Source organism: Rutidosis leptorrhynchoides, chromosome 9, assembly GCF_046630445.1.
Source record: "Rutidosis leptorrhynchoides isolate AG116_Rl617_1_P2 chromosome 9, CSIRO_AGI_Rlap_v1, whole genome shotgun sequence".
In the NCBI taxonomy this organism is placed as follows: domain Eukaryota; kingdom Viridiplantae; phylum Streptophyta; class Magnoliopsida; order Asterales; family Asteraceae; genus Rutidosis; species Rutidosis leptorrhynchoides.
Window position 1 is genome coordinate 307,909,245 of NC_092341.1, and position 144,179 is coordinate 308,053,423.

Consider the following 144,179-nt stretch of genomic DNA (forward strand, 5'->3'; position numbering starts at 1 on the left):
GTTTAATATATAATATTCGAATTAATTAATACGTAACGTGACCCGTATTCGTCTCAGACTCGATCACAACTCAAAGTATATATATTATTATAGAATCAACCTCAACCCTGTATAGAGAACTCGATCATTACTGCATATAGAGTGTCTATGGTTATTCCAAATAATATATATATATATATATATATATATATATATATATATATATATATATATATATATATATATATATATATATATATATATATATATATATATATATATATATATATATATATATGCATCGATATGATATGTCAAAACCTTGTATACGTGTCCCGATATTTAAAGTGTGTAAAATAAATACAGAAATTAAATGACGATAAATAAAATTGCGAGAATGTAAATTGCGAGAATGTAAATTGCGAGAATGTAAATTGCGATAATTAACTTGCGATAAATAAAATGTAACCATTTAGCTAGGAACAGTTAGCTAGGAACAGCTACCTTGGGTTCTTAACAAAATTCTTCTCATAGTTAAATTGTTTGTTTCTAACAGATTTTATTTGTCCAATATTTTCTTCATTATGCCACTTGTTGGATTCTGATAGGTCAAAATCCAAATATGAAATTGAATGAAAATGGTTATTCTACGGTGAACGGATACGTATACCGGTGGTTGTAAATAGGATAGTAAATGACTGTTGGATCAGATTCGAAGAATGTACAGTGTAACATATTAATGTGAAATCTAAATATTTCTCGGGTATTACCTACCCGTTAAAATATTTTCACCATTAACAGTTTGTACAAAAGAATTTATACAATCTTTATGAAAACATATATACATATATATTTTCTTCAGATGTATTCATGGATTTAATGAGTTAATATGATATTAAACTCATTTGCTTTTCGGTTGGAACTAGAATAAGTAATCTCTAAAACTTTAGAGATTACATATTCGCCATGTCGAACGAAGATAAATGAGATAGAACAATACGTAGAATGAAGATCATACTCAAAGTACATGTGATGATATTGAAGCATGGATTGTTGATGGTACTGGTGTTGTTATTGATGGTACTGTTGGTGCCGGTGATGTTGTTGAAGCTGGTATATTTTGCACCATATTCTCCGAATTGATTATTTGAGCGCGAAGTTCGTTGACTTATTACTCCAGGATGATTGTCGTTCGGAACGAGCGGATGAATAAGGTTCAGAATAGTGGATAGAATATAATCTTGTTGAGTTACCCTGGAAATGAGACTGAAAATGGTGTCTCGAACAGGTTCGCCGGTAAACGCTTCAGGTTCATTGTCAAGAGGTGAATTCGGTTGGTGGAAGGGATCGCCTTCTGCGCGTCTCCATTGATTAAGTCGACTACGAACCCATCAGATGAATTGGTTGATTCATTCTGGTGACATTGCTTTCGGAGCTTAGGTGAAACTCCAAATCGGAATAGCTGTCGGAATCCGAGGGATTCGAACTGGTTGAGGGATTCGTCTCGTATGATCAGATGAAGAATTGTAGATAAGAAATAGATTATAGGATGTAGATTAGTACCCTGCAATACATAATTTACATATGCATATATAATACTAAAATCCCATAAGTTACGGAGGAATCTACGGAAGTTGTCAGGCAAGGTTTACAGTAACAGATATGCTAAGATACGAATTTATCTATACACTATCTATGCAATAGAGGCAGTAAGATGTGTCTAGACTTTAAGGATGATAAGCAAGTAATTTTTGACACGAAAAGATAAGCAAAACTTTTGACATGCTGACACGGTCGAAGTCCAGACTCACTAATGCATCTAAACAACTATCAGTTAGACACACTAATTCAAGACCTGGTTCGCTAAGACCACCGCTCTGATACCAACTGAAAGGACCCATCCTAATCCATCCGGACAAAGTCCACATCGATTACAAACGATTCACAATAGTTGGTTACATCACGAGGTACTTGACCTCTATATGATACATTTTACAAACATTGCATTCGTTTTGAAAAGACAAACTTCCTTACATCGAAAATTGACGATATGCATACCATTTCGTAATATATCTAATTACAATTATCTTAATAATAATCTTGATGAACTCGACGACTCGAATGCAACGTCTTTTGAAATATGTCATGAATGACTACAAGTAATATCTTTAAAGTGAGCAAATGCACAGCGGAAGATTTCTTTCATACCTGAGAATAAACATGCTTTAAAGTGTCAACCAAAAGGTTGGTGAGTTCATTAGTTTAACATAAATAATCATTTCCACCATTTTAATAGACCACAAGATTTTCAATTCTCATAAACATACGGCCCATACATAGAGACAAAAATATCATTCATATGGATTGAACACCTGGTAACCGACATTCACAATATGCGTATTAGAATATCCCCATCATTCCGGGATCCTCCTTCGGACATGATATAAATTTCGAAGTACTAAAGCATCCGGTACTTTGGATGGGGCTTGTTGGGCCCGATAGATCTATCTTTAGGATTCGCGTCAATTAGGGTGTCTGTTCCCTAATTCTTAGATTACCAGACTTAATAAAAAAGGGCATATTCGATTTCGATAATTCAACCATATAATGTAGTTTCGATTACTTGTGTCTATTTAGTAAAACATTTATAAAAATTTCGCATGTATTCTCAGCCCAAAAATATAAAGGGTAAAAAGGCAAATGAAACTCACAATACTGTATTTTGTAGTAAAAATACATATGACGACATTGAACAATGCAGGGTTGGCCTCGGATTCACGAACCTATATCATTTGTATATATATTAATATGGATAACCGTAATCAAACAAGTTTATATATTATATCTTAATTTATATATTGTACTTATTTAGTTGGTGTATATATTGAAAATGTTTAATATCTATATATTTAGTTATATTATAATATATATATATATATATATATATATATATATATATATATATATATATAGTTAGAATTATATAAGTATATCATTAGTTTGTTATATATGAGTGTTTATATAAATAATGTTATTATGTTTGATATGTATGTATATAAACTATTAATATAATTACAATATATGTATTAAGTATATTTTTAGGTGCAAAATATTTATCTGTAACAAAAATGGTAGTTTTGATAATAATGAATTACTAATAATAATAAATTTCTTAATATCGATAATACTAATAATAATAACGATATTCGTTAAAATCGATACTTCTGTCATTAATGGTAGTTGATGATGTAGCGTGAGGGTACGAAATAGTATTATTTTTAATACAAAATACTACAAAATATGACACAAGTTTTATTAATTTACGGATGGGATATACCTAAACCTTGCTACAACACTATAGGCAGTGTACCTAATCGTAGAGTAGTGTAGTTTTTAGTAAGTCCGGTTCGTTCCACAGGGAGCTGGTGATACTTACTATATTTTTAACTATATTTATATAAAATATATATAATTATATAAGTAGTAATATTATTATAAAAGGGGGGTTTTACCGTTTAATGACCGGTTTGTCGATTCTATATTTTAAGCGTAAAGATAAATGACGATAATTAAAGTGCGTAAAATAATGACAATAAATAAAATGACAGTAAATAAAATTGCGAGTAATAAAATGACAGTAAATAAAGATACGATGAGAAATATAATAAAAGAATTATGCTTATTTAAACTTCCGTAATCATGATGTTTGACGTGTTGATTTTAATTTATTACCATGGGTTAATTGTCCTTTGTCCTGGTTTATTTGATACGTCTATCTGGTTTTTGTCCATAATAGTCCATCGGTCATAAATATAAAGTCCAAGTATCCTCGTCAAATTACCCTTATACCCGAAGTCAAATATTCCAACTGATTAAGGATTTAAACTGTGACGCAGTTATCACTTCTGTCAACAATTACACCAGTTATCACTGTATGTAATCCACCCCTGTTTTAATTAGTTTATGAATATTAATTCATCCACTTGATCAGAATGAATAATCAATTACCCAACCCAATTGATTAATTAAATGATTATAACAGATTCCATATGAACATCACTAAATAGGACAACCATAATCATTATTAATTATTAGGTTAATTAATTTGAAGATAGGTTCGACAGACTCCAATGAGTTGTCACTCAATTAGACAATACCCCCCATCTATTAATAGTCAATAGTTCAATTTCCACAAGTGTCGGTCTTTTGCCCAAACCTTAATTATGGTCCAAAGTTCAATAACCCCTTCTTAATATTTTAGCCCAACATCACGATTACTTCGGCTCAAATAAGCATAATAATAACTTAGTTACGATACATTAATGTAAAAAGGTTGAACATAACTTACAATGATTAAAAATAGCGTAGCGTTACACGGACAGAATTTCGACTTACACACTCAAACGATCTCTATCATAAATCTTATTATTATCATAATTTAAAATTAAAATTAAGATTATTGTTATATCTTATTAAGTTAACATTATGATAGAGATATAGAATATAGATATTGGATATTAGATATAGATATTTGATCGATATATAGATAAAAAGAGGATAGAAAAAGTTCGTCCCTTATTTTGATCGTAAATCATCGCCTTTTATAGGCAAAATATGAAATTGAATTTTCATTTACGACCCCTGAACTATGCTCAATTAACAACTTTTTATTATTTAATATTATTCTTATTATGAATTATTTAAATATTATATTTTATTCTTGTGCATAGTTGACTCGTAATTTTTACACCGTTGCGTCGAGCGCTGAAAGTTGGTTCATGCCTCGGTTCCGGATTTTCGAACGCCCTTTCGTACAATTTTATATCGTGTACTTTGCGTTCTGTAACTTGTACTCTTGTCATTTTTAGACGTTCTTCATCAATAATTTGAACCTTTTTGATTGTATCTTGTACTTTTGAGCTTTTTGGACCTTTGTGTCTTCAATTCGTCGTTTTCGCCTTTTGTCTTCGCACTTATTTAATATAAACGAATATTACTTGAAAATGGAACAATTGCAACTAAAATCTTGTATTTCTTGGGGGATAATGCTATGAAATATATGTTCCTTTTTAGCCTTATCAATATTCCCACACTTAAGCGTTGCTTGTCCTCAAGCAATATAGTCTTGAAAAACACTTGAATCACTTCTTTATTCTTCACACTTTGTACATCAGTGATTTCAATACGGCGGTATAAACAATGGTAGTAACGATGTGGTTAAAGGTGGGTGTGTCTTTTATAGTTGCCTCGGGTTTAGGTCAACGACACTGGCAATCAAATAGCCGATTTACTTTTGGTTTCCAAAGCAAAGTGCACATTTGAAAGGCGGTTTACAGTCCCACATGACTATAAAAATTTAGATCCTTTAAGGAAATTGGATCTTTATGAAAACATTTGATCTTTTGAAAATTCAAGCTAGATTTTACCCTAGACAAGTTTTCTGATTTGATCTATCATTGGTGTTGCAAAATATATTTGTGGATCATTATTTTGGCTAAAACTTTTAGGCTCGTGTAATCCACTGCTATCCCGGTATCGGAAAGCACACATCCAGTTTACTTGTTCCGTATATTACCTTTCGGTAAACTACCGTCCGGTTGTAAAGGAAAGCGATGAACAAGAAACTGTTAAGGCAATGTCCCGTGACATGCATTTGATTATGGTCTAAAAACGTGTCGGATGCTAGTACTATCCTTGGTAGGAGCAATAGTAAAGATCATCCTATAATTTTTCGGTCTGGCACAAGGTCCTGTCTCCGACCATGCTATGCAACCACCGTTCTTACGGTTGACACCCGATTTTGTTCAGGTGACCTAATGAATTCCAGATGAATTCCTAGGATTTTACGTTCAATGGTAATGAACGCATTGAAAATGGGTTTTCAGAAAACAAATCGGTTTGTATTTTTGATCAAAATATTTTCTCGTTCAAGCTCGAGTTTAGATATCATTGAATTCCATGAGTTTGAATTCTCAATCTTTAAGGTCAATCTCTAGGATTGAGTAATATCAGTCTTAAAAGCTGATTTTTAATCTTTAAGGAGATTATCCTTTCTGGGGATCTGATTCATTAGTCTTATCAAGCTAATTTGCACGGTGCCCCCCCATTGTACGAGATAAATCCTTCTCATGGTTAGGATAAATCTGACCACTTGGCGACCCTGTTTGATGCTGAGGTCCGTGGATTTCCTGCTGATTTTAGTGATGACTTTTCTAGATTTTTCGTCAACCTACAGCTGGTCTGGACGACAACTTCATGACCTAAATCAAGAAGCGCGTTTCTTTTTCGGAAGACTTTACTTCCTTTTAATGATGGAATTGATTCATCGTGTAGATCCATCTTTCTTTCAAAAGTATTATAGTAAATCGGGTAAAACTGATTAGTATCATCCAAAACAAAAGTACCTGCAATAATCTTGTACAAAGATATGTGATAGATAGTTTTAAATTGAATAACTTGGTACATTCTTCCCACACTTAGTTTCTTTCTTTGCCTTTTTATTTTCTTCTATTTCATTTTAAATGAATTCAAGCATTTTAGGGTGTTTCTCAATTTATGTCCTTTTCGAGGTAACGATAATTTCGGTATTATCACCTAGTTTTCATCGTTCATAAATATGTATAAACATGATTTTGAGTTCATTTAGTAGAAAATTTTGAAAAATTTACTAGAAGTGGGTAGTCAGTATATAAGACTAGGGTTGTTCCTTGTTATCGGAGAGCACTAGATTCTAATACAACTACTGCGTTACTAGTATTTTAGTTGAAATTTTTTCAAATTTTCACAAAATTTGGCAATTAAACTAAGTATAAACCCGAGAGAATTTATAACCCTTCCCCACACTTAAGATCATGCAATGCCCTCATTTGCATGAAATTAGACTCTAATTATAAATTCACGAGGGTGATTAGTGTAGAAAAGTGATTAAAAATACCGAGTTTGCAAACATGTTGTTGTCATATCACATTTGATATTTTGCGTCTTGTCGTCAAAATTAGTAGCTTTTGCTGAACTTCATGACAGTCTTTGAAAGTGCGCGGTTTTACCCTGTTTTGTACATAAGATAAAATACAAACATATATATATATATATATATATATATATATATATTTTTGAAGTTTGGTTTATAACCCCACTTTTCAAAAATTTATAAAGTATAATATTTTTGGCATACTTTAAATCAATAAAATTAAAAATAATGATAACAAAATTTGTCGCCCCGCCCTCGGGTAAAGTAATTTCGGCTTAATGACCTAGTCTTCAACTCACGACGAATTTTAGAAATCATTTTTTCAACTTAATGAATTAAAGTAAATTTTGTTTTTAAAAACTTAAATTAAAATGCATATTAATTTCATAAAAAAAAAACCTACAAAACAAAAATTCAGAATGGAGGGAGAAAACTAGTTCTTTAGTGTCTGCTAGCGGAAAAGACCAATCGGATTCCATTCTCGGAACTACACGAGAACAGAACAACTAACTCCACACAGCATTTTCTTTTTAGAATATTTGAATCTCCTCACACTTAGGTAGCCGTGGTGTCAAAATTGTGATTAACATCATCGTTAATTTCTCTTGGTCCATAATCAGCTTGCATATCCGTGACTTTTTCTTTAAGCCATTGGTCGGATTCCTGTGTAATATCCACAATTTCAACTAGTTTCTCCTTTTCTTTAGGTGATAGATTGGATACTAACCGGTTACATAACTTAAAGTTCCCCTTGGTTTTAGCATCGCGAATCCGTTTAATAAGTTTCTTCATTGAACTATTAATAACGGGATCATTTAATTTCGTATCAACAACGGGGTTCTTTGTTATCATGTCATCATTAGGTGTTACTTCATTTTCCCCACACTTAGGCGTTTCATTATTGCTAAGTATTACCGTTGGAGTTGGTAAAACAACATGGTTCTTACCAATCATTTTTGCTGGTTCAACGGTTTTGGTTGGTGGAGATTTAGTCTTTCGAATCATAAAGGTGATCGATTTGTCACCACTACTAAGTGTCATTCTACCATTTCCTACATCAAATAACGCCTTGGTGGACGCTAAGAATGGTCGACCTAAAATTAGAGGAATGTTTGGGTCCTCTTCTATGTTAATGACAATGAATTCGACTAGAAAGGTTAAATTGCCTACTTGAACGGGTAGGTTGTCAACAATTCCAACTGGGTGTTTAATGGTTTGATCAAAGAGTCGAACACTCATATCCGTTGGACTTAACTTACCTACTCCTAATCTCTTATATAATGAAAGAGGCATAACACTTACACTTGCACCTAAATCTGCTAGTGCATCATACATGACACAATCACTAAGTAGACAAGGAACAATAAATTCACCCGGATCACCTATCCTAGGAGGAGGTTTTGGTGGAACTGTCTTCACCGGGTTTACTTCTACGGCTTTTGTTTCTTGTACTTTCTTATTCTTTTTCTTCTTCTTTCCAGAGGTATCACAAACTTTATTACCTATTACTTGCTCATACTCAACTCCTTTTCTTGGAAACGGGATGGGTGGTCTGTATGGTGCCACCACTGGCTTTACATACTCGGGTGGTGGTGGTGGTGTAACTTCTTCATTGTTACTTACATCTAAAACCTTCCCATCTTCTGATGCTGGTTTTTCAGAATTTGTTGAAACCATATTAACATTTTCATTCCGAGGATTTACTTCAGTATTACTCGGTAGCTTTCCTTGTTTCCTTTCACTCATCATGCTAGCAAGAGTACCTACGTGTTTTTCTAGATTCAAAATGGAAGCTTGTTGAGTTCTTAATGACTGATCAAACCTCTCATTCGTTTGGGTTTGAGATGTAATAAATTGTGTTTGAGATTCCATTAGCTTTGCCATCATTTCTTCTAGATTTGGCTTTTTCTCTTCGATTTATTGTGGTGGTTTATACAAGCCATGTCTTTGTTGATTGAAAGTGTTGGTTTGAGTTGGTTGGTTATTTGGACCTTGTTGGTTGTACGAGTTATTGTTTGGTCCATTTGGATTGTAAAGAATGTTTTGATTTCGATTGAAGTTTAGCCTTGGCGGTTGATAATTATTTTGATAATTATTTCCAGGCCTTTGGTTCATATAGGAAACATTCTCTCGTTGTTCCATCGTTGGTTCAATGTGACAATCTTTCGTTAAGTGTGGTCCACCGCATTGCTCACAACTAATTCGTATTGCGTGAATATCTTTATTCATCTTTTCCATTCGTCTTTCGAAAGCATCTATTTTTGCTGAAACGGAATCAAAGTCATGGCTAGAATCGGCTCTAGCCACTTTAGATGAACGAAAAATATCTTTTTCTTGGTGCCACTCATACGAGTGGGAGGCTGTGTTATCAATAATTTTGTAAGCTTCAGTTGCGGTTTTCTTCATAATGGATCCACCAGCGGTTATGTCGATGTATTTTCGTGTGGCGATGTCTACGCCTTTATAGAAGATTTGTACTATTTGAAAAGTATCTAATCCGTGTTGAGGACATCCTCTCAACATCCTTCCGAATCTTGTCCACGCCTCATATAATGTTTCATTTGGCTTTTGCGCGAACGTAACAATTTCTCCTTGAAGTCTCACGGCTTTAGATGCCGGAAAGAATCTTTTAAGAAATTTCTCAACTAAAACATCCCATGTGTCAATCGCCCCTTCAGGTAACGATTCTAACCAATCTTTGGCTTCTCCCTTTAAAGTCCAGGGAAACAACATGAGATAGATCTGCTCATCTTCCACTTCTCGGATTTTGAATAGTGTACAAATTCTTTTAAACGTACGAAGGTGTTCGTTAGGATCTTCATTCGGTGCACCACTGAATTGGCATTGGTTAGTTACCATGTGTAGGATTTGTCCTTTAATTTCATAATCTGGAGCATTAACTTCTGGTTTAATAATGGCGTGACCTTGGCCCGTGCGTTTAGCCCTCATTCGATCTTCCATACTTAGAGGTTCTAGATTTTCCATGATTGGATTTGTTGTATCCGAATCACTAGAGGATTCTGATTTAACGGTTTGTTCCTCAACAATCTCTGTTTGAATGATTGGTGGTTCCGGAGGAATAATTAATGGATCAGGGTCTCGGAATTGTCCCTGAGTATTCTCCGGATTCTCAATTGTGATATTGGTTTCAAAAACTGGATTATCGGAAATTTGAGTTGAAGTACTCGGTCGACTTGATGACGATTCTAAAGAAAAATCAACGGCGGCGATATTTGTTAAACGATGTCTTGATCGAGTTACAGGTGGTGAACGTATGACCGGCGGTGAACGTCTTGCTCGGTGCATTCACTGAATATCCTATTAGTTTTTAAAAAGGAAAGAAAAATTATATAAGTTATCCAATCAATAGACTTTTCTGATTTCGCCCACGTTTCGAATAGCCAAAAGATGCAGCAGAGGGGCAGGATTCGTTTGGTCTCAATATAATTGAGTACTGTTTGGCTCCAATAACCCGGTCCACGTACAAATCCAACTATTACTACGAACCAGAAAATTTTGATGTCTATCAATTTAACCACTTAAAATAAATTTTCGTAATTTTAAGAAATTTAGAGAAGAAGTAGAAAAAAATCTAAGTCCTAAAAACTAGAATGACGAGAAATAAGAGAGAAAAAGAGTGCGCGTCGAAAAGTGTCGAAAAATGAAAAAGACGAAAAGTGGTTTGTAAACACGCGGTTAATCCAACCTTATAACGATCACTATCTTAAAATTAAAGCTACAAATGGAGATCACTAATTGGAATTGTAATTGATACATAGGTAAACGCGTCGAAAAATAAAAATAAGAAAATAGCGCGAAAAATGGCGTCGCAAAATTCTAAAGCACCTAAAACTTAGTCTAAGGAATAAGCACTTAAGGTATTTTACGGCAAACCTAAAAATTCTAGAAATAAAAATACTATGGCAAAACTAAACTTAATACTAAAAATTGTAACTAGAGTCTAAAAATCTAAAGGTAATAAAAAAAAAAAACTTTTTTTTTTAAATTTTTTTTTTTTTTTTTAAAAAAACGATTTTTTTCTTAAAAAAAAAACGATTTTTTTTTACACAATTTTTTTTTTTTTTTTTACGTTTTTGTTTTTTTTTTTTTTTTACGTTTTTTTTTTTTTTTCGAGACTTATTACAAAAAAAAAAAAAAAATACTTTTAAACAAACATAGTTTACAAAGATATAGCGTTTTTCAGCGGTCCCCGGCAGCGGCGCCAAAAACTTGATGATGTAGCGTGAGGGTACGAAATAGTATTATTTTTAATACAAAATACTACAAAATATGACACAAGTTTTATTAATTTACGGATGGGATATACCTAAACCTTGCTACAACACTATAGGCAGTGTACCTAATCGTAGAGTAGTGTAGTTTTTAGTAAGTCCGGTTCGTTCCACAGGGAGCTGGTGATACTTACTATATTTTTAACTATATTTATATAAAATATATATAATTATATAAGTAGTAATATTATTATAAAAGGGGGTTTTACCGTTTAATGACCGGTTTGTCGATTCTATATTTTAAGCGTAAAGATAAATGACGATAATTAAAGTGCGTAAAATAATGACAATAAATAAAATGACAGTAAATAAAATTGCGAGTAATAAAATGACAGTAAATAAAGATACGATGAGAAATATAATAAAAGAATTATGCTTATTTAAACTTCCGTAATCATGATGTTTGACGTGTTGATTTTAATTTATTACCATGGGTTAATTGTCCTTTGTCCTGGTTTATTTGATACGTCTATCTGGTTTTTGTCCATAATAGTCCATCGGTCATAAATATAAAGTCCAAGTATCCTCGTCAAATTACCCTTATACCCGAAGTCAAATATTCCAACTGATTAAGGATTTAAACTGTGACGCAGTTATCACTTCTGTCAACAATTACACCAGTTATCACTGTATGTAATCCACCCCTGTTTTAATTAGTTTATGAATATTAATTCATTCACTTGATCAGAATGAATAATCAATTACCCAACCCAATTGATTAATTAAATGATTATAACAGATTCCATATGAACATCACTAAATAGGACAACCATAATCATTATTAATTATTAGGTTAATTAATTTGAAGATAGGTTCGACAGACTCCAATGAGTTGTCACTCAATTAGACAATACCCCCCATCTATTAATAGTCAATAGTTCAATTTCCACAAGTGTCGGTCTTTTGCCCAAACCTTAATTATGGTCCAAAGTTCAATAAACCCTTCTTAATATTTTAGCCCAACATCACGATTACTTCGGCTCAAATAAGCATAATAATAACTTAGTTACGATACATTAATGTAAAAAGGTTGAACATAACTTACAATGATTAAAAATAGCGTAGCGTTACACGGACAGAATTTCGACTTACACACTCAAACGATCTCTATCATAAATCTTATTATTATCATAATTTAAACTTAAAATTAAGATTATTGTTATATCTTATTAAGTTAACATTATGATAGAGATATAGAATATAGATATTGGATATTAGATATAGATATTTGATCAATATATAGATAAAAAGAGGATAGAAAAAGTTCGTCCCTTATTTTGATCGTAAATCATCGCCTTTTATAGGCAAAATATGAAATTGAATTTTCATTTACGACCCCTGAACTATGCTCAATTAACAACTTTTTATTATTTAATATTATTCTTATTATGAATTATTTAAATATTATATTTTATTCTTGTGCATAGTTGACTCGTAATTTTTACACCGTTGCGTCGAGTGCTGAAAGTTGGTTCATGCCTCGGTTCCGGATTTTCGAACGCCCTTTCGTACAATTTTATATCGTGTACTTTGCGTTTTGTAACTTGTACTCTTGTCATTTTTAGATGTTCTTCATCAATAATTTGAACCTTTTTGATTGTATCTTGTACTTTTGAGCTTTTTGGACCTTTGTGTCTTCAATTCGTCGTTTTCGCCTTTTGTGTAGCGACCCCGACAAATCGTCAAGTGACGGCGTCGGCTACGTGGGTCCCATTACCTGATTATAAGTCTTTAAGATAACGTTTGACCAAAATATGTCGCCTTCATTTCAAAATAAAGATTGTTTCAAAGTTTACAAGAATTGTTCAACCAAAAGTTAAGTTACAACGTTATAGATACGATTGAAATCTAGGCGACACGGTTTAAAGTAAAGTCAAAAGACGCTCCATGAAATGCATGTATACTCGACATCGGATGCAAGTATCAAATAGTAAGCGGAAGCATGTTTCACATATCGTGCAAGACCTGAGAAAAACATAGAAATCTGTCAACGAAAACGTTGGTGAAATCATAGGTTTAAGTAAGTAAGTACAAGTGAACCACAAGATTTGCATCAATGAAATAATAGTAATACATTCCAAAAGTTTGTTTCACGAGCACCCAATTATCAAAGCTTAACATTCCTTCCATTGTATACCCCATCCATAGTGCTAGAACAAACACTGATTCTCGAAAATATATTTCATCCGTAGACGGTAGCGAACCGTCAAGGATGAGGGTTGTCAACCCATATGGCCATATAACATAAGTTCTCGCTTACACCCGGCAAGTGTAACTAATGATAATCGAATTGAGGATTTTTGTTCTAAACTCGTATGTAGAATGTTTGTTTTCCCGTTCTTGTGTTCACTTAGTTCAAAAGAATCGTTTATGTTTTCTCATCCCAAATATAAGTTCAAAAAGAGTAAAAGTGGGACTATGATCTCACCTTTGATTGCACTAGTATAAATGTACTTCACAAAGTAAACGTGTGCATGAATGTTGCTTAGCCTTGACCTAAACAAATAAGTTGTATCAATTAACCGGTTACGACACAAGGTCGGGTGAAATGTGTTCAATTAGTCCTATGGCTCAATACGACTTGAATAGTATAGCATGTGAATCACGTTGTCAAGTTTCATGCAAGAATCACGTACAAAAGCATGTTAGAACGATTGTATAAAAGTTTGGTTAAGTTTGACTAAAAGTCAAACTTGGTCAAAGTCAACGAAAAAGTCAACGCGTTCGGGTCGGGTCCCGGACTATTTTTCTATGCTAAATATTCATATACAAGTATATTAAAACAAGTTTCATGTGAATCGGAGGTCGGTAGCTAGTCAAACATTTCGCGTGAAATGTGACAAAGTGAGCAGAATCTGGCCAGGCGATTCTGCGCGCCGCGCGGGGATGTGGCGCGCCGCGCCACTACCTGGGCAGAGAATTCTGGTCAGTTTTTCCAAGTGTGCACGAACCAAAACCTTTCCCAACCCAATTCTTGACCCGCAAACACTTATAATGCCTATCATATATCGTCGAAAAGGTATTTTGACGAGGAATACAACTAACCACATCTCATCAATCAAAAACATCATTTACAATAACCGAAAACTCGTCAATTGATCAAGAAAGGTTTATTTTCAAAGTTTTAAGTTCGTAAAACGTATTTTATGATTCGGGAATCCAATTTACACATACGATATGCCGTTTCGAAGGTAATTAAGCATACATTACAACTAATCACTAACAATTAACATTCCATGGCATTCAAGCATCAAAAGTTCATGTCAAGAACTATCAAACCCTAGTCAAACATCACAAAATCAATATTCATGTTTTTGAAGTTTTCTTAATCAACCTACGCATCAAAACGAAGCTAGTGATACTAGTAACACAATTAAAACATGCACTTTAACAATCTAACAACATTAACTCATCCAAAATCAAGGATTAAGCACACCCATTTCAAGTTCATGCTAGTTACTCCAAAAACAACAAATCGAGCAAACCAAACATATATTCATGTTAGACTCGAGCCATAGACACTAACTAACACCATTTCAAATCAAAAACACGAATTTAGAGAAATCTAGAGTTTTAGAAATGTTACCCAAACGAGATGAAGTTGGTATCAAATTGTAGAGGATGAAGAGAGGATTCCAAATATGTAATCGGATTTGTTGTGAGCTTCCAAGATTGAATTTAGATGATGAATGAATGGAATGGGTTTGTGTGTGTGTTCTTGAGATGGAGAGAAAAGGGATGAGGGAGATGATGGAATGGATGAAATGGGTTGACTAGTTGACCTAGTCAACTAGTTTGCCCATTTGGCAACTCCGGTCCCTCGAGTTTCAAAGCGGGTGCGGATTTAACCGATCGAATATTTTTAAAACGCAAGTTAACGAGAGATGTTATAATTAAATGACGGAATTATTATGAACGTTAGTCAACGGAAACTACGAATTTAAATAACGAAAGGTATTATTTAAAAGAAAAAGACGGTGTTAAAAATAAATTTAACGGAAAAACGCGGGATGTTACATTATCCACAACTCAAAAGAAATTTCGTCCCGAAATTTAGTTGGAAGTAGTAGTCGATATCTCTTACTCGAGACTTTACGTTGTCAATGCTATGAATAAGTGAAAGTACGTTCTTGAGGGTTCTCATGAATTTGGATATTCAGGGTTTTACGTTGCATTAAGGTTCGGTTTTTACGATCCCCAGTTTCAACTGGTTTTCCTATGAAGAGAAGTTTGTCATCGATAGTTGATGTATCCAGCAGGATTGCACGTTCCTGTTCCGCAGGACACGTTTCTAAGTTTGTTACACGAAATGTAGGGTAAACGGAAACTTAATTGAGTCGGAAGTTCTAAACGGTAGGGAGCGGTTCCAATACGCCCCAAGGTTTCAAAAGGGTTAACATGTTGCGGGTTTAACTTTCCCTGATTCCCGAAACGGATTACACCCTTCCAAGGTGCGGGTTCTCAATATTACGCGGTTACACACTGGGATTTGTGAGGTTCTCCTCTAAGTTTGGTATAACTCTTCTGGCGACAATGGGTTGTCTCGAGCCCTTCTCGGACTTGAACGATCTCAATTGTTGTTTCTTGATGGAGTTCAGATTTTGGTGGTTGATGCTTTGGTTAAATGAACAGGGGTATGACATTAGCGGTCATATAAGGTTTCGAAAAGTGCGCGTGAACACACGAGTGGTAACTACTGTTGTAAGAGTGATCTACTAAAGGTGACAATACGAGTTTGTGAGATGTCTTTCCAAGACGTAAATCGTTCGTTTGCTCGGTTCGTCAGTTTGTGGGTGGTACGCGGTACTCATGTCTAAGCAGGTTCCCAAGGTTTCTTGTAAAACTAGAAGTGAAACGAGTATTTCGATACAGAATAATTGACAAAGATACACCGTGTTGGAAAAGAATCTCTTAAGATACGTTTGAACAAGTTAGTTAGGGTTCGAAAAATGTTCGTTAGGACTATTCACCCTCGTGGCGAATACTTATGTAATATGAGGAGTTTCTCTATCCATGGAGAAATGTTACAAGGAGTTTCTTTAAACGGAAATGCGAACGGTAAAGATAGTAGTGAAATGAGGACTTAGAATAGGATGAGTTTACATCTCGAGGTTGCTATAACGTGCCTCTAGTTGTCAAAAGTTGAAGTCTGAAAGAGAAACGAGGTAGTACACGTAGTTGTATAGTTCGGGGTTGAATAATAGTTGACCGATTATCAGAAACACAAGGGCGTTAAGTCAAAGAAGAGTGAAGTATTGTTGGATTGTGTGTTATCTTAATTTCCAGTAATATCAGACGGTAACGGTGAAATAACAGAGGTATGTAGTGTGGTACGTGATGACAAGAATATTGATCGGATCCACAATTTAGTATTCGAATTCTTCGTGCAAAATAACGAATTTCCGTCCCGTTGATTTCGAGTCGAGGGAGTATGCCTTTCGGCGTCCAAGTAGAAATATTTCCATATTTGAGTCCCATCTGGTGTTGTACGAATTTAGCTAGAAATGTTGGTGTGAAGAATCACGCTCAAGGTTCGATCGCGGAGAGATTAAAGTCGTGTAATACGAGAAAAGTCAGAAATGAATCTTCGGTAACAACCGGTGAGATCTAAGATTTTTACGAATACAAGTCTGAGTTGGGAGAGTTTCCTGATTACATGTGGCTTGATTTCGAGATTGATTGCAATTCCTTGACCATTAACTTCATGGTCTAGAAAATTGGACTTCGTTCAACAGAAATTCTCACTCGGAGAATTTGGTATAAAGTTGCTCTTTTCTCAAAAGTTCGAGCGTAAGATGGTGATGTTGTTCGTTTTCCTTCTTTACTTAAATAAGTTAAGATGTCATCTATAAATACGATAACAGATTAGTCTATATGAATTTGCATACGCGGTTCAAGAGGTTTATGGATACGGGCGAGCCCTAAATAAATCAAGCGGTACTAAGAGAGATTTACAACTAACGTTGCGAGTTCGGAAAGTGGCTTAGGAGACATCGTCTCACTTAACCCCCAATTGATGATAACCGGAACGGAGGTCGATTTGGAACATACGGGATTCGTGCAAATAATCATGAGGTCATGGATGCGAGGGAGAGGGTATCGGTTTCCAACCGAAAATTACTCAGTTCACAATAATCTATACAAGATGATGGGGAAACATTTTTTTTTTTTTTTTTTTTTTTTTTTTTTTAAAAAATTTTTTTTTTTTTTTTTTTTTTTTTTTTTTTACGAATAGGTTCCGAGCTCCCTAGTTCTATAGGTGTCAAGTCAAAAGTCTTAACGTATTTCCTCCAATAAAATTTATAGGCACACAATATTTTTTTTTTTTTTTTCCGTCGGTCACTTAAATCGTCTAAGTAGTATCTGGGGGAAAGAGGTGGAATATAAAGAGCATGAGTCAAATCCTTGGTTATAAAACGTCTAGCGGTAATCGAATCGAACAAGTATGAAATATACGGTTTGTTGTGAAGAAACGTACCCGTTACTAGTCCATCGTCGTTCCGGGCATCCTTGGTGTCGATGTCGAAGGTTCAACGGCGTGCGTTGGGGTTGATTTTCTTATTTGGGCACACATTCCTAAAATGACCCAGTTGGCCACATTCGAAGCAAGCACCCGTTCTGTGTGCGTTGGGCATCTTTCGAGCGACGGGTCCTTGGCGCCGGTGGCGAAACCTGCCACATCCTTCAAAGTGATGCTTGTGGCATTCGTCACAAAAAGGCAGTTTTCCGGCATAGCCTTTCTTGTCGTTGGAGGTAAAAGGCTTCTTGGCGGGGTTGTTGTTATTGTTGTGGTTGCTTGATTGAGAGGCTTCCCATGTTCTTTTGTTGTTACTCGGGTGGTTCTCGACCATTGGTGCCGGTGCTTCCATTTCATTCACCGTTTCTAAGGCTTGGCGGGCCATTGTTAAAGCCTCTTGTAGGTTAGTGGGTTGAGATGTCATTACCTTGTGTTGAATGCTCTTAGGGAGGCCATCCATGTAAAGTTCGACTCTTAGGGATTCGGGAGTCATGAGAATTGGACACATCGAGACTAGTTCGGTAAACCGTTGATTATAAGCCTTGAGGTCATTTCCGGCCGTTTTTAAATTCCTTAGACCCTGTTCGAGCCTTCGAGTCTCGTCGCGCGGGAAGTATTCGGTGATCATTCTTTCTCTTAATTCGGTCCAAGAGAGTGTGTGGGCTTCATCGCTTCCCACTAATTGTACATACGTGTTCCACCATGAGAGAGCAATACCGGTGAAAGTGAGGGTGGAAAACTTGACCTTATCTTGGTCTCGACAACCGCTTGTGTTAAAAACGGTCTCCATTTGTTCAAACCATCGGGTGAGAGTAACCGGTCCCCCGGTTCCATCGAAAGTGGGAGGATTGTACTTCATGAAGTTCTTGTAGGAGCAACCTTCGATTGAATTACCGGCTCCATGATTGTTGTTGTTAGAAAAGTGATCGGCCACGGCCGTACCCACGGCGGTGGTTATCATTCGTTGAAGAGCTTGTTCTAGAGTTTCGAGAGGAGTATTGTGTTGACCTTGGTGAGCCATTGTTCCTTCATGAGACAAGAATATCGTTGGTTAGTATTTTCAACAATACTAACCGTGGCATGGAATAAGGATAGAGAGAAAATTTTTCCTTGACTCGCCTTAAATTCTCTATGTCATAATGTCGGAACGTCCATGTGAATCACCGTAATATAATCCCGGAAATTATATTACCCTGATTCTCATGTGCATTTAACATTACTTCATAAAGTCAAGATGGCGCACCAACAAAATTTATCAACGTAAGATCAAGATCGAATACGAGTTAGATATGATAGAAGAGTTCGAGTATAAATGCACAATTAGTCAAATAATTCCTACTTCAGTCTATATGCCGGTTGTAGTCTAGATTCACCTATGTACCCTATGACTCGGGGTGAACACAAATGAACTCTAAATCCCTACAACCAAGGCTCTGATACCACCTGTAGCGACCCCGACAAATCGTCAAGTGACGGCGTAGGCTACGTGGTTCCCATTACCTGATTATAAGTCTTTAAGATAACGTTTGACCAAAATATGTCGCCTTCATTTCAAAATAAAGATTGTTTCAAAGTTTACAAGAATTGTTCAACCAAAAGTTAAGTTACAACGTTATAGATACGATTGAAATCTAGGCGACACGGTTTAAAGTAAAGTCAAAAGACCCTCCATGAAATGCATGTATACTCGACATCGGATGCAAGTATCAAATAGTAAGCGGAAGCATGTTTCACATATCGTGCAAGACCTGAGAAAAACATAGAAATCTGTCAACGAAAACGTTGGTGAAATCATAGGTTTAAGTAAGTAAGTACAAGTGAACCACAAGATTTGCATCAATGAAATAATAGTAATACATTCCAAAAGTTTGTTTCACGAGCACCCAATTATCAAAGCTTAACATTCCTTCCATTGTATACCCCATCCATAGTGCTAGAACAAACACTGATTCTCGAAAATATATTTCATCCGTAGACGGTAGCGAACCGTCAAGGATGAGGGTTGTCAACCCATATGGCCATATAACATAAGTTCTCGCTTACACCCGGCAAGTGTAACTAATGATAATCGAATTGAGGATTTTTGTTCTAAACTCGTATGTAGAATGTTTGTTTTCCCGTTCTTGTGTTCACTTAGTTCAAAAGAATCGTTTATGTTTTCTCATCCCAAATATAAGTTCAAAAAGAGTAAAAGTGGGACTATGATCTCACCTTTGATTGCACTAGTATAAATGTACTTCACAAAGTAAACGTGTGCATGAATGTTGCTTAGCCTTGACCTAAACAAATAAGTTGTATCAATTAACCGGTTACGACACAAGGTCGGGTGAAATGTGTTCAATTAGTCCTATGGCTCAATACGACTTGAATAGTATAGCATGTGAATCACGTTGTCAAGTTTCATGCAAGAATCACGTACAAAAGCATGTTAGAACGATTGTATAAAAGTTTGGTTAAGTTTGACTAAAAGTCAAACTTGGTCAAAGTCAACGAAAAAGTCAACGCGTTCGGGTCGGGTCCCGGACTATTTTTCTATGCTAAATATTCATATACAAGTATATTAAAACAAGTTTCATGTGAATCGGAGGTCGGTAGCTAGTCAAACATTTCGCGTGAAATGTGACAAAGTGAGCAGAATCTGGCCAGGCGATTCTGCGCGCCGCGCGGGGATGTGGCGCGCCGCGCCACTACCTGGGCAGAGAATTCTGGTCAGTTTTTCCAAGTGTGCACGAACCAAAACCTTTCCCAACCCAATTCTTGACCCGCAAACACTTATAATGCCTATCATATATCGTCGAAAAGGTATTTTGACGAGGAATACAACTAACCACATCTCATCAATCAAAAACATCATTTACAATAACCGAAAACTCGTCAATTGATCAAGAAAGGTTTATTTTCAAAGTTTTAAGTTCGTAAAACGTATTTTATGATTCGGGAATCCAATTTACACATACGATATGCCGTTTCGAAGGTAATTAAGCATACATTACAACTAATCACTAACAATTAACATTCCATGGCATTCAAGCATCAAAAGTTCATGTCAAGAACTATCAAACCCTAGTCAAACATCACAAAATCAATATTCATGTTTTTGAAGTTTTCTTAATCAACCTACGCATCAAAACGAAGCTAGTGATACTAGTAACACAATTAAAACATGCACTTTAACAATCTAACAACATTAACTCATCCAAAATCAAGGATTAAGCACACCCATTTCAAGTTCATGCTAGTTACTCCAAAAACAACAAATCGAGCAAACCAAACATATATTCATGTTAGACTCGAGCCATAGACACTAACTAACACCATTTCAAATCAAAAACACGAATTTAGAGAAATCTAGAGTTTTAGAAATGTTACCCAAACGAGATGAAGTTGGTATCAAATTGTAGAGGATGAAGAGAGGATTCCAAATATGTAATCGGATTTGTTGTGAGCTTCCAAGATTGAATTTAGATGATGAATGAATGGAATGGGTTTGTGTGTGTGTTCTTGAGATGGAGAGAAAAGGGATGAGGGAGATGATGGAATGGATGAAATGGGTTGACTAGTTGACCTAGTCAACTAGTTTGCCCATTTGGCAACTCCGGTCCCTCGAGTTTCAAAGCGGGTGCGGATTTAACCGATCGAATATTTTTAAAACGCAAGTTAACGAGAGATGTTATAATTAAATGACGGAATTATTATGAACGTTAGTCAACGGAAACTACGAATTTAAATAACGAAAGGTATTATTTAAAAGAAAAAGACGGTGTTAAAAATAAATTTAACGGAAAAACGCGGGATGTTACATTTTGTCTTCGCACTTATTTAATATAAACGAATATTACTTGAAAATGGAACAATTGCAACTAAAATCTTGTATTTCTTGGGGGATAATGCTATGAAATATATGTTCCTTTTTAGCCTTATCAGTAGTATTAAACTAATAATTACAAAACTGATATTAGTACTATTATTAGTGAAAAATAATAATAATTTGTATGGTTTTTATAATAACAATAATAATAATCCTAATCCTAATCATATTAATAATAGTAATACTTATATTAGTAGTAGTCTTATAAAATTAATAATAAAGATAACAATAATAATAATATTTAGTGATATTACTAATAATGATAATAATTGTAATATTAGTAATAATAACAATGATTAATAATAATAATGTTTATCATAAGTAATAACACTAATAATAATAATACTAACAATAATAACAAATAATAATAACATCAACAATAATAATAATAATCATGGTAACAACAACAATAATAATTAATAATAATAATAATAATAATGATAATAATAATAATAATAAAAATAAAAATAAAAATAAGAAACTACCTTCTTAATAATGAATTGAAAGAAAAATAGCCCACTGCAGGGCTCGAACCCTTGACCTCTCTAAAACCTTCAAACACGCTGACCAGTTGGGCTATTGCCCGTTTTCTGATTTATTTACCTTTCTAATTATTATAAACTGTGTTAATTAATCACACTAGCTTTTCCTTCTTCCTCATATGAATAAATCGACCAGAGTATAACAATAACAATTTAAATTTTGTTTACGGCTTACTAGTAACCAGTAAAGTATATAATGTTTTTGATTAATCAATAAAATGAACAATAAATAAAATAAAAAAAATTTGAAGAACAGAAAAACTGTTCGACGCAGCTCAGAAAAAAATAAACATAGATTGTAATAATGAAAACGTTTTAGATAAAATTTCTTACATGAAAAATATTATGAATCATTCTTATAAACTCTCTGGATCATCAATTGATCCAATAACCTTAAAACGATTTCGAATTTTGTGAAGAACGAATTAGTTGACTTTTTAAAGTAAAATTTGACTTAGAAATTCATGATCAATATGAGGAATTGGAATCTCAATTTTTGCAATTAGTTTGAATAAAAGAATCCTAATAAAACTGTATTTACAGAATCTTGAATTTTTGATTCGATATTGAAGCTAAAAAAAAAAATATGGCGATGAACAAAGGAAGAGAAGGAAAAAACGTTTTTCAGTTTATCAAAAGCAGATGAAATCACTGTAAGTAATAAGACTAATCGAATATATGCTGCAGTACAAACCTGTGATTAATTTTCATCTGATTTTGATAGATAGGTCGACAAGGAATCAAACAGAAGAAAAAAATGGAAATAAAACAAACCGAAAAAAAATAATAATAAATAAAGCAGATTACGACTGGTTCCTACAATTTAGGTCTGATCTCTTAATTTAGTAATATTAAAAATTATTATTTATATAATAATATTAATACATAATATTTTTCAAAATAATAAATATATAATAATATTAATAATAGAAATAATAATTGATAAAAATAATTAATAATAACATTACACATGATAATACTAGAGATAATAATAATAGTAATATAAGTAATAATATTATTAATGATAATAACATAATAATAATAATAATTTTATTAATGATACAAAATAATCGATTGTATTATTTTTAACTAATAATAATTATGATGATATTAATGATATCAATACTAATATCGATAAAGGTATTGATAATTATTATTATTCTTTAATAGTATTAAAATCGTAATCTTACTACTAATTTTGATATGAATAATGATAGCAATTATACTAACAAATCAATCGTATTAAATTTCATAATTATGTATTATACAAATAATAATAATAACACTGTTATTAATATTAGATACATATTCTAATAATAGTAATGAAAGTAATAGTAATATTAGTAAAGGTAACAAATTAAATGCATTAAGTTTCATATTTATATATTATCTATAATAGTATAACTATTACTGATGTTAATTATTAATATTAATATTGGTATTAATAATAATAATAATAATAATAATAATAATAATAATAATAATAATAATAATAATAATAATAATAATAATAATAATAATAAAAGTAATAATAATCTTATTATAACAACTATATTTTATAATGTTTTATATAGTAATTCATATTGATTCTTTATTATTTAATTTTATATATATTATTATACATAGATCTCATATGTCTTTATATATAGATTCATTTTAAATTGTATATAATTATTTTGTATCTTATCTTACATATCTTCTTCCAGTGTTTAAATTATATTTTAAAATTTCAAATTACTACATATATTTACATTTATATATATATGCATATTTATTTACAAACAGTTATTCGTGAATCGTCGGAATCGGTCAAAGGTCAATTGAATATATGAACCTAGTTTCAAAGTTTTCGAGATTCAACATTACAGACTTTGCTTATCGTGTCAGAAACATATAAAGATTAAGTTTAAATTTGGTCGGAAATTCCCGGGTCATCACAAAATACAAGGACCAAACCCTATATTCAAAGAATCTAGGTAATTCTGGATCCGATGAAATCTTTAGAGAATATCTTGCTCCGAAGTCATGTTAAAATCTTGCGAAAAATTTTTCTTCATCAACCTTCGAACTTAGAAATTCCAAAATATCATCATAAATATCTTCGAAATTTTTGAGGATATTTTCATAAATATTCTTGTCCGAAATTATCTACCTCTTCGTGCTATCTGTAATACATTATATTGGGAAATTTCTATAAAATCTAAGTATAAACTATGAATGGATTCTGAAGTAGTGTTGGGAACTGAAGCATAAGTTAGTATAATATAATGACACTTGATCAACGTGATTATATTACAGTAAGTCATGCTGAGTTTCTATTGGAACATGATGATTCACAGATCATAACGTCATCATGTGCCATGTTACATAACTCTTTCATTCTGCTTAACTTCTGAACATATCAAGAAAGTATATTCTTGATAGTTCTATTCTCAGTGATCCTGGTAATTTGACAAATCAATTCATGCTAATACATTCTTTTTTATTTGGAACATGATATTTATCCGAAATTCCGTGCTTACGAATTCTGGACCGTTACTCGCTTTACTAGAGGTCGGGAGGATAATAAAAAGGCAAACAGGTCCAAAATATAAGAGAAAATATAAAGCCTAATAACAACACGGAGGTTATAAACCGTGGATATTAATAGGAATAGCAATATAAAAGACACGGCATAATTAAGAATAGTATCACCCCAAGGTTATATTAAAATTAAACAGATTTTTCTGGTGGAAGATTGAAAAGAAGGATGACAGAAATAATAATTAGGAAAATATCAAGGATTAGAACTGGATTAAGCATTTACAATCTTGTGGATGTATGAACTAAGAAAGAAAGTATAGGAATGATGAGAATGTGGAACGGAAGATTTTAATTTATAATGGAAATATCAGACAGAGTAATCAAGGTAGATCATCGTATTTAATTATAGAGATCTTAATTTCCTTACTCGCCGAAGAATCAAATCTTTTAGATTTCGAAGATTTCTTTAAATCCCCTGAATTTCGGAATTCAATCGTGAATACGTCACCGGTTAAGTCGAATCTTCATTTCCTCATTTCACTTTTTTGTGATAGCTTCATTCGTACGCTTCGAGTAATCGAATTGTTTTATCTATATTAATCAATAATAATAAAACTCTATTTATCAACTCGTATTCGTCATGAAAACATTTTTATTGTTAGCCATAGCCACCTCACTCAAATTTCGGGACGAAATTTGTGATGATCGCTCCAAATCCATATGGACGAACACGTCATTCATCGATTTCATTGCAAGGTATTTGACCTCTATATGATACGTTTTGTAAACATTGCATTCTTTTGAAAAGGCACACCATAAATGAATATTTAAATAAAAGGTTTTCGACATCTGATGATTTCTACATATAGACAATCACCGTAAATAATAGTTTATGATAATGCTAAAAACGAACATATATTTCATAGCATTATTCCTCAAGAAAGACAAGCTTTTAGTTGCAATTGTTCTATTTACAAGTGATATTCGTTTAAATAATAAAAGGTGAAGACAAAAGACAGATTCGACGAATTGAAGACGCAAACGACCAAAAAGCTCAAAAGTACAAAAGACAATCAAAAAGGTTCCAATTATTGATAAGAAACGTCTCGAAATTACAAAAGTAAAAAATTCAAAACGCAAAGTACAAAATATAAAATTGTACGCAAGGACATTCGAAAATCCGGAACCGGGACCAGAGTCAACTCTCAACGCTCGACGCAACGGACTAAAAATTACAAATTAACTATGTATATAAATATAATATAATATATAATTAATTATATTAATTATATATATTATATTTATAAATAAAAACCGTCGGCAGAGAAAGACTCCAAAGTGTGAGCTGGAATTTCAAACTCCGCGACTCGCGGAGTTTGAAGGCCAAAATGGCCGCGAGTCGCGGAGCCCCCAGTTTTGAAACTCCCTATAAAGCAAACCGAAATCTGATCATTTTCATCCATCTTTTTCTTCTTCTCCTCATACGTAAAATATATATATATATATTTATAATTTATATTTTAATTTTAATTATAATTCTAATAATAAGGGTATGTTAGCGAATGTTGTAAGGGTGTAAGTCGAAATTCTGTCCGTGTAACGCTACGCTATTTTTAATCATTGTAAGTTATGTTCAACCTTTTTACATTAATATCTCGTAGCTAAGTTATTATTATGCTTATTTAATCCGAAGTAATCATGATGTTGGGCTAATCACTAAAATTGGGTAATTGGGCTTTGTACCATAATTGGGGTTTGGACAAAAGAACGACACTTGTGGAAATTAGACTATGGGCTATTAATGGGCTTTATATTTGTTTAACTAAATGAAAGTTTGTTAATGTTAATATAAAGATTTACAATTGGGCGTCCCTATAAATTACCATATACACTCGATCGGACACGATGGGCGGGGTATTTATATGTACGAATAATCGTTCATTTAACCGGACACGGGAATGGATTAATAGCCACTAGAATAATTAAAACAGGGATGAAATTACATTCAAGGGTAATTGGTGTAATTGCTAACAAAGTAGTAAAACCTTGGTTTACACGCAGTTGATAACCTGGTGTATTCATTAAACAAAGTATTAAAACCTTGTTACAATTCGAATCCCCAATTAGTTGGAATATTTAACTTCGGGTATAAGGATAATTTGACGAGGACACTCGCACTTTATATTTATGACTGATGGACTGTTATGGACAAAAACCAGACGGACATATTAAATAATCCAGGACAAAGGACAATTAACCCATGGGCATAAAACTAAAATCAACACGTCAAACATCATGATTACGGAAGTTTAAATAAGCATAATTCTTTTATTTCATATTTAATTTCCTTTATTTTATATTTAATTGCACTTTTAATTATCACATTTTTATTGTTATTATATTTAATTGCACTTTTAATTATCGTACTTTTTAATTATCGCAAGTTTATTTTATCGCACTTTTATTATTCGTAATTTCATTTATCGTTATTTACTTCATGCTTTAATTTAAGTCTTGTATTTATTTTTAATATTTTACATTTGGTTTTAACTGCGACTAAAGTTTTAAAATCGACAGACCGGTCATTAAACGGTAAAAACCCCCCTTTATAATAATAATATTACTTATATATATATTTGTATTTTTATAAAAGTAAACTAATATAGCGTTGAGCTTTGTTTAAAAAAAAGATTCCCTGTGGAATGAACCGAACTTACTAAAAACTACACTACTGTACGATTAGGTACACTGCCTATAAGTGTTGTAGCAAGGTTTAAGTATATCCATTCTATAAATAAATAAATATCTTGTGTAAAATTGTATCGTATTTAATAGTTTTTCCTAGTAAAATATAAACTATTTCGTATACCTTAGCTTTGACATCAAGTATATTTTTGGCGCCGCTGCCGGGGAACTCTTAAACGCCGAAAGCGCAACGCTAATATAAAAAAAAAAAAAAAAACGTTTTAAATATTCGAAAATATAAAAAGAAAAAGAAAAATATAAATATTTTTAGGAGTTTGATAAATATTTAAGTTTTATAAAGTTTCTTTGTTTTTATAAAAACATAAGTTTTATTTAAGTATTTTGTTTTTTTTATTTAAAAAACATATAAATATAAAAAAAAAAATATATATATATATATATATATATATAAATCAAGTTTTAAGATTTTTTTTTATAAAATTATAAAGTGATTCTATTTTTATTTAAGTTATAAATATAAGTTTTATTTATACACATATTATTTTTTTTTAAACAAAAAAAATTAAAAACAGAAAAAAAAATAAAAAAAAATAAAGAAAAACGCGTCGAATTTAAACCTGTCAGCTGAATTTTGGAACCCCGCGAGTCGCGGGGTTTGATGTTTTGAATACCGCAAGTCGCGGAGCTGCTCTGACACGCTGACAGAACCCTAATTTCACATTAATTACGGATTATATTATAATTATTAATATAAAACCCTAATTAGTTTTTAATTAATTATTAATTTTAGTTTTCATTATTATTTTGTTTAATTAGTTTAATTAAAATATTAAATTAATAGTTTTAATAAATAAATAATATAAAATTAATATTTTTATAAAAATTGTAATTTTTACAACTTTTTGTATATTTTTATATTTTGTCCCTTTTTAATCTCTTTAGCGTAACTTTTGTATTTTTAGCTCATATTTAGTTTTAAACTTAGTTTTTGCCATAGTTATTTTTACTTCTAGATTTTTAGGCTTTGCCGTAGAATTCCTTAAGTGCTTTTTCTTTAGACTAAGATTTAGGTACTTTAGAATTTTGCGACACCTTTTTAAGTTTTAGTTTCTTTTTAAGTTATTTCCATTTGGGATTTAGTTTTTCTTGTAAGCTTTAATATTTTTAGACGACTTTTACTATGTACCAATTATCATTCCAGTTAGTAATTTCAATTTGCGATTATAATTTTAAGTTAGTTGTAGTAATAATATTAGGTTAGTCAAGTATTTTTAAGTTTTATAAGTTTCTTTTATTTTTTCGTCACCTTTTATTTTTTTTTCAACCATTTTTCTTTTTCGACCTTTTTCAACGAACTCTTTTTCTTTCTTATTTCTCGCTATTCTAGTTTTAGGACATAGATTTTTATTCTACTTCTTATCTAAATTTCTTAAAATTGCGAAAATTTATTTTAAGTGGTTAAATTGATAGACATCAAAATTTTCTGGTTCGTAGTAATAGTTGGATTTGTACGTGGACCGGGTTATTGGAGCCAAACAGTCCTCAATTATATTGAGACCAAACGAATCCTGCCCCTCTGCTGCATCTTTTGGCTATTCAAAACGTGGGCAAAATCAGAAAAGTCTATTGGTTGGATAACTTATTATAATTTTTCTTTCCTTTTTAAAACTAATAGGATATTCAGTGAATGCACCGAGCAAGACGATCACCACCTTTTGTACGTTCACCACCTGTAACTAGATCAAGACATTTAGCAAATATAACTGCCGTTAATTTTTCTTTAGAATCGTCATCCAGTCGACCAAGTACTTCAGTTCAAATTTCCGATAATCCATTTTTTGAACCCGACCTCACAATTGAGAATCCGGAGAATATTCAGGAACGGTTCATAGATCCTGAAGCATTAAACTTTCCTCCAGAACCACCAATCATTCAAACAGAGATTGTTGAGGAACGAACCATTAAATCAGAATCATCTAGTGATACCGATTCAACAAATTCAATTATGGAGAATCTGGAACCTTTAAGTATGGAAGACCGAATGAGAGCTAAACGCACTGGCCAAGGTCACGCAATTACTCATCCAGACATTAATGTGCCAGATTATGAAATCAAAGGACAAATTCTACACATGGTGACTAATCAATGCCAATTTAGTGGTGCGCCGAAGGAAGATCCAAATGAACATCTACGTACCTTTAATAGGATCTGCACACTATTTAAAATCCGAGAAGTGGAGGATGAACAGATATATCTCATGTTATTTCCCTGGACTTTAAAGGGAGAAGCCAAAGATTGGTTGGAATCGTTACCTGAAGGGGCGATTGATACATGGGATGTTTTAGTTGACAAATTTCTTAAACAATTCTTTCCTGCATCTAAAGCCGTAAGACTTCAAGCAGAAATTGTTACGTTCACACAGAAACCAAATGAAACTCTATATGAGGCATGGACAAGATATGGAAAGTTGTTAAGAGGATGTCCGCAACATGGTTTAGACACCTGTCAAATAGTACTAATATTCTACCAAGGATGCGACATCACTACAAGAAAAGACATAGATATAGCAGCTGGTGGTTCTATTATGAAGAAAACCGAAACTGATGCTTACAAAATTATTGATAACACTGCTTCCCACTCACATGAGTGGCACCAAGAAAAAGATATCATTAGATCATCTAAAGCAGCTAGAGCCGATTCTAGCCATGACTTAGATTCCATTTCCGCAAAGATAGATGCTGTGGAGAGACGAATGGAAAAGATGACTAAGGATATTCACTCAATACGAATTAGTTGTGAGCAGTGTGGAGGACCACATTTGACAAAAGATTGTCTCAGTATTGAATTAACAATGGAACAAAGAGAGAATATTTCATACATAAACCAAAGGCCTGGAAATAATTATCAGAATAATTATCAACCGCCAAGACCGATTTACAATCAAAACCAAAATTATAACCGAAATATTCCATACAACAACCAACAAGGTCCTAGCAATCAACAAGTATCCAATAATACTTACAACCATCAAAGACCGAATTTTCAAAACAAACCACCACAACAAACCGATGATAAAAAGCCGAATTTAGAAGATATGATGACAAAGCTAGTTGAAACTCAAACGCAGTTTTTCACATCTCAGAAACAAACCAATGAACAAAATGCTCAAGCATTTAGAAATCAACAAGCTTCTATTCAAAATCTGGAACAAGAAGTAAGTAACCTAGCAAGGTTAATAGGTGAAAGAAAACCGGGAAGTCTACCTAGTGATACAAACGCTAACCCCCGGAGTGAAACAGCTAAAGCCATTACCACAAGAAGTGGTACAACACTTAAACCACCTGAAATACCTGTAACTTCTGATGAAGCCATTCCTACTCCACAAAGAACCACAACCTGATCAAGATAAGGAAAAAGAACCGGTAGTTGAAAAGGTTAATGAAGATAACACAGTTAAGGATAAACCTTATGTTAAACCATACCAACCACCACTTCCTTACCCGAGTAAAATGAAGAAAGAAAAACTTGAAGCCGAGCAATCCAAATTCTTGGATATGTTTAAACAGATAAATGTAAATCTTCCTTTCATTGATGTGATTTCAGGAATGCCTAGATATGCTAAATTCTTGAAAGATCTAATCTCAAATAGAAAGAAAATGGAAGAACTCTCGGCTGTTACTATGAATGCTAATTGTTCAGCAGTGCTGTTGAATAAGATACCAGAAAAATTATCTGATCCAGGAAGTTTCACAATTCCATGTTTTCTGGGTAGTCTTAGTTCAATAGAAGCATTGGCAGACTTAGGTGCTAGTATAAATCTAATGCCATATTCACTATACACTAAACTAGACCTTGGAGAATTGAAACCAACCAGAATAAGCATACAACTAGCCGATAGATCAATAAAATATCCTAGAGGGATAATGGAGAACATGCTAGTTAAAGTTGGTACTTTAGTATTTCCAGTAGATTTTGTTGTTTTGGACATGGAAGAAGATTCTCAAGTTCCTCTCATATTAGGAAGACCATTCTTAAACACGGCTAAAGCAATGATAGACGTGTTCGGTAAGAAACTGACCCTAAGTATAGAGGATGAGAGTGTTACCTTTTCAGTTGATAGAGCAATGCAACAACCACAATCTGCAGATGATACATGTTATTATATTCAAACTATAGATGCACATGCAGAATTATTAGAAGAATTTCCAGAATTACAAGGAACAGGAGAATGCTCTTTAGGAGAAGGTAATGAACCAATTGATGAAGCTGAAATGTTAGCTACACTTATAGCTAATGGATATGAACCAACAACAGAAGAAATTCAAATGCTAAAAGAAGAAGACAGATATCGATATAAATCATCGATAGAAGAACCCCCGAAATTAGAGTTAAAGCCACTTCCAAACCATTTGGAATATGCTTATTTACATGGTGAATCTGAATTACCTGTAATAATATCGTCTTCTCTTACTGAAAATGAGAAATCACAACTCATTTCTGTGTTGAAAGCTCATAAACCAGCCATTGCATGGAAGATTCATGATATTAAAGGAATAAGTCCTTCGTATTGCACACATAAAATCCTTATGGAAGAAGGTCATAAAACGTATGTGCAACGCCAACGAAGACTAAATCCTAATATGCAAGATGTAGTTAAGAAAGAGATTATTAAACTGCTAGATGCAGGTTTAATTTATCCAATCTCTGATAGTCCATGGGTAAGCCCAGTTCAATGTGTGCCTAAGAAGGGTGGCATGACTGTCATTACAAATGAGAAAAATGAGCTTATTCCTACTAGGACTGTAACAGGATGGCGTGTGTGTATTGATTATAGAAAATTAAATGACGCCACCAGAAAAGATCACTTTCCCTTACCTTTCATTGATCAAATGTTGGAAAGATTAGCCGGAAATAGTTACTATTGTTTTCTAGATGGATTTTCCGGATATTTTCAAATTCCAATAGCACCCGAAGACCAAGAGAAAACCACATTCACGTGCCCTTATGGTACTTTTGCTTACAAACGCATGCCATTTGGACTTTGTAACGCCCCTGCAACCTTTCAAAGGTGTATGATGGCGATTTTTCACGACATGATAGAAGAATGCATGGAAGTTTTCATGGATGACTTTTCAGTCTTCGGTGATACATTTAAATCATGTCTAGTTAATCTGGAACGAATGCTAATTAGATGCGAACAATCAAATCTAGTACTTAATTGGGAGAAATGCCATTTCATGGTTAAAGAAGGCATCGTTCTTGGACATAAAATTTCAAAAGAAGGAATTGAAGTGGATAGAGCTAAAGTAGATGTAATTGCTAAACTTCCACATCCCACCAATGTTAGAGGAGTTAGGAGTTTTCTAGGGCATGCTGGTTTTTACCGACGTTTCATAAAAGATTTTTCTAAGATTGCCACTCCTATGAATAAACTCCTAGAAAAGGATGCGCCATTCATCTTTTCAGATGAGTGTATCAAATCTTTTAATATTCTTAAAAAAAAACTCACTAATGCACCGATCATGATAACGCCAAATTGGAATCTACCATTTGAACTCATGTGCGATGCAAGTGATTTTGCAATGGGAGCCGTTTTAGGACAAAGGATTGAAAAATGATTTCAACCTATATATTATTCTAGTAAGACGTTACAAGGAGCACAAACGAACTATACAACTACTGAAAAAGAACTCCTTGCTATTGTCTTTGCTTTTGACAAATTTCGATCATATCTCGTTCTAGCAAAAACGGTGGTCTATACCGACCATTATGCTCTTAGATACCTATTTTCAAAACAAGATGCTAAACCAAGATTAATCCGTTGGATCTTACTCTTACAAGAGTTTGATATTGAAATCCGAGATAAAAGAGGAGCAGAAAATCTCGTCGCTGATCATCTTTCTCGTCTTGAAAATCCTGAGTTAGAAGTTCTAAATGAATCAGCCATACAAGACAACTTTCCTGATGAATATCTATTGAAGATAGATTATAATGAAATCCCATGGTTTGCAGACTATGCAAACTACTTAGTTTGTGGATTCCTTGAAAAAGGATTATCGTACCAAAGACGAAAGAAATTCTTCAGTGATATAAAACACTATTTCTGGGAAGATCCACATCTGTTTAAAAGTTGTCCCGATGGAATAATACGCCGATGTGTATTTGGAGATGAAGCTAGTAAAATATTAAACCATTGTCACACAGGACCAACAGGAGGGCATTATGGGCCTCAACTAACAGCAAGAAAAGTTTATGAAGCTGGATTCTATTGGCCTACAATTTACAAAGACGCACACCTTCTTTGCAAATCCTGTGATGCATGTCAAAGGGCCGGAAAAATAAGTCAACGTGATGAAATGCCACAAAATGTCATCCAAGTATGTGAAGTATTTGACATTTGGGGTATTGACTTTATGGGTCCATTTCCAAAATCTCATAATAATCTATATATACTCGTAGCCATTGATTATGTATCTAAATGGGTGGAAGCACAAGCTCTCCCAACTAACGATGCACGAGTCGTAGTCAACTTTTTAAAACGTCTTTTTGCAAGGTTTGGAACACCGAAAGCTTTAATAAGTGATCGGGGTACTCATTTCTGTAATAATCAACTTGAGAAAGTTCTTAAAAGATATGGAGTAACTCATAAAATCGCCACCGCATATCATCCACAAACAAGTGGACAAGTTGAAAATACCAACCGAGCCTTAAAACGTATTCTAGAGAAAACCGTAGGATCAAATCCGAAGGAATGGTCCATTAAATTGGAGGATGCACTCTGGGCTTTTAGAACAGCCTACAAAACTCCAATTGGAACCACACCTTTTAGACTTGTTTATGGAAAAGCATGTCATCTTCCAGTAGAAATTGAACACAAAGCATTTTGGGCTTTGAAGACATGTAATCTTGATTTACATGAAGCCGGACGTCTACGATTAAGTCAACTAAACGAATTAGAAGAATTAAGACATGAAGCATACGATAATTCGTTAATCTATAAAGAAAGAACGAAGAAATGGCATGATAAAAGAATCAGAAGTTCAAAAGAATTTAAAGAAGGAGACAGAGTTCTTCTTTTCAATTCACGATTCAAGCTATTTCCTGGAAAATTGAAATCAAGATGGTCTGGACCATTCATAGTCAAAAGAGTTTTCCCATACGGAACGATAGAATTGATAAATTCAAATGGGATTGAATTTAAAGTTAATGGTCACAGAGTTAAACATTACATACATGGTCCGATGGAAGTCGACAACGAAGTTAATCACAATTTCGACACCACAGCTAACTAAGTGTGGGGAGAATCAAGTCTTTAAAGGATAATATGTATTTCTGTTAGAGTTAGATTGTCTGTTTTCGTGTAGTTCTCGAAAATGGAACCCGAATGGTCTTTTCCTAGCAGACCCTAAAGAACTAGTCTTCTCCCCCCATTCTGAATTTTTATTTTTTTTAGGTTTTTACGAAATGAAGACTGCCTGTGAACTAAACCATGGTCTAATGCTACACGCTTTGATCACTAAACGTAATAATGACATACTACCGAGTGAATTAGTATCAGTAATCAGAGAAAGAATGGACGGAGTTAGAAAAGAATCCAGATGCGAAGATAATAAGTTACAATTTGGTAAAGGAAAATCAAAATCCGCAGCGAAAAGAAGAGCACGACACCTAGAAAGATGTCACAAATGCGGAAAATGGTCACATGGAGGTAAATGTTCAAATAATCAAACCTATTCAAATACCGAATTTGTTACTTTATGCAGAGACGGACCGTTCATATGTTTAGAAGAAAAGACACTGAATGCTCGAGGTTACGCCTATGTAGCCATGGAAAACCAATTAAACCGACTATCTTATGAATGGGATAGATCATATAACTAAGAAATCTATTTCACAGGTATGTCTGTACAGTTTTTATTTTATTTTTATTTTTAACCTTTTGATAATAAACGCTAATTTGTTCGCTAAAAAGTATTAAATTGGTATTGAATAAAATTAGGTTTGGCGACCGAAATTATTGATATCATTCAAAAATTTATTACATCACTGCGAAATTTAACGTTTATTCTTAAGGTATAAATATCTTTAATCAATCAACCCAAAATATTTCAAAAATTCGTCATGAGTTAAATTAGGTCTTGGAACCGAAATTACTTTACCGAAAAGAGGGGCGCATATTTTTGATAATATTTGATTGATTAAAGTGGGATAAAAAGACAAAAAGATTTTTAATTTTATTTTTTTTACCATGTTTTTAAAATTAATATTTAAATCTTAAATTAATATTGTAAACTTTGTAAAAAAAAATATATATTTAAAATTATAAATATTTGAAAAATTAATATAAGTTTGGTATGAATTTATAAATTTTTAAATTAAGTTTGGTGTGAATTTTTAATTTTTAAAATATGAATTTTTAATTTTATGCATTTCAAATTTTAAGTTTGGTGTGAAATTTTAATATTAATTTTGAATTTTATATTTAAGTTGTGTGAATTTAAAAACAAAAATTTACTTTATCTCATTAAGTTAAAAATATGATTTTTAAAATTCGTCGTAAGTTGAAGACTAGGTCTTTGAACCGAAATTGCTTTACCCGAGGGAGGGATGAGAACTTTTATTATCATTATTTTTAATCTCATTGAATTAAAGTATGCCAAAAACATTAAAAAAACCCCAAAAATCTTAGCTTTTAAAACAATCGCTACAAAAAGACAAATTTTAAAATTTTGTCGAAGGACGGACTAGGACATCAATCCGAAACGACCTCGTCCTAAATAACAAAGGAAACAAAATTTTAAAATTAAGTACTTAATTGTTTTATAAGTTATTGATTATAAAAAAAAAAAAAAAAATATCAAACTCCGCGACTCGCGGAGTTTGAAGGGTTATTCACCGCGAGTCGCGGAGGGGCCGGATTACAGAAAAAAAATAAAGAGCTGCAACAGCTCAGTTTCACACTCCACAACTCAAACAAACTGCGAAAACCCACGAAAAAACCCGAGAAAAAACTCCAAAAATCACAATTTTTAACCGTTAATCACCAAATCTTTTACTAAAATCATGTTGAGAAGGATGCTATCTAGGAATTACTCAAGAAAAACGGTAAATTTCTACACCTAAACACCATTTAATCCGAAATTTGGTGTTCTTGAGCAATTTTTCCCCCAATTTGATTTTGATGCTTTTTAGTGTAATTAGGCTTAAATTGTTTATGTATTATGCTTGTATAACCTAGATTGATGCTGTTTAACATGATTAGAAGCCTTAAACTTCAAATTTTGAGTAATCTAGGGTTTGTGTTCTTGAGCAAATTTGGGGCTTTTTGATATAAACAGGTTATGGCCGATTTTTGTCATGAATTGTTGCTAAATTAAGTAGTGTAACATGTCTAGGTAGTTAAATGATCCAAACTTTGAGCCTAAACATGATTTTGAGAATTAAAGTGGACTTTTTCAAGTCTAAAATTCATGAACTTGATTTTTGAAGGATAATGCCATTTGAGACTTGTTTAATTGCTAGTAATGATTATTTTGACATGTTATTTGAGTTGAATGCTTATGAACTTGGCGAACATTTTCGTATATGCTTATTTGAAAAAGTGTAGATTTGATAAAAATGTGAAAATGAGCTTAAGTTTGATATAAATTGATCATGTCATTGTAATTATTTTGATTGATGATTTTGCTGACACTAATGCATATTTGGATGCACAAAAATTGTGTTTGATGTGTTTTGCAGACTGAAAGGGGTGAATCTTCATCCCAAGCCCGCAATGTTCCTGCTGAGAATGTGGAACAACAGGAGGTGGATAACTACTACAAGCAGGATATACCTCATCCAGTCATGACCTTTTCTGATATGCACTTGGAAGAGTTGTACCCGAACCTGAGATTTGACAGACTTTGGATAGATTATCCAAAATATCAAAGGGGTTTGCATACTCTTCATTCTAAGGTTGTTGAGGTACCGAGGGTCATAGAATGGGGACCCTTAGAAGCTGTAGAATTGGCCGGGCCAATTAGGGAATTACTTGTACAGAGGTATGGTAATTCTTCTTTTAATGACTGGGTACGTTTATTCACCATGCGTAGACCTGTATATAAAGTATGGTGTGAAGAATTGTTATGTAGTATAGAGTTGAATGATCGGGTAGCTAGTTTAACCGATCGTTCTTTTATTAGATTTTTGTTAGGCGGTTCGATGCGCCACATGTCTTTACTAGACATGGCTCAGGCTTTACGTATATATACACCTGAGGAGTTAGCGTCTGCCGATTGTAGAGGATTGATACTAAACGGTAGAAAGATAGATGAAAATTTTGATACACACAGTGTGTGGAGTCAAATGACAAGCCATCACCGTTTCAAAGGGGGAAATTACTCTTATTTGGATATAGATAGAGCCGAATTAAGAGTAATTCATAGGTTTTTAGCTAATTCGATTACACAAAGGGGTAAAAACAAGGAAAAAGTAAGTATACCATATTGTGTGGGTTATTATTTATCAGCTATGGTTCGAGGGATGAGACCGCATAGCATAATAGGAGGTGGTATTTTTATTACTTTGATTGGTGAATATCTCGGTGTGGATATAAGTCGGGGAGGATTATTAGTAGAAGAACCGGAACCCCGCGATACTATAGGTTTAAATGTATACCATGGTGTGAAAGTTTTAAAGAGGCGAAATAACGCCGCAGTACGATACCATGGTAGACATCCACAGGTGGAGAGAAACCAACAGCAAGGTAATGTAGGAGGGGGGAATGAGATGCAAGAAATGCAAAGGTTTATAGCTTCTCAGGAATACGAAAATGCTAGACAGAGAGCATTTGAAGATTGGCAAGTTCATCAGAACCAAATCATAGCTCATTGCCAACATATAGGTAGAAACTATATTCCTACACCGAAACCCATCTTCCCTCCCTGGTCTATAGAGATGCAGCCACCGTATCCTACGTATGACCCTGCCGAATCATTCTATAGCACCTATGGTTATGCCTGGAACCCCTATTGGTACCAGTATCATCCCTAGTATACTTAGTTTTATTTATTTTGTAATTTGTAATTATTGATACGTTTAATACTTTTGTTAATATTGTAATCATTTTTATAATTATCTAACTTTTATTCTTAGAATTTAATAATTTTTGAATGTGGGGTAATATACCAAACTTCAAAAATATGTATATATGTTTGCAGTTTATCTTATGTACACAACAGGGTAAAACAACGCATTTTCAAAGACTGGCATTAAGTTCAGCAAAAGCAACTAATTTTGACGACAAGATGCAAAATATATGTGAAATAACAACAAGACGGAATGAACAAATGATGTGCACCATTTATCATTCAGCAAACAAACGCCAATATATTTGGAAACTTTGGTAAAATTTAATCATTTTCACACAAATCACCCTCAATAATTTAAATTGTTACTGATTTCTTGCAAATAAGGGCATTGCAAGATCTTAAGTGTGGGAAGGGGTTAAATTCTTTCGGATTTTAAAATTTTTTACTTTATACACTTGGTTACCATTAAAAATACTAGTAAAGCAGTAGTTGTATTAGAATCTAGTGCTCTCTGATAAAAAAGAACAGCCCTAGTCTTATATACTAACTACCCAATTCTAGTAAAAATTTTCAAAATTTTCAATTAAATGAACTCAAAATCATGTTTATACATATTTATGAACGATAAAACTAGGTTTTAACACCGAAATTATTGTTACCTCAAAAAGGACATAAATTGAGAAACAAACCAAAATGTTAAAATTCATTTAAAATGGAATAGAGGACGATAAAAAGGAAAATAAAAGCCAAGTGTGGGAAAATTTACCAAGTTATCTTAAACATATGTCACATATATCTGAAACAAATAGCTGAAAATACTTTTGCTTTGGACTAAACTAAACTGTTTTACCCGATAAAAGAAAAGAAGAGATGGATCTACACGATGAATCAATTCCATCATTAAAAGGAAGTAAAGTCTTCCGAAAAAGACACGCGCTTCTTGATTTAGGTCATGAAGTTGTCGTCCAGACCAGCTGTAGGTTGACGATAAATCTAGAAAAGTCATCACTAAAATCAGCAGGAAATCCACGGACCTCAGCATTAAACAGGGTCACCAAGTGGTCAGATTTATCCTAACCATGAGAAGGATTTATCTCGTACAATGGGGGGCACCATGCAAATTAGCTGGATAAGACTAATGAATCAGATCCCCAGAAAGGATAATCTCCTTAAAGATTAAAAATCAGCTTTTAAGACTGATATTACTCAATCCTTGAGATTGACCTTAAAGATTGAGAATTCAAACTCATGGAATTCAATGATATCTAAACTTGAGCTTGAACGAGAAATATTTTGATCAAAATTACAAACCGATTTGTTTTCTGAAAACCCTATTTTCAATGCATTCATTACCATTGAACGTAAAATTCTAGGAATTCACCTGGAATTCATTAGGTCACCTGAACTAAATCGGGTGTCAACCGTAAGAACGGTGGTTGCCTAGTGGTCAAAGACAGGACCTTGTGCCATACCGAAAAATTATAAGGGTGAGCTTTACTATTGCTCCTACCAAGGATAGTAATTGCGTCCGACACGTTATAGACCATAATTAAAAGCATGTCAGGGGACATTGCCTTAACAGTTGCTTGTTCAACGCTTTCCTTTACAACCGGACGGTAGTTTACCGAAAGGTAATATACGGGACAAGTAAACTGGACGTGTTGCTTTCCAAATACAAGGTTAGCAAGTGGGTGACACAAAACCGCAAATTTTGAGCTAAAATTTTCAAATCTGAAACCCACCAAACCCACAAAAATATTTTGCAAACACCGGTAAAAGGTTATTCCGGAAAACTTATCTAGGGTAAAAAACTAGATTTAATTTTCAAAAGATCAAATGTTTTCATAAAGATCCAATTTCCTTAATGGATCTAAATTTTTATAGTCATGTGGGACTGTAAACCATATCGTTACTACCATTGTTTATACCGCCGTATAGAAAATCACTGATGTACAAAGTGTGAAGAATAAAGAAGTGATTCTAGTATTTCAAGACGATATTGCTTGAGGACAAGCAACGCTCAAGTGTGGGAATATTTGATAATGCTAAAAACGAACATATATTTCATAGCATTATTCCTCAAGAAAGACAAGCTTTTAGTTGCAATTGTTCTATTTACAAGTGATATTCGTTTAAATAATAAAAGGTGAAGACAAAAGACAGATTCGACGAATTGAAGACGCAAACGACCAAAAAGCTCAAAAGTACAAAAGACAATAAAAAAGGTTCCAATTATTGATAAGAAACGTCTCGAAATTACAAAAGTAAAAAATTCAAAACGCAAAGTACAAAATATAAAATTGTACGCAAGGACGTTCGAAAATCCGGAACCGGGACCAGAGTCAACTCTCAACGCTCGACGCAACGGACTAAAAATTACAAATTAACTATGTATATAAATATAATATAATATATAATTAATTATATTAATTATATATATATTATATTTATAAATAAAAACCGTCGGCAGAGAAAGACTCCAAAGTGTGAGCTGGAATTTCAAACTCCGCGACTCGCGGAGTTTGAAGGCCAAAATGGCCGCGATTCGCGGAGCCCCCAGTTTTGAAACTCCCTATAAAGCAAACCGAAATCTGATCATTTTCATCCATCTTTTTCTTCTTCTCCTCATACGTAAAATATATATATATATTTATAATTTATATTTTAATTTTAATTATAATTCTAATAATAAGGGTATGTTAGCGAATGTTGTAAGGGTGTAAGTCGAAATTCTGTCCGTGTAACGCTACGCTATTTTTAATCATTGTAAGTTATGTTCAACCTTTTTACATTAATGTCTCGTAGCTAAGTTATTATTATGCTTATTTAATCCGAAGTAATCATGATGTTGGGCTAATCACTAAAATTGGGTAATTGGGCTTTGTACCATAATTGGGGTTTGGACAAAAGAACGACACTTGTGGAAATTAGACTATGGGCTATTAATGGGCTTTATATTTGTTTAACTAAATGAAAGTTTGTTAATGTTAATATAAAGATTTACAATTGGGCGTCCCTATAAATTACCATATACACTCGATCGGACACGATGGGCGGGGTATTTATATGTACGAATAATCGTTCATTTAACCGGACACGGGAATGGATTAATAGCCACTAGAATAATTAAAACAGGGGTGAAATTACATTCAAGGGTAATTGGTGTAATTGCTAACAAAGTAGTAAAACCTTGGTTTACACGCAGTTGATAACCTGGTGTATTCATTAAACAAAGTATTAAAACCTTGTTACAATTCGAATCCCCAATTAGTTGGAATATTTAACTTCGGGTATAAGGATAATTTGACGAGGACACTCGCACTTTATATTTATGACTGATGGACTGTTATGGACAAAAACCAGACGGACATATTAAATAATCCAGGACAAAGGACAATTAACCCATGGGCATAAAACTAAAATCAACACGTCAAACATCATGATTACGGAAGTTTAAATAAGCATAATTCTTTTATTTCATATTTAATTTCCTTTATTTTATATTTAATTGCACTTTTAATTATCGCATTTTTATTGTTATTATATTTAATTGCACTTTTAATTATCGTACTTTTTAATTATCGCAAGTTTATTTTATCGCACTTTTATTATTCGTAATTTCATTTATCGTTATTTACTTCATGCTTTAATTTAAGTCTTGTATTTATTTTTAATATTTTACATTTGGTTTTAACTGCGACTAAAGTTTTAAAATCGACAGACCGGTCATTAAACTGTAAAAACCCCCCTTTATAATAATAATATTACTTATATATATATTTGTATTTTTATAAAAGTAAACTAATATAACGTTGAGCTTTGTTTAAAAAAAAGATTCCCTGTGGAACGAACCGGACTTACTAAAAACTACACTACTGTACGATTAGGTACACTGCCTATAAGTGTTGTAGCAAGGTTTAAGTATATCCATTCTATAAATAAATAAATATCTTGTGTAAAATTGTATCGTATTTAATAGTTTTTCCTAGTAAAATATAAACTATTTCGTATACCTTAGCTTTGACATCAGTTTACAATAGTAATTCCGTTGACAGTGCAGTCAAAATAAGATACATGGTGATGATTTGGTGAATGCAACATTTCCTTGATAAATATGCCTTGTAAGACTCCATGCACATAGCTTGTCTAACATATAAGCAAATAGCGGAAGACTTCTAGGGAACCTGAGAATAAACATGCTAACAAGTGTCAACACAAAGGTTGGTGAGTTCATAGTTTTAGTGTTTCGCATAATCTGTATATAAAGGTGGATCACAAGATTTCAGTTGTTCAATCCAGAAACATTTATCAAAATATTCTACGAAATTGAGCACCCTGGTAACTAAACTTAACGTATATATATTTTATACCCTTTGTATAATCATCTTAATAATACACGCAAACCAACGTGTACGCTTCTCAAATAGCATACGTCCGTTAAAAGGCTAGCGCTCTAGCTCGGACGGGGATATCAAGCCCTATTGATCCATATACTACTACTCGCGCCCACCAGTTCTTATAACCGGCAGTTACTAGTTACCAAAGCTAAGGGATTTTCGGTTCAAACTCAGTATAGAATTTAGTATGTACTTGTATCCATTGTGTTTAAAATAAATTGCATGTATTCTCAGTCCAAAAATATATATTGCAAAAGCAATTAAAAAGGGAGCAAATGAAACTCACCTTAGCAGCATATAAATTCGTTCACCAAAATGTGATCGAAATACGGATTACCAAATAACCGTAGATCTCAACATATCAATATTGAGATTCAATATTGTAGAAAAGTACGTAGACGTAACAGAGATGATAACACTAGGTTTGACTTGCAAATAATACCCATGAATATTACCCATAACCTCCTTGGCAATAACCCATAATTTCCTTAGCTTTATCCCTCTCATAAAACTATTTTGAAAGTGACACGCTCATGACCTCGTCGTAGTATTTTATGTATAATACTAATAATAATACAAATACTACTAATAATAATAAGATTAATAATAATATTAATCTTAATAATAATAATAATAATAATAATAATAATAATAATAATAATAATAATAATAATAATATAATTAATAAATAAATAAATACTTAGGAGTAATATGTGTAAAAAAGATGCGCAAGAAACCTGGTATTTATAGCCATAATTCCTTATTCTGATGCCCATGCGATCGCATGGATTTTATGCCTATTTCTCATGCGATTGCATGGCCGTCAGATCCAGCTCACATATTTTTTTTTCTTGTTTGTCGACATAATTAAATATAATATATATAATATATATAATTTAAATAATTAATTATATATTATATTAAATTCATGTGCATAGTTGACTTGAAATTTTCGTTCCGATGACTCGTACGTTGTCACTCGATTTATGTCCCGGTTCCGGTTTCTCGAACGCATTTTTGTACGCTTAGAAAGCTCGCAATTTACGTTTTGTGACTCGTACTTTTGTCAAAATATAGTCTTAAATTATCAATAAACTATATCATTCAAAGTGTATCTTAAACTTTCGATTGTTTTGGTCATTTACTTCTATAAATCATTGTCTCGCTATTTGTTAATATATATATATAATAACAAATCGTTTTATGACCAAGTTAATATATATTTTCAACATTCATAAACACGTTTTAAATATACGTCGTAAGTTATTCATACAATTAATATTCCAACTTATCATATATATTCAAATAAATATTTAAACCAATAAGTTTAATGTACGGTATCAAAAAAATTAATACATTGTTACGTTTTCAAGTTATAGAGTATATATATGTATCTATATACATATAATTGTTCGCGAATCGTCGAGAACAACCGAAAGGTATTTGAATATATGAAAATAGTTCAAAAATTTTGAGATTCAGTTTTACAGACTTTGTTTATCGTGTCAAAAATGTTACTCATACAAAGATTAAGTTTAAATTTGGTCAGAAATTTCCGGGTCATCACAAAATTTCTTTAACGGGTAGGTACTGTGACGACTCGGGAATTTCCGACCAAATTTAAACTTAATCTTTATATGATTTCGACACGATAAGCAAAGTCTGTAATATTGAGTCTCAAAAATTTTGAACTGTTATAGATATGCAATTGACCTTTAACTGTTCCCGACGATTCACGAACAATTGTGTGTAAATAAATAATTAAATAAAACTATATGTAAATATAAATATAAGTATACATATATATATATTAATATATATATATATATATATATATATATATATATATATATATATATATATATTAATTTGAATTAATATAATACCATTTAATCAATTGATTTAAACATGTAAAGTAATTTACAAAAATAGATAAGATATTATTAAAATAAATATATAAATATATATATGAATTCAGTACACAATTAACATTATATGTATGTTGTAATATATCTAAAATTATAAATGTTTAAATGTGTTATTATAGGTACTACATTATTACTCAAATGTAATATTATTATATTAAATTTAATTACGAGTTAAAATATAGTGTTATATTACTTTCGTTATTAATGTTGATATCAGTATTAGTAATAGTATTAATATAATTATATTAATTATAAAAATAAGAAATTAGATATATATGTGCACAGATATATATAACCAAATATATATAAATACAGATTATATATATATAAATACATATACATATATAAAAAAATGGATATACATTTATATATATAAATACATGTATATATATTTATAGAAATACGATTAATACATACATGAATATAGAAAAAGGACGTATTCTGTTTACAATCGTGATCATACTGTGATTAAATTTTGTTCTTGTCTGTAAATTATTTTCAATTCGTACCAATCTAAAACCTACTCCATAATCCAAACAAATTCAGTAGCAATTGATGTCACTCTTCAATTTGTTTTTTATTTTTTTTGTACGAGTAAAGGTTCCTGTCGATGTCATTCTATTACAAAACAAAGTTAATCGAATTTTGATGCTGTAAAAATCTTCCCATATCACATTATGTATATCCAGCTGTAATAGAGAATCAAAAACAGAAAGAAATAAAGAAAACAAGATTTTATCTTTCAACTTCTGTTTTTCCTGTCTTCAACTCTATTCGAAGGCCACCCAAATAAAACCATTTCCTCATCATCTTCGATCACCAAACAACATTCGACTTCACCACACTAATATTACACATAAACCAAACACTTTCTTTTGTTGTTGCTGTTAAAAACTCAACCAGGATATCGGTCATCCTATCCACACTTAGAAATCCTCCATCACCACCAAGGACCCGTTTGCTGCTGTTGTTACACTGCCACGAAACCATCATAACCATCATCTACAGCCACCAACAAAACAAAAATAAACACCACCCCACACTCACCTTCTTGTGTTCTTACACGATATCATTACCATGGTTCCATAACCCTTTCTTTTTCTTGTAATCGGAACCCATCATTTAAGAACCCCTTTTATATTATTGATGCTGACTGAAATCCAACAAGAACCATCACCATAGACATCCCTATCTCTCTCTCAAGATGGAATTGAAGACGATGACTTCTATTATTGCTACTGCAACTTATATTAACCATCTTGCTGTAAAGTTAACATAAATAAAGGAAAAGCAGGAGAATAATGACAAGGATGCTGCACGATTATTCCTTTTTATTTTGATGGCACGCGTATTATTTTTTCCTTTCTTTTATTGAGTGGCCGACACCCTAATATTAATAAAACCCTTTTGTTTATCAAAAACTGAGAGGATAGGATTGTGATCAAGAAAACTCGGTTGTGTTACAAGAGGGTTGGGCCACAATGCCTATAAATTATCTTGGAATCTTTAAACTTTCCTAAGTTGGATTTATAAATATGATTGGGCATGTAACAAACCCACCACGAGCCATAAAGCCTGTAAACATCTTCCTGCTGCTGCACAGTTCGAGTTATATTATGGAAACAAGGGTATGATGATTGTTAACGGATATGATGATGATGATGATATGGTACCGTATGATGATGATGATGATATGGTACCGTATGATGATGATGATAATGTTAGACGATGAGGGTAGTGTTTAGATGGTGATGATATCATAATATTAATATGGTAACCGAAAGATGGTGATGATAGATGATTATGATGATGGGATTATAATACATGATATAACAATGAAGAAGATGATTGATGGTACGACTACTACAAAATAAGTTTGATGATAGCGAATATATTTTTTTTCTTCTACTGATTGTCGTAGGAACCAAACAAAAACCCCAAACCATTTATCTGTTGGGTCATTAATTGATATATGAACTTGTGAATTTATTGGGCCGTGTAATTAGTTAAGTAGTTGGGCCAAAATCATTCTTGGACTGAGATCCTATCTTTGTTTCTGGTGGACTGATTTCATGAAGATGAAAAGAAATGGAAACAGTTTATTTCGGGTTATAAATAATTTATATGGGTTTAAGTCAGATAAGCAGAAATAGCTGGGTGGTTTGAGATGTTAGCTGGTGAACGAGAGGTCTTGAGTTCGAGCCTTGTCCGGGGTATTTTTTTTAGGAAAAGCTTTTTGAGGTAGCTATTCTATTTATTTATCTATTTATTATTATATTCATCATTATTATCATTATTACTACAAATAAAACTACTAATATTATTACCAAAAATTATTATTTTCAATATCATTGTTAAATCTAATTATTAGTAGTATTATCCTTATTTTAGAGTTATTATAATTATTAAGTTTACAAACAAAAGCGATTTTTTATATAAAAAGTATATTACTCACTATATTTTTATATGAAACGTTGTTAACTATAATGATAACTAAATTACATATAGTGTATAAGTATATTTAATAATATCAACACATATATAAATATAAATATTAAACTTAATACATTATATATATACATAACATTAAGTTATAATGTAATAATATATTATAATAAAATATATACATATATGAGACATATAATTTATATCACTAATAATTATATATGAATTTATTCGATAACAATTATATATGTTAATATATATAATTGATATAGGTTCGTGAATCCAAGGTCAACCCTGCATTGTTCAATATAGTCATATGTATTTTTACTACAAAATACATTTGGTGAGTTCATTTGCTCCCTTTTACTCTTTACGTTTTTGGACTGAGAATACATGCAAATGCTTTATTAACTGTTTTACAGTATTTATATGCGTGAGTTCATTTGCTCCCTTTTACTCTTTACGTTTTTGGGCTGAGAATACATGCAAATGCTTTATTAACTGTTTTACAGTATTTATATGCGTGAGTTCATTTGATTCCCTTTTACTCTTTACATTTTTAGGACTGAGAATACATGCGCTGTTTTTACAACTGCTTTATTAAATGCTTTTGAAATATATTTTGAACTGCGAATACATGAAATGCTTTTATAAATGTTTGACGAGATAGACACAAGCAAAACATTCCTCGAATGAATTATTATGCAGACGGAAGTTCTGTGGATTATTATTGAATTAGTTGGACGTTATAATTTCCACTAATTGTTGTGAATATTTTCCCCTGATTATTATTGCTTAGTAACCTAAGAATTAGAATCGGGTATGGCCCTAATTCACGCGAATCCTAAAGGTAGCTACCGGGTTTAACACCCTCACACAGAATGTTCACTAGACGGAAGGGCTAGTGGGCGTGGTGTTTAGTACTTCGAAGTTTATATGATTATTATACAGATGAGATGTTCTGTTTTGGGGATATTATTATGCGCATTATATGTTAAGGTCGGTTACCAAGCTAAGCAATGAAAAGTGAATATTATGTATCGAGAGAATGATTTTATACACAGGTTATGTGTATGTTATTTTTGTGCACGAGATATGTGTACGGTTACTAAGATTTATGAAAGATGATTTCATACACGAGAAAGGTGTACTGTATTTAAAAGATATCGCATGTACATTACAGGTGGGTATAGGATTCGAGCCCATTTGTACCATGCAGGATTTAAATCTTGTGGTCTATCAAAATGATGAATTTTATTGTTTTATGATAAACCTATGAACTCACCAACCTTTTGGTTGACACTTGAAAGCATGTTTATTCTCAGGTATGAAAGAAATCTTCCGCTGTGCATTAGCTCATATTAGAGACATTACTTGGAGTCATTCATGACATATTTCAAAAGACGTTGCATTCGAGTCGTCAAGTTCATCAAGATTATTATTAAGTCAATTATAGATGGATATATTATGAAAGGGTATGCATGCTGTAACGACCCGACCAAAACCGTTATTGACGGCGCCGTTAACTTAGGTCCCGTTGCGTGGTCGTAGTCCCTATATGAGACTCGTTTGACCAAAATTATGTCGCATTCATTTGAAAGGTACAAGACTTGCAAGTTTAGTTTACAAAACCGTTCGACAACAAGTCTAAGTTTACAAAAGTCATAAAGTATAAATGAAATAACTTGCGACATAATTAGTTTAAAAACACAGTTGCTATAAATAGCGTAAGTATGTAAACAAAAGTTTGAATCCAAAGGTGCTATCACTAGCGTATGCATGTATGTATGCTTGACTCCAAGCATGAAATCAGAGTGTATGCATGTATGCTTGACCCCAAGCAAGTATGAATGTACGCGGAAGCATGTATCAAATAGCCATGTATGAACCTGAGAAACATATAGAAAACTGTCAACGAAAAACGTTGGTGAGATCATAAATGTATTTGTAAACGTATATTTTGAACCACAATAGTTTGTATAGATGATTATCCAAATCGTATTTATTCCGAAGAATGTAGTTTGTATTGCGAGCACCCAATTACCAAAGCTTAACTGAATCTTCCCTCTGAATTTTGAATATAGTGTTAGAACATACACTATGCACGTTGAAATTATATTTCATCCACTAACGGTAGCGAACCGTCTGAATGAGGGTTCGTTAAACCCGTATGGCCACACAACATAATCACTCGCTTACACTTACACCCTGCAAGTGGAACTAATGATAATTGGATTGAGGACTTTTGTTCTAACTCGTCTGTATCTTTGTATTCGCATTTGTGTTCAAAGTATAAAAGTATGAAAAGTATATATACATGTGAAATGTATATAAGTATGTAATGTATATGTTTCTCAGCCCACGATTTAAAAGAATAAAAGTATTTGCAAAGGTGGGACTATGATCTCACCTCGAGTGCACGAGTATAAAGGTACTTCACAAAGTAACGTATGCATGAAAGTTGCTTAGCCTTGACCTAAACAAGTAAGTTTTATCAATTAACCGGTTACGACACAAGGTCGGGTGAAATGTGTTCAATTAGTCCTATGGCTCGTTACGACTCGAATAGTATAGCATGTGAATCACGTTGTCAAGTTTCATGCAAGAATCAAGTATAAAAGCATGTTAGAACGATTGTAATAAAGTTTGAGTTGACATTTCAAAACCTTACCATTAGAAAGGAAATCTTATTACGTTTCCAACGATATTTGATTCATCGAAAACGGAGTTACGGTCAAAAAGTTATGGCCAAAACAAGTTTGCTGAAGTTCGGATGAAACAGGCAATTGTCGCGGCGCGACAAATTGCTCCGCGGCGCGACAAATGCCTATTTTGAAGGTCAGAAAGCTTGAAAAACATGTTCTAAAATCACCCTTTGGGCCACGGCGCGACAAATTGCTCCGCGGCGCGACAATGGCCGTGGCCTGGTACCAGGTCAGTTTCAAATGTTCAAGTCTTGGTCAAAACTTCAAACAACCATAAAACGCAAACCGTAAACAACTAGAAGACGTATCTTATACCGTTGGAAAGCTCTTTTGACAAGGAACACAACTAAGCACTTATCATCAAACAAAAACAACATTTTCCATAACCGATTTCTCGTCAAGTGATCGTTTAAAAGTCCATTTTCAAAGTTTCAAGTTCATCAATTGCATTTTAAGTTTCGGGAATCCAATTCACACATATGATATGCCGTTTTGAAGGTAATGAAGCATACATTACTACTAAACACTAACAATTAACATTCCATGGCATTTAAACATCCAAATGTTCATGTCAAGAACTATCAAACCCTAGTCAAACATCATAAAATCATTAATCGGGTTTTTGAAGTTTTCTTAATCAACCTACACATCCAAACGAAGCTAGTGATACTAGTAACACAATTAAAACATGCACTTTAACAATCTAACAACATTAACTCATCCAAAATCAAGGATTAAGCAAACCCATTTCAAATGTTCAAACTAGTTACTCAAAACAACGAATCGAGCAAACAAAACATATATTCATGTTATACACGAGCCATAGACACTAACTAACACCATTTCAAGTCAAAAACACGAATTTATAGAAATCTAGAGTTTTTAGAAAGTTACCCAAACGAGATGAAGTTGGTATCAAATTGTAGAGGATGAAGAGAGGATTCCAAATATGTAATTTGTTTTGAAGTTTGCTTCCCGATCCGGATTTAGATGATGATTTATGTTTGTGTTCTTGAGAGAAAAAAAGAAAGAAAGAAGGAAAAAGAAATGGATGAATGAGGGGTGGAGGTGGTGAGTGGTTGACTAGTCAACTACTAGCCACCTCTTTGGTCAAGTGGCGGAACTAGTCCCTCAAGTTTCAGAGCGGGTGCGGGAATTAACCAAACGAATATTTTTAAAACGCTCGAGTAAACGGGTGATGTCAAAATTAAATAGCGGGAATATAATGAACGTTACTCACGGAAACTATTAATTTAAATACGAAAGATTATGTTTTAAAAAAAAAGACGGTGTTAAAATTAAATTTAACGGAAAAAGGCGGGATGTTACATTATCCACACCTCAAAAGAAATTTCGTCCCGAAATTTAGTTGGAAGTAGTAGTCGTTGTTTCTTCCTCGAGATCTTGCGTTGTCGGTTCTACGAATAAGTGAAGGTACTCCCTTGGGTATTTCAACGAACTTTGACAGTCGGGATTTCACGTCGTCTTAGAGTTTGGGTTCACGATTCATGGTTTCGACCGGCCCTCCTAGGAATGAAGTTTATCGTCGATAGTGAGTTCATCAAAGAAGATAACAAGTTCTCGTTTCGCAAAACACGTCTTTGAGTTGATACATCGAACGTAGGATAAACGGAGACTCAAAATGGGTCGGAAAATCTAAACGGCTAGCGACGGGTCCAAAACTCCCCAAGATTTCAAAAGGATTAAAATATCACGGATTTTGTTTTCTATGTTTCCCGAAACGGACTGCACCTTTCCAAGGTGCGACTCTTAACGTGACGCGGTTTCCCACGTGGAATTTGAAATGTTTACGTCTAAATCGGCGTAGCTCATTTGGCGACAACGAGTCGTGTTGGGTCTTTCTTGGATATGGATAAGTTTTCTCGGTCGCTCATGCATAATCCCGGTCCCGGTGAATTGGTCATCGTTTACTTGGTTCGACAAAAGGAGAATGACGTTTCCGGTCACATGTGGTTTCAAAAGGAGTGACGTTAAAACTCGAATGAAAATCATTGTAGTACGAGGATTCGGTTAAAGGAAAATACTTTTCTCAAGTAAATTTGAAGTTGGTAATACAAACTTGTATTATGGTTTCCAAGGTTTAAATCGCATGTTTGTTTGGTCCGTCGGGTTGTGGATGGTACGCGGTACTCATGTCTAAACGCGGTCCCGAGGCTCTTTGTAAGGTACTCCAAAATCTAGAAATGAAACGAGGATCTCGATCCGAAACGAGGTACATCTCTTTAAAGTATATTGAACAAGTTTGCTAGGAATTGAAAACGTTATCTAGGACAAGTTTCTCAAGAAAATTCGCGTCGCGGAAGATTTATCGGTTTCCAAAAACGTTCGTCGGGGCAAGTTCTTATCGGGTTTTGAAAACGATTGTTAGGACTATCCACCCTCGCGGCGAATACTTGTATGACGTGAAGAGTCGCTCTCCATTGAGAATTTAGAATAAGGACCTCCTGAACCGGAAGTACGAGGGTGATGCAAGAGAAGTTTCCGCCCCGATGTGAGCATAACGAGTAAATTGTAGTTAGTCAATAAGACTGCGCGAGAACGAGCTAGTATACCCGTGTGACATACGGTTGAAGTCGAATGGAATCGGTAATTCATTCGGAAGCATAAATATAATTTGACAATAATTGAAGGTGTGTCCCCGGTATGGTTGTTATAAATATTCTCGGAGTTTTCGGATGTCCAAACATGAAAGGATGAAGTCATGTACATGGCACATGGTGGTGTTTAGGTTGATCGAGTCTAACCACCATCACGTGTCACTAGAACTTTGGTATGTCTTACCGTAATATAACCACGTTGATCGAGTGTCGTTATATTACGCCAAATCATACTTCCATTCCCACATCACTCCATGAGTTCAAGTTCGTGTCATCGTGAAAATCTAAAATGAACAAAATGTAACGACGTCTCAAACATGATTCGTATTGAATCGAAAGAATTAGTGCAACTCTAAAGATGCGTTCCCCGAGGGAAGTGTATAAGTGATTGTTCACGTCAATGCGGTTCGAATCAGACAATAAAGTAGTTAGGTATGAAAAGAGTAACGAGTCATGATAGCGAGTAGTACGCAACCGTAGCGATAAATAGTGATGACGATACTCACCTAGAGTAGTGACAGTGACTTTACAATACTCATGGATAGTAAGCTAAGACGGGGTGGATAACAACCAAAGAATTTGAGTTCCCGAGCTAGAGTAGCTAACGAAGTCGCGGTCATCCGTACGCGTATGAATCTTGAATTCACGTGTGTTACCAAAAAGTGGCGGAATACGAGTTCGTAGGATGAAGGTTGGGTACCATTAAAAAGTTTGCCTAAGAATGGTTCAAGTATAATGCACAAGTAGTCAAGTAAGTGCTATCTATAGCAAATGTATGTCAGAATGCAAATGCTAACTATCCGGTTGTAGTCTAGACTCACTAATGCGTCCTAACGACTCTGTTAGACACACTAATGCACGTCCTAGTTCCCTACAACCAACGCTCTGATACCACTTGTAACGACCCGACCAAAACCGTTATTGACGGCGCCGTTAACTTAGGTCCCGTTGCGTGGTCGTAGTCCCTATATGAGACTCGTTTGACCAAAATTATGTCGCATTCATTTGAAAGGTACAAGACTTGCAAGTTTAGTTTACAAAACCGTTCGACAACAAGTCTAAGTTTACAAAAGTCATAAAGTATAAATGAAATAACTTGCGACATAATTAGTTTAAAAACACAGTTGCTATAAATAGCGTAAGTATGTAAACAAAAGTTTGAATCCAAAGGTGCTATCACTAGCGTATGCATGTATGTATGCTTGACTCCAAGCATGAAATCAGAGTGTATGCATGTATGCTTGACCCCAAGCAAGTATGAATGTACGCGGAAGCATGTATCAAATAGCCATGTATGAACCTGAGAAACATATAGAAAACTGTCAACGAAAAACGTTGGTGAGATCATAAATGTATTTGTAAACGTATATTTTGAACCACAATAGTTTGTATAGATGATTATCCAAATCGTATTTATTCCGAAGAATGTAGTTTGTATTGCGAGCACCCAATTACCAAAGCTTAACTGAATCTTCCCTCTGAATTTTGAATATAGTGTTAGAACATACACTATGCACGTTGAAATTATATTTCATCCACTAACGGTAGCGAACCGTCTGAATGAGGGTTCGTTAAACCCGTATGGCCACACAACATAATCACTCGCTTACACTTACACCCTGCAAGTGGAACTAATGATAATTGGATTGAGGACTTTTGTTCTAACTCGTCTGTATCTTTGTATTCGCATTTGTGTTCAAAGTATAAAAGTATGAAAAGTATATATACATGTGAAATGTATATAAGTATGTAATGTATATGTTTCTCAGCCCACGATTTAAAAGAATAAAAGTATTTGCAAAGGTGGGACTATGATCTCACCTCGAGTGCACGAGTATAAAGGTACTTCACAAAGTAACGTATGCATGAAAGTTGCTTAGCCTTGACCTAAACAAGTAAGTTTTATCAATTAACCGGTTACGACACAAGGTCGGGTGAAATGTGTTCAATTAGTCCTATGGCTCGTTACGACTCGAATAGTATAGCATGTGAATCACGTTGTCAAGTTTCATGCAAGAATCAAGTATAAAAGCATGTTAGAACGATTGTAATAAAGTTTGAGTTGACATTTCAAAACCTTACCATTAGAAAGGAAATCTTATTACGTTTCCAACGATATTTGATTCATCGAAAACGGAGTTACGGTCAAAAAGTTATGGCCAAAACAAGTTTGCTGAAGTTCGGATGAAACAGGCAATTGTCGCGGCGCGACAAATTGCTCCGCGGCGCGACAAATGCCTATTTTGAAGGTCAGAAAGCTTGAAAAACATGTTCTAAAATCACCCTTTGGGCCACGGCGCGACAAATTGCTCCGCGGCGCGACAATGGCCGTGGCCTGGTACCAGGTCAGTTTCAAATGTTCAAGTCTTGGTCAAAACTTCAAACAACCATAAAACGCAAACCGTAAACAACTAGAAGACGTATCTTATACCGTTGGAAAGCTCTTTTGACAAGGAACACAACTAAGCACTTATCATCAAACAAAAACAACATTTTCCATAACCGATTTCTCGTCAAGTGATCGTTTAAAAGTCCATTTTCAAAGTTTCAAGTTCATCAATTGCATTTTAAGTTTCGGGAATCCAATTCACACATATGATATGCCGTTTTGAAGGTAATGAAGCATACATTACTACTAAACACTAACAATTAACATTCCATGGCATTTAAACATCCAAATGTTCATGTCAAGAACTATCAAACCCTAGTCAAACATCACAAAATCATTAATCGGGTTTTTGAAGTTTTCTTAATCAACCTACACATCCAAACGAAGCTAGTGATACTAGTAACACAATTAAAACATGCACTTTAACAATCTAACAACATTAACTCATCCAAAATCAAGGATTAAGCAAACCCATTTCAAATGTTCAAACTAGTTACTCAAAACAACGAATCGAGCAAACAAAACATATATTCATGTTATACACGAGCCATAGACACTAACTAACACCATTTCAAGTCAAAAACACGAATTTATAGAAATCTAGAGTTTTTAGAAAGTTACCCAAACGAGATGAAGTTGGTATCAAATTGTAGAGGATGAAGAGAGGATTCCAAATATGTAATTTGTTTTGAAGTTTGCTTCCCGATCCGGATTTAGATGATGATTTATGTTTGTGTTCTTGAGAGAAAAAAAGAAAGAAAGAAGGAAAAAGAAATGGATGAATGAGGGGTGGAGGTGGTGAGTGGTTGACTAGTCAACTACTAGCCACCTCTTTGGTCAAGTGGCGGAACTAGTCCCTCAAGTTTCAGAGCGGGTGCGGGAATTAACCAAACGAATATTTTTAAAACGCTCGAGTAAACGGGTGATGTCAAAATTAAATAGCGGGAATATAATGAACGTTACTCACGGAAACTATTAATTTAAATACGAAAGATTATGTTTTAAAAAAAAAGACGGTGTTAAAATTAAATTTAACGGAAAAAGGCGGGATGTTACACATGCCTTCAACTTTCGATGTAAATGAAAGTTTATTTTTTAAAAACGAATGCAATGTTTGTAAAATATATCATATAGAGGTCAAGTACCTCGTAATGAAATCAACTATTGTGAATCGTTTATAATGTATATGAACGGGTCCTTTCAGATCGGTTGGATCAAGAGCTGTCTTTTTTCTTCTATGGCTTCTCTTTTACTGAATGGAAGTCCATCTTCAGAGTTTCCTATAGGTCGGGGTCTTAGACAAGGTGATCCCTTGTCTCCTTTCCTTTTCATTATCGGGATGGAAGGCTTAAAAGCAGCTATTAATGACGCCATGGATTTCGCTTTATATAATCCTGTTCGAGTGGGGCCGAGGGATAATTAGCGTGGCATTGCTTTATGTATGTATGCAGATGATGTTTTATTCATGGGAGAATGGTCTCAATCGAACGCTTCAAACCTTAAGCTGATTCTTGATTGTTTCTTTCGCGTTTCGGGATTGAAAATTAATCTCCTTAAATCTTCCCTTTATGGTGTGAGAGTTAGTCAAGTTGAGGTGAATCAGTTGGCTGAAAACATTGATTGTTGCCCCTCTTCCTTACCGTTTCATCACCTTGGTTTACTGGTTGGATATAATATGAACAAGACGGAAAATTGGAATTGCGTTATTGATAAGGCGAGAAAACGTCTTGCATCTTGGAAGGCAAATTTGATTTCGATAGGTGGTAGATTAACGCTTCTAAAATCGGTTTTAGGAGCTATTGGTACGTAATATATGTCTTTATTTAAAGCTCCTAAGAAGGTTATTAATAAACTTGAATCGTTACGAGCATCCTTCTTTTGGGGTGGAAAAGAAGAAGAGCGAAAGGTTCATTGGATTAAGTGGCGTGTGGTTCTTAACCCGATTAATTGTGGCGGGTTAGGAGTGGCGAGTCTTCGTTCTCTTAACTTGGCGCTAATTTACAAGTGGAGATGGAGGTTGGTTTTGAATCATTCTTCAAGTTGGACAAAGATTATAAAGGCAATCCAGGGTAATAGTTTTGGTGATGATATCCCTTGTGAAAAAACGCTACTGGTGTGTGGAACTCTATTAAGAAATGCATAGATGATATTCACTCTTCTAATGCTATTGTTGCATCTAGTTTAAGGCTTTCCATTGGTAACGGCACATCGGCTAACTTTTGGTCTGATCCATGGCATGAAGGTATTACATTGGCATCTAAATTCCCACGTTTTTTCGCGTTAGAAACCAATAAAATATGCAAAGTGTCGGATCGTGTTCTTGTTCCGGGTGGTTCTTTTGCGTGGCGCAGAAATCCTAGAGGGGGTGTCGAATCTTCGCAACTTTGTTTATTGTTAAACATTGTGAACCATGTTACTCTTCTTGCGGACGATGATCAATGGTGTTGGGATGGGTTTAATTCCGGTTCATTTTCGGTTGCTCAAGCGAGAAAGCTGATCGATAAACTTGATCATGTTAACTCGCTTCGGCCCACTCTTTGGTGTAAGTACGTCCCCATTAAACTCAATGTTTTTGTTTGGCGTCTTCGTTATCTCAGGCTCCCGACGAGATTGAACTTGCTGGCTCGAGGGTTGGATTTTGATAATGGTGCTTGTGGCTTGTGCGCTAATGAATTAGAAGATGAATTTCATTTGTTTACCATCTGTGAGACTAGTAAAGATGTATGGAGACAAGTTGGTAGATGGATTAACATGAACATTCCTCTCTGGAGTTCCATTGATGCTATTTGGGCACGGGTGGATGGTGTCCCAATTATTGGCAAGCAAAGAATCATTCTCCGGGTCGTTATCATCGCTATTTTATGGAGCATTTGGAGGATTCGAAATAGCACCGTCTTCAAGGATCCCAAATTCCGGAAATGTCATGTTTTTGATAGCATTGTTGTTTCTAGCTTTAATTGGTTGTTTTCGAGATTCTCAAAGGTTAGAGTAAATTGGTCTGTGTGGTTACAAGATCCAATGAACGCTTTGTAATTTGTTTTCTAGCTTCTCGCTAGTTTTTTTAATATAATTTCTTCTGCCGTCCAAAAAAAACATAGTTAGGTGTTAAAAAAATATTTTTATTTATAAATTTTTTTTTCCAGATAATAAAACGTTTAAAGTACAAATAAAATTACAACATTTGAATCGTATATGGTACCCTCTTTTAATGAAAGGGATTGTTTGGAAACTATAAAAATAAATGGGAAATGGCGTAATGCGCACCCATTGAGCGGGTAACGACGTGGACTCGAGCCATTCTTCTTTGCCTGCGTAGTTCATCTTTTTATTTTTTATTTTTTATTATTCCATCTATATCCAATTGAAAGATTCAAGTGTAAAATGTTACACAATATACCCTTGCATTTTCATTTGTTAGACAAAATGGTCAAGAAACTGATTAATTTGTTACTATTATTCTTTAGTGTTCATCACTTTTGTAATATTGTTGCTACGTTAGTGCTACATTACATATAAATTTATTTGATACGATTATGTTATTGGCGATCATATTAGCTTTCATGATTATACCTAAGCAAATAGTTTTACTATTTCTCGTGCGGTTAAAGTATCATCCATACTGATGTAATTAATGTAATTACTTATCAAATAATCAAAGAATAATAAAAAAAATGTTTATAGAAGTTGTGACGTTTATTTATAGAAGTATTGTACTACAACAACATTACTTAATCTCGCTGAAGTAGCGTATAAGGCATAAATGTATTACTATATTATTAACATCAAAAGTTCAAACGAAAACCACAAAAATTTACGGACTATAAGAATTTTTAAATTATAGAGACTTTGACATGTTATTTTTTTTTTAAAGGCAAATGAAATTTTATTAACACACAATATCAATTACAAATATAACATTGGGATCCATATACAAACATTAAACACCAATGCCATAAACAAGTACATTATACACGAACAGAACTTTGACATGTTAATAAGTTAAATCACATGTGATAATTGATGTAGATTAATACTAAATTGAAAGAATTTAAGAAAATCTCAAATTTACATTTGTAATCGATTTTATATTTTAGGGTTTACATGTGCATGTTTAGTATATGAACATACATATATTTCACATAATGTAATAGTATTACATGTATTTTGTGATTTTAAACTTTGTTTGTCAATAATAAGAACATTAAATAACGTATTTAATTAGTCAGTGTGTTACTATGTATAAAGTAATTTGTGTTTCAACATAATATTATTAATAATAAATTTTTTTTTATTCTTTTCTTTTATCAATAATCATTTATCATCTATTCTGTTATATTGTAAACTTTTTTTCTCTTTCTTTTGAAAAGTAAGCATTTCCATTACATTGTAAACTAATATTTGTATACACTGCTAATTTATGTAGAATTTATGGTACAATCAAGTGATGTTTGATGTGTCTGTTATGTATACACCCCTTTTCCCTTTTGCTTGTCAACAAATTAAATGTGATGCAAAATATAACGGAATAAAATGAAATTTATATATGTTAAAGTTGTTTTGGGTAGACCTTAAATAGTAGAGGGGAGTTAAAAGACAAGTTAACTATAAGTTGAAGATTCCAAATCCAATAGCACAAACCAACATCCTCCTATAGAATAAGATTCTCAAATTTACTAGTATATAAGATTCCGTTACAAAAGTATTTATTAAAGTGCAACCTGCCTCTATATTTTTTTTTATTTAATTATCAAATATTCATCTATATTACCTCAATGCCTAAATCATCAATACGTAATATATGTTTATATACAATACAATTATCGAAATATACATAGAGAGAGCACATATCAAGGAAACAAGTTTTGGGAGATTTGGTCATAAAATGTGGGAAATGTTTTTCTCTACTCAGGTTATATGAGAAAGTAACTAATTTTATTTAGATATAGGATAGGATTCAATGGGGTACCTCGTGCTCGTTTCCTTGAATTTTTCTGACCGTTGAAAGATACATTGCTAGTATCTTGTTAAGATGTTAGGACCACAATTTTTAAGTTTTACATTATTAATTAATTATTAATAAATAATTTCTAGTTGACTTTTCTATACGTTAAAATCATCTTCTGTGAGTGTCAACATGTATATAATTTTTCATGAATTATAAACATACTTTTAATAACCGGCCAGTTCATTTCAAGCATTAAGTAATTATTTTTCTTTAGACTTTCGAAAATCTTTTTCATGCAGCTTCCAATGTGCTCATATAGTCATATGTGTATATGTCCAAATTTATATTCTCATTTTTTATTAATTATATCTTATTTATGTCTGTAACATCCCGCGTTTTTCCGTTAAATTTATTTTAACACCGTCTTTTTTTTTTTTTTTTTTTTATAATATCCCTCGTTATTTAATTTTAACGTCACCCGTTTACACGAGCGTTTTTAAAATATTCGTTTGGTTAATTCCCGCACCCGCTTTGAAACTCGAGGGACCAAAGTTGCAAAGGGGCCTAACTAGTGACTAGGTCAACTAGTCAAACCCCATCTCATCCATTCATTTTCACCAACACTTTCACCTTCTTCCTCCCTTTTTCTCTCTACTTCCCTTTTATGAACACAAAACCCTCAAACACAAATTCATCATCTAAAACCGAATCATGGAGCAAACATCAAAACAAATTACATTTTCGTGATCCTCTCTTCATCCTCTACATTTTGATACCAATTTCATCTCATTTGGGTAACTTTCTAAAATCACTAATTTTCTTTAAATTCGTGTTTTTGACTTAAAATTTTGTTAGTTAGTGTCTATGGCTCGTGTATAACATGAATATATGTTTTGTTTGCTCGATTTGTTGATTTGGAGTAACTAGTATGAACTTTGAAATGAGTGTGCTTAATCTTTGATTTTGAATGATTAAATGTTGTTTAATTGTTAATGTTCATGTATTAAATGTGTTACTAGCATCATTAGCTTCAATTTGATGTGTAGGTTGATTAAGAAAACTTCAAAAGCATGATTATTGATTTTGAGATGTTTGACTAGGGTTTGATAGTTCTTGACATGAATTTTTGGATGCTTGAATGCCATGGAATGTTAATTGTTAGTGTTTAGTTGTAATGTATGCTTCATTACCTTCAAAACGGCATATCATATGTGAGAATTGGATTCCCGAAACTCAAAATGCATTTGAGGAACTTGAAAATTTGAAAATAGACTTTTATTGATCACTTGACGAGAAATCGGTTGTTGAAAATGATGTTTTTGATTGATGATATGTGGTTAGTTGTATTCCTCGTCAAAATACCTTTTCAACGATATATGATAGGCATTATAAGTGTTTCCGGGTCATAAATTAGGTTAGTTTGATATTTGGTTCGTGCACTTAGAGTTGCAGCAAACAGGGCCTGGAAACAAACCAGGACGCCGTCCAGAAACTCAGGACGCCGTCCCACCTTTTGAACCTGGACGCCGTCTAGGATATCAGGACGCCATCCCACCCTTCATTTTGGGACGCCGTCTAGCCATTTGGGACGCCGTCCCATTGTACTAAAACTGGCTGTTTGAGTTGTCATTTGACGAAAAATGTTTGGGATGTTCTAGACCTCTAATTCACTTGCAACTTGTTTTAACATGCTTATATATGAATAACTAGCATAGAAAATTTGTCCGAGACCCGACCCGAACATGTTGACTTTTTCGTTGACTTTGACCCGACCAAGTTTGACTTTTTGTCAAACTTAACAAATTAATTATGCAATCTTTCTAACATGATTCTATACTTGTATCTTGCATGAAACTTGACAACGTGATTCACATGCTATACTATTCGAGTCGTAACGAGCCATAGGACTAATTGAACACATTTCACCCGACCTTGTATCGTAACCGGTTAATTGACACAACTTACTTGTTTAGGTCAAGGCTAAGCAACTTTCATGCATACGTTACTTTGTGAAGTACTTTTATACTCGTGCACTCGAGGTGAGATCATAGTCCCACCTTTGCAAATACTTTTATACTTTTAAATCGTGGGCTGAGAAACATATACTTTATATACATTCATACGGTTTATACTTTCATACTTTGAATACAAATGCGAATACAAGAGCAAAGATACATACGAGTTAGAACGAAAATCCTCAAGTTCAATTACCATTAGTTACACTTGTAGGGTGTGAGCGAGAAATTATGTTGTGTGGCCATGCGGGTTTGACGAACCCTCATCTGACGGATGAAACGTATTTTTGGTATATAGTGGAGGTTCTAACACTATTATGCAGAGGTAAGATTCAGTTAAGTTTTGGTAATTGGGTGCTCGTGATACAGACAACATCTTTTGGGATGTATACGCTTGATATTCACTTTATACTAAATCTTATGGTTTACAAACACATCTTTAGAGATGTATACGCCTTGATACTAAACCTTGTGATTCAAAAACATACTTTTACAAATACATTTATGATCTCACCAACGTTTTTCGTTGACAGTTTTCTACATGTTTTCTCAGGTTCATACTTGGCTACTTGATACATGCTTCCGCACTCTTGATTACTTGATTGGAGTCAACCATGCATGCATACGCTAGGGATAGCACTTTTGGATTCAAACTTTTGTTTACATACTTACGCTATTTATAGCAACTGTGTTTTTAAACTAATTATGTCGCAAGTTATTTCATTTATACTTTATGACTTTTGTAAACTTAGACTTGTTGTCGAACGGTTTTGTAAACTAAACTTGCAAGTCTTGTACCTTTCAAATGAATGCGACATAATTTTGGTCAAACGAGTCTCATATAGGGACTACGACCACGCAACGGGACCTAAGTTAACGGCGCCGTCAATAACGGTTTTGGTCGGGTCGTTACAATGTTAGTAACCCACTTTTAATCACAATGTTAATTCACTAGGGTACCTTTTACTTTCATAAACGAACTTTTATACAAATATTGAGAGACTATCGAAGTTTTTTAATTTGTCTTTGTAGACACACATCAGGAAATGTAAGTACACATAAATTTCTCAATTCACAATATCTCTATAATTAATTTTTTTTTAATATAAATGTATTTGAATTATTTTACATTTTACGATAATTTTTTAGGCACATTATAGTATGAAAAAAATACAAATTTGATGGCTTACAACATCAGCCATAAAAATAATTTTTAAACACAAATTATATACTTGAGGGGACTCTTAATGTATAATCTTTTTCTATTTTAATTCCACCTTTATAATTATCGTATATTAATATTATAATTATAATTATAATTATAATATAATATAATTTTATTATACATAATATAAATTAGTAGCCATGAAATTTTATTGTATCTGTCAACGTGACTAATTTTTCATTCCCTAATTTGCTTTTTTTAATGTAATAAGATAAGATAATAAGATGTTTTCATGTTTATTTTTTTTATTTTTTTTATTTTTTTTTAATTTTATTTTTATTTTTTTTCCCCCTAGAACCCGGGGATAACCGAACACTAGTTATACTTCATTGTCGCTATGGTAACCCAGGATATTGGGTGAACCAGCACATATACTATTCTTAAATAATACCGTAGTGTCTTTTACTTTATTACGATGTTTACGTTCCTTGATTTTTTTATTTTAATTTTCGCTTTCTAATTGGAGTAACTTACTGATGTTGATTATAATAAAAGCAATTTGATATATAATAAATATCAATAATGTTAACGTATGAATTATATATTGAAGAGAACTTACTTTATAATTATGTGAATTAATATGCGCTAAAATTTTACCGTCAATAAGTTTTACGTCACACAGCTTAGCGCCATGATGAACATGTGATAGCATATCATTAGTTTCCGAGAGACCTATACTCGTTTGTAGTTGCTAGTTTAGTATATAACGAGTGGTATCTATGAACCCACTAATTTTAAATATTTTTATAGAATCAATAATTTAAATTGTGTATGACATCACTAAATTTGGAGATGTGAATGTTAGGAAGAGGGATCGCCTGGACGTTGGGAGATATAAATTTGAGAGAAAAACAACTCTATTACTCACAAGAATAGATTTACAGAGTATTACAAAACTCTTACAAAAAAAAAAAAACTCTCAAATTTATATCTCCCAACGTCCAGGCGATCCCCTCTTCCTAATGATGGAAAATCGTGTGTACTTTCAAATCAGATTAACGCAGCGGATAGTTAAAATAAACTTATTATTACAAAACATGCACACGATATACCTTTAGATCCAGTTACACCACTAATAATTGTCAAAATATATAAATTCACAAAGTGAGTAAACGATATACCTTTCCTGAAGAAATGGATTGTAGGAGAGAAACTTACGATCAATAGTATGACCGTCTCTTTGGATAGTCCACACTACACTTCAAACGATCGCCAATGGATGCTAGTCCAATACCCAAGTAACAATTAATCAACTCTTGATTAATTGTCCGAAACTTTTAAAGACAAGAATACTTCGTATATTTTGGTTTGCAAAATAAAGAATCAAAGGAATATGTGATGACACTTGGTTTCCTTTAAAGTTGTGTCAAAACAAAAGGAATAGTGTTTTAAATATGTGTACTCTTCTTCTTTGTTTTTGGGAACTCACTCCCGTTATATATATTGAACATATATGTATATTATATAATATATAGGAATATATATTATATAATATATAGGAATAGAAATATTATGACACGTTCTATTCTGCTCCATATGTATACTATATAATATATAGAAATAGATTTATAATGACATGTTAACTGCTCCATAAACCTACTCCATGTTCCAACTCCAAGTTGGTATATACAGATGGCATATATAGTATACAAAGAATTATGACAAGCCAACTCCATGTTGGTTTTATTTTATTCAACATTCCATTCACTAATTCAAATGAAGTATATTAATTAGTTTTGCTTGGGTGATATACTAATATATATATATATCATATATATATATTTAGTTTGACGTCTAGGTGTATATGTGTGTGACCCCGAAGGCTCAAACGAATTTAGCCATATAGTTATATGTTGTACCTTGCACATTAATCCTACAGACTCCCACTTGTGCATGGTACAACATCATGTAACTATACAAACAATGGATACCGTCTAGCAACAGGCCATTGTCCCTAAATTCACGTGAGGGTAGTTTCTCAGAACTGCATACAGTAAGTGTTAAATGCCATTCGTCCTTTTGTTTCAAATACTTTAGTTAAACTTGAGATATGGATCATCGGGCATTCTCATTTGTTTAACAATTTTATTTCTCGATCTTAGAATTGAATTAGATCACCAGATTAATTAAGTATCATCTTAATTACATCTGGGTGCGGCCACACAAATATCTTATTCATTCATCGAGGAGCTCAAGAGTATCTAACTCCAAACATTTTGGAGGAACAAATCATATATTGCATACACGTGTCTCTCACGAGCTTTACATTATACCCAATAATGGCCTTTATTACAGCGTTATTCAGGACAGCATTTAACCATATCAAAGTACAATATTTCACACATCAAAACCGGCGTGCATCTCAAGTCTAAGGACATAAAAACATAATCACTAAAAGATTCACTACTGACAACCATCCATGTAGTGATATCTCGGTTGGGTCATTCCAATATTCATCATCAATGAATACATATGAATTTTGGTCTCTACAAGTTAACTATTTATCATCAATAAATATAAACCAAAACTTCATATTAATCTTAATTCATGTTATTCCCATAACATGATCGATTATGGAGATTTTGAATAATCAACAATTACTCATGGATTAAACATGCTAATATAGAACATAGTGATATAAATGAAAATGATCATACCATCAATATATCAATTCATTATGATAAAACTGTTTAATGTTCCAAAAATATCCAAATACTAAATTACAAATTAAAAAGATCAGCAGCATAACGAAGTCCAATACTACTAGCATGATCATCATGCTTGTTGTGTGTCATGGGCTTCGTGAACGGGTCAGCCACATTATCATCTGTATGAACCTTAAGAATACTAATATCATTCCTCTCAACGACTTCTTGAATGTAGTCAAACTTTCGAAGAATGTGTCTGCTACCTTTACGTACACGTGATTCTTTCGCAAGTATAATAGCACTTGAATTATCACAGTACATTTCCATAGGGGATTCAATGCTGGGAACTACTCCGAGTTCAGCAATAAACTTCCTAATCCAGACAGCTTCTTGAGCAGCTTCTGAAGCAGCAATGTATTCTGCTTCCGTTGTAGACTGTGCAACTGTGGTCTGCTTTGAGCTTCTCCAATCAACTGCCCCGCCATTCATGACAAAGACATACCCTGACTGGGATCGGGAATCATCTCGATCAGTTTGGAAGCTAGCATCTGTATAACATCTAATACTCAACTCTTCTTCCAAACCACCGTAAACCAAGAACATATCTTTAGTTCTCCGCAAATACTTAAGAATGCTCTTAACAGCAATCCAATGTTCTTCACCTGGATTCTGTTGATAACGACTCGTCAAACTCAAAGCTAACGAGACATCAGGTCTAGTACATAACATAGCATACATAATGGATCCTATAGCCGAAGCATAAGGAACACATTTCATTCGTCTTATCTCATCAGGTGTGATAGGACTTTGAGACTTGCTCAAGGTTATGCCCTTTTGCATGGGCAATGCTCCGCGCTTGGAGTTTTGCATGTTAAATCTTCGTAAGATTTTGTCAATGTTTGTACTTTGACTCAAACCAATAAGCCTTTTGGATCTATTTCTATAGATCCTGATTCCTAAAATATACTTAGCTTCTCCAAGATCTTTCATGGCAAAACATTTTCCAAGCCAAGATTTGACATCTTGCAAAGTTGGAATGTCATTTCCAATAAGTAGTATGTCATCAACATACAAGATCAAGAAGACAACTTTGCTCCCACTAGCTCTAATGTAAACACAGGGCTCATCTTGGTTTTGAGAAAAACCAAACTCTTTGATTTTCTGATCAAACTTAAGATTCCAGCTCCTGGATGCTTGCTTTAATCCATAAATGGATTTTAGAAGCTTGCATACTTTATTAGGATGCTTTGGATTTACAAACCCTTCCGGCTGAACCATATATACGTCCTCACTTAGGTCGCCATTTAGGAAAGCGGTTTTCACATCCATTTGCCATATTTCATAATTATGAAAAGCTGCTATGGCAATAAGTATCCTAATTGACTTAATGCTCGCGACTGGTGAATAAGTTTCCTCATAATCAATTCCTTGAGTTTGAGTATAACCTTTTGCCACCAATCGAGCCTTAAAAGTGTTTACATTACCGTCCATATCAGCCTTCTTCTTGTAGACCCATTTACACCCAACTGGTTTACAATTGGTTGGAAGATCAATCAAGTCCCATACTTGATTTTCTTTCATGGAATGCATCTCTGTATTCATAGCATCTCCCCATTTTTCAGATTCTAAACCTGATATGGCCTCATGGTAGCTAGAGGGTTCATCATAATCCCCTAGATGAGATTCATCTGAATTAATCAGAAGATTTAACTTCTCAGGTCGATGAGGAGTTCTACTAGATCTACGAATTATAGGTGCAACACGTTCTGGCTCATCAACAATGTGCTCAGCTTCAACGTGTGGATAACTAGTGCCTTCAAAAGGTATGTTACCTTGTGATTCTTGAATTTCTTCAAGATCTACTTTACTCCCACTGACTTCTTGTAAGAGAAGATCTCTTTCAAAGAATTCAGCAAACCGAGCAGTAAACACTTTGTTTTCAGCTTGGTAGTAAAAGTAGTAACCCATTGTTTCCTTTGGGTATCCCACAAAGTGACATTTGATACCTCTGGGTTCTAACTTGTTTGAAGTGTCACGTTTCACATACGCTTCACAACCCCAGACTTTCAAATAAGACAACTTAGGACTCTTTCCATGCCATAACTCATATGGTGTCTTATCTACCTTCTTGGTTGGAACCATATTGAGTATGCGTGCAGCAGACTCTAATGCATAACCCCAAAAAGACATCGGTAGAGTAGTTAGACTCATCATAGATCGAACCATATCAAGTAAAGTTCGATTCCTCCGCTCCGACACACCATTGTGCTGTGGTGTATAAGGTGGAGTGAATTGTGAGACAATCCCACAATTCTTCAGGTGGTCCAAAAACTCTTGACTCATATATTCCCCTCCCCGATCAGAACGAAGGGCTTTAATGGTCTTTCCAAGTTGATTCTCTACTTCATTTTGGAAGATTTTGAACGTTTCAAAAACTTCATGTTTATGTTTCAGCAAGTAAACATAACCATATCTACTATAATCATCAGTAAATGTAACGAAGTATGTTTCACCATTTCTAGACATAGTTCTAAAAGGGCCACATACATCAGTATGTATTAGTCCTAAAAGATCTTTAGCTCTTTCACCTAAACCGGAGAAAGGAGCCTTTATCATCTTTCCACATAAACATGACTCGCATACATCAAATGACTCAGAGCCAGTTGATTCCAAAATCCCATCAGATTGGAGTTTTGAAATGCGTTGTTTGTTTATATGACCAAGACGACAATGCCATAGATAGGTATTATTCAAGTCTTTCTTGACTCGTTTGACAGTACATGTATATACAGAATTATTATTTGAAATTACACCATGCATATCAATTTCAAAAATGCCATCACGTGGAATAGCATTAAAATAAAATACATTATTCTTAGAAACTGAAATACCAAAGTGCGTAAATGTAAGTTCAAAACTAACATTTTTCAAAAGAGAAACTGAAATTACATTGCTCGTAATACTAGGAGCATAATGACATTGTTCCAACAAAACAATAAGACCACTAGGTAGAGTAAGCTCATAGGTGCCAATAGCTTCGACTGCAGCTCGAGCCCCATTGCCCACTCTTAAGTCTAGTGTGTTGTTCTTCAGTCTCTTACTTCTTCTCATTCCCTGCATATTGTTACAGATGTGAGTACCACAACCAGTATCAAAAATCCAGGAATCACTAGAAAAAGTATATAACTGTATATGAAATATACCTGATTTGCTAGTCTGGCCAGCTTTGCCTTTTCTCAACTCAGATAGGTAGGAAGGACAGTTCCTCCTCCAGTGGCCAACTTTTCCACAGTGGAAACATTCGGCGTCTTTCGCTGGGTTTTCTTTCTTGGGAGGTGGTGGAATCTTTTTCTTAGCAATTGACTTGCCTTTTCCTTTTCCCCAAGTTTTTGGATTATTCTTTCTCACTCTACCTTCCCTAATCATAAGGACACCTGGATTGGAAACCTTATATGGAATATCCTGTTCAGCAGTTTTGAGCATCGAGTGCACCTCTGCCAGAGATTTCTCCCAACCTTGCATATTGTAATTCATCACAAATTGGTGATACGATTTTGGTAGTGAAACCAAAACCGTGTTCACGGCCAAGTTAGGCGGCAAGGTAGTTCCAAGTTTTTCCAATTGGTCAATGTAGCTTTTCATTTTTAAGACATGAGAACTCACTGATTGACCCTCCTCCATTTTGCATGTTTGAAGAAGCTTATAAGTTTCATATAACTCTTGACTAGCCTATTTCTGAAACATATTTTTCAACTCAGTCATCATATCATATGCTGTACGATCTTCCATTTCCTTTTGGAGGTCAGAAGTCATACTAGCAAGCATGATTAAAGCTATCTTCTCTTGCTCATCAAACAACTTCTGATAAGCATTCTTTTGAGCAGCAGTAGCTGTCTCAGGAGGAGCTTCGGGTAAGGGTTCTTCAATTTTGTTCAACTTCCCTTCAAATTTGAGAACAATTCTCAGGTTGCGGTGCCAATCGAGAAAGTTTGAACCATTAAGTTTCTCCTTTTCCAACAAAGAACGGAGGTTGATTTGGTTTACGTTTTGATTGTTTGACATCTACAAGAGAACAAGATTCAATTTTAGTATTTTCGATATTGTACTTTAATAAATTAATTACCCAAGTTTTAATATATTTAAAAACAATTAATTTACGAAAGCCTAAGATCCACATAGAGGTTCCATAACTACATCTGTTGATCAGCTAGCAGTTATAGAGTCTACTGGTAGGTAGCGAGTACCAATTGCATCACAGATGCAACTCTTAGATCTTTATGGGACCCTGAGATATGTGTAGTCTAACAAACTACTATTATCTATTGGCATGTTTGTCCCATCCTTGCCTCGATCTCAGGTCTCACCGTGAATACGATTAAGTCGTCCAATTTGGAAACAGTGGAAATTCAGCCTAGTCTCACTCGTAACTGAAAATTCACCTCGTGGCTATAATTCGATTAGGTCTCACCGTAATCAAAAAATAACGAGGAGTGTTTGCAAGCTCATTGGATGGCATGACTTAAATTTGACGGGTATTTTAAAAATGTTTGTGTTAACGAATAATGCATGCACACAAGATTCGCTACAATTTGTTAAAAAACATTTTAACCAATTTTATATATGTCGATCGTGTTTATGCGTCAAGTTTGTTATTTTATTTTATATAAAAAAAAATAACAAATACACACTGTGTATCATTTTAAAACATTTTTAAAAGATGTTGCTCATATATATTATTTGAGTTTCAAAAAATATTTAACTTTAAACTCGTTAGAGTTTAACTTTTTAAAATCATCAATTTTAACCTTTGAAACTCGTTACTAGTTTTATTTGATGTTTTCATCAAAAAACATTTAGCATATATTATAATCAACAATTAAATATAAATGCGTAAAAATAAAACACAACCATACCATGCATCACACACACATAGCCTAGCCCAAAAATCCTATGCTTGATCCCATGAGCCGACATGGGATCAAGAGGTCAAACTAAGGGTAATATCGTAGCTCCCACTTGATTCAAGAATCAAGTGAAAACTTGACAAACGCCATTGTTGTCAACTTGACCTGTTCGCCATCTTCTAAGCCAAAAGCATGTTGTATTTTATCTTCAATCTTCATCTTGTTACATTTATTTAAATTTGAAAATACAACTAAACTAGTACTTTTACAAATTGAAATAAACTTAAATACAATACTATGAAAATGAAAAATAAATATAATACAATTTTGGCTTCAAAATGGCCTTATAATACAAATAATCAACATGACACAATATAAATGTAATCAACAATCACAACAATCATACATAGGCCGGGGCATTATGGGCTATGTGTGCAATCACAATTCTAATAACTACATTATTAAAAACTACATATGGCTTGTCCATGGTTACAATGCATGTGTACAACCATGGAATGAAATAAACAACAATTATTCAAGCCATAATAAATAAATTCAAAATTTATAACAGTGATATTTTTCAGATCTTATTTGTGCGTCATGAGATTTAATTTAAAACAAACATGTTGAAATTGTAAAAAAAAAAAAGTTTTACTTTTTACCATCTCACAAAACTAGATCTGAGAAAATCACGTGACAATTAAAATGGTGTAAAAGCGGCTCGGATACCACTGATGGAAAATCGTGTGTACTTTCAAATCAGATTAACGCAGCGGATAGTTAAAATAAACTTATTATTACAAAACATGCACACGATATACCTTTAGATCCAGTTACACCACTAATAATTGTCAAAATATATAAATTCACAAAGTGAGTAAACGATATACCTTTCCTGAAGAAATGGATTGTAGGAGAGAAACTTACGATCAATAGTATGACCGTCTCTTTGGATAGTCCACACTACACTTCAAACGATCGCCAATGAATGCTAGTCCAATACCCAAGTAACAATTAATCAACTCTTGATTAATTGTCCGAAACTTTTAAAGACAAGAATACTTCGTATATTTTGGTTTGCAAAATAAAGAATCAAAGGAATATGTGATGACACTTGGTTTCCTTTAAAGTTGTGTCAAAACAAAAGGAATAGTGTTTTAAATATGTGTACTCTTCTTCTTTGTTTTTGGGAACTCACTCCCGTTATATATATTGAACATATATGTATATTATATAATATATAGGAATATATATTATATAATATATAGGAATAGAAATATTATGACACGTTCTATTCTGCTCCATATGTATACTATATAATATATAGAAATAGATTTATAATGACATGTTAACTGCTCCATAAACCTACTCCATGTTCCAACTCCAAGTTGGTATATACAGATGGCATATATAGTATACAAAGAATTATGACAAGCCAACTCCATGTTGGTTTTATTTTATTCAACATTCCATTCACTAATTCAAATGAAGTATATTAATTAGTTTTGCTTGGGTGATATACTAATATATATATATATATATCATATATATATATATTTAGTTTGACGTCTAGGTGTATATGTGTGTGACCCCGAAGGCTCAAACGAATTTAGCCATATAGTTATATGTTGTACCTTGCACATTAATCCTACAGACTCCCACTTGTGCATGGTACAACATCATGTAACTATACAAACAATGGATACCGTCTAGCAACAGGCCATTGTCCCTAAATTCACGTGAGGGTAGTTTCTCAGAACTGCATACAGTAAGTGTTAAATGTCATTCGTCCTTTTGTTTCAAATACTTTAGTTAAACTTGAGATATGGATCATCGGGCATTCTCATTTGTTTAACAATTTTATTTCTCGATCTTAGAATTGAATTAGATCACCAGATTAATTAAGTATCATCTTAATTACATCTGGGTGCGGCCACACAAATATCTTATTCATTCATCGAGGAGCTCAAGAGTATCTAACTCCAAACATTTTGGAGGAACAAATCCTATATTGCATACACGTGTCTCTCACGAGCTTTACATTATACCCAATAATGGCCTTTATTACAGCCTTATTCAGGACAGCATTTAACCATATCAAAGTACAATATTTCACACATCAAAACCGGCGTGCATCTCAAGTCTAAGGACATAAAAACATAATCACTAAAAGATTCACTACTGACAACCATCCATGTAGTGATATCTCGGTTGGGTCATTCCAATATTCATCATCAATGAATACATATGAATTTTGGTCTCTACAAGTTAACTATTTATCATCAATAAATATAAACCAAAACTTCATATTAATCTTAATTCATGTTATTCCCATAACATGATCGATTATGGAGATTTTGAATAATCAACAATTACTCATGGATTAAACATGCTAATATAGAACATAGTGATATAAATGAAAATGATCATACCATCAATATATCAATTCATTATGATAAAACTGTTTAATGTTCCAAAAATATCCAAATACTAAATTACAAATTAAAAAGATCAGCAGCATAACGAAGTCCAATACTACTAGCATGATCATCATGCTTGTTGTGTGTCATGGGCTTCGTGAACGGGTCAGCCACATTATCATCTGTATGAACCTTAAGAATACTAATATCATTCCTCTCAACGACTTCTTGAATGTAGTCAAACTTTCGAAGAATGTGTCTGCTACCTTTACGTACACGTGATTCTTTCGCAAGTATAATAGCACTTGAATTATCACAGTACATTTCCATAGGGGATTCAATGCTGGGAACTACTCCGAGTTCAGCAATAAACTTCCTAATCCAGACAGCTTCTTGAGCAGCTTCTGAAGCAGCAATGTATTCTGCTTCCGTTGTAGACTGTGCAACTGTGGTCTGCTTTGAGCTTCTCCAATCAACTGCCCCGCCATTCATGACAAAGACATACCCTGACTGGGATCGGGAATCATCTCGATCAGTTTGGAAGCTAGCATCTGTATAACATCTAATACTCAACTCTTCTTCCAAACCACCGTAAACCAAGAACATATCTTTAGTTCTCCGCAAATACTTAAGAATGCTCTTAACAGCAATCCAATGTTCTTCACCTGGATTCTGTTGATAACGACTCGTCAAACTCAAAGCTAACGAGACATCAGGTCTAGTACATAACATAGCATACATAATGGATCCTATAGCCGAAGCATAAGGAACACATTTCATTCGTCTTATCTCATCAGGTGTGATAGGACTTTGAGACTTGCTCAAGGTTATGCCCTTTTGCATGGGCAATGCTCCGCGCTTGGAGTTTTGCATGTTAAATCTTCGTAAGATTTTGTCAATGTTTGTACTTTGACTCAAACCAATAAGCCTTTTGGATCTATTTCTATAGATCCTGATTCCTAAAATATACTTAGCTTCTCCAAGATCTTTCATGGCAAAACATTTTCCAAGCCAAGATTTGACATCTTGCAAAGTTGGAATGTCATTTCCAATAAGTAGTATGTCATCAACATACAAGATCAAGAAGACAACTTTGCTCCCACTAGCTCTAATGTAAACACAGGGCTCATCTTGGTTTTGAGAAAAACCAAACTCTTTGATTTTCTGATCAAACTTAAGATTCCAGCTCCTGGATGCTTGCTTTAATCCATAAATGGATTTTAGAAGCTTGCATACTTTATTAGGATGCTTTGGATTTACAAACCCTTCCGGCTGAACCATATATACGTCCTCACTTAGGTCGCCATTTAGGAAAGCGGTTTTCACATCCATTTGCCATATTTCATAATTATGAAAAGCTGCTATGGCAATAAGTATCCTAATTGACTTAATGCTCGCGACTGGTGAATAAGTTTCCTCATAATCAATTCCTTGAGTTTGAGTATAACCTTTTGCCACCAATCGAGCCTTAAAAGTGTTTACATTACCGTCCATGTCAGCCTTCTTCTTGTAGACCCATTTACACCCAACTGGTTTACAATTGGTTGGAAGATCAATCAAGTCCCATACTTGATTTTCTTTCATGGAATGCATCTCTGTATTCATAGCATCTCCCCATTTTTCAGATTCTAAACCTGATATGGCCTCACGGTAGCTAGAGGGTTCATCATAATCCCCTAGATGAGATTCATCTGAATTAATCAGAAGATTTAACTTCTCAGGTCGATGAGGAGTTCTACTAGATCTACGAATTATAGGTGCAACACGTTCTGGCTCATCAACAATGTGCTCAGCTTCAACGTGTGGATAACTAGTGCCTTCAAAAGGTATGTTACCTTGTGATTCTTGAATTTCTTCAAGATCTACTTTACTCCCACTGACTTCTTGTAAGAGAAGATCTCTTTCAAAGAATTCAGCAAACCGAGCAGTAAACACTTTGTTTTCAGCTTGGTAGTAAAAGTAGTAACCCATTGTTTCCTTTGGGTATCCCACAAAGTGACATTTGATACCTCTGGGTTCTAACTTGTTTGAAGTGTCACGTTTCACATACGCTTCACAACCCCAGACTTTCAAATAAGACAACTTAGGACTCTTTCCATGCCATAACTCATATGGTGTCTTATCTACCTTCTTGGTTGGAACCATATTGAGTATGCGTGCAGCAGACTCTAATGCATAACCCCAAAAAGACATCAGTAGAGTAGTTAGACTCATCATAGATCGAACCATATCAAGTAAAGTTCGATTCCTCCGCTCCGACACACCATTGTGCTGTGGTGTATAAGGTGGAGTGAATTGTGAGACAATCCCACAATTCTTCAGGTGGTCCAAAAACTCTTGACTCATATATTCCCCTCCCCGATCAGAACGAAGGGCTTTAATGGTCTTTCCAAGTTGATTCTCTACTTCATTTTGGAAGATTTTGAACGTTTCAAAAACTTCATGTTTATGTTTCAGCAAGTAAACATAACCATATCTACTATAATCATCAGTAAATGTAACGAAGTATGTTTCACCATTTCTAGACATAGTTCTAAAAGGGCCACATACATCAGTATGTATTAGTCCTAAAAGATCTTTAGCTCTTTCACCTAAACCGGAGAAAGGAGCCTTTGTCATCTTTCCACATAAACATGACTCGCATACATCAAATGACTCAGAGCCAGTTGATTCCAAAATCCCATCAGATTGGAGTTTTGAAATGCGTTGTTTGTTTATATGACCAAGACGACAATGCCATAGATAGGTATTATTCAAGTCTTTCTTGACTCGTTTGACAGTACATGTATATACAGAATTATTATTTGAAATTACACCATGCATATCAATTTCAAAAATGCCATCACGTGGAATAGCATTAAAATAAAATACATTATTCTTAGAAACTGAAATACCAAAGTGCGTAAATGTAAGTTCAAAACTAACATTTTTCAAAAGAGAAACTGAAATTACATTGCTCGTAATACTAGGAGCATAATGACATTGTTCCAACAAAACAATAAGACCACTAGGTAGAGTAAGCTCATAGGTGCCAATAGCTTCGACTGCAGCTCGAGCCCCATTGCCCACTCTTAAGTCTAGTGTGTTGTTCTTCAGTCTCTTACTTCTTCTCATTCCCTGCATATTGTTACAGATGTGAGTACCACAACCAGTATCAAAAATCCAGGAATCACTAGAAAAAGTATATAACTGTATATGAAATATACCTGATTTGCTAGTCTGGCCAGCTTTGCCTTTTCTCAACTCAGATAGGTAGGAAGGACAGTTCCTCCTCCAGTGGCCAACTTTTCCACAGTGGAAACATTCGGCGTCTTTCGCTGGGTTTCTTTCTTGGGAGGTGGTGGAATCTTTTTCTTAGCAATTGACTTGCCTTTTCCTTTTCCCCAAGTTTTTGGCTTATTTTTTCTCACTGTACCTTCCCTAATCATAAGGACACCTGGATTGGAAACATTATATGGAATATCCTGTTCAGCAGTTTTGAGCATCGAGTGCACCTCTGCCAGAGATTTCTCCCAACCTTGCATATTGTAATTCATCACAAATTGGTGATACGATTTTGGTAGTGAAACCAAAACCGTGTTCACGGCCAAGTTAGACGGCAAGGTAGTTCCAAGTTTTTCCAATTGGTCAATGTAGCTTTTCATTTTTAAGACATGAGAACTCACTGATTGACCCTCCTCCATTTTGCATGTTTGAAGAAGCTTATAAGTTTCATATAACTCTTGACTAGCCTGTTTCTGAAACATATTTTTCAACTCAGTCATCATATCATATGCTGTACGATCTTCCATTTCCTTTTGGAGGTCAGAAGTCATACTAGCAAGCATGATTAAAGCTATCTTCTCTTGCTCATCAAACAACTTCTGATAAGCATTCTTTTGAGCAGCAGTAGCTGTCTCAGGAGGAGCTTCGGGTAAGGGTTCTTCAATTTTGTTCAACTTCGCTTCAAATTTGAGAACAATTCTCAGGTTGCGGTGCCAATCGAGAAAGTTTGAACCATTAAGTTTCTCCTTCTCCAACAAAGAACGGAGGTTGATTTGGTTTACGTTTTGATTGTTTGACATCTACCAGAGAACAAGATTCAATTTTAGTATTTTCGATATTGTACTTTAATAAATTAATTACCCAAGTTTTAATATATTTAAAAACAATTAATTTACGAAAGCCTAAGATCCACATAGAGGTTCCATAACTACATCTGTTGATCAGCTAGCAGTTATAGAGTCTACTGGTAGGTAGCGAGTACCAATTGCATCACAGATGCAACTCTTAGATCTTTATGGGACCCTGAGATATGTGTAGTCTAACAAACTACTATTATCTATTGGCATGTTTGTCCCATCCTTGCCTCGATCTCAGGTCTCACCGTGAATACGATTAAGTCGTCCAATTTGGAAACAGTGGAAATTCAGCCTAGTCTCACTCGTAACTGAAAATTCACCTCGTGGTTATAATTCGATTAGGTCTCACCGTAATCAAAAAATAACGAGGAGTGTTTGCAAGCTCATTGGATGGCATGACTTAAATTTGACGGGTATTTTAAAAATGTTTGTGTTAACGAATAATGCATGCACACAAGATTCGCTACAATTTGTTAAAAAACATTTTAACCAATTTTATATATGTCGATCGTGTTTATGCGTCAAGTTTGTTATTTTATTTTATATAAAAAAAATAACAAATACACACTGTGTATCATTTTAAAACATTTTTAAAAGATGTTGCTCATATATATTATTTGAGTTTCAAAAAATATTTAACTTTAAACTCGTTAGAGTTTAACTTTTTAAAATCATCAATTTTAACCTTTGAAACTCGTTACTAGTTTTATTTGATGTTTTCATCAAAAAACATTTAGCATATATTATAATCAACAATTAAATATAAATGCGTAAAAATAAAACACAACCATACCATGCATCACACACACATAGCCTAGCCCAAAAATCCTATGCTTGATCCCATGGGCCGACATGGGATCAAGAGGTCAAACTAAGGGTAATATCGTAGCTCCCACTTGATTCAAGAATCAAGTGAAAACTTGACAAACGCCATTGTTGTCAACTTGACCTGTTCGCCATCTTCTAAGCCAAAAGCATGTTGTATTTTATCTTCAATCTTCATCTTGTTACATTTATTTAAATTTGAAAATACAACTAAACTAGTACTTTTACAAATTGAAATAAACTTAAATACAATACTATGAAAATGAAAAATAAATATAATACAATTTTGGCTTCAAAATGGCCTTATAATACAAATAATCAACATGACACAATATTACTGTAATCAACAATCACAACAATCATACATAGGCCGGGGCATTATGGGCTATGTGTGCAATCACAATTCTAATAACTACATTATTAAAAACTACATATGGCTTGTCCATGGTTACAATGCATGTGTACAACCATGGAATGAAATAAACAACAATTATTCAAGCCATAATAAATAAATTCAAAATTTATAACAGTGATATTTTTCAGATCTTATTTGTGCGTCATGAGATTTAATTTAAAACAAACATGTTGAAATTGTAAAAAAAAAAAAAAGTTTTACTTTTTACCATCTCACAAAACTAGATCTGAGAAAATCACGTGACAATTAAAATGGTGTAAAAGCGGCTCGGATACCACTGATGGAAAATCGTGTGTACTTTCAAATCAGATTAACGCAGCGGATAGTTAAAATAAACTTATTATTACAAAACATGCACACGATATACCTTTAGATCCAGTTACACCACTAATAATTGTCAAAATATATAAATTCACAAAGTGAGTAAACGATATACCTTTCCTGAAGAAATGGATTGTAGGAGAGAAACTTACGATCAATAGTATGACCGTCTCTTTGGATAGTCCACACTACACTTCAAACGATCGCCAATGGATGCTAGTCCAATACCCAAGTAACAATTAATCAACTCTTGATTAATTGTCCGAAACTTTTAAAGACAAGAATACTTCGTATATTTTGGTTTGCAAAATAAAGAATCAAAGGAATATGTGATGACACTTGGTTTCCTTTAAAGTTGTGTCAAAACAAAAGGAATAGTGTTTTAAATATGTGTACTCTTCTTCTTTGTTTTTGGGAACTCACTCCCGTTATATATATTGAACATATATGTATATTATATAATATATAGGAATATATATTATATAATATATAGGAATAGAAATATTATGACACGTTCTATTCTGCTCCATATGTATACTATATAATATATAGAAATAGATTTATAATGACATGTTAACTGCTCCATAAACCTACTCCATGTTCCAACTCCAAGTTGGTATATACAGATGGCATATATAGTATACAAAGAATTATGACAAGCCAACTCCATGTTGGTTTTATTTTATTCAACATTCCATTCACTAATTCAAATGAAGTATATTAATTAGTTTTGCTTGGGTGATATACTAATATATATATATATATCATATATATATATTTAGTTTGACGTCTAGGTGTATATGTGTGTGACCCCGAAGGCTCAAACGAATTTAGCCATATAGTTATATGTTGTACCTTGCACATTAATCCTACACCTAACAAGTGGTATCAAGAGCTTGGTTAGAGACGTTGGTCGAGTTTTGGGTTTTCTGAAGTTATCTTAAAATCCAATTTTGAGTGTACCATTGGATTCGTCTCGTCGAACCGAGTCCAACGCAAAAAACGGTGACTTAAACGGAGTTATAACGAGCCCAGAAAACGCGGTCAAAGTTTTGTCAACTCGCCGGAATCTCGCCGGAGAAGACGACCGGTGCCGGAATTTTCGCCGGAGAAGACGATCACTGTATCAACTCACTGTAGCAGCTGGCGGCACTGTAGCATGTCACTGTAGCAGTACTGTAGCGGTACTGTAGCTGTACTGTAGCAATTCTGAAATTTTACAATCTGGTCCCTGAAATTTTCAGAATTTCATTTTTTTGGTCCCTGAAGTTTATAAAAATTATAATTTTGCCCCGTAAGTGGAATTTAAGCCGCGAAGTGTCTATTCTACCATTTTCAACCGTTCCGGACGTAACGGTGATCTCTGTTTTCTACAATTCAACCCCGTTTGTGTTGAAAAATTATTTTTAAGGTGATAATGTCCACAGAAGAGTCAACATCATCTTCCGGAGCTATGATTATGCTCACAGCAACAAACTACACGCTGTGGAAACCTCGAATGGAAAATCTCCTCAGCTGTAAGGATTTGTTCGATCCTATTGAATTGAAGGGTATAAACCCTGATTCTGCCAAAGAGAAAGAGTGGAAGAAATCAAACCGAAAAACTATTGGTCAGATCCGTCAATGGATTGATCATAGTGTCTTCCACCATGTTGCACAAGAGACAGACGCATATGTCCTCTGGAAAAAGTTGGAGGACATGTACCAGGCCAAGACTGCTCGGAATAAAGCCCTGCTGATGAGGCGTTTAGTCAACATGAAGCTCAAAAGTGGAACTTCAGTTGCCGAGCATACCAGTGAGTTTCAGAACTTGGTCAACCAGTTATCGTCTGTAGAGATGCCGCTTGGCGATGAAGTTCAGGCGCTACTGCTACTTAGTTCCCTTCCCGATAGTTGGGAAACGCTGGTAGTAACACTCAGCAACTCAGCACCGAATGGCAAACTTACCATGTCAATGGTCAAGGATGCCCTATTCAGTGAAGAGGCAAGGAGAAAGGACATGGGCACAGATCAGACCCATGCCTTTGTCACAGAGAATCGGGGGAGACAGCGAATGAGTAGCAAAAATAAATGGAGAGGCAGAAGTAAGAGCAGGGGCAGGTCAGCTGATGACAGAAAACCAACATATAAATGTCATCATTGTGGATTAGAGGGACATATGAAGAAGAACTGCTATAGATTAAAAGAGGAACAAGGTCAAAGTAGTTCACAGCCGAAGAATAAGGGTGGAGAAACATTAGTGACTATCCCTGGTGATGTAGCTTATTGTTCAACCCATGATGAGACATGCCTTCACGTCTCACGAGAAGACACAGAATGGGTGGTAGATACTGCAGCTTCCTACCACGTGACTCCATACAAGGAATACTTCACAACATACAAAGCTGGAGACTTTGGAGCTGTGAAGATGGGAAATTCCAGTTCCGCTGAGATTGTCGAAATTGGTGATGTCAAGATAAAGACAAGTTCCGGGAGCACAATCACTCCGAAGGATGTCCGCCATGTGCCAGATCTTCGGCTGAATCAACTTTCCAGAGTAGCTCTCGATAAACAGGGCTATGATAGTCATTTCAGTAGAGGCACATGGAAATTGTCAAGAGGCGCTATGATAGTCGCTCGAGGACACATTTGTGGCACACTGTACAAGACTCATGTGAAGATCTGCACAGACAGCATTAATGTTGCAGAAAAGGAGGCTTCACAAAATTTATGGCACCAGAGACTCGATCACATGAGTGAGAAAGGGTTGTCTACCCTAATAAAGAAGGAGCTTATCAATGTAGACAAGGACGCTGCACTAGATCCTTGCAATCATTGTCTGTTTGGTAAGCAACATAGAGTCTCGTTTAATTCCTCTTCAACGAGAAGATCAGAGTTACTCAGTCTGGTACACTCTGATGTTTGCGGTCCCTTAGAGGTTGAATCAATTGGCGGCAACCGATACTTTCTAACGTTTATCGATGATGCTTCTCGAAAGGTGTGGGTATATTTCTTGCGGACGAAGGACCAGGTGTTCGATTACTTCAAACAGTTCCATGTCATGGTAGAACGTGAGACAGGAAAGAAGTTAAAGTGTCTTCGATCCGACAACGGCGGTGAATACTCTTCCAGGCAATTCGATGCCTATTGCAGATCATATGGCATCCGACATGAGAAGACGGTCCCACGTACCCCTCAACATAATGGTATAGTAGAAAGAATGAACCGAACAATCATGGAACGTGTTTGGAGCATGCTCAGTATGGCTAAGCTGCCAAAGCCATTCTGGGGAGAAGCAGTCAGAGCCGCTTGTTATTTGATCAACCGATCTCCATCAGTACCACTGAATTTTGAAGTTCCGGAGAAACTTTGATCTGGAAAGGATCCATCATACTCTCACTTAAGAGTATTTGGATGTTTGGCGTACGCACATGTATCCAAGGAGCTCAGGCAGAAGCTGGATGCAAGGACCACTCCATGCATATTCATAGGCTATGGAGATGAAGAATTTGGATACAGATTATGGGATCCAAAGGAGAAAAAGGTGATCAGAAGTAGGGACGTGGTGTTCCATGAAAGCCAGACAATAAAAGATATTGAAAAGCCCATAATATCTCAGAAGTCAAATGTTGCTGCTCAGGTGCCAGAGGCAACAATGGAATCATTCATGAGAAATGAATTTTCAGTGCACGAAGAAATGCCAGAAGTAGAAGAAAATGAGGAAAATGACGGTGCTGAGCAGGGGGAGCCACAACCCCATCTGTCAGACGTTCCAGGACCATCACAAGGCGAAGATGATGGTGGATCTCCTCAGTATATTCCAGAAGTTCGTAGATCTGAACGAGGTCGAATTCCATCGAGTAGATATCCAGAATCCGAGTACCTTCTACTTACTGAAGATGGAGAACCGGAGAGTTTTCATGAAGCAGTAACTCATAAGGATAAAGAAAAATGGTTGCTCGCAATGCAGGATGAGATGGATTCTCTGCAGAAAAATCAAACTTATGAGATTGTAGAACTTCCACGCGGGAAGAAGGCACTGAAAAATAAATGGATGTTCAAGCTGAAAAAGGATGGTAGTGGAAAAGTGGTGAAATACAAAGCACGACTTGTAGTCAAAGGATTCCAACAGAAGAAAGGGATAGATTTTGACGAGATATTTTCACCAGTAGTCAAGATGACTTCAATTAGAGTCATACTTGGATTGGTCGCAAGTATGAACTTGGAGCTTGAACAGATGGATGTAAAGACAGCTTTTCTTCATGGAGATTTACATGAAGAAATTTACATGGAGCAGCCAGAAGGTTTTGAGGTTTCAGGAGATAACCTCGTATGCAAGCTGATGAAAAGTTTGTACGGTTTGAAGCAGGCACCTAGGCAGTGGTACAAGAAGTTTGACTCGTGCATGGTGAGTCACGGGTACAAGAAAACTGCAGCAGATGAGTGTGTCTACATTCAGAAGTTTTCTGAAGGAGATTTCGTTGCTCTTCTACTTTATGTAGACGATATTTTGATCGTAGGGAAAGACGTAACGAAGATCAACCAGCTGAAGAAGGAACTCTCTAAGTCTTTTGACATGAAAGACTTTGGACAGGCTCAACAGATTTTGGGAATGCAGATAACCCGAGATAGGAAGAATAAAAGGTTATGGCTATCTCAGGAGAAGTATATTGAACGAGTGCTTTCACGTTTCAATATGAACAATGCCAAACCTGTTAGCATTCCATTAGCTAATCATTTCAAGTTAAGCAAGAGTTCTTGTCCCTCATCCAAGGAAGAGATCGGGGAGATGTCTTCAGTACCATATTCTTCAGCAGTTGGAAGTTTGATGTATGCGATGGTGTGTACAAGGCCCGATATTGCTCATGCAGTGGGAACGGTGAGTCGTTTTCTCTCGAACCCCGGGAAAGAGCATTGGGAGGCGGTAAAATGGATTCTCAGATATCTTAAAGGTACAAAGAATCTATGTCTTTGTTACGGGGGAGCTGATCCACTCTTGGAAGGCTATACAGATGCGGATATGGCCGGAGATCCTGATAGTAGGAAATCTACTTCAGGATTCATTTACACTTTTGCAGGAGGAGCTGTTTCATGGCAGTCAAGACTGTAGAGGTGTGTTGCATTATCCACAACTGAAGCAGAGTATATTGCTGCCGCAGAAGCTGGAAAAGAAATGTTGTGGTTAAAGCGTTATCTTCAAGAATTTGGAATCAAGCAAAAGGAGTACAAGGTATATTGTGACAGTCAAAGTGCTATAGATTTGAGCAAGAACTCCATGTACCATTCTCGTACAAAACATATTGATATTCGCTATCATTGGATACGCGAGGTAATTGATCGACAACTGTTGAGACTAGTGAAGATCCATACAAAGGAGAATCCTGCGGATATGTTAACAAAGGTGGTGACTCGAGAGAAGTTGGAGTTATGCAGAGACATAACTGGAATGTTTGTGGATTCGGCTGGAGGGGGAGAATTGAAGATTTCCAGCCTACAATCTAGAAGCTCACCTTCTAGATATTTAAAGTAGGCAACCTTGACAACTCATATGGAGGTAGCAAAGTTGATGATGATGACGGCCGCCAACCTTCTCCGTTCACACCATTCCACCGCCATAGAATTTTTACTATAAATAGAGGTGCAAACCTCAGTTGTAAATCATCCTAAATCACTCAGAGAAGTGTAATCACAACCTAGAGAGTGTGTGTGAGTTTGAGAGTTTTTTTTTTTTTGTAAGAGTTTTGTAATACTCTGTAAATCTATTCTTGTGAGTAATAGAGTTGTTTTTCTCTCAAATTTATATCTCCCAACGTCCAGGCGATCCCCTCTTCCTAACAGTGAACTTATATATTTTTAAATTTGTAATTCACACTTAAGTGCACTTAAAATATAATTAGCTTTGAAAATTTTTTCAAGGAATCCATTGAGTTTTAATTTTGGATTCGCCACTATTCGTATGTCATTTAACGTGTTGCTGTTAATTGCACGTTTGTACACATATATTGATAGTGCAGATATGTGATGTCTGCATGATCCTACTTATTCAACTATAATTCTGATTGATCATGTCTACAATTGTTCGATATTCTTTTCTATCATATACATGAGGATTGCGCGAGTTAGTTTATAAAGAATATGCATTAAGATTATTCTAGAAGCTAGAGGTTGTTATAATTACAAACTCCAAGACTATCATTCAACACACATACGTAATAGCGTACTATTATGATGCCTAATTCATTCTAAGAGTTCACTGCTTACAGTTTATTGGTTAGGGTTCATATACTAACACCTTGTAAGCAGGTTGCCAAATTGCCCTTGGCATTAGACGACAAATATACATTCAGCTACCCCTTGAAATTATCATCTCGATGTGGGTTACTGACGTATACTCTATCTAGATCGGAGAGTCCATTATGTGAACTTATATATATTTTTTTAAGTATACATATGCGAGCAATTCAATACATATAATATCTAATTGAGCATTACACGAGTAATAAAATTTAATTGTAGAGGGGTTATAGGATCTTAGATCAAACGTATATTCTATCTAGAGGCGAAAATCACTAGACAAAGTTTAATTGAATAAACTAGGACTTTCGGGATCGAAGAATCAAACCTACAAGAGATTATATCGACACCTAGAGTTGTTATTCGTGTTGGGTATGATATGGAACGATTACAGATGGTTTGGAACGGCTAGGGTATGTGTAGGGTGTGTAACATAACAATGAAACCCGTAACCTATATTTATAGTGTTTGCACTGACCCTCGATCGATGGTCAGAGACCCTCGATCAATGGTCTCTCACCCTCGGCCGACTGTCTTGATAGTCAATCGAGGTCACAGTTGTATATCAACGAATGAACGAAATACGATTAACATCAAATTTCCATTGTACGCTTACATAAATGTCCAATGACTGAATTAAACATAATATAGATGATAGAACTAGGGATTTACAAATATGCACCAACAAGTTCGTGATCGAGAAACCTAACATTTGAAAAACATGCAAGTATACGTTTAGTGACATACAGTTATAGTCTGTTCAACCAAATTGACCCATTTCGTTAATTTCTAGTTGGTGATAGATACTTTATTTCTTTGACCCATGATCTAACATATAAAATCCGCATTTTAAGACATAGTAAGATCTGCAAACTAAAAAACCTAACGGCACCTAACTCTTTAATTCTCAGAAGATGCACCATAGCCATATCATGGAATTCAATGATACACACATTGATTTTCTTGTTTTGACCGGACCGTCATATCATCATGAATTTTTAAGATACCAAAACATTAATTTTCTTGTTTTGTTTTCATAATTTGGAGGCCAGAACATAATATATGAATAATATGTATAGTTATATGATACTAACGTACGTGGTAAAAATTTCGTAACACCTAAAATTTTTGGGGGCTAGAGCCCCTCCTAGCCCCTAAAAGGTTTTGCAAGTGAATGGCCGGCTCACGAGATAAAGAAATAGCCACGGGGCTTATCAACCCCATCACACGTGGGCTCAAAAGCAATCGCATCCACATGGTCCAGTTGCACGGATACAAAATGTCACTATGGGCTGAACACTTGGGCAAAATTCAAGATTGGTTCAAGGAACCTGAAAGTTAGCCTGTGTACAGAATGTGAGTTTGCAGAAGGGATCTGAGAAAGATTCTTGGTTAAGTATCGGACCTCCCTAATGCGTTAATTACATAACGTTGGTTTACCTAAATTTCATACCCCTCCCTTAACCGTTTGCTTTACTGGTTTGTATAGAGTTAGTTAGAAAACAGTTAAGATACTATAGTTCAGATCAATTATACATGTAACATATGTTTTGCTTGTTTCTTTGCAAGTATTGTTGTATAAACTCATTGCTTTATGCCTTTATCCATCAAGATAAGTGTAAATAAACTTGCATATACCTACGTTCATGATAAAACTGGTATATAAAATCCAAGAAAATAAGTTATGACTAGTACCTGAAAACAGCCAACATTTTGTTTTAAATAAAGTTATCTAAAATATATAAATTTATTTTATAATTCTTATCTCGTAAAAATTACGTATATGTGTGGTATGATACTTCTTACAAATAGGTAATTACAACTCTAAATCTTATCATCATATTCATATAATAAAATTAAAGAAATGTAAGTACAAGGTATGTAAAGTAGCATGAATACACAAACACAAGTGAAACAATAATAATAAATATATAATGATAGTTGTTGGATAAATCTTGGTTATTCAACTCTTTACAAAACCAGTTGTTCATATTTCATTTAAGATACAGAAATTGAATCAACCAAACTTAATTGACAGTAACTTTGCCAACCATACCAGCACCTTGGTGGGGTGCACAATAGAAGCTGTAAGTCCCCTTTTCAGTTAATGTCACTGCATAAGTTTCTCCTCCTGCATTCAAATAATCATCCTCACCCATCGAAATTTTCGATGCATCAACACCGGCTGGGACCTCATCTTCATCAAACACAACATTGTGTGGGAACCCTCTGTTATTCTTGAACACAATCTTTTCGCCTGCTGGAACAGAGAAAGTGGCTGGCTCAAAAGCCAAGCCACCGTCATTGTCTCCTAACAAAACATCAAATGCTAGGGCGTTGCTAGCTAGCAATGCGCTGGCGGAAACGGCAACAGCTGCAACTGCAGCTTGTTTTAGTGTAGCTTTCACTGAAAGCTTTGGGGTTGTTGCTGCCACCTTGGCAGCACTGGCCTTTGAGGCGGTCGCTGCGACCGCCTTGAGGCCAGTGAATGATGGGATGGAAACAGCGGAAGATGTTACGGTTGCCATTTAGATTGGGAATGAGGGTGTTTTAAGTTTTGGTTTGTGAAGGGAAGTGATGTGGGATTATAAAGTGATGTGGTTGATTTTTGTAGATGGATTTGTGTGGTTTGTGTTTGTTGAGTGGGGAAATGGTTTGGATAATGTAACGTACGTGAGTGATGGGTTGAAGAATGAGTTATCTTTTTAAGGGTTGATGCTATTGGTTCATTATCTATCCAATTATCTGATGTGGAAGGGTTTCATTGGTTGAGAAGCATAAGGTAGATCACAAACTCACAAGTCATCAGGGAATGCAACTTACACATTTTTCATGTATACAACAAGAAAACTTAACCACTTAACATTTTTATTTTATTAGCTCCAAGAAATTATATTATGTCATTTACATTTGGGATAATTGTCATGTAAAAAAAATATTTTTCCTTTTTTCTAAGCTAGAAAATGATAAAAATATAGTAGAACCCATAAAGGAATGAAACTAGATGTTTTTATCCATATCAAGTCAGAGAGGCTGTTATGACGAAGCTAGAAATGTAAATTTGGTTTTTAAGAGTCCATATTATACTTTGACTTTTTTGTATTTGTCACAAGCAAAACCCTTTTTGACTTGTAACAAAACATTGTGCCACCATGTGTTGTGGAATTAAAAATTGTGCAGTAATAGAGACTAGAAGAATGAAGTACAAAGTATATTTATCACAGAATATGATTCAGAATTTATTCACAAGCACATAAAGATGATATGCTATAGGTTTAAGGAAAAGAATGTACATACAAATCTATACATAATACAGTTTTCACTTCATAAGAGTGGAACGATGTCATCGTTGTCATCATCCATGTCAAGATACTTGAAACCAAGAGTGGATGCATTGCCATTTGGATCCTGATAATTGAAGGATTGATTCACATAGCATTTCATCTCGTGAAAAAGATTCAAGTTATCTACAAGCTTGTGAAATACATTACATCCACAACACTGCAATCAAATCAAGCAGATATATTTATCAGCATTAACACAACACAATCCAGAATAAGATTAAAAAGAAGATAAGAGCATCAACATAGTGACACACACACTCCAGCTGGCAGAAAGAGTTCACAAAACATCACCTTAAACAGTAAAAAATAACCCAGTATTAGTAAATCGGCACATTTTTGTTTGGGAGGGTAGCCCGACCCGATTAGGCCAAAGTCGCTAGAAAAAGTCGTTCAACGCGGTCAACCCACTAAGGATCACCAAAAACACAAATCTTTTTCTTAGATGTGATTTCAACAACAAAACTCACAAATCTTTTTCTTAGGTATGTGTTTGTTTTTAATGTAAAAATCAGAGGTACTACATACATTTGGTTGTGTACTTCTTTAAAGGTTCACATGTACTTCTTGTCATTAGTTGTACTTGTTGACAATACTTGTACAGTTGTACTTCATTACAATTTGATACATATATACTTGTACTTATTTCCATGTTGGATATACTTGTACATATGCCACATTAAATTCTACGGAGTAATATTTATGTTTATGCTGGTCAAAATCGACTAAGATCGGTCAAAGTTAGTCAACGTCCAACTACTCCCCGACTTGACCAACTAGTCCTTAAAAGGTGTCGGCGGACTTGTCCCCTGCTAAGGAGTTTTACAACTGTGGAGTAGATTATACTTCTCTTATTCCCTGACATTGGAGTAAAAGTGACAACATGGTTAATTTAAAATTTCGCCTATTTGTCCATCCCATCCCATTAGAGATAAAAACAAAACAAAATCAACCCAAACTTAAGTAAATGGGTCAAAATTGCCATATCTTGTCTCACCCATACTTGCAGGAATAAGGAATGTTTGACTATTGATAGCACATTACAACTTAACATCTATTATTCTATATATACCCTACTTAAAGAGACAAAAGCTAAATTGAGAACATAAAGTTGTGTCCACTTAGCTAAAGGGACTTTGAAAATAAAACAGAGTTACAAACAAGATATACATAGTCCCTCGAGAACTAAATTTGGAAACCATACTAAAAACAAAGATCCAGTCTACATGTCACACACATTGAATACATATGAACACTATCAATGGATTATGTACCATTAAAGCTCAACGATAATAAACCGTTCCTCAAGTAGTCAGACATGTTTGATACATTAAGCAAAACAACTTTCGAATGGAACGAAAAAGGAAGAGTTTAAAATGATTATAGCAAATTAAGCTTCTATAAAAAAGAATTAGTCATCTCCCAAAGTGGGTCGGAAACCCAGGTATACCAAAAAAAAGAAAAAAAAGAAATAGTCTTAAAAAAAGTTTAATTACCTGCACAAAGACGGTGCCATCAGTATAGGCATGCGGATTGATAGCACGGGTTGTTCTCTGTCCACACACATTACAAGTAAAAGCAACACGCATACGACGTCTAGGAGACTTGGTGAAAAGTGACCATGGAAACGTTGTGATATTCTCTGTACTGGATTCGCACCCCCCAATACCGCCTGCAGGCACTAGCGGGCCCTCCATACCTGACCCAGTGGTCCAACCGCTAACATTTGCTGCACTTAGAACCAATCCCATAGCATCATCCTACAAAAAAGAACACCCACGGGGATCAAACACGTTATTCATATACATATTATTCTATAAATAGATCTGGGTAATGAATTTGGAGGGTTGGGATTGGGTAAAAGGTCAATATGGGTATATTTTAGTAAGGGGAATCAAATTACTTGAAACATACATCATTCAAATTAGTGTAATTAAATCTGATCACAAAAAAATTATATAACTACAGCAATGATGTCACTTTTTAAAAAAAAATGTAGTACGTTGATATCATTATAAGCACACTATGCATGACTTTCAAGCCTTTTGATTTAGCTAACTAGTTTACATTTGAAGTAAGAAACCAGATAATGCTAAACTCGGAATATTAATTATATCGACTCGTTAACAAATAGATGGGGTATAAAACCAAAGGCGGAACATAGAGTAACCCAAGGTGGGTATCCGTCCACCCTGGATTTTACGGAACAAAAATTTTTACACTAAAAAAGAAAAATTTTACTAAAAAATAAGGTTTTTTTAGTGTTCGTCCTTGCTGAATATGAAAGATTTAAAAAAAATTTACACCCGTCCCACCTGTATCCGAGTTCAAGTTCCGCCGCCACTGTATAAAACATCACACTTAACAATAAAAACTAACCCCAATTAGCAACCTTTTGAAGGAAGATTCAATAAAGCTACATCTATTGTTATCGCAAAGCAATTGCATACAATCAACCGCAGAGTGTTAATTCATGATAATTATATATGTAAATACATAAATAAACACCTTGGAAAAAGTTTGATTGCTGGAAACTGGAACAATACTTGTTTCATTGGATTCTGATTGGATACCAAATTCATCGCCGTTATCTGAACACATATAGAAGAACATCAGTAGCCAAGCCTTAATAATAGTTGCTAAGAAAGAAAGAAGTTTATTTAAAAATAAAAGGATAGCTGCTTACTTTTGCAAGAAATCGTGAACCTGTTGAGCCTTCTGTGAATAAAGTCTTTGGATTTAGGAGCGAAATGTGAAAATGTTGGAGGTGAAGATACAATTGATGCAGATGAAGCTAGGGTTTCCATAATTGTAAGATGAAATTAGCAAATTGTTGTTTTGTTGGTGTTGGAATTGAGATTGGACTGATTACCAGAAACGATTTTAGGGAAATTTTATGTGGCTAGGGTTCAACGAATACGATTTGTGCGTAAAGTGGAGAAAGTATTTTGGGAATCACAAATTTAACACGGATCATAATTTTTTTAATTAGGAGGACCCAAATTAAATAAAAGGCTTAGTGGGAGGGTCGAATATGAAAAACAAAATAGCCTATAAAAAGGTATGAAAAATACATTAGAGCCCAAAAACCTGGATGGCCCAGGCCCTCTTGGGATTACACTACCATCCGCCTCTGTCTATCTCAGTGTTGTAAAAGTCGGCCGACTTGGCCGATGCGTCGGCCGATGCGTCATTTTTTTGGGTTCCCCGTCCCGTTTTTTCTGACAACGACTCAAAAGACGGTCAAAGCTAAAAGTTCGGTCAAAGTCTGTCAAAGACGGTCAAAGTTGGTCAAAAACGGTCAAAATCAGTCAAATTTTCGTCAAGATGTGATATGTTTTAAAATTAGACTTTGTTTTCATTTTTTGGGCCGCTCTTTTCTCTGTGTCCTTACTGATTATGTACTCGACAACATTAATTAAGTTTAAAGTTCGATTGTATTTAAATTCAAGTTATTATTTAAAAAATTTATGGTACAAAATCAATTATTTTATACATATATAAATATAAATATATATTTAAGAAATTATTAATAAAGTCAACGTTGGTCAACGACCGATGCGTCCCCGACGCGTCCCCGACGCGTCCCCGACTCGGCCGACGCGTCCTTTTTAGGTCTTGACCGATGCGTTCCCGACTCGCGACTTTTACAACCTTGGTCTATCTTGAAGCTCGCCCAACCCTTCGCCCAGGAGGGTGAAGCTGGCAACGGTGCGCCCAGCCAACCGCCCAGCTAGCCGCCCTCCTCTTCGTTCTCCTGCTTGTGCATTCTTGAAAGATTTCTAGAGGGATGGACGGATATAAATGTGTATATATTACTTGTACCATTAGCATTAAAGCATGTAACATCTTCAATTAAATAACTTAAGTGGGTTCCAATTTATTTGAGAAAGTATGTCACTGTTGAGACTTGAGAATATTTAGTCCTGAGTTTAGTCCTGAGAATGAAGTGTTAATGTGTGGCGCTGATGTGACACTCATAACTAAAAAGGGGGGAACTACTCCATGGGGAGCACTCTAATAATAATAATAATTACTGAAGTATTAGTTATTCTAAAAAAATAGTAATTAAAATGTACAAATAATATTTGCATACTCTAATATTTTTAATGACAACTTAAGATTGTCATTAGAAATTAGAAAATTTCAAAATAAAAGATTACGGAGTATATGTTTTTGAGATAATGGAAATGATATTTCAACTTAGACTAGTTGTTTCACGACGTGTTCAACGGAAGAACTCAATCAACACGCCGTGTTGCGCACTTGCGTGTTGGTGACAATAAAAAGAGGCGTGCTTGGTGGGGTACCACATGGATCCAATATGGTAGTATTATAATATAATTTTGATACTTTTTATCTTTTTCTAATTTAATTTTCAATTATATTTTCACACATCACTCCAACACGTCACCTCATTCATTACTGTACATTTTACCAACACATTTGTCACGTCACCTTCAACTACCTCACTCCACCATCAACACACAGAAAAATCCATTTACCACTATAATTTGTGTTATGCATTAATTATTTGTATTGTACGTGTGTATATATATATATATATATATATATATATATATATATATATATATATATATATATATATATATATATATATATATATATATATATATAAATTGTGGTAAATGGTGTCACTCCTTCATTGGTCTTTCACCTCCAAAAACACTATTAACGCAAATAGTACTGTAGCATTTTTTTTTTTTCTTTTTTTTTTCCCTTTCACTTCACAACCCCAATTTTCTCCCACCATCTCTCTGCCGTCCTACTTCCAGTACCAGAAATAATATAACTTTTGATCCCAAGTTTCTCCCTTCTCTCCTCTCATCTTCATATCCTTCTAAATTGCTTATCAGATTAGGTTTCTCACTTTCATTTTTCACCACCGCTCCCTTCTATGGCGATTGAATCATAGCTTTTTTTTGGGAATCGATCGTTTCATGTTAATGATTTGTTGTTCTCCATCAGATTTATTGGTAGATTTACTTACGCCTTTCTGCGTTTCGTTTTTTATTATTCTTTAATTCAGATTCGCGTGAAGGTTTACTCTGATATTAGGGCTTTCTCTTCATTCATTGCAATCCGTTAAAGATTTGGGCAGTGATTACGGATTCAATAGATTAAACCATCACTTGTAGCCACCATCGCCTCCTCTACTGCTATCGCCATCGTTCCCAGCGCTTCATGGTATTAGCTCCGTAACATTTTTTGTTGATTGCAATTCTTTGTACGATTTATATTTTACCTGTAGTCATTTGTAGATTATTAATTACTTTTCTTCTTATAATAAGTTTTTTAAGTTTAGATTTATAATTTGGATTCTTATATATTAAATTTAGGTAATCTTACGGTTATGTACAAGTTTGATCGCTCATGATATTGTAATTTTAGTTTTTACTTTCATTCTTATTGTTTTTTTTTTTGTGATTGTAATGTTGTAGGTGATCAACAAGCATACACCGTCAAAGTTGTGCTATATGTGATTACAATTACGGAGTATTTCAAAATAGGTATTTTATCTATATAATGGTCATACAAGCATGTGAGAGATTACCATTGGAAAAAATAGGCTTCATGCTTACATACTGCTCTTTTTGAGGGTTTGTGAATGAATTTGTTTTTAGATACTTTAAAATAGTAGCCCCGATGAGAAATCAACTTCGTTAATGGCACATGTTTGGATATTCATTACTTCACAAGTTACTCTTGCCAAACCTGCTATAAGATGGCTTATTATTTCTACTTTACTGCTCTTTTGAAAATTGAGTTATTAGATGTAAGTTATATACACTTTTTGAGTAATAATTGATATATTTAGCTGCCATTTTGTGTGGGTACTCTCACTTAGTATAGTTCATTTACATGAATAACAACTTGACTACTTTGTTGATTACAGTTACTGTTACTGTAGCTGATTTAACCTTTGCAAATGAGTTATAGATTGGCTAAAACTTTGATTGGCTGCTTTATAGTTAAGTGTCTTCATTAAAACAATTATTTGAGGATAAGCTATTGTTGTCCATCATTTTAGAGGAAACTTGAAAGCTATCGCCAAAACTGGTAGAACAATAGCACAAAATGGAAATTGTCACTAGACTGAAATTTAATTGTTTTTGTAACACCCTAGGCAAATCCCACATCGCCCACTGACATGAGTGATCATGGGATTATAAGGTAATACTCACGCTTAAATGACACAACGCGTTTTGGGATCACAGGCTGAGTAGAAGTGCGAGTACGTTGTGGTTAAGCGTGCTCGGGCGAGAGCACTACCAGGATGGGTGACCTCCTGGGAAAGTGCTTCTCGTGTGTGGTCGCCAAGAAAAAGCCGTGCGCCTGCGGGCAAAGCGGACAATATTGTGGTCATGTTAAGCTGGGGTGTTACAGAATGGTATCAGAGCCACTCATGTGCCATTGGGGATGGTGGGGCAAACCTCATCGAGGACGATGAGTCCCTAAGGGGGGGTGAATGTAACACCCTAGGCAAATCCCACATCGCCCACTGACATGAGTGATCATGGGATTATAAGGTAATACTCACGCTTAAATGACACAACGCGTTTTGGGATCACAGGCTGAGTAGAAGTGCGAGTACGTTGTGGTTAAGCGTGCTCGGGCGAGAGCACTACCAGGATGGGTGACCTCCTGGGAAAGTGCTTCTCGTGTGTGGTCGCCAAGAAAAAGCCGTGCGCCTGCGGGCAAAGCGGACAATATTGTGGTCATGTTAAGCTGGGGTGTTACAGTTTTGTTCATAGTTATGTATTCAGTTTACTGTTAAGCCTGCAAAAATAAGTATGTATTAAACTGATCTAATTTAAGTGAGTTATATGGATCTAATTTGATACAGACATGTTGTGGAGCTGTTCATTGTCAACTTATGGATGCTTCTCTTCTGGAATGAAGTTCAACTATGTATCTGAAAAATAGAAACGTGATTTGTCCTTATGCATATGTACCAATGCAGAATTAAGTTAATTCATGACATTACAAAGTTAATTTTGTTTCATTTATGTGCCAAAGTTATAACTTGATAAATTGTTTGTGGATGTTGAATGCATAGCTATGTCCCTTGAACTTAAAGGGCGCCATTGTTATCGTCCCTTGAAAGGATTCCACTATTCCAGACTGCTCAAATACAAAGAAAGCTTTGTCTACAGAACCAGGTAAAGCCTTAATGTATCTGCACTTTGCTTACAAATACTAATCACAAATTAATTCACTAGGTACATGTCTTCGCATCCAGTACAACCAGCAACCAACTCCAAAATAATCAAATGATGCAATGTCTTCAATCTTTTGTAATCAATTATCAACGTAGCTGTTTAAACTATATATGAATATGAAGGTTTGATTTACTTACATATGTAAATATCAATGCTTATGCCTATGAATGTTTACACTTGATGCTTCAAATACGACACAAATATCCGCCGCGAAGCGCGGACCCTAAAACTAGTTAAGCATAATTACGAGTAAATTTATCAGAAGTATGAGTAAATAATATCAATTTACTTTTGAGAAATGCATCACACTCTTTTGCAAGTATTCGAGACATCATGGTAACATTGCAAATTATTTTATTCTTTAGGGTTAAAAAGTACACAATTTGCAAAATATTTTGCTTGATAATTTGTGAAACGTTACAAGAGGTCTCAGACTCAACATAAGCATATCTTATGATGGTCGATCAAGTGTTAAAAACGATAACGAGATAACTTACTTATACTGCTTATACAAAAAAAAGCTCATTCGTTTACTGATTTTATTTATCTTGATAGCGCGAAATTTGCCTTTTCATTTGTGTTTTCTCGCTGCCCTTGTGAATTTTATTTTTCCGAAATATACCCCTAACTGATAAAAATAAAAGTTAGAATTTCACCTCAATTGCCGTTAAAAAAAAAAAAAAAATTCACCTCAATTTGCATAATAATACTAATACTAAGCAAAATAATAACATGACATGAGGTTAAATTTTGATTTTAGTTTGAGAAATTATTAAATGTTTATTGTATTTGTATATTAAAAATTTCAAATAAATAATTTTCATATAAAAGATGGACACCGTCTCAAATAAAAAAAATGGTACAATTTGATCAGAACTGCAAGATCGTTGAAGTGGTACCAATATCACTGAAAAGTACTATATAGGATTTCAGTAACATAATACTTCATATACTAGTATTTACTACTGTATTTAGTTTTGTCTTATCATTTTCATGTACACTTTATACAAGTGCAACAAACTAATATGTACAGTAGGATTTAATATGTACAGATCCAAAAGGAGACTTGATACTAAACACTTGCTTATGCCGATACTATTCTTGCTAAGTACAGTTATGTTTCCGTTGAGATATGTTCTTCGGTTGTTTGAATTGAATCAGGAAAAGGAAGAGGGACCGGTGTCGTCTTCATCATGATGCTTTGGAAGAACGCTATCATCTAAAAATGAAGAAATTATATCCATCCTTATTAAACATGTGTGAACAAAACAATATTACTCAGGCTTTAACCAACTTATTATTCCCTTTTTGTTTTGATTATAGCTGAATGGTAATATGATATGCAGGAAACATTAAAGAATAACATGGCTAAAGAGACCATACCACGAAAAAACCGGCACACATAAGACTAAAACCGGGGAACTGAAATGGAGCATGATCAGAGAGGAATAAAGCTGTGGACAAAACGAGAACCAAAAAGTTTTTATTTAATTATTATTCAAATTCAAATCAAATTAGATCGTTGAATAACGTATGCTTGAAGTGTTTTTTAGACCTGTTAGAGGACTGAAAACCAATGGAGAGATTATAGTGGCAAATGAACATAGTCCTGTAAGGCACCCTTGAGCCTTTCCCTAATAAAAAGAAACCATACAATCATGTTTATATATGCAAATCAATATCAAGTGTAGCTAAACATGAAGTTTTTAAATTCAATCCATTTTGTGATCGCCCGTTTTGATGTGTTACCCAACCCAATCGACCCACCCATTTTCCGCCCTGTACTCCAACCAAACTGCAAAAGAGGAATGTGAATACCTGCTCGCTAGGACCAACTTGTTTGGATACAATGCTTCGTAACTGAAACATAGTAGAATATATGATGTTATGTCTTATAAGTATATCGTCAAGTATGGAATGAATAGTTTGTGAACATGAACTCACACATGGTCCTGAAAAAACTGCTAGAATCTGAAATGATAAAGCAAGATAAACAACCTATTTTACACAAACTGGTTAGCAAATTCTAAATTGATTTGAAATAATTTTAGATGTAATTACCAAATATATTAATTTTTTGGAGCAAAATTATGTACCCATGAGGTCCAAGCTACAGCAAATAAAAAAATCTGCATCACAATTTCACTGGTATCATTACGTTTACACCGAATGAGAGAAATTAGACGTGGTTGAAAAATTAATACTGTGAACGTTATGTAGCGATATTATAAAGTGTTTCCGACAAGCAACTGATAGAAGATACGCTATCACAAAAGATAAACATTGCTTGTAAAAGGTCGTACAATTATGCAGCTGAAAGCGAGCCCGATTGCTAGAAGTTTTTCTTCATTGATTATCCTAGCTAACAATGGCATGAGGATGATCTGCATTTTTTTTTAATAGAATATGACAATATATGTAATAAATACACAAATTAGAACCTAAAATTAGTAGATAGTATAAGCATAAGATTGTGTCAATGGCGTACTTGAGATATGATTGCTGCAATGCCACTAATGATCATCAAGTTGGCGTACTCGTCTTTCTCAAAATGAAACTCGGCCTTCAAATAGTACTACAGAATGCAAAAATCTCAATTTGAAACATGCGTTTAGAACTAGCAAAATTGGAATTTTTGTATTAAGCGAAATAATATGAAGTACCAATATTGAAGAAGATAAACCAAGTTCACCAAATGTGCTGAAGAAAGCCACAACAGCTGCTTGTAAAAAAGTCCAGCTAAAAAATAACATTAAACCACAATAACTTCAAATCTGCCTATTAACCCCAAATTTCTTAGTAGAAAAGATTTGCCTTTTTTGTCAATTTAGAATTTTCCGATAAACGTACCTACTCTTCAACAGGGATATCGAATCACGCAAAGAAGGAATTGTGCGTAAAGGTCGTGGTTGGTTGATGTTCCCCTTTTCTAAAAGACATTCATTCGTTGTTTGTTCTTCCAATGAAACACAAGTAACTACCTTTTCCATGTTAGATTCGGGAAGGAAAATTCTCATGTACAATAGAGAAATCATTGACATAGCTGCAGATACCTAAGATAATTCAACAACAAATTCACAACCAAATTCTAATTAGAGCAATCACAAAAACAAAAGTTAAATAAATAAATAAAGATATTCATGTTTATTACATGGAAGACGGACGTGGTTGACGGGAGGAAACGAGTAAGGAGGGTGGCGAAGACGTAGGAACAAGATGAGATGCCAATGACGATTCCAAATGTAGACGCTCGCAGTTCCTCTGCTACATTATCTGCCTGATGGAATTTCAATCATTTATTACTCTCAATCATTTAGTTCTTAAATAAAATCAGTCAAACTTACAGGCAAAAGTGACATTTATTATATTTATCTTAAATTCAACAAAAATTTCCAGCAGACACTTTTAGTGGGACGGAGGGAGTACTAGGTCACGGACGAGTACATCTTAAATATTCCACATACGTGATACGCAAATAGATCATTTTAACTAAGTATAAAATGATCAAATTAACCAGGGGATACAAAAGTAAAATTACCATTGTAAAATCCAAGGACATTACAATGTACAACTTAAGTAGTATAAAAACCGATAAACGAACATATGATACAACTGTAGTTCTCTATTTAGTCATTTACAAAACTAATGATCGACTAGCAATTATAAATTTGGTTTGTAAATAAATTGACTAACTGAAACTCTTGTAATTGTACTTATTTACAATAATTTATGCTCAAAGCCGATTTATGCAAAATTAAAAGTACAGAAATGGAAAGGTGATTACCACATAAGCAAGTGCAAGGAAGAGAACACTTCCTTCAAATATGGAGGTGAAAGTCTTGAGCACATAGTATGCGTAAAAGAACTCCCTTTTCCTGCTATATCCCAGTATCACTGTTTACCCAATTAATTGGAAAAAAAAAAGAAAAAGAAAAAAAAATTTACTTCAACAACACTTATATCACTCAATTTTATAGTTTTTTTTTTGAAAGGCAAGTCAATTTTATTGAATCACAAAAGTACAATACAATTACAAGATATAACAAGGATCATGGGCATTACCATGAACCAAGCATTACAAATTTATACACGAAAGTTGTTTGCAAAGATAACAAACATAACCACGAATTCTAGCTAATATTTAGGTACACGTCCGGATTATTCAACCACGACAACCACTCGATCCTTTTTCCTTTCACTCTATGCGAAATCCATTCAAATGATTTGACTTGTATTTCACTAAGAGCAGTTGGAGTTGTCCACATCTTGTCACGAAAAACTTTGTTGTTACGATTCTTCCAAATGTAATACGTAGTAACCCACTCCACCGCTTGCCATATTTTCTTTCCAAGCATCGAAGTGTTCTTTGGCGTAATTCCGCGAAGAATCTCGTTCATACTTAAGTTCCCGAATTGATTGAAGCCCCACCATTTGCAAACTCGATTCCATAATTCCAACGAGTACTTACAAAAAATTAATGAGTGATCTACCGATTCTAAGTCATCGTCACAAATAGGGCATCGTAGACTATTTAAGTCAATGCCCCTTTTGTCCAATTCCATTCGAACCGGTAGCCTCTTCTTTATAGTTCGCCATACAAATACTTCAAGTTTTTTTGGTACCAAATTATTCTTCAAAGTTTCGTGGTTACTTTGCACACTATGAAACAGCTTTTCGTTTATAAAATTTGTAAGCTTTTTAACCGAAAAGTTTCCATCACTTGCCATAGACCATTCAAATGTATCATCACTGTTTTGATTAAATTGAAACGACTTGATCAGCGATTCCAGCAGCATCAATTCATCCTGAGTTCTGTACATTGGTTCACGGGCCCAGGCCCATGAAAAGATGATGTCAGTATCTGTTCCAGCAGCAGCCTGTGTGACGTCAGGGACCTGAGCAGCAGCTGTTCTATCGAATGACACACGATCAGCAATATGAACATCCTTCTCTGTTTCTAATCTATACAATCTGGGAAAAGAGTCCTTTAAACGATGTCCACCAATCCACACATCTTCCCAAAAACGAGTCTTTGATCCATCACCAATTTTTCTTCTGAACGAATCTCTGAAAGGAATGTTTAGAGCCTCCAGAGAATGACCTGCCATCACAATGTTATGCCAAATACCGGGGGTCGATGAGTGAATTGCTTCACTCCCCAACCCGAGACCACCATGACTTCCATATATGCTACGAATTATTTTGACCCAAAGTGACCCGGTTTCGGTATAAAACCTCCACCACCACTTTCCCAATAAAGATAAGTTTTTGCTATTTAATGACCCAATGTTCAACCCACCCGACTCGTATGGTGACATGACACACTCCCATTTTACCCATGACATTTTGGTACCCATATCCGACCCGCCCCAAAAAAACACACGCCTTACTTTTTCGAGGAGTTTCAACACACATGGTGGGGCACGATAAAGCGAGAAGAAATATAATGGAAGGCTATTCAAGACCGATTTTATAAGAATCATTCTTCCTCCAAACGACATCGTTCTCATTTTCCAATCCGAGAGTCTTGACTTTATTTTCTCAATGACCGGGTTCCAATCTTTTAGCTTATTCATTTTGGTCCCAATTGGTAAACCGAGGTACGTAAAGGGGAACTTACCTACTTGACATCCAATACGGTTAGCAACATGACTAATTTCATCGAACTCGACACCAATACCATACAAACAACTTTTATTGTAGTTAACTCTCAACCCCGAAGCTAATTCAAAACATTTAAGCAAATTTTGCAAACTATACACATTTGCCCGATTCCATTCACCAAGGAAGATGGTGTCATCGGCATATTGAAGGTGTGATAACAAAATTTTATCGTTACCAATTTCGACCCCTTTAAACAAGCCTTTTTCGGTGGCGGCTTTGGCAAGGATATTTAATCCTTCGGATGCAAGTATGAATAGAAAAGGCGAAAGTGGATCCCCTTGACGTACCCCGCGTTTTAGGGCGAATTCATTGGTAGGCGATCCATTGACAAGTACCGACACGGACGCCGAGCATAGACAAGCCATTATCCATTTACGCCATCTCACCCCGAAACCCATACACCTCATTACTTCATCCAAGAAACACCAATTAATACAATCGAACGCCTTCTCAAAATCGACTTTGAATAATAATCCTTTTTGTTTTTTTGCCTTTAAATAATCAATGCTTTCATTAACCACAAGGACACCATCTAGTATGAATCGACCTTTGAGAAATGCACTTTGTTCCGGACCAATGAGTGTTGGGATAACTTTCTTTAATCGATTCGATAATAATTTTGCAATAATCTTATAATAGCTACCAATGAGACTAATCGGGCGAAAATCACCTAAACCAAGCGGGTCATTCTTTTTTGGTATAAGTGTGATAAATGATGCATTACACCCGTTTGAAAATTCACCCGATTCCCAAAACCAATTAATGGCTTCCAGAAGCTCCTTTTTGACAACCTCCCAATATTTTTTAAAAAATCGCATATTGAACCCATCGGGCCCCGGGGCTTTTGTGCTACCACACTCAAGTATCGCCTCGTGAATATCCTTTTCCGAAAATTCTTTTTCCAAATCAGTAGCCTCTGAACTGTTCAGAATCGGGTATGCTAAATCCTCCAATGATGGTCTGTTCAAATCAGTTTCCTCAAACACTCTTTTGAAATGATTAAAGGCTTCTATTTTAATATCATGAGGTGATTCGTTCCAAATCCCATTAATGTTCAAACCCCGAATATTATTACGATTGTTTTTCCTTTTAATTACCGAGTGAAAGTATTTTGTATTCTCATCGCCTTCAAGAGCCCAACGAATACGTGCTTTTTGCTTTAACATTTGGGCCTTAACTCTTTCTTTTTCCAACCACTTTTTCCGAGTCTCTTGCCACACATTCTGTTCCGACTCATTTAATCTACCGCCTTCTGCCTTGATTTCGAATGAAGTGGCCATACCTTTGAGTGCTTCTATCTCACAATCTAAGCTACTGAATTTCTTGTGGCTCCATTCACGTAGTGCATCTTTCACATTTTTTAACTTATATCTAAACATACAATCTTTCCTTTTCAACATCTTCACTTCTTTTGCCCATGCTTCTTTGATCACCCCGTCTACATCTTCTTCATCAAGCCAAGCATCAAAAATTTTAAACGGTTTAGGGCCAAAATTTATCTCTTCGTCTTTTAGAATAATCGGACAATGATCCGAATATTCCCTTTCCAACGCTATTGCCGAAAGATTTCCCCACTCACTACAAAATTTCTCGGATACCATGAAACGATCTAGCTTACTAAATTTCAAACCGTCGTCGCTTACCCGAGTGAAACACCTACCACCCAATGGAATTTCTATCAAGTTGTTACAATTTATGAATTCATTGAATTTCTTAGCTCTATACTCTAGGAATTCGCAATTGAATCTTTCATTTTCATCACGCACTTCGTTAAAGTCTCCACATAATACCCACGCTATTTCCTCATCAACTTGATCCCCTAATAACCTTGATAACCTATCCCATAAGATTTGTTTACTTTGATCATCATGAGGCCCGTACACATTTAAAACATTTAGTTTATACCCCGATTTCCTCCAGGTACCTCTAATCCCTAGCACATGTTCAAATCTAATAATACTGTCTGCCTCAAAATCTCTCAGATCCCATATAAGTAATTGGCCGCCGGAGTTGCCAACCTTCTCTTGTTGTAAAAATTCGAAATCAGAACAGTTCCACAAAGAGTATATCCACTTCCTATCGACAGTATTTAATCTAGATTCTTGAATTGCCAAAAAGGTTGGTTTCTCTTTTCTAATGATTTTCTTAACCCAACCAAATTTATCAACCCCTTTACTCGACCCAAATCCTCTAACATTTAATGAGATAATCTTCATTGAGAAACAGTTATTATCGAGGAATATAGATAGCTTACTGAGTGGAAGGTTTGGCCTTCCATTTGAGGCCAAGTTTAGTGCCATACTCGCGTACCCTATCACTGTTAATCGATCCAAAAGAAGTGTCTGGGAAATTGACAGAGTTCGACTGACTTATTGAACTTGATATCTTGCTTCTATTTACACATGATGAGCATCTGGACTTCATTGGATCAATCTTATTCGTGCCTCGTCTTGCTGCAGATTTCAAATTCAACATTCTAGACGAAGATTTCCATCTTCGGATGCTCGACCAACAACAGTCCTTCTTTGGTAGACCTTTATTTTTTGCTAAGGGAGTTTTTGGATTGGAGTTATCAGAGCACCTGTCGTCTATCTTATCATCTGTAATCCTTTTTCTTTTTTTCGATACGGTCCTGTCTTGAACACCTTTCTGTTTACTCAATTGTTTTGGTTTTGTATTGTTTGGAATGTGGCTTTGGTTTTGGTTTTGGATTGGATCAGGATTGAGTTTTGTGTTTGGAGTGTGAATTTGGTTTTGGTTTGAGTCGGGTTTGTGTTTTGCGTATGAAATATGATTGTGATTTTGGCTTGGATCAGGTTTGTGTTTTGCGTGTGGTGTGTTTGATTTTGGTTCAGGGATAGTTTGTGCTTTTGGGCTATTACACGATAACAATTGTTCTTGGTTAGTGTTTGTCTTTGGAGAATTAGGGATGGAGGTTGTTTTATCTGAAGGTATCACAATAGGAACTGGTTGATTCAATTTAGGCGACTGGTTGTGTTCAGTATGTGTAATAGGTGAATTAGGTTGGGTTGATGTGGGTTGGGTTGCTGAAGGAGAAGATTTGGGTTGATAAATGTTGGTGTTGATTTTATGGGAGTTAAGTTGGGCCTGGTTTATATTGGTTTGGGTTGGATTATTTTGTGAGTGGTGATTGGGCTGGTGAGGATTCGGTTGGTTTGGTGAGTGTGACGTGTTGGGCTGGTCTTTGTTGGTGTTGGTTTTACAAGTGTTGGGTTCTTCTACAGTTTGGGCAACACACTGATTGGGCCCATTATCGGCAAAAATCTTTTCACAGAAGGGTTTGGTTATGCTTTCCTTATGGCCGACATTCTCAATATTCTCCTTATTAACCGTTTCATTATTTATTGTTTTGGGAACCGAAGAATTACCTGGGGAACCAACATTAGTATCATAATCGATAGGATTAGGGTTGTTGGAACTGTGCACAGCCTCTTCACGCCTCTTAGACTCATCATTGACTTCTTGGGCCCCCCAACCTGTCCCCACGTCTCCCAATGATTCATCTTCCACCTTCTCACCTCTTGTTTCTGTTTCGAAAACCCTAGAACCATCTTCAACCGGTTGTTCATCATCAAAGTCGAAATTAAAATCATCATCTTCATATTCAGAGTTATCAAAAGTGTCGTCTATGAATTCGTCCTCCTCATTGTCAGCCTTTTATTTGAGACTTCATTAACATAAGCATGAATGACCTTGTTTCTGATGTTAAGACTAACATAATCTTTAATGCACTCAGTGTTTCTTGTATGAACTAGAACCCAACCAGCATATAGGTTTTGATTTGTATCATTAATATCACAGTTCTCTAATTCGATGACCTCTCCCCAAAAACAAGCAATTCTTTTGAAGGTGTTCTTGTTCCAGGCAGTAGCTGGCACCCCTTTAATTTCCAGCCACACCAGATTCCTTATGACCCATGGATTTTGATCTAGAATACGCGTACTATTACACCATTTGTGTATTGCATGACCTTTGTTGTTGAGAATGTTTTGTGCTTCGAATGAGGAGTTGAAGATTAACATGATTTCCAATCCCCCCAAATACTTTATTTCGCAGTTGGTTAGACCTTCCGCCTTGCATAGGTCCACAAATTGATCTATGATTTCCCAGTTTTTAATTACCCCAATGATTGTTCTTTTGGTTAAGTGCATGTTGCAGTCCCTATCAAATAAGGTTAAACATTTCTTGGTTGATTCACGGTTTTGTTTTGCAATATGGTTATTTTCATGATCTTTCATGTTGACATTGTTTCCATTGTTTCCTGCAGCAGTGTTGGGATAACCATTAGAGTAACCATTATTGCAGAACCTTGCTTGAAGATTATCCAGCCTTTTTCTTAAATCCTTGTTTTGTAGCTTTTCTCTTAGATCTTTTTCCTTTAACTTCTCCCTTAGATCGTTGTATTGTCTTCCAGCAACATCATTATACTTTCTATCATCTCTAAAAGCATTGTTATGACCCCAATAATTAATGTTTACCCTGGTGTTGCGAAGGTTTACAGCATCATCTTCTTTTGCTCTATCAGTTGCCATGAAGATTCTAATGGGACAGCCATTGAAATTGATTTTTCTAATTGTGTTAGCATTAAACGTGCGTCAGTTACATTCCCAAATCTTACAAATGCAAATCTTTGACCGCTACGAAGTTTCTTTACGGCCAGATAAATGTCCCTGAGATCCCCATACGGCTTGAATACTTTCCACAAATCTGTCACCCGCCAATCCTCCGGGAAGTTGAAGAACATGAACGATGTTAGATGAATTCCGAATATCCTTGTTAATCGATCTTGAATACCCCCATTAACTTGAGCTCGCCTTGAAGTGCCTTCACCATGTGTGTTTTTGTGACTCTCTCTCCTAACTCTCTCTCTCACACACTCCATATATAAACGTTATTATTATCGAGTGTTTCTATCAAAGAAAACTGAAATTTTCTCTATAAGCAAATTGAGAATATTAATTCGGATTTTTCTAACGAAAAAGTTGCGCTTAACATGCAGTAAAATTACAACATGTATATATGGAGTGTGTGAGAGAGAGAGTTAGGAGAGAGAGTCACAAAAACACACATGTATCTTTGGAATGATACTAAGCTGAATAATTACAACATGTATCTAGAATACTTTGGAATGATACTAAGCTGAATAATTACAACATGTATCTAGAATATAACAAAAGTATATTTTAATATAAGAAGTAACCGATTAATTATTACTATATCTAGAACATGTTTCCTTAAAATGTCTTAATAAATAGTTCTTAACACATGATTATAACTTACTAATTAGTAAACGTAAATATTGAATACACAATTTAGATTTAGAGATAGGTATATACATGTTTGGAGAATTAGCATAATTAGAAGTTATTATTATACGGGACTTAGGGCGCATGACATCAAAATTTTAAGCTCGTAATGTTAGATTGATAATATTTTGGGCATGTTCATTTTTTTCTTTAATGGCGGTTAAGAGTCACTGATAAGCGTTCGAACGCGGTGTCGGAATCCATCCACTCAATCATTTCTCTAGACAAACCATTACAATCCTATCGTCCCTAAGGAGGAAGCCCCACGACAAATCCATACGAACATCGCGTGTGGTACAAACCCGTCTGGTGAGGCTCAAATGCATATAACAAGTTTGTTAACCGCAAGGTGTTGCTGCATTGGTGGTTACCTGACTTCCTTGATCAGGGGTTCGACTCCCATGTGGTACAAAAAATATATTTCCCTTATGGGCATGTTCATTTTATCTACACATATCTTCGGTTTATCTGATGGCGATTCTATTCCTGGCGGAGGTGTGGGTAAAGCCCCGGGTAAAGATGCAGAGAATGATTGTTTGTGTTATTTCAGTTTTAGGAAGAACGTTATAAAGTATCATGTCAATTTCAGGAAATAGATATTGGACTTGTACAAAAATAGATGAATTATGAACATAGATATTGGACTTGTACAAAAATTGATGAATTATGAAAATAGACGTAGACGAATCATTCTTGTTACATTTAATGTGTTAGAGTCTGTTACTTTCAATTTAATGATATGTTTCTATACATCTCTTAATTTAGTAACTAAAATTGCTGTTTATTTATTACATAATTTGAAATTTGGTATGTTTTTAAAAGAAACACCCTTTTCTAAACAGAGTCATGAAAACATAGTCAAATTTAGAAAAAATTAAATAACACTTAATGTGTTATGATGACTTATTTGCTAGTTTTTATTTGATAATTCACTAGTTATGTATTTGTCATCGTCCATTAAAATAATAAGTAAAAAATTCAAATATTTGTTGAACAGAATTACCTGCTGGGAAAATGACGAGCATAATTGGAAAGGTGAGAAGGGGTTTCCTTCCATAATGATCAGACATATTTCCTATTAACGGCATCGTCACTAGACTCCCGATCCCCATAATCTGATGCGTTTGTACATTAAGCAAAATTAGTAATTAGTTATGCATGAACTTGTGGTACATTTGTTGACTTAGTGGTGGTTATTTCTAGAGAATAGGTGGTTACTTTGAATTTATAAACAAAATTAACATGTCCAAATCTCTTAATGACAACTCTTAGAATTGTCTTTAGGAAACTTCATATTTAAATTTATATTATTCAACATATCAATACAATACAATAGCAGGAAAAAGGAGCAGTTTATGTGGTTTACAATTTAGGGGTGTTCAAAATATCCGAATCCGAAATCCGAATCCGAATTATCCGAAATCCGAATCCGAATCCGAATCCGAAAATATGCGAAAAATCGGATATCCGAAAATTCGGATATCCGAAAATCGGATATCCGATTTTTCGGATTCGGATATCGGATGGAGTTTTTAAAATTTTCGGATATTCGGATATCCGAATATCCGAAAAATTTTAAAAAATCCGAAAAAATCCGAAAAATATCCGAAATATCCGAAAAATATCCGAAATATTCGAATATCCGGAAAATTATCCGAATATCCGGAAAATTATCCGAAAATATTCGAAGTTCTTCAAAAATATCGGATATTTAACACGAAGACTTCTAAGAAAATCACCCATCCTAATACTACTCTCTCCAAGTACGTTGAACTGCGGAATTCTGATTGCTACACATGACAGTATGACATATTATGGAACAGATTAGTATATGTTATAATAATTCAAATAAATTAATTTTTTAAATATGATATACTTGATTGAAATCGTTGTACTGGTATAATTTATAGGGTAACTTTACGTTTGAAAATAGCTTTATAGGAACTGACGTGTCCACACCGACTTGTTTAGCAATCTAAAATCATTGTTTGTTTTTTTGGTTTTTCTCTAAATATAGCATGTAGAAACACTTGTCATATTTTCTGATGTCTCCTTTTGATAATATTTGTACACGTCCCCTTATTCGTGTATGCTTTTAAGAAGATACGTAGTTAATGTTTATATACTCCGGAAATGTTTATTTACGAGTTCAACGTGTTATTAAAAAATAATTAATTAATTTCTTAATTACTCCGTAGTATTAAATATTGGTCATGGTCGTCATGCCACCGTCCTCATGTGAAAAACAATGTGTTTCTTAATAATTGACCTATCTCTGATTCTATTTTTTTAAGCGAGAAACCCTCCTATAAACGATCACATTGGCTCCTCATGCAAGGTAAAACCTCGGGTAATCAAGCCCCCGAGCGCGAGACCTGGTACCGGGTGAATTGCGCATTATGCGCACCCTCTAGTCACACTTCCTTTTTGAACAATTTAGCATAGCCAGGAATTGAACCCGGGTGTTATGCTTCATTATTGGGCGGCCACTAGATTTAGGGTATTAAATTCGTTGCTAATTCGTCAATAAACAATGTTAGAGATGTTACATATTTCGTTTTAAACCGTTTGTTTTGAAAATTAATTTGAATCCAAACTTAATATAACACTAACGTATCAATTTTACTGTTTTCAATTCGGTTTGTCTTTAAAATTAGATTCGTTTTCTGATTTCACGTCGCTGAATTTGTTATAACCAAAAACCGAGTTCAAATCAATTTCAACCAAATATATATATATATATATATATATATATATATATATATATATATATATATATATATATATTTACTTATTTATATATACACCATAAATCGAATTAAATGTCAGTATATCAACTTTAAAATGTTTATGATTACGTTGGTTCTTATGATTTATTTAGTTTTTTCGCTTTTAATAGAAATCAAACTGATTTATTTAATTTTTCGCTTTCAATAGAAATCAAGCTGAAATTGAATTCGATTTTAGTATCCGTTCAGTTTCAATTCTGAATTCATGTTTCAGTTCGGTTTTCATTTTTCCTTAAAAACGTTCAAAACCAAATAAACCAAATCGAAAACCTAACTGATGAAACCTTACGTAAATTGTTTTTTGATAGGTATTTTTTGTCAAAACTATATATGATGAATTCTTTATGAGAGAAAATCTTTTACTTTGTGGTACGAGTTTTTAATGATTTTAAAACTTGACTTGGGAAGAAAAAAAATGTTGGTAGCTAGCTTAACTTAAATCAAAGGGCTCACGATAACAAAGAAAATTAAATGATGATTAATGAGAAGAATTCAAGAAAATAAATACCACTTGTTGAACTCCGGTAAGGTAAATGGCCAAGGAGCATTCATCTTGACCGGGACAAAGTGCCGCCATGCTGACGTCAGTTATCGCCGGAGCAACCATAAAATTGGAGAAATTAAACAAGAAAACCGTCAAGAAAAGGTGGCGCAGCCCCTTCTCATTCGCCATGTTTACAGGGGTAGTGGTTGAGTGAGTGAGGTTAATTAGCAAAAATTAGAAATGAACTATTCTATTCTATGAAGCCTTATATTATTTCAATTTCAATTTCTACAAATATATATATATATACTTGTATATTTCAATGAGAAAAAGGTGAGGTTTCTATCCGTGTCGGAACTTGAACTCAAAGACAGATGGGGCAGATGCGAAAATTTAATAAATTTTTCATTTCCAGCGGGTTAAACACTAATAAAAACCTAATTTTTTAATTAAAAAAAAAACATTTTAGTGTAAAAATTTTTTATTCGTAAAATCCAGGTGGGGCGGATACCCCCTTTGGGTTCCACTAAGATCCGCCCCTACTTTCTATTGCTAGTTTCGTTAAATACGGAGAATCAGATTGGACTAGTACTAGTATTGCAGTGTGGGCCGGGCCAATAGCAGAAGTTGTCAAATTGTTGTTGAAACCAATAATGTCCTAGATGTCCAGCCCAAGATAGTATTTATGGTTTTTAGTTTTTATACGATATTATAGAATATAGAATATAATATTAAATATTAATTAATTAATACCATATATGATTATTATATTATTTTTATATTCTTATAATTATTACGATTACAATCTATCTATCTATATCTATAGTTTCTATTATATTGCTAAAATGATAATGTCATTATTAAATTAATTCCTTTGTTAAGAAAAAAAACAAAAAGAAAAAGAAAAAAATTTAAGCATAGTGGGTGATGTCATTAATCTAAATAATTTTGAATTAAAATTAAATCTTATTAATTGATTATTATTATTAAATCTTATTAATAATTATTTTAATTATTAAAATTAAATTATTTTAAATTATTTTAATTAATTATTTTAAATTGAGTACGAGAAGGTATAAAAGTTAGGCAGAAGGAAACCAATTCTACATTTATATTTTAATTTACACTTTTAAAATAAAATGACAACCAATATTATCTCTTATAATTGGATGTGGATTGTTTAATATGCATTTTAGGTGTTTGATGAAATGTTCAGCTGACGAGTTTCTTAGTCCGACTATGTGGTTCCACGGGTCATTAAACTAAATAACTTTAGCATTTACGTTCACTTAATACCTAAAACATATCATTAAACTGTTTCGTTTAAACAAACCCGTGATTTCACGGGTCATTTCACTAGTTACAATATATATAAACAACAACAAAACTCAATACCACACGGAGTATATGAGAGAGGTGAGTGTAGACAATTCTTCCCCTATCTGAGAATAAAAAAAAAAGTCATTTCTTCATCGAGAATGAGACACTCTCAAAAGTAGAGAAAGTCACCACTCTCTCTATTCCACTGATAAAGATATTGCTTTCGAGGGGACCCCCGGTCAAAAAGTAAAAATTAATTTTTTATTTTATTATTATTTTTTTAAAATATTAAAATAAAGTTAAAATAAAAATGAGACGCCATGAAAATGGTAGAATCAAATTTTCATGTGTTTTAAAACCTGCATGGGATTCAATTTAGGTTCTAAATGGTAGTTAAGACGTCAATAAATAGACGATCGCTGTTAACTTAAAAAAAAGCCAAAATCTTTACTATTTTAAAAATCTTTACTGTTCTTTGACATATATTCTCATTCCTAAATTTTCTTTATCGAGCGTGTAGATAAAAAATAATTCGTTCCTCAATACTTTCTTTCTCTCCATCTAATCAACTTTCCCCAAATTCAAAAAACCCTAATCCCCAAATTCGAATTCGATGAAACTACCCCAAAATTGACTAGATTTTTGTATCATTGACGGTTCAGAAGGTATGTTTATGCATGATTTCAAGTTGTATTCTCACAAAACTTTTGATTCAGCTTGTTTAGGGTTTTGAGCTCTTCTTCTGTGCAATCGGCGGGACCTAACGCCATACGCTCCTTCTCCGATCACCATGCCTTCCAAAGATGATCACATCAACATTGCAAAGCTTTCCACTACGGTTTTCATCTCGAATTTTCCTCCAGAATTCGGCATCAATGATCTGCGCAACCTAAGTAAACAATTTGGTACAATTCTTGATGCTTATATAGCTGGTAAGCGTACCAAACAAGGTTGCAGGTTTGCTTTTGTTCGCTTCTTACGAGTGAAGAACATTCGTTCACTTGAATTAAAACTATCTGCAATCTGGATTGGAAATTATCATCTTTTTGTGGCTAAAGCAAGACATAGCCGTGATGAGATCATCAAGCGCAAGGTTCAATTTACTGCTAAACCCGATCAACCTATTAAAACCTCTTTTAGGGTTCCGGCTTCCAATGAATTTCCTCCACTCTCTGGTCATTCATATGCTTCAAAACTATCAGGTAACCCTATTCCTGTGCAAAATATTACTGTTGCAAAATCCATTGAAATTTTGGATGAAGAATTGGTTCATTCAAAGGACACTCCGATTCTGCTATTCGCAAAGATCATTAATCTAAGTTTAATTCCTCATTTAAAACGTATATGGAACATTGAAGGTTTCATTGATCTTCACATTCACCATATAGGTGGTTCTTGGGTCGAGATAAATTTTACTTGTTTAGAGGCAAAGAATGCTTTCACTCTGAACAATACCATCTTATCTTACATTGATGAATGGAAAGACTTTGATGAACATTTCACTATTTCTGAACGTGCCATATGTTTAGATATCATTGGATTACCTGCGTGTGCTTGGACAGAAGGGATCTTTAAAAAATTGCGCTTCTTTTCGGCTATAATCCATTTATCCTGAATCAAAATGGTGGTGATAAGATTTGTCTTATAACCAAGAAGTTGGAGTTTATCCATGAAGCTGTCTCAATCAAAATTAAGAAAAAGTGGTACAAAGTTCTTGTAACTGAATCATCTAATTGGAACCCCAATATTTTGGATCTTGAAAAAGAGGAGTCTACTGATTACTCCCTCTTTGAGTCCGATGAGGAAAAAGTAAGTAAAGACGATGCTTCTGAATCAAGTTTTATCGCTGACACACCACCTCCACATCCCCCAATTCACCCTGTTGAAACATGTGTTGTCGAAAAGGAGCAAGATGCAGATCAATCTAAATCCCATGTATCAGAAAGTTTCATTAGTACGCAACCTGTATACGCTAAAATGGGTACTGATGCAGTCTCAAGTAATGCAGAATTAAAGAAGAATGAAACATCTTCCAAATCCTTGTTAAAACCTCCTGGATACACGAGTACTCGATTACATTCTCAAGCAAATAGTATCGGATCATCTACTGCAAAAAATAAAGTATTTGAGAACTTCATGAACATGGGGAAAGCTTTGGGTTATGATGTTCACAAAACTTCCAACAACCTCACAAAAGTACTCCTTAGTATGCGTGGTTTCAAGACAATCTAATGAACTTTATGTCCATAAACATTGGAGGCGGTATTTCTTTTAGTAACAAACAGAGGTGGATAAGTAACCTTTGCAATACTCATAAACTTACGGTGTTAGGTGTCCAGGAAACTAAACACCTTACTCCTAACCACATGGCTATTAAATCTCTATGGGGTAATTTTCACTTCAAGTTTGCATCGTCTAGTGCTTCGGGCTGTTCGGGTGGTATTATTACATTATGGGATCCGCATATCTTCCTTAGTAAACGGGTTATATCTTTTGCTAACGTTCTTATTGTGGAAGGATCCTTTCATGATGCCCCGGATCCTTGTTTCCTTATAAATATATACGCACCCCAATCCAAATCTGGTAAAAAGAGAATCTGGGACTTTCTTCATAATTTCATCGCCTTACATCAAGGTAACTTCATCCTCTTTGGTGATTTCAATGCAGTTAGGTACCCACATGAAAGATATGGGTCTCGTTTCAGCGCTTCTGTAGCCGCTGATCTTAATAACTTCATTGTCGATTCCGGGTTAATTGATGTCCCTCTTGGTGGCCGAGATTTTACCAGATTCAACAAATCTTGTACTCAACGAGCTAAACTTGATCGTTTCTTGATTTCAAATAGTTTTCTAAACCGATTTCCAGATATGGTAGGTATGATTCATTCTAATCTTTGGTCAGACCATTGCCTAATCACGCTTACTAAGGATTCTTCAGACTACGGTCCGATCCCTTTTAAACTGTTGCATTCCTGGTTTAAACATGATGGGTTTGAAAATATCGTCCAAACAGCCTGGAACGATATTAATCACACTTTCCATTCGAACCCTCAGATCAATTTTAAGAACAAGTTAAAACATGTCAAAGATTCTTTGAAAGTTTGGATCAAGGAGCGTAGAATGGCAGCAGATGGTGAAAAGAAGTCAATTATCGCAAATCTTTCGGCTATTGATGCTCAGATTGATCAAGGTATTACTTCATCCACTTTGGCGCAAGATAGGTCTAATGCTCTCTTTGATGTTCATCACCTTGAGCAAGATGAAATGGCTAATATGGCTAAAAAAAACTGGAAACTATATCACAACCTTGGCGATGAAAACTCTTCCTTCTTTCATTCGGCTCTAAATAGAAAGAGGAAGAAAATGCAAGTTACGGGCATTATGAACCATGGCACATGGACGACTGACCCGCTGCAAGTTAAAACAATTTTTCTTGATTCATTCGTCAATAAATTCAAGAAACAGGAGTGTGTTACTATCAATTCTCCAAGTCCACATCTTAAGAAAATATCTGGAGAGGATGCGAATTATTTGATTTCTGATTTTACAGACAATGAAATTAAAGATGCTGTTTAGTCTTGCGGTAGCGAGAAATCTCCGGGCCCAGACGGGTTTTCGTTTAAATTTGTCAAGCATTTTTGGCACCTTATCAGTAGAGACGTCTATGATATGGCCCGTAATTTTCACTCTTCTTGCGCTATCCCTATTGGTTGCAATGCATCATTTTTTTCGCTAATTCCTAAAAAGATTAATCCAATTCACACTAATGACTATCGTCCTATTAGTCTCATTGGAATTCAATACAAGATCTTAGCCAAGATTTTGGCTAATCGATTAGCCTCGGTCATTAGCGATGTCATCAGTCCCGAACAAACTGCCTATGTCAAAGGTAGGCAAATTCTCGACGGTCCCTTAATCATTAATGAGCTAGTCGAATGGTGTAAGAAAAAAAAAGAAAAAAACAATGCTTTTTAAAGTGGACTTTGAAAAAGCTTTCGACTCTATTCATTGGGATTACATTTTCTCTATGATGAACTTCATGGGTTTTCACCCAAAATGGGTTGCTTGGATTCGTGCTTGCCTGGTTTCCTCAAGGGCATCTCTTCTCATTAACGGTAGTCCCTCTTGTGAATTTCCTATTGAAAGAGGTCTGTGTAGTGACCCGAACTTTTCCATGTTTATATATATATATTAAATGAAATTGTTATTTACATGATTAAATGTTTCCAACATGTTAAGCAATCAAACTTGTTAAGACTTGATTAATTGAAATATGTTTCATATAGACAATTGACCACCCAAGTTGACCGGTGATTCACGAACGTTAAAACTTGTAAAAACTATATGATGACATATATATGGATATATATATAGTTAACATGATACTATGATAAGTAAACATATCATTAAGTATATTAACAATGAACTACATATGTAAAAACAAGACTACTAACTTAATGATTTTTAAACGAGACATATATGTAACGATTATCGTTGTAAAGACATTTAATGTATATATATATATATATATCATATTAAGAGATATTTATACATGATAATATCATGATAATATAATAATTTAAAATCTCATTTGATATTATAAACATTGGGTTAACAACATTTAACAAGATCGTTAACCTAAAGGTTTCAAAACAACACTTACATGTAACGACTAACGATGACTTAACGACTCAGTTAAAATGTATATACATGTAGTGTTTTAATATGTATTTATACACTTTTGAAAGACTTCAATACACTTATCAAAATACTTCTACTTAACAAAAATGCTTACAATTACATCCTCGTTCAGTTTCATCAACAATTCTACTCGTATGCACCCGTATTCGTACTCGTACAATACACAGCTTTTAGATGTATGTACTATTGGTATATTCACTCCAATGATCAGCTTTTAGCAGCCCATGTGAGTCACCTAACATATGTGGGAACCATCATTTGGCAACTAGCATGAAATATCTCATAAAATTATAAAAATATGAGTAATCATTCATGACTTATTTACATGAAAACAAAATTACATATCCTTTATATCTAATCCATAAACCAACGACCAAAAACACCTACAAACACTTTCATTCTTCAATTTTCTTCATCTAATTGATCTCTCTCAAGTTCTATCTTCAAGTTCTAAGTGTTCTTCATAAATTCTACAAGTTCTAGTTACATAAAATCAAGAATACTTTCAAGTTTGCTAGCTCACTTCCAATCTTGTAAGGTGATCATCCAACCTCAAGAAATCTTTGTTTCTTACAGTAGGTTATCATTCTAATACAAGGTAATAATCATATTCAAACTTTGGTTCAATTTCTATAACTATAACAATCTTATTTCAAGTGATGATCTTACTTGAACTTATTTTCGTGTCATGATTCTGCTTCAAGAACTTCGAGCCATCCAAGGATCCGTTGAAGCTAGATCCATTTTTCTCTTTTCCAGTAGGTTTATCCAAGGAACTTAATGAAAGGACCCGTTCATATACATTATAAACGATTCACAATAGTTGATTACATTGCGAGGTATTTGACCTCTATATTATACATTTTGCAAACATTGCATTCGTTTTTAAAAGACAATCTTTCTTTACATCGAAAATTTACAGGCATGCATACCATTTCATAATATCCACTATCCAACTATAAATTGATTTAATAATAATCTTTGATGAACTCAATGACTCGAATGCAACGTTCTTCGAAATATGCTATGAAAGACTCCAAGTAATATCTTTAAAATGAGCAAATGCACAGCGGAAGATTTCTTTAACACCTGAGAATAAACATGCTTTAAAGTGTCAACCAAAAGGTTGGTGAGTTCATTAGTTTATCATAATCATTTATTTCCATCATTTTAATAGACCACAAGAATTTCATTTCCAGTTCTCATAAATATACGTCCCATGCATAGAGACAAAAATAATCATTCATATGGTGAACACCTGGTAACCGACATTCACAATATACATATAAGAATATCCCCATCATTCCGGGATCCTCCTTCGAAATGATATAAATTTCGAAATACTAAAGCATCCGGTACTTTGGATGGGGCTTGTTGGGCCCGATAGATCTATCTTTAGAGTTCGCGTCAATTAGGGTGTCTGTTCCCTAATTCTTAGATTACCAGACTTAATAAAAAGGGGCATATTCGATTTCGATAATTCAACCATATAATGTAATTTCGATTACTTGTGTCTATTTCGTAAAACAGTTATAAAAGTTGCGCATGTATTCTCAGCCCAAAAATATAAAGGGTAAAAAGGCAAATGAAACTCACCATACAGTATTTTGTAGTAAAAATACATATAACATCATTGAACAAGTGTAGGGTTGGCCTCGGATTCACGAACCTATATTAATTATATATATTTATATGACGGTCAATATTTGTCTAACAATTTAGGCCAAGTCATAGTGTATCACAATCCTAATGCTCGAGTCTAATATGCAAAGATCGACGAAAATTAGTTTGACTCAAAAATGATTTTCAAAAGTTTATAAATGATTATTATATAATTTAAATATCGTCGCTTTATATTTTTAAAAATATTTTTAAAAGATTGAATAGAGTAAATAATATAATTCATTTATTAATAAATAAAATTTTATATTAAAATATACTTTCATATGTCTTAAGTAGTAAAATTTATAGAGTTCGTTTAATATCATAAAAATATTGCGATAGATTCTATTGAGGTAATTATATAATTTGTATCACATTTTTATTTGATAAAATAGCATTGGTAATAATAATAAGTAGAAGTCGTATTATTTTGTATTAATAATTACAATAATTAAGTGTTAATAATCTTAGTTTTACTTATAATAATACTAATGAATATAAATATTATAATAATGATAACCCTAGTAACTATTTTAATGATAATAATAATAATAATAATACTAATTTTAATTTTAATAACAATAATAATAATTATTATTAATGATAATACCTTTTACTTATAATAATAATAATAATGATAATAATAATAATATTTAGTAAAAACTAGAACGACGATAATAATAATAATTTTTACGAAATTTCAATAGGCTATAATTTATAATCCGTCCATCAGATCCCTTTGGCATCTAAAGGAAAAGTTATTAATTTGTCACTAGCTTTCCAATGACATGCATATCTTATACCTTATTTCATCCCTAGTATAACAACCTTTAAGATTCAACATAACTTATCTAAGGGCAATATCAAGTATACAAGCATGCATAATCCTATATTCTCGAGCACTAATCAGGGATACACTATTAGTAAATAAAAGTTAAGTTATGAGTGCTCACGTATCAATATTGAGATTCAATATTGCAGGAAAGGTACGCAAACGCAACGGAGATGACAAACACTAGATTGACTCCACGAACTATACCCCTGATCCATACCCATAACCTCCATAGCTATAACCCATAATTTCCTTAGCCCTATCCTACTCGAAAAAACTCCTTTTGAGATCACGCGGGCAGAGCCCTGTCGTAGTATTTTATGTATAATACTAATAATATTAATACTCCTAACCATAAAATTAATATTAGTAATAATAATAATAATAATAATAATAATAATAATAATAATAATAATAATAATAATAATAATAATAATAATAATAATAATATATAATTATATATGGAGAGAATCAGAGAGTAGATAGATAGATAGTATGAAAGTTCGGCCAGAATAATCAAGCTTAAATAATGTGACAAGCATCAAGACCCATGCGAGTTCTTCTTTCTTTACATGTGGTCGCATGACCTTATTTCCCAGCTCATATCCCACTTTGAGCTCCGCCGACACCCGTAAATATTATTATTATGTATTTAATATATTTAATTTATATAATTACTTATATAATATATTATATTTACGCTCATGGTAAAAATATAATTTTTACTAAAATGACACGTACGTTGTCACTCAACTCATGTACCACTTTCAGTTTTTCGTGCGCACTTTCGTGCGTTTAGAAAACTAGCCTTTTACATTACGTGACGTGTACCTTTTACAAAAATTAGACTTCCTCCTTAGTAATTTACCTTTATAAAAATATAACTTATAAAGTTGAGCGTTGTGGTCATTTCCTTCTATAAATCAAAGTCTCGTTGTTTGTCAAAATATTTTATTTTTAAATTAATCGTTTTGTGACATGTACCTTTGTTAATAACTAGACCTAAATAAATTAAAAACTAACCCACTCAAAGTGTTACTTAATCTTTTGAGTATTTTGGTCATTTCCTTAACTTTCTAATTACTATATCTTAATATTTATCGAATCAAATAACCAAATGTTACCATCCTTTATTTAACTAATATATCTAATATACCTAAACATGTTGTAACCAACATTTACGTTTATTTAAACAAAGACTTTTTAATAACAAGTTCTATTATATCGAAAACGGTTTTGCACGTTTAAAAATAGATCTATAAAATATTATGAAATTCCATTCTCCACTAACCCTTGTCTAATCCTCAATAATAACACTTTTGTTCTTACATATAATCACTTTTCCAAATATTCCGAATACCGTTAAAAGTAAGGGTTTTCTAATTCAAAGTGGACCTCATAACAGAGACTCATGATCATAGTTCAATGTATCCGATAATTCAATCATTTGATATTATCTTTTAATCTCGTCGATAAACTTACACCGAACAAATACGTTTATGTAACATATTATTCATTCAATACCTTGATAACATTTCCAAGTTCATAAAATAGATCTCATAGCTTATATTCATATTAACTAATCCGTTCAATGTTTTATTAATATATCTCAATTTAATAATCACACATGTATATGTATATATATTTATTTACACATAATTGTTCGTGAATCGTTAGGCATGGTCAAAGGGTAATTGATTACATGAATATAGTTTCAAAGCTTTCGAGACTTAACGTTACAGATTTTTGCTTATCGTGTCGGATATATATAAAGATTAAAGTTTAAATTTGGTTGGAAATTTCCGGGTTGTCACAGTACCTACCCGTTAAAGAAATTTCGTCCCGAAATTTGAGTGGAAAGGTCGTGAATGATAATAAGTATGTTTTCATGATGCATACGGGCTGAAAATTAGAGTTTTATCATCAGCGAATACTTTGGATAAACAATCCATTTATATGAAGAGTACGAATGAAGGTAACATAGAAGAGTGAAATGAGTAAGTGTAGATTCATCTTATCATTTGACGTAGATATGATTGATTCCCAGATTTTAAGGGATTTGAAGAAAATCTTCTTAATAAGATTTGACTCTCCGGTAATCAAGGGAATTAGGATCCGCTTTAAATGCGATCGTCCATTTTAATTGTTCTGTCAGAGATTTTCTTATAAATTCACCTCCTTCATTTCCTTACAACTCACACCATCTGTTGATGCATTTTATGCAAATCCCTAGACATCTACCCAAGTCCATTGCAGGTACAACAGTTTACAGGCCACCATGATTGCTCGTTATTATCCTATCCGTGTTTGTATGTGGTTACAGGAACTGCAGGAACGAGATTTAGATGTTTGACTATGTTAGACTTAGTCAGACGTACGAGTGAAGCCTCACTAGTACGGCTGACAGGCTCATACGCATGGTTGATGCTGAGCTAAGTCACAATTACAACCTAAATGATAAGACACGAGTGAGTGATCACCCGTACGGTTGATGAAGCCAACTCGTACGTGTGATGAATGAATCGTATGGGTGTGTCAACAGCAGGGGTATATAAAGTCTTATGTTCTTCATTTTAGGTTAAGCCTCTCATTTGTTACACACACTCAGATCTAGTGAGCTCCTTCGATTCTCTCTCAGTCCAAATTACCCAGGTGGTGAATAATAGCTCTAGGTGTTGATCTAATCACACTTGATTTAGTTGTGGTTTGACTAAATTAATCAAAAAAAAACTTAACCTATTCACTAGAGGATTTGATTCACTTATTCTGCCATTGTGTGAGTTAAATCTGTTGATTTCTAAGTTCCTAGTCATGTTTCATCACCTTCTATTCTTTCCCCCTCAATTCATATTTTAAAGTATTCATCAATATGCTCCATCCAGTTCTGATTCTCGATATACTTCTAACTTTCATATCGGTCATTTTTTTTTTTTTTTTCTACCGCCGGAAGAATCTATTTACTTCTACTATACTCTTGGGTTTATAGTGTTCCTAGTTCTCCCGTGTCTTTATATTGCTATATGCATCGATATATATGGTTTATAATTTCTGGTTTGTCGTTGGGCTTTATATGTTCCCTTATATTTCAAAGTCTCTGCTTCTGTCTTCTATAATCATTATCATTCACAGTTAATGCTCTCTTTTATTTGCTGCAATTTATACCCCAATTTCTATTTCGGAGTTTTGTCCTTTCGTTTCTTCTTCTTGCGATTAAGCACCGCTTGTAATGGTCCAGAATTCACAGATATGAATTTCGAAATGAACATTGTTAATGTTCTGGGAAGGAAATCGTGATGGCACGATCTTGACTTGTCAAATTACTAAAATACCTTGGAAAAGGCCGAATCATCAAGAAATATTTTCTTGATATTTTAGAGGTTAAATAGAATACAAGAGTCGTATAACATGGCACATGATGATGTTATGATCTGTGAATCATCACGTTCCATTTAGAAACTCAGCATGACTTACTGTAATATAATCACATTGATCAAGTGTCATTATATTATACTAATTCATGCTTCAGTTCCCAACACTTCTTCAAAATATTCCTATTTTAAACTTGAATGTTTCAGAATTTAGAAACTAAAATAGTTTCTTTTATGATGTAATACAGATAGCGCGAAGAGGTAAATGATTTCAAATAAGAAAAATTAAGAAAATATCTTCAGAAATATGGAGGATATTTATATTGAAAGATATGATGATATTTTAGAATTTCTAATATCAGAGGATGATGAAGAATATTATCCGCAGGGGTTTAGAGTCAGGAGCACGGTATTCGTTAATGACTTCGACAGATACTGAATTATTTGGATCCTTTGAAGTCAGGTTCAGTCTTTGTAATTTGTCCACAGCCTCCTTCCTACTTTGCTCAATCCGTTTTCCAGTTCCAAGACTTCTCTTTTTCTGCGCTTTGCCAGCACACCTATTCATTATCATCAAACTTTTACTGTTAAGGTCGTTTATAGTTTTTTTGCTGCTTCATCAGTATTTTTCCATTTTCGGAGAACCAATTCGTAGTTCGAAGTGTTTTTCAGAATCTTCACATTCAAATTAAGTCCAGAAGATAGACGTTATATATACACATATAACTGTTGGCGTAGACATGCTGCGAGATTTCAAAATACTGATTGCTAATTCCCAATGATTCGTATGGAAATTCTCATTACAAGATGCGAATGAGTAAATGATGGGGTTTCAATGAATAATTATAATGACTTTTTGGAGAGGCTAAAGTCAAAGGGTAATGAAGTTGTTGATACATCTGTTAATAATGTGGTGGAATGTAAAAGGTTCCCTGGTAACGATGGTGTATATCTCAAGGTTATAATAAGGTTAGTCTGACTGAAAAGTCGAAGTTGACTTGCTGGAGCTGTGACAAAACTAGCTACTTTGAATAGGAGTCGCAAAGTTATTTTTGCTAATAAATGCTAAAGAATCTGACGCGGATACGTTGTTTAAACTTTTACTTTGGTTTCAAGAGTTTTTCGGGTACATAACTGTGGGTAACATGTGGTTGGATCATCATCTCGATTGCTCATTATTCGAAGTGTCTTCAGAAATTTTTGAAGGGTTTGAACACAGATTGTAATCATTAACATACATTTGATGTTCTAACACAGTTTTGAAGTCAAAATATAGCTTGTGAAAGATGTAAGAATCTAAGAGTGATGATTTTGGTCATATCTCAAGTTGAATTTTGAGATTTCAAAATCAGAATATGTAATTAAATTTTGAATGAGTATGGTTGTTTTGATTTCTATAAAAGAATGTATATTGTTGTGAAAGTAGGGAGTATAATGGATGATTTGCTGAATCAGATTCGAAGAATGTAATATATTAATTGTGAATTTATATATCTCTCGGGTATTACCTACCCGTTAAAAAAAATTTCACAATTAATATTTTGTACAAAAGAATTTTATTACAGTCTTTATGAAAATATATATATGTATATTTTCTTCAGATATAACATAGATTTAATGAGTTAATGTTAAATTAAACTCATTTGATTTACGGTTGAAACTAGAATTGAATAATCTCTAAAGGCTTTAAAAAGTACATAACTTTTACGCAGTATTTCTTTAATGACATTGAAATTATGAATCAATACTTCGTTATTTGTTGATGTATGATGTTCGGTTCGTGGAATTCTTGTGAATTTCGCAAAGTACGAATGATGTTATCTGAAAAGTTTCGGGTACATCGATGATGAAAGTGTAAAATCAAATATATACTTGATTTATTATGAATTGGAATTTGTTGAATTGCGACAAAGATTGTAGTTAACGCTGGTTAAGTTGCGGCTGAAGGATGTACATTATTGCATATTTGTAATATGAATTAACCGAGTTGTTAAGATTCACACACAATAGCTTAGCACGGAAAGATTTATTTTTATTTCAAAATATAAAAATATACATATAATTTCTTCAAAGGGAATGAGTTAATTCTTCATAACTCGTTGATACAATATACGGGTTATTGATTCGTAATGATGTCCATAGTAATTCTTGAGCTGACGGAGTTTGTGATGTTATATGTGTTGTTGATTCTGATGTTGATTGTACTGATGATGCTGGTGACGCTGACGGTACTGTTGATGCTGTTGGTAAAACAAGTTTAGCTTGTTACTCACACACCATTTTTGTCAGGGTTTCTACTCTTCCTTCTATCATTTTGGTTCGCTTAACTGATTTATGGTTAGGGCTAGATTAGATAATCTCTAAGACTTTAGAGATTACATAATCTGCGCGGAATGTTTCTCCAATGAAGTTATGAATTAATACTTCGTCGGTTATTGTTGTTGGTATTCCTTGGTATCTACAGGGGGTATGACATTGGTGCTCGTGGGACAGAGTGTAAAGTTGAGGTTTACGACGTGGTTGTGGTTGGTGTGGTAATGGTACTATTGGCGTTGATGATGGTGTTACTGGTTATGCTGCTGATGCTGCTGCTGGTGTTTGTAATCTCTTCACCATATTCTCCAAAGCCACTACCCGAGCGCGAAGTTCGTTGACTTCTTCTATTATTCCAGGATGATTGTCGGTCGGAACGAGCGGATAAATAAAATCTAAAATTTGATGTAATATATAATCGTGACGAGATACTCTGGAAATGAGCGAGAAAATGGTGTTTCGAACAGGTTCGCCGGTAAGTGCTTCAGGTTCTTCGCCAAGAGGGCAATGTGGTGGATGGAAAGGATCGCCTTCTTCCTGTTTCCAATGATTGAGGAGGCTACGAACCCATCCCCAATTCATCTAGAATAGGTGATGTCTGATTGGTTGATCCATTCCGGTCACACTGCTTTCGGAGCTTGAGTGAGATTCCATTTCGGAATCCGAGTGACTTGAACTGATGACAAATTCTATTTCGTACGATTTGATAAAGGATTTTCTATATAAAAATGATTTTTCGGCTATTGGGTGGTATTCTATTTACATAGGATATCTATATATAGAGATCAAAAGATTTCATAGATTACGGAGTAATTTGCGGGATATGTCAGGCAAAGTTTAAAGTAACAGATACGATAAGATATGATTTAGCAGATATGCTATGATATGAATTTTGTCTATACACTACTCATGCAATTAATGTAGCAAGACGTGTCTAGACTAATAATGATAAGCAGGTAATTTCCTATGGATGATAAGCAGATGATTTCCGACTAGAAATGATAAGCAAAACTTTTGACATGCAGACACGGTCGAAGTCCAGACTCACTAATGCATCCTAACGACTTATCAGTTAGACACACTAATGCAGACCTGGTTCGCTAAGACCACCGCTCTGATACCAACTGAAAGGACCCGTTCATATACATTATAAACGATTCACAATAGTTGATTACATTGCGAGGTATTTGACCTCTATATTATACATTTTGCAAACATTGCATTCGTTTTTAAAAGACAATCTTTCTTTACATCGAAAATTTACAGGCATGCATACCATTTCATAATATCCACTATCCAACTATAAATTGATTTAATAATAATCTTTGATGAACTCAATGACTCGAATGCAACGTTCTTCGAAATATGCTATGAAAGACTCCAAGTAATATCTTTAAAATGAGCAAATGCACAGCGGAAGATTTCTTTAACACCTGAGAATAAACATGCTTTAAAGTGTCAACCAAAAGGTTGGTGAGTTCATTAGTTTATCATAATCATTTATTTCCATCATTTTAATAGACCACAAGAATTTCATTTCCAGTTCTCATAAATATACGTCCCATGCATAGAGACAAAAATAATCATTCATATGGTGAACACCTGGTAACCGACATTCACAATATACATATAAGAATATCCCCATCATTCCGGGATCCTCCTTCGAAATGATATAAATTTCGAAATACTAAAGCATCCGGTACTTTGGATGGGGCTTGTTGGGCCCGATAGATCTATCTTTAGAGTTCGCGTCAATTAGGGTGTCTGTTCCCTAATTCTTAGATTACCAGACTTAATAAAAAGGGGCATATTCGATTTCGATAATTCAACCATATAATGTAATTTCGATTACTTGTGTCTATTTCGTAAAACAGTTATAAAAGTTGCGCATGTATTCTCAGCCCAAAAATATAAAGGGTAAAAAGGCAAATGAAACTCACCATACAGTATTTTGTAGTAAAAATACATATAACATCATTGAACAAGTGTAGGGTTGGCCTCGGATTCACGAACCTATATTAATTATATATATTTATATGACGGTCAATATTTGTCTAACAATTTAGGCCAAGTCATAGTGTATCACAATCCTAATGCTCGAGTCTAATATGCAAAGATCGACGAAAATTAGTTTGACTCAAAAATGATTTTCAAAAGTTTATAAATGATTATTATATAATTTAAATATCATCGCTTTATATTTTTAAAAATATTTTTAAAAGATTGAATAGAGTAAATAATATAATTCATTTATTAATAAATAAAATTTTATATTAAAATATACTTTCATATGTCTTAAGTAGTAAAATTTATAGAGTTCGTTTAATATCATAAAAATATTGCGATAGATTCTATTGAGGTAATTATATAATTTGTATCACATTTTTATTTGATAAAATAGCATTGGTAATAATAATAAGTAGAAGTCGTATTATTTTGTATTAATAATTACAATAATTAAGTGTTAATAATCTTAGTTTTACTTATAATAATACTAATGAATATAAATATTATAATAATGATAACCCTAGTAACTATTTTAATGATAATAATAATAATAATAATACTAATTTTAATTTTAATAACAATAATAATAATTATTATTAATGATAATACCTTTTACTTATAATAATAATAATAATGATAATAATAATAATATTTAGTAAAAACTAGAACGACGATAATAATAATAATTTTTACGAAATTTCAATAGGCTATAATTTATAATCCGTCCATCAGATCCCTTTGGCATCTAAAGGAAAAGTTATTAATTTGTCACTAGCTTTCCAATGACATGCATATCTTATACCTTATTTCATCCCTAGTATAACAACCTTTAAGATTCAACATAACTTATCTAAGGGCAATATCAAGTATACAAGCATGCATAATCCTATATTCTCGAGCACTAATCAGGGATACACTATTAGTAAATAAAAGTTAAGTTATGAGTGCTCACGTATCAATATTGAGATTCAATATTGCAGGAAAGGTACGCAAACGCAACGGAGATGACAAACACTAGATTGACTCCACGAACTATACCCCTGATCCATACCCATAACCTCCATAGCTATAACCCATAATTTCCTTAGCCCTATCCTACTCGAAAAAACTCCTTTTGAGATCACGCGGGCAGAGCCCTGTCGTAGTATTTTATGTATAATACTAATAATATTAATACTCCTAACCATAAAATTAATATTAGTAATAATAATAATAATAATAATAATAATAATAATAATAATAATAATAATAATAATAATAATAATAATATATAATTATATATGGAGAGAATCAGAGAGTAGATAGATAGATAGTATGAAAGTTCGGCCAGAATAATCAAGCTTAAATAATGTGACAAGCATCAAGACCCATGCGAGTTCTTCTTTCTTTACATGTGGTCGCATGACCTTATTTCCCAGCTCATATCCCACTTTGAGCTCCGCCGACACCCGTAAATATTATTATTATGTATTTAATATATTTAATTTATATAATTACTTATATAATATATTATATTTACGCTCATGGTAAAAATATAATTTTTACTAAAATGACACGTACGTTGTCACTCAACTCATGTACCACTTTCAGTTTTTCGTGCGCACTTTCGTGCGTTTAGAAAACTAGCCTTTTACATTACGTGACGTGTACCTTTTACAAAAATTAGACTTCCTCCTTAGTAATTTACCTTTATAAAAATATAACTTATAAAGTTGAGCGTTGTGGTCATTTCCTTCTATAAATCAAAGTCTCGTTGTTTGTCAAAATATTTTATTTTTAAATTAATCGTTTTGTGACATGTACCTTTGTTAATAACTAGACCTAAATAAATTAAAAACTAACCCACTCAAAGTGTTACTTAATCTTTTGAGTATTTTGGTCATTTCCTTAACTTTCTAATTACTATATCTTAATATTTATCGAATCAAATAACCAAATGTTACCATCCTTTATTTAACTAATATATCTAATATACCTAAACATGTTGTAACCAACATTTACGTTTATTTAAACAAAGACTTTTTAATAACAAGTTCTATTATATCGAAAACGGTTTTGCACGTTTAAAAATAGATCTATAAAATATTATGAAATTCCATTCTCCACTAACCCTTGTCTAATCCTCAATAATAACACTTTTGTTCTTACATATAATCACTTTTCCAAATATTCCGAATACCGTTAAAAGTAAGGGTTTTCTAATTCAAAGTGGACCTCATAACAGAGACTCATGATCATAGTTCAATGTATCCGATAATTCAATCATTTGATATTATCTTTTAATCTCGTCGATAAACTTACACCGAACAAATACGTTTATGTAACATATTATTCATTCAATACCTTGATAACATTTCCAAGTTCATAAAATAGATCTCATAGCTTATATTCATATTAACTAATCCGTTCAATGTTTTATTAATATATCTCAATTTAATAATCACACATGTATATGTATATATATTTATTTACACATAATTGTTCGTGAATCGTTAGGCATGGTCAAAGGGTAATTGATTACATGAATATAGTTTCAAAGCTTTCGAGACTTAACGTTACAGATTTTTGCTTATCGTGTCGGATATATATAAAGATTAAAGTTTAAATTTGGTTGGAAATTTCTGGGTTGTCACACTTAAGGTAGTAATGATATTCATAACATCATTCGATTCATACATATAAAGCTATCTTATTCGAAGGTTTAAACTTGTAATCACTAGAACATAGTTTAGTTAATTCTAAACTTGTTCGCAAACAAAAGTTAATCCTTCTAACTTGAATTTTAAAATCAACTAAACACATGTTCTATATCTATAAGATATGCTAACTTAATGATTTAAAACCTGGAAACACGAAAAACACCGTAAAACCGGATTTACGCCGTCGTAGTAACACCGCGGGCTGTTTTGGGTTAGTTAATTAAAAACTATGATAAACTTTGATTTAAAAAGTTGTTATTCTGAGAAAATGATTTTTATTATGAACATGAAACTATATCCAAAAATTATGGTTAAACTCAAAGTGGAAGTATGTTTTCTAAAATGGTCATCTAGACGTCGTTCTTTCGACTGAAATGACTACCTTTACAAAAACGACTTGTAACTTATTTTTCCAACTATAAACCTATACTTTTTCTGTTTAGATTCATAAAATAGACTTCAATATGAAACCATAGCAATTTGATTCACTCAAAACGGATTTAAAATGAAGAAGTTATGGGTAAAACAAGATTGGATAATTTTTCTCATTTTAGCTACGTGAAAATTGGTAACAAATCTATTCCAACCATAACTTAATCAACTTGTATTGTATATTATGTAATCTTGAGATACCATAGACACGTATACAATGTTTCGACCTATCATGTCGACACATCTATATATATTTCGGAACAACCATAGACACTCTATATGTGAATGTTGGAGTTAGCTATACAGGGTTGAGGTTGATTCCAAAATATATATAGTTTGAGTTGTGATCAATACTGAGATACGTATACACTGGGTCGTGGATTGATTCAAGATAATATTTATTGATTTATTTCTGTACATCTAACTGTGGACAACTAGTTGTAGGTTACTAACGAGGACAGCTGACTTAATAAACTTAAAACATCAAAATATATTAAAAGTGTTGTAAATATATTTTGAACATACTTTGATATATATGTATATATTGTTATAGGTTCGTGAATCAACCAGTGGCCAAGTCTTACTTCCCGACGAAGTAAAAATCTGTGAAAGTGAGTTATAGTCCCACTTTTAAAATCTAATATTTTTGGGATGAGAATACATGCAGGTTTTATAAATGATTTACAAAATAGACACAAGTACGTGAAACTACATTCTATGGTTGAATTATCGAAATCGAATATGCCCCTTTTTATTAAGTCTGGTAATCTAAGAATTAGGGAACAGACACCCTAATTGACGCGAATCCTAAAGATAGATCTATTGGGCCTAACTAACCCCATCCAAAGTACCGGATGCTTTAGTACTTCGAAATTTATATCATATCCGAAGGGTGTCCCGGAATGATGGGGGTATTCTTAAATATGCATCTTGTTAATGTCGGTTACCAGGTGTTCACCATATGAATGATTTTTATCTCTATGTATGGGATGTGTATTGAAATATGAAATCTTGTGGTCTATTGTTACGATTTGATATATATAGGTTAAACCTATAACTCACCAACATTTTTGTTGACGTTTAAAGCATGTTTATTCTCAGGTGAATACTAAGAGCTTCCGCTGTTGCATACTAAAATAAGGACAAGATTTGAAGTCCATGTTTGTATGATATTGTGTAAAAACTGCATTCAAGAAACTGATTTCGATGTAACATATTTGTATTGTAAACCATTATGTAATGGTCGTGTGTAAGCATGATATTTTAGATTATCATTATTTGATAATCTACGTAAAGCTTTTTAAACCTTTATTTATGAAATAAAGGTTATGGTTTGTTTTAAAATGAATGCAGTCTTTGAAAAACGTCTCATAAAGAGGTCAAAACCTCGCAACGAAATTAATTAATATGGAACGTTTTTAATCAATAAGAACGGGACATTTTAGTTGGTATCCGAGAGTTGGTCTTAGAGAACCAGAAAATTTGCATTAGTGTGTCTTATCGAGTTTGTTAGGATGCATTAGTGAGTCTGGACTTCGACCGTGTTTTCTTTAAAAATGATTGCTTAACATTTTTATTGGAAACTATATATTATTAACATGTATATATTATGTGATATATTAATCTCTTAACATGTTTGATATTGTGTGATAGATGTCTACCTCTAGCACAAATCTCATTGACTCACCTAATAATAACGAAGAGTCGAATATATATTGGACTGATTCACAAGTTCCCGAAGAAGAACCGGAAGAAGAATCAGAACCGGAAGAAGAATCAGAACCGGAAGAGGAGGAACCGGAGGAGAAAATAGAACCGGTGGGGGAAATAATAAAACGGTTAAGTAAAGGAAAATCCTCAACCAACCGACCAAGGTTAATTATGGTCAATGGTGTTTCCGCCAAGGAAGCAAAATATTGGGAGGATTACCAATTCTCCGATGAATCGGATTCCGATGAGAATTCCGATGATGTTATAGAAATTACCCCAACTGAATTTAAAAAGGCAAAAGAAAATAATAAGGGAAAGGGCATAAAAATAGAGAAATCTAATTCCAACCCCGATGAACTTTATATGTATCGTCAACCCCCGAAGCCCTTAAGTTGTAACAATGACCCGGGAACCTCTAAACCACCAGGTTTTTCTAAACCGTTGTGGAAAACGACAGCTCGTATTAGGGGAACATCATATATCCCTAGAAACTTGGCAAAACGAACCAAAACCGAAGAAGAAGAAACGAGCGAGTCGGAATAAGATAGTTGTATTCGTGTGGTGTAATATATGTAATATAGTGTGCTTATGCTTAATGATATATGTAAAAATTGCTTGTATTAATAAGTATTTTTTTATGAATCTAAAATTGCTTATGCTTAATGATATATGTAAAAATGCTTAAGAATGTCTTGGTTTATAAGAGACTTTCGTTTGAAAGATGGGGGATATCACATTGGGAAACCCATAAGTTACGATGTGTTTACTTTGACGCATATATTGCGGGGAACCCAAATGCTATTTTACGCAACGGGTTAAGAAATTATTTTGACTCAATGTATCCGAATATAGGACTTCATGATTTAGAAAAAGCGGCTAACATGCAACATAAAGAAGCATGCTATGCTTACGGGTTAGTAATGTTCGCTTCTCACCAAAGTGAGAAAAAGAACATCGGGCTACAACTATTAAACAAAACGTTCCCACAAGTGACGGAGTCGGTAATTGGGGTAAGAAATGAGGTTTTTAGGTTATTACGAGACTGTTGGTCATTACGTAACCCTCGTCCCTTTGATGACGTTACAACACGCTGTCTTATCAACGGCCATAACGGTTATGTTCCACAAGACCAAGGATGGGAAGTAATCCTAGTAAAACCAGAATGCATGACTTGTTTCTGGACGTATGAATTATGTGTCTTTATTGCCTTTGCTGAACGACTTGTGTGCTAGCTAGAATTATCTTCAAAACTATCTTGTATCAAATTTATTGTGTGCTATATTTCATGCTATATGTAAAAATAGCGGTATTGTAAGTTTGTAAAATATTGTGTAAAAGTTTGAACGCGAAATATTATTATAATCAATTTTTCATATAGAATTGTAGTAGTTGAATTGTATATTAGCTACTAAGTATGAACTTAACGGGTAGGTACTACCCGAATTTAAACTTATAAAACGCTAATATGAATAAAAAGCTTTTATAAATGAGTTCATATTATGCTACGAAATACTATTAACTACTCTTAATATTCTGTATGATTAACTTGTTCCATTTGACTATTTTGAAGGAAATGGCACCGACTACTCGACACACCGTGAATATGAATGAAGAGGAATTCTGTACTTTTCTAGCTTCAAACATAGCCGCAGTACAGGCTGCGCTACATACCAATAATAACCTTGGATCTAGCAGTACAGGAAATCGTGTAGGATGCACCTACAAAGAATTCACTGCCTGCAAACCTTTGGAATTTGATGGAACCGAAGGACTGATTGGATTGAAACGGTGGACCGAGAATGTCGAATCGGTGTTTGCCATAAGTAAGTGTACTGAAGAGGACAAAGTGAAGTACGCTACGCATACCTTCACAGGTTCTGCGTTAACATGGTGGAATACCTATCTAGAGCAAGTGGGACAAGACGATGCGTACGCACTACCGTGGTCAGTATTCAAGCACTTGATGAATGAGAAGTACCGTCCCAGAACCGAGGTCAATAAGCTCAAGACAGAACTTAGAGGGTTACGAACCCAAGGATTTGATATTACCACGTACGAAAGACGATTCACAGAATTGTGCCTATTGTGTCCGGGAGCGTTCGAAGATGAGGAAGAGAAGATCGACGCGTTTGTGAAAGGATTATCGGAAAGAATCCAAGAAGATATAAGTTCACACGAGCCCGCCTCCATACAACAGGCATGTAGAATGGCTCACAAACTAGTGAACCAGATTGAGGAAAGAATTAAAGAACAGACGGCTGAAGAGGCCAATGTGAAGCAAGTCAAAAGAAAGTGGGAAGAAAACGGTGATAAGAATCACCAATACAACAACAACAGCAATTACAATAATAATCGCAATAATTATCCCAACAATCGCAACATCAATCGCAACTACAACAAACGGCCCAACAACAACAACAACAACAACAACAACAACAACAACAACAACAACAACAATCATCCGAACAACAATAACAACTGCAACAACAACAACAATCAGAAGCAGCTATGCCAAAGGTGTGAAAAGTATCACTCGGGGTTCTGCACCAAATTTTGCAACAAGTGTAAAAGAAATGGTCATAGCGCGGTGAAGTGTGAGGCCTATGGACCAGGGGTTAACAGAACGAAAGGAACAAATGGTGTCGGAAGGAGTAATGGCGGAGCAAGTAGTGTCGGAGCAAGTTATGCCAATGTAGTTTGTTATAAATGTGGAAAACCGGGCCACATTATTAGAAATTGCCCGAACCAGGAGAACACGAATGGACAAGGCCGCAGAAGAGTTTTCAATATTAATGCGGCAGAGGCACAGGAAGACCCGGAGCTTGTTACGGGTACGTTTCTTATTGACAATAAATCTGCTTACGTTTTATTTGATTCGGGTGCGGATAGAAGCTATATGAGTAGAGATTTTTGTGCTAAATTAAGTTGTCCATTGACGCCGTTGGATAGTAAATTTTTACTCGAATTAGCAAACGGTAAATTAATTTCAGCAGGTAATATATGCCGGAATCGAGAAATTAAACTGGGTAGCGAAATATTTAAGATTGATTTGATACCAGTAGAGTTAGGGAGTTTTGATGTAATAGTTGGCATGGACTGGCTGAAGAAGGTGAAAGCAGAGATCGTATGTTATAAAAATGCAATTCGCATTGTACGAGAAGAAGGAGAACCCTTAATGGTGTACGGAGAAAAGGGCAACATGAAGCTACATCTTATTAGTAATTTGAAGGCACAAAAACTAATAAGAAAAGGTTGCTATGCTGTTCTAGCACACGTCGAGAAAGTACAAACTGAAGAAAAAAGCATCAATGATGTTCCCGTCGCAAAAGAATTTCCCGATGTATTTCCGAAAGAATTACCAGGACTACCTCCACATCGATCTGTTGAATTTCAAATAGATCTTGTACCAGGAGCTGCACCAATAGCTCGTGCTCCTTATAGACTCGCACCCAGCGAGATGAAAGAACTGCAAAGCCAACTGCAAGAACTATTAGAACGTGGTTTCATTCGACCAAGCACATCACTATGGGGAGCTCCTGTTTTGTTTGTCAAGAAGAAGGATGGTACATTTAGGTTGTGTATTGACTACATAGAGTTGAACAAACTTACCATCAAAAACCGTTATCCACTGCCGAGAATTGACGACTTATTTGATCAACTACAAGGCTCGTCGGTTTATTCGAAGATCGATTTACGTTCTGGATATCATCAAATGTGAGTAAAGGAGGATGTTATTCCAAAAACTGCTTTTAGGACGCGTTATGGTCATTACGAGTTTATGGTTATGCCGTTTGGATTGACTAACGCACCAGCTATGTTCATGGACCTTATGAACCGCGTGCGTGGGCCATATCTTGACAAGTTTGTCATTGTTTTCATCGATGACATACTTATTTACTCAAAGAATGATCAAGAGCACAAAGAACATTTGAGAAAAGTGCTAGAAGTATTGAAGAAAGAAAAACTGTACGCTAAGTTTTCAAAGTGTGCATTTTGGTTGGAAGAAGTTCAATTCCTCGGTCACATAGTGAACAAAGAAGGTATCCAGGTGGACCCGGCAAAGATCGAAACCGTTGAAAAGTGAGAAACTCCAAAAACTCCGAAGCATATACGTCAATTTTTAGGATTGGCTTGTTACTACAGAAGATTCATCCAAGATTTCTCTAAAATAGCAAAACCCTTGACTGCATTAACGTATAAAGGGAAGAAATTTGAATGGAAGGATGAACAAGAGAAGGCGTTTCAATTATTGAATAAAAAGCTAACTACGGCACCTATATTGTCATTACCTGAAGGGAATGATGATTTTGTGATTTATTGTGACGCATCAAAGCAAGGTCTCGGTTGTGTATTAATGCAACGGACGAAGGTGATTGCTTATGCGTCTAGACAATTGAAGATTCACGAGCAAAATTATACGACGCATGATTTGGAATTAGGCGCGGTTGTTTTTGCATTAAAGACTTGGAGGCACTACTTATATGGGGTCAAAAGTATTATATATACCGACCACAAAAGTCTTCAACACATATTTAATCAGAAACAACTGAATATGAGGCAGCGTAGGTGGATTGAATTGTTGAATGATTACGACTTTGAGATTCGTTACCACCCGGAGAAGGCAAATGTGGTAGCCGACGCCTTGAGCAGAAAGGACAGAGAACCCATTCGAGTAAAATCTATGAATATAATGATTCACACTAACCTTACTACTCAAATAAAGGAGGCGCAACAAGGAGTTTTAAAAGAAAGAAATTTAAAGGATGAAATACCCAAAGGATCGGAGAAGCATCTTAATATTCGAGAAGACGGAACCCGGTATAGGGCTGAAAGAATTTGGGTGCCAAAATTTGGAGATATGAGAGAAATGGTACTTAGAAAAGCTCATAAAACTAGATACTCAACACATCCTGGAACGGGGAAGATGTACAAGGATCTTAAGAAACATTTTTGGTGGCCAGGTATGAAAGCCGATATTGCTAAATATGTAGGAGAATGTTTGATGTGTTCTAAGGTCAAAGCTAAACATCAGAAACCATCAGGTCTACTACAACAACCTGAAATCCCAGAATGGAAATGGGAAAACATTACCATGGATTTCATTACTAAATTGCCAAGGACTGCAAGTGGTTATGATACTATTTGGGTAATAATTGATCGTCTCACCAAGTCAGCACACTTCCTGCCAATAAGAGAAGATGACAAGATGGAGAAGTTAGCACGACTGTATTTGAAGGAAGTCGTTTCCAGACATGGAATACCAATCTCAAATATCTCTGATAGGTATGGCAGATTTATTTCAAGATTCTGGCAGACATTACAGCAAGCATTGGGAACTCGTATAGACATTACAGCAAGCATTGTAAATATATTTTGAACATACTTTGATATATATGTATATATTGTTATAGGTTTGTGAATCAACCAGTGGCCAAGTCTTACTTCCCGACGAAGTAAAAATCTGTGAAAGTGAGTTATAGTCCCACTTTTAAAATCTAATATTTTTGGGATGAGAATACATGCAGGTTTTATAAATGATTTACAAAATAGACACAAGTACGTGAAACTACATTCTATGGTTGAATTATCGAAATCGAATATGCCCCTTTTTATTAAGTCTGGTAATCTAAGAATTAGGGAACAGACACCCTAATTGACGCGAATCCTAAAGATAGATCTATTGGGCCTAACTAACCCCATCCAAAGTACCGGATGCTTTAGTACTTCGAAATTTATATCATATCCGAAGGGTGTCCCGGAATGATGGGGATATTCTTAAATATGCATCTTGTTAATGTCGGTTACCAGGTGTTCACCATATGAATGATTTTTATCTCTATGTATGGGATGTGTATTGAAATATGAAATCTTGTGGTCTATTGTTACGATTTGATTTATATAGGTTAAACCTATAACTCACCAACATTTTTGTTAACGTTTAAAGCATGTTTATTCTCAGGTGAATACTAAGAGCTTCCGCTGTTGCATACTAAAATAAGGACAAGATTTGGAGTCCATGTTTGTATAATATTGTGTAAAAACTGCATTCAAGAAACTGATTTCGATGTAACATATTTGTATTGTAAACCATTATGTAATGGTCGTGTGTAAACAGGATATTTTAGATTATCATTATTTGATAATCTACGTAAAGCTTTTTACACCTTTATTTATGAAATAAAGGTTATGGTTTGTTTTAAAATGAATGCAGTCTTTGAAAAACGTCTCATATAGAGGTCAAAACCTCTCAACGAAATTAATTAATATGGAACATTTTTAATCAATAAGAACGGGATATTTCAGTCTGCGCCAAGGAGATCCTCTATCTCCTCTTCTTTTCATCATTGGTCTAGAAGGCCTCCAAGCAGCTATCAGAGATGCTTCAGATGCGAGTTTATATTCGAGCATTCGTGTGGGTAAATCTCCCAACCAGGTTACTGTCTCTAACTGCCTATTCGCCGATGATGTTCTCTTTGTAGGCGAATGGAATGATTCGAATGCACATAATTTGTAATCCATACTTGTTTGCTTTTTTGCTATCTCAGGCTTGAAGATTAACCTCCTAAAATGCTCTTTGTTTGGTTTGGGTGTTAGCTCATATGAGATATCCAGGATGGCGAATTTCATGGGTTGCTTGACATCTACAATTCCATTTACTTTCCTTGGAATCCCCATCGGTCAAAACATGAATCGCATTGAAAGTTGGACTCCTATTATTGACAAAGTGAAAAATCGTCTTTGTTCTTGGAAAGTCAATCTTCTATCTTATGGAGGGAGACTAACTTTGGTTAAGTCGGTTTTGGGATCTCTTGGAACATACTACATGTCGTTGTTCAAAGCTCCTACCACGGTGATCAATAAACTTGAATCACTTCGTGCTTCTTTCTTTTGGGGTGGGAAAGAGCATGCTCACAAGATTCATTGGGTTAGTTGGAATCTTATTCTTAATCCGATAGACAAAGGGGGTCTCTCGATGGCAAGTCTAAAATCCTTGAATCTAGCTTTAATCTATAAATGGCAATGGCGTTTGGTTAATAATCGTGACGATTGCTGGGCCAAACTTATAGTCGCTATTCACGGTCACAGTCACGGAGGCAATCTCACTTGCGCAAATAATATTTCTGGTACTTGGTCTAACATTGTTAAATGCATCACATTAATCCATGATAAAAATTATATCACAGCTGATCACTTACTACTCAAATTGGGTAACGGCTCAAGTGCGACTTTCTGGTATGACCCTTTGCTTTCTAATTTTTCTCTTGCTGATCGCTACCCTCGTCTCTTTGCTTTAGAAACAGATCACTCTTGTTCGGTTGCTTCAAGGTTCGCAAATGGTAATTGGTTATGGTTTTGGCGACGTCCTCCTAGAGGAGGTGTGGAAGCTAGCCAATTGACTGATTTATGTAACGCTCTTCAACCTGTCTCCCTCTCTAATGCGTCTGACTATTGGGTATGGGAGAACCCCCCATACAATGAATTTGTCATCTCAATTGCAAGACGTCTGATTGAAAATCAAATTTCTAATTCGACTCAGGTCTCCCCCATGTGGTGCAAAACAGTTCCAATAAAAACTAATATCTTCATTTGGCGTATTAATCTCGATCGTCTTCCTACGATCCGAAACCTTGAACAAAGAGATATCTTCGTGGAAAGGGATTGCTGCCCTCTTTGCGATGTCTCGGAAGAATCCCGTAATCATCTCTTCATCAGATGCGACACTAGCTACCAAATTTGGTGCAAGATTGGCACTTGGCTCGACATCTCTATTCCTCTCTTGGATTCAATCGAAGACTTATGGTCATGGATCCACTCAATTCCGCAGACTGGAAACAAACGCTTCATTGTTAATGTGGTGGCTATTTCGACTCTTTGGCACATTTGGAAACTCAGGAACGGCATCATCTTCAAGGATCACAACACGAGAAAATCTTACGTTTTTGATTATATTGTTCTGTCGTCTTTTAATTGGATTTTTTCGAGGTACCACAAGTCATCCCTTAATTGGACTAAGTGGTTACACTCGCCTTTGTATTCCTTGTAACTTTTTTTTTTTTTTTTAGCTCCTAGCTAAGCTTTTAATATATTTTGCTGTTCCAAAAAAACATATATTCTCATTCCTATTTTCATAGACGATTGCTACGTTCTCTGAAATATTGAGGAACAATAAACTAAAATATTGAATTTATCAATCTAAAATAAACAATGAATATTAAATATTAATTATGTGATGTAGAGAAAATTGTAAATTTATGTGATCAAATTAACTAGAAAATAATAAAATATTTTGTCCCAAACAAATTCCTATTTCTATTCATGTTCCTAGTCTTACACTCTTACTATATACTACTGTATTACCCAACACATCGTGAGCAATAACTTTTGCATGTTTTAAATTTCATTAATGTTATATAATCCTAGTGTTTATCTCAAATTAGTAGGTTATTACTCTAGTGTGTTTGCTTCCTTTGCAAACTTGTGTCGATTGTAAAGTGTTTGTATCGGGTTGTTAGGCGCCCTAAGTTCCCCTTCTTCATTGTACTCTTATGATCTTTATATATAAAATTTTCCTTGCTTTTTAAAATATAAAAAATTCATTAATGTTATTCTTTTTTTCTAACTTCGAAAACCCACATGTATTCTTAGTTAATAATTCAACCAAAAATGAAATGATAAGTGGAGGGTATGTTGTCGTATAATTATGACTTTCGTGTTGCACACCCTAGAAGTATGGAGGTTTTTTTTTTTTTTTTTTTTTTTTTTTTTTTAATAAATAAATAATACGGAGTAACGTTAACAAATATAATATTCATATAAATATTTTTTTTCTTCTTTTAATTTTTTTTAAATTGCTATTTTCTGTAAATTTTATACTTTTTATATTTTATGAAAAAATGTTACTTTTTTATAATACCCCGTCAAAAATCCATTTGACGGAACGTTAATAAAAGGTTCTACAACGAGGTTATGCCCTCTACATGAAACGTTTTCGCAAAGTTCGGCATTCATTTATTCAATATATTTTCACAATAGAAAGTTTACAAAAACAGAAAGTTTCCCAAAGTATAAAGTATGACTTCATCGTCATAAAACGGTACCAAAAATCTAAATAAAAGAACCAAATGTAACAAGAATGCGAATTAAATAAGTTTGTAGAAAACAAAATGACGCCATGATCCAATGTCGTAACATGCTCACTCGTATATGCGTGTGCGGAAGCAAAAGCTAAGTACCTGAGAAATACATGCTAAAATTTGTCAGCATTAAGTTGGTGAATTTACAGGTTTGAATAACAGTTGTATAAAGTAGACCACAAGATTTTCATAGTTCAAAATGTTTGGAAAACCATTCTAGATAATGAGCACCTAATATCGAAACTTAACATGTTTGTAGAATGTTACCACATACCTGTAATACAAGATACTCGTAACCCAAGTGTTAGAGGTCAAACGATTATGCACCCGTTTATGACCGGCAGTTAAAGGTTAACACTAAACCCAGGTGGAGATTGTCAGTCTCAATAGATCTATTCACAACAATTCGCGCTTACCAAACCCAGTAATTAACGATATCAAGCTGGGAATTTCTGGTTACAACTCATGTGTAAGAATGTAAGTAATTGTACTTGTGTCTATGCGTAAAACAGTAAAAGCATGCATGATTTCTCACCCCAAAATAAAAAAGTTAAAAGGGGTTGTGAACTCACCTTGAGTAGTATCAAGTTTTGCAAAAGCAACAATAATTATGGATGATTAGGATCGTAAGACGCAACCTAATCAATTAGATTGTTCAAGTAAGTTTAATATATCACACTATGTCAATCCGTAGTGTACATGTCATCCTAGTGCTCAACGACTCGATTAAATAGTATAAGTCACACATAGTCAACACAGTCCATGCAAGTCAACAAAGGTCAAACTTGGTCAAAGTAGTCAACCAAAGTAAACTATCTCAATAGGTCATGTAATCATGGTCAATTAATCAATCCTAGGTCAATTAACAAGTTTCAGATTGCAATTAGTCATAATCGCGTTTACAATTTACCGTAAGTTCCGTGTTCATGCGAGTCATGCAAACAAATAAGCATAAGTCATAGCACATAGCTCATGGAAAAGTGAAATGCTCCAGATTAAATACATATAATAAGCTTCCTAAAAAGTCTAGCCATGCTTTCATATGATTTGTATAACTAACGTTGCATGCAATTAATACCAAACCAGTTTCTAGACGCGCAGCAGAATCTTAAATTCTACCATTTAATCTTGAAAAATTCAAATCACATAAGGTCAGTGGGAGAAGGTCACAAACATCCCAAATTTATTCTATCAAATTTTCAAAGGTTTTTATGTAGCCAATTCGTACAGTTTTTCAAAACAAGTCAAACTTTCTGATTTAGTTAACAATCAGGTATCATTTCAAGCCACTTAAAACACATAGCATACGAAGTTTTCAGAAGTTGACATATAAATGAAATATGTGTCTTAACATATGATCAACAACATATCCGAAGATAAAGTACTCAACTAATTTCAGTCTCATGTTATAGCATATAATGTGCACACGGGACAATTTGGTTTCTATTCGGGTAGCCGTTTTCGGACGCGATTATTCGAACATCTAGAAACAATTAGTACACATGGTCTACATGAAAAGTGAAGTACTACATATGAACTTTCCAAATCTTAAAGCTTCTTTTCCAGAAGTTAAGTCACATAGTCGTTTGGATCTGTTTTAAGTCACCGTTTAACGTGTTCTCCCATGAATGATCATTTAAACATATAACGAGTTTCACAAATCCAATTACCATGATATCATTGTCCAAATTGAATGTTTTTCAATTATCTATCAGATGGTGCATAAATCAAAGTTTCATCCAAAAAGTATTTTGTAACACCGTACTTTTTACATTTTTTTTTTTTTGGATTTAGAGAGAAAATAAATGTTTTAGGGTTTATGTGTTGGGAAAATTAGGAAGAAATGAACGTACAAGCATATATGTTTAATTTAGGTTGCTTCACATTAAGGTAAGCTCTCCCGTCTAACACGCGGGTATTTACCGATTATCTGAAACCCAAAATCTTTAATAACTTATTCATTCTAAGTCCAATTCACAAAAGGAAATATGTTCTGTGACCCTTGTCACAAAGCGCACATTATCCCATACACAATAATTATAAAACACATAATTATTAAAATTACTTTAATAACACAGAAGGGTAAATAGGTCATTACCTACTAGGCCCAAAGTGAGGTTGTTACAAATCTACCCCCTTAAGAAGATTTCGTCCTCGGAATCTGGTCAAGGTTAAACAACTGAGGGTATCTAGAGGTCATCAACTCCTCGGTATCCCACGTCAGATTGGTGCCTAAACTATGCTTCCATTCCACAAGCACCATTGGAATCTGCTTCTTGCGTAACTTAGTTACTTTTCTGTCGACGATCCTCACTGGTTCTTCCACCAATTTCTTACTTGAATCTACTTTCAGATCTTGGAGCGGAAGAATTTGACTTTCATCGTCCACTTTACACTTACGAATATAGCAGATGTTAAACGTGTCATGAATACCTGCTAACTCTGGAGGGAGATCTAACACTACAGTTTGATCGTTCAGCACTTGACGAATTCTAAAAAGACCAATGTATCTCGGAGCTAGTTTTCCTCGTCTATCAAATCGAATTACACCCTTCCACAATGACACTTTTAAATACACACGTTCACCCACAGTAAACGTCATTGGTCATCGACGAGGATCTGCATACATCTTTTGTCGATCTCTAGCAGCTTTCAGCTTTTCACTTGCAATAGCCACTTTTTCTGCAGTTTGTTGCACAATTTCTGGAACTGCAAACTATTTCTCACCTGCTTCCAACCAACACGATGGAGTTCGACACTTTCTACCATACAACATTTCATAAGGCGGCATACCAATACTTGAATGATAGGAGTTGTTGTAAGCAAATTCGATCAATGGCAGATGATAATCCCACGATCCACCATATTCTAACACACAAGCCCTTAACATATCCTCTAAAGTCTGAGTAGTTCGTTCACTTTGACCGTCAGTCTGAGGATGATAGGTTGTACTAAGGTTGACACGAGTACCCAAATTTTCTTGTAGACTATTCCAGAAACTATACACAAATCGGGAATCTCTATCTGATACAATAGACAGCGGTATCCCAAGTCACGATACTATTTCATTCAGGTACAACTGAGCTAATTTCGTCAACGAAGCTGTTTCACTAGTAGCTAGAAAATGCGCACTTTTGGTTAAACGGTCCACCATTACCCAAATCATATCATTTCCTTTCTGGGTTCTGGGTAGTTTTGTCACAAAATCCATAGTGATATGTTCCCATTTCCACTCTGGAATCTCTAATTGACGCAAAGACCCATACGGTTTCTGGTGTTCTGCTTTCACTTGGGCGCATAAATGACACTTTTCCACGTATTGCGCGATGTCTGCTTTCATAGTTGGCCACCAATATAAAACTTTCAGATCATGGTACATTTTTGTACTACCGGGATGCACAGATAATCTCGATTATGTGCTTCATTTAAGATTAAATCCATCAATCCTCTGAGTAACGGCACCCAAACTCGTTCACGATAAGTCTTTAATCCTCGAGAATCATTCATCAATTCTACTCTTCTTTTCACCATTAACTCAGATTTCAAATGTTCATCATGTAATGCTTCGAGTTGAGTTATCTTTAGTCGACCCACTAAATCAGACACAATCTCAATTCGCATAAACCTTACATTGTCAACGGATTTCTTACTACTTAACGCATCAGCCACGACGTTTGCCTTGCCAGGATGATATCTGATCTCACAGTCGTAATCCTTAATTAGTTCTTGCCATCGTCTCTGGCGCATGTTCATTTCTTTTTGCGAAAAGATATACTGTAAACTTTTATGATCGGTGCAGATAACACAATGCGTACCATAAAGATAATGTCTCCACAACTTTAACGCAAACACTACTGCAGCCATTTCTAAGTCATGTCCTGGATAATTCTTTTCACTTGGTTTTAACTGTAGAGATACATACGCAATTACACGATGTCTTTGCATTAATACACAACCCAAACCGAATAAAGACGCGTCGCAATACACAACGAAGTCGTCGGATCCCTCGGGTAAGGCTAACACTGGCGCTTGACACAACAAACTTTTCAAAGTCGAAAACGCAGTTTCCTGTTCATTACCCCACTGAAAA

General features: G+C 34.2%; 6 protein-coding genes across 6 annotated transcripts; 2 read left to right on the forward strand and 4 right to left on the reverse strand.

Moving 5' to 3' along the window:
• The first annotated feature begins 56,188 nt into the window (after positions 1-56,188).
• Positions 56,189-56,761, forward strand: LOC139868954 (uncharacterized). Its single transcript, XM_071857290.1, has 2 exons — positions 56,189-56,255; positions 56,403-56,761. The coding sequence occupies exons 1-2, from the start codon at positions 56,189-56,191 to the stop codon at positions 56,759-56,761; spliced, it is 426 nt and encodes a 141-aa protein (XP_071713391.1).
• Positions 56,762-86,989: 30,228 nt separating this feature from the next.
• On the reverse strand, positions 86,990-87,673 carry LOC139866408 (plastocyanin). Its single transcript, XM_071854641.1, has one exon. The coding sequence runs from the start codon at positions 87,589-87,591 to the stop codon at positions 87,091-87,093; it is 501 nt and encodes a 166-aa protein (XP_071710742.1). The 5' UTR covers positions 87,592-87,673; the 3' UTR covers positions 86,990-87,090.
• A 562-nt stretch (positions 87,674-88,235) lies between these two features.
• LOC139868955 (uncharacterized) lies at positions 88,236-90,760 on the reverse strand. Its single transcript, XM_071857291.1, has 4 exons — positions 90,720-90,760; positions 90,319-90,343; positions 89,901-90,164; positions 88,236-88,564 (listed from the first exon to the last, which is right to left on the reverse strand). The coding sequence occupies exons 1-4, from the start codon at positions 90,758-90,760 to the stop codon at positions 88,388-88,390; spliced, it is 507 nt and encodes a 168-aa protein (XP_071713392.1). The 3' UTR covers positions 88,236-88,387.
• Positions 90,761-96,584: 5,824 nt separating this feature from the next.
• On the reverse strand, positions 96,585-110,101 carry LOC139868956 (uncharacterized). Its single transcript, XM_071857292.1, has 14 exons — positions 109,937-110,101; positions 107,643-107,754; positions 99,433-99,542; positions 98,800-98,925; positions 98,499-98,701; positions 98,312-98,387; positions 98,137-98,223; positions 97,952-98,032; positions 97,745-97,777; positions 97,593-97,646; positions 97,467-97,508; positions 97,204-97,282; positions 97,032-97,102; positions 96,585-96,867 (listed from the first exon to the last, which is right to left on the reverse strand). The coding sequence occupies exons 1-14, from the start codon at positions 110,099-110,101 to the stop codon at positions 96,763-96,765; spliced, it is 1,344 nt and encodes a 447-aa protein (XP_071713393.1). The 3' UTR covers positions 96,585-96,762.
• A 3,497-nt stretch (positions 110,102-113,598) lies between these two features.
• LOC139868958 (uncharacterized) lies at positions 113,599-114,807 on the forward strand. Its single transcript, XM_071857293.1, has one exon. The coding sequence runs from the start codon at positions 113,599-113,601 to the stop codon at positions 114,805-114,807; it is 1,209 nt and encodes a 402-aa protein (XP_071713394.1).
• Positions 114,808-141,974: 27,167 nt separating this feature from the next.
• Positions 141,975-142,691, reverse strand: LOC139868960 (uncharacterized). The gene is made up of 2 exons (XM_071857294.1): positions 142,350-142,691; positions 141,975-142,019 (listed from the first exon to the last, which is right to left on the reverse strand). The coding sequence occupies exons 1-2, from the start codon at positions 142,689-142,691 to the stop codon at positions 141,975-141,977; spliced, it is 387 nt and encodes a 128-aa protein (XP_071713395.1).
• Between the last annotated feature and the right edge of the window lie 1,488 nt (positions 142,692-144,179).

Excerpts from the sequence above, each read along its gene's own strand:
- LOC139868954 (XM_071857290.1), top strand. The coding sequence starts at position 56,189 with ATGGCTTCTCTTTTACTGAATGGAAGTCCATCTTCAGAGTTTCCTATA. Across the intron at positions 56,256-56,402 it reads AGGTCGGGGTCTTAGACAAG|ATGATGTTTTATTCATGGGA; the intron begins GTGATCCCTTGT and ends GTATGTATGCAG.
- LOC139868955 (XM_071857291.1), bottom strand. The coding sequence starts at position 90,760 with ATGTTTTATACAGTGGCGGCGGAACTTGAACTCGGATACAG. Across the intron at positions 90,165-90,318 it reads ATTACACTAATTTGAATGAT|GATGATGCTATGGGATTGGT; the intron begins GTATGTTTCAAG and ends TCTTTTTTGTAG. Across the intron at positions 88,565-89,900 it reads ATGGCACCGTCTTTGTGCAG|TGTTGTGGATGTAATGTATT; the intron begins GTAATTAAACTT and ends ATTTGATTGCAG.
- LOC139866408 (XM_071854641.1), bottom strand. The coding sequence starts at position 87,591 with ATGGCAACCGTAACATCTTCCGCTGTTTCCATCCCATCATTCACTGGC.
- LOC139868960 (XM_071857294.1), bottom strand. The coding sequence starts at position 142,691 with ATGACGTTTACTGTGGGTGAACGTGTGTATTTAAAAGTGTCATTGTGG. Across the intron at positions 142,020-142,349 it reads GCAAGAAGCAGATTCCAATG|ATAATCGGTAAATACCCGCG; the intron begins GTGCTTGTGGAA and ends TTTGGGTTTCAG.
- LOC139868958 (XM_071857293.1), top strand. The coding sequence starts at position 113,599 with ATGGCTATTAAATCTCTATGGGGTAATTTTCACTTCAAGTTTGCATCG.
- LOC139868956 (XM_071857292.1), bottom strand. The coding sequence starts at position 110,101 with ATGGCGAATGAGAAGGGGCTGCGCCACCTTTTCTTGACGGTTTTCTTG. Across the intron at positions 107,755-109,936 it reads TTACCGGAGTTCAACAAGTG|ATTATGGGGATCGGGAGTCT; the intron begins GTATTTATTTTC and ends CAAACGCATCAG. Across the intron at positions 98,224-98,311 it reads GTTTATCTTCTTCAATATTG|TACTATTTGAAGGCCGAGTT; the intron begins GTACTTCATATT and ends TGCATTCTGTAG.